Raw genomic sequence first — 142,705 nt, forward strand, 5'->3', positions numbered from 1 at the left:
CCCTCAAATCCTGACTCATCCTGTTAGACCCATCCTTCTGGATGAGTCATGGTGAGTGTTGTTGCAGCATCTGAGTCTGCAACATGACCAACAAATGGAGCTGCAGAGAGGGGAGTCTCCGTAAAATGGAATGAGGGAATCACAATCAGATCAGCCGTGGTCATAGTGAATGTTGGGGCAGGAGTGAATGGACCACTAATGCAACCTATTCATATATTTCTGTTTGTTCCAAGCAAACTCCCCTTCTCTCCCAGTGTCCCATACTGATGGGGAGTGAGTCACCTCCTGCAGTCCTTGCATAACAGGATGCTGGGGCCTCACTCACCTCCAGATTTCCCTGTGCCCCAGTTTCGAGCTCTGAGTGACTCCCTCCCGTTCCTGTGTCCCAGTCTCAAGCAGTTCAATGACTGCGTCCTGTTCCTGTGTCCCAGTCTTGGGCAGCTGTGTGACTGCCTCCTGATCCAAGGTTTGCGAAAGTAGATGTCCCCTCCTGCTACTGACTGACAGGCTGCAATAGCTCTGTGCTCACCTGCTGCTCCTGTGGAATGGAGGTGAAGGACTGAATGGCCTCTTCACATTACCTACAGCTTCTCTTGACTAAATGCCTTTCCCCTGTTTCTGTAAAACACCATCAAAATCTGAATGATGTATTTTTGTATTTTACTCTCAGCAATTGAACAAACAAGTTGCCTGACAGAATTCAGAAGCTGAATAGCCTCCTCCTGTTCCTGTGTTATACACTCAAGAGGCAATAGAGTTTTAGAGATGTTCAGCACGGAAAAATACCTTTCGGTCTGATCGCCCATTCCGACCAAATATCCTAAATAAATCTCATCCTCCTTGACAGCACTTGGCCCATCTCTCTCTAAACACTTCCCATGCATGTATCCATCCAAATGCCTTTTAAATGGTATAACTGTACCTGCCTCCACCACCTCTTCTGTCTGTTCAATTCATACACACAGCAGTCTCTGTGTGAAAATGTTGTCCCTCATGTTCCTTTTTAAATCTTTCGCCTCTCACCTTAAACCTATGTCTTCTAATTTTGGACTCGCCTATCCTGGGTAAAAGACATTGACTGTTTACCTTATCTATGCCCCTCATGCTTTTATAAACGTCTTTCAGGTCACCACTCAGCCTCAACACTTGAAAATAGTCCCAGACTGTTCAATCTCTCCCTGTGACTCTAACCCTCCAACACCTGCAACATTATTTTAAATCTCTTCTGTACCCTTTCAGGTTTGACAACATCTTTCCGACAGCAGGGAGACCAGAATTAAAGGCAATATTACAAAAGTCGCCAAAAGAATGTCCTGTACAGATGCAACACGTTGGGAAAATGTTTAGATTCAAAGCACGGACCAAAAAGGGAAGATCACCAAGTGCCTTCTTCACTGCGCTGTCTACCTGTGACGGCACTTTCAAGGAATGGAGAACCTGCACCACAAGGTGACACAGTAGCTCAGTGACTAGCATTGCTGCTTCAGAGCACAGCGATTTGGATTTAACTCCATCCTTGAATGACAGCCTGTGTGGAGTTTGCACATTCTCCCCTGTCTGCATGAGTTTCCTCCGGATGTTATGTTTTCCTCCGACAGTATAAAAATATACAGATAAGGGTAGATCAGCCATGCTAAATTGCGTAATGTACCCAGGGATGTGTAGGCGAGATGGATTAGCCATGGGAAATGCAGGCTAAGAGGGATAGGGTATTGGTTTGTCCAGTAGGATACTGTTTAGAGGTTCGGTGTGGCCTCGATGGGCCGAAAAGCCTGTTTCCTAACTGTAGGAAATCGATAATTTCGATGGAGTTCTCCTTGATTGACAGCTTTCGACAGAACCCTACCTGTATGTCTTGCCTTAATTTATCTTGGTAAAATGCAATACTTCACATTTATCTAAAATAAACTCCATCTGCCACTCCTTGTCTCACCTAAGCAAAGTCCCGTTATAGTCTGAGAGATCATTCTTCACTGTCGACGACACCAACAAATTTGTTATTATCTACAAACTTACTGACCATACTTCATATACTCAAATGTAAATGATTTGTATCAGTGACAAAAGACAGTGGACCCCCTATTGATCTTTGCGGCACGCCACTGGTCACACGTCTCCATGTTTAATGAACAAATATCCACTGTAAAGCCCTGTTTCCAATATTCAAGAAAATTTTGCAGCTAAATGGCGAGTTCTCCCTCGATCCCAGACAGTTTAACCTTGCTCACCAGGCTACCACGTAGAACAGTTTGGTTTTCTTACTGAATTCCATAAAGACAACATCCACTGTCCTGCCTTCATCAATCATCTTCATCACTTCCTCAAAAGATTACACCAAATCAGTGAGACGTGATCTCCAATGTACAAAGCCCTCTTCAGTCCTTTTCTTTCGAAATGCATATCGATCTTTTTCCTCAAAATCCCCTCTAACAATTTAGTCACCATTGACGTCAGACTCACCGATCTATAGTTACCTGTTTTTTTTTTCCTTTCTTTCTTAAATAAGGACACTATGTTAGCAGCCCTCCAGTCTTTTGATTCCTCACCTGTGGAAATCAATGTTACAAATATATCAGCAAAATGCTGAGCAATCTCTTTCCTAGCTTCCCACAAATATTTGGGATACAACTGATCAGGTCCCAGGGATTTGTACACCTTTATGTATTTGAAAATGTCCAACACCTCCTTGTAATATAGACACTTTCAAGGTATCACTTTATATTTCTTCATTCTCTCGCTCTTGTAACCTCCTCTACGTTAAATACTGAGAAGAAATACATGTTTCATATCCCTCCAATCTCCTGTGGTTCCATACACAGGTAGCCTTACTGATCTTAAAGGGGCCCTATTGTCTCCCTAGTTAATCTTTTGACATTAAAGGATTTGTATAATTTCTTCAACACCTCGTTAACCGTATTTCTAAAGCCATCCCTTGTCCACATTTGTCTGGCCTGATTTCCCCATTAACTGTACACTTGCTGCCCTTACACACCTCTCGGGATTCACTTGATCTCAGCTCTGTTTACCTGACATATTCCTCCTTCCTTACCTTGACCAGACCATCAATATATCTCGCCATTCAGTACTCCCTGCACACACCAGCCTTGCCCCTCTCACTAATGGGAACACGTTGGCTCTGGACTCTATAAAACCAAGTTTTGATGGCCTTGCATTTTCCAACCATCCCTTTACCTGGGAATAGGGTATTCCAATCAGCCTTTCACAGGGTTCGTCTAACACTTTCAAAATTGGCCTTGTTCAAAGTCAGAACTTTAATGTTTACATCAGGTCTTTCCTATTCCAAAACTAATTTAAAAATAATATTTATGTGTAACAGACTTGGAAGTTAAATAAACACTTCCTGCCCCTCTGTAACAGGCTCGAGAAGCTGAATGGGCTCCTCGTGGCCCTCTGTAATAGACGGGAGAGGCTGAATGGCCTCCTCTCCTGTCCCTGTGTAACAGGCCCGAGACATTAAAAGACACAGTAATCCGTGGATTACGAGCAGCCGTTAAACTGTATCTGATGGAGGTCCATCCCTTCCCAGTTACAGAAACAAAAATAACACAATTTACTCCAGGTGCCCTCGTACAGCAGCAGCGACATATCTCTTCGTTTTGAATGATTCTGTTGGCAAAATGTGCCAATATTTTAGATTTCCACCTTTTCAAGTAGCAACAGGCTAATATGGGCTCAATGGTCTTCTCGTATCCCTCTGTAAGAGGCCCATAGGGACAGAATTGCTTCAGCCTGTTGCTTTGCAGCAGTCTCAATGCTCTGTCTCAAGGTTATGAAAGGATTTGATAACAGGGCACTTAAAACCAGGAGGAGCCTCACACTGGTCAATAAGTATTATACTGTGGGTTAAGGTATCTAGAAACTTGCCCACCTGACTTTTTTTTATGCAACCGACCTGTTATTTTATAACTGCCTCCTTTCATAAACAGAGTGGAACACATATAGACCACTGCAGTGCCTTTTAATACTCTCATATACAAGTTTTTTAAAAAGATTCAAAAGATTTAAAGATTTTTGGTCCATCCCTCAGCAACCCTCATCCATTCCATCCAAACCCGGTAAATGTTCCCTTTTATAGTGATATGAAAAATGATATGTGGAACTGTTTAACTGAGCCTGTTTGTTTAGTCATGATTTGGTGATGCCGGTGTTGGCCTGGGGTGTACAAAGTTAAAAATCACACAACACCAGGTTTTCATCCAACAGGTTTAATTGGAAGCACACTAGCTTTCAGAGCATTGCTCCTTCATCAGGTGATAGCGGAGGACACACTTCTATGGCACAGAATTTATCGCAAAAATTTACAGTGTGATGTAACGGAAATTATACATTGAAAAATACTTTGATTGTTTGTTGAGTCTTTCATCTTTTCGAATATCATGATAGTTTCACTTCTTTCATGTGTAAATTACAAAACCTTTGTCTTTTAAAGTTGCATTCTCAGGTTAGCAGTAACAACGAGTGTTAGTTAGACAATATTTTGAAGGTGTGAGCCCCTGTGTTCTCTGTCAATACCATAATGTTTAGATTGATTCTAATCTGAAAAGTGAAATAACAGAGTTTTGCATGAATTCATGCAGTTTTTGAGCAAAGTACAATGTAACTCTACAAGTACAAATTCACCCCACAAAATATATGTGTGCATGTGGGTCTTTGTCTGTTTGTATGTGTGTGTTTCTCTTAGTTGGAGGTTGTGGGTGTGAGATGGAGTGTGCATGTGTGTGTAGTGATGTAGAGTGTCTTAAGTCTGTGAGGGGTTGCATGTGTGAGTGTGGGAGTGTGTGTGTGTGTCTGGGGTGGGGGGCTTGAGTATCAGTGAGAGAGATTGTATATGTGTATGCATGAGTGTAGAGTGGTCTAAGTCTCTGAGCGGATGCCTGTGAGAGTGTGTGTGTCTTTAAGGGTGTGTGTGTCTGTGTCCGTGTCTGTGTACATGTGTGTCCATATGAATGTGTGTGTATAGGAGACTCTCTCTCTCTCTGTGTGTGTGTGTGTGTGTGTGTGTGTGTATGTGTGTGTGTGTGTGTAGTGCAATGGTGGTCACCTGCAATGTGACATGAACCCAAGGCCCCAGTTGAGGCCCTCCCTATGGGAACCGAAATTTGTAATCAGCCTCTGCTCGGCCACTTTTCGCTGCTGCCTGTCCTGAAGTCCGCCTTGAAAGATGGTCACTAGAAGGTCCGAAGTTGAATGTCCGGGACCACTGAAGTGTTCCCCAACTGGGAGGGAACCCTCCTGTCTGTTGATTGTTGTGCAGTGCCCATTCATCCGTTGTTGTAGTCTTTGCTCGTTTACCCAGTGTTTGTTCAGTGACTGTGATTAATACCAATCTCCATGGATTCTAATTATCCCAGAGGAGGGTTTCCATCTTTTAATGATAAATGGGCGCTGTTAAATGTGTTATCCCATAACATAAGCGGGAGCATCACCGACAGCACTGACAGAGAACAGCAGACCCAGTGAGAGGGCGAGGAGAGATCATAATCTGAGAACATTAGACTGGAATGTTCCAAACATGTATCCGAATCTGGGAACATTAGACTGGCATGTTCCAACAATAGACAGGAGTTCATCCAATTATGTTTGGCGTCGTTCAGCATTAACTTGGTGGCCATTATCATGGCGGATCTATTACGCTCTTCTCATTATTCAATATTTTTATTATCCTTTCCTGGCTATCGTTGGTGTTCCTGGTAAGTGTCAACGTCCAGATTGTTTTGTTCTAAAAACCGATTATGACTGTATTACTGTTCTTTTATATCGTCTACACTTCTTGCCACTATTATTTTACTGTTGAAACTCTCATTCCAGATATTTACTCTACAGAACACTACTAACTACATCAATGCATGTGTTCAATGACTGTCTCCCTCTCTGAGCTGGCAGTGTTACTCTCTATGTTGACCTATTCAGTTCCAGTGGAGACCTACAATTTACTGTATCATTGCCTTTGTTATTTAAATATTAAGAGCAGGGAGGTCACTCTCTACTGTTCTGGTTACAAACTCCACTTCCTGCCACTGTTTCCATCCCATCCCTGGCCAATATCTGCGACTGAAGCAGACAAGTCATAACTGTGGGAGATCCCTTTGACCATGAGCTGATTCATGACACCATATCCTGACCATTTCGAACTTGAAATACTCACCATTCCAGAATATATCTCACTGGTTTATTCCATCTGCTGTTTGAACCTTGAGCTATGAAATACAGTCTTAACAAAGCCAATAGCCTGCTGCTGACACTCCCGGCTTCAAACCTGCCAAAGCAATTCTGATTCGAACTCACACCAAACTCCCATCCATCTGTCATTCATGTGCACGCCGATGGATATTGCTGTTTTTTTTCTGGCAATGCCTTTATTTTAACATTCTCAAACACTTTATCTCATCTGTCCATGAAACTTCTCTCGTTCTCTCTCTGTTGATTAACAAAAAGACTGCTAGTTGTTCTTATTTAAAATAGTTTCCTCCATGTGCGTTCCTTCTCAAACAATGAGTTTCGCATTCAACCACGCCTATCGCGCGCACGCAAACTCTCTCTCAGTCTCTGAGGAACACACACACAGTAAACCTTCTCATTGTCGACATTGCAGTAATTTGATGCGAGTATAGTTACCATATGATAGTAAAGTTTGCAATACTCTCTATGCTGGGCAGATAGTGCAGTTAACTTAGCAACACACTAGCATGCTCTGCACAGCTCTCCATGCTGGGCTGTCATCCTGTCCCAGTTTATGTTGTGTGTGGTGTTCTGTGAAGCAGATTCAGAATTTGATGTAACAAACCATTCCAGCTGATCTGACAATACCTTTATTCAATGTTCTAATTCTTTTAAGTTTACTCTCGAAGATTCTCACTTCTCCAGTTAGTCCCACTGCCCTGTCTTTTTCCCCATATTTCCACAGCATCTTTTCAGTTAATTAACTGTCTCTTTCTGTCTTCAATGTGAATCTTTCTGTCTCTCTGCTTCTTTCCCTGGCCTTTGTTTATGGCTCTCCAGTGTATCGAGTGCTGGCATTGTGAAGCTCAGAAACAGGGAAATGGTGTGAGTCAGGCTGTTTTTCACTTCCTGGTATGTCGCATGTGATGGTCCACGGACAGGGGTGTTTCAGAAGTTATGAGACACATCCTTGTAACTTGGTCTGTACTTGTATTTGTCCCTCTCAGGTGATCTTACAATCGAGGAAGTCCCTCAAATAAAGGGCCAAGGATCTAAAGTGTGTGACAATGCTGTCACTTTTAAAAAAGATTATTTTCTCCTTTCTTTAAATAAGAGATCTTAAAGGCCAAACTGCCGACTGAAACGGCTCAAGTAAATGACTTACGACACTTTTAGGGTTTATAATAAATAGCAGTAACAACAGCCTAGTAACTTATCCCCAGCTGTTACTCTCTCTGAAACCTGACTTGATGCTGTTTCCTCTTGAATTGGAGAACTGTATGCAAGAATGTATGTCTGAATGTTCCATTTTGCCAAGGGGTGTGTTTATGGGATGTTGGTATATTGGAACAATTCATTTGTAGAAGGTACTGTTTCCATTATTCGGTTATGGTTTCCAATAGTTAAATAATTCTAAATTCCTCTTCATTTTGAATGGATTTTCATTAGAATCTTTAAGTATGTTGTGTTTTGCTTAATGGTGAGTGGTTTGACTAGTAGCATCACATCTGGAACTCCCACTTCATATCTACCTTTAAAATAAGGAAAGGTTGGCATCCAAGCTACCTTCTTAAAATAGTTTGAGGCAGTCTGATTGGTCGATAGCAAATTGGGGTCTCTTGTCTGGTTCTAAATCAATAATACCAAACTGATTTAGAATTACAATCCCTACAGTGTGCAAACAAGCCATGCGACCCAACAAATCCACACCGACCCTCCGAGAAGTAACCTACCCAGACCCATTCCGCTTGCCTATTATTACACATTTACCTCAACTAAGGCAACTAACCCACACATCCCTGAAAACTTTGAACAACTTACCATGACCAATTCACCTGACATGCACATCTTTGGGTTGTGGGAGGAAACCAGAGCATTCAGAATAAGCTCATGTAGACACTGGAGAGTATGCACCGAGACACTATTGGGTTCAAAGGTCGTGTATGGTAGTTGTTCGTGTCTTTGGTTCCGGATGTTGAATTCGGATGGTGTAAACAGTGTTTTGTGTGTAAAGATTCTTTCAGTCACTGAGAGTTCTCTGGGTATGGAAGAAATGAAGTTGGGGGGTTTACAAAAGGTAATGAAGTCAAAGCTGTAGGAATTGGCAGACAAGCTGGAGTTGGGGTTGTGTTTGTCTGTGAGAAAATGAGAGATAATTATAGCTAGAGCTTGACAATTACATTTGGTGGAAACGCCATCAGAGTCTTTGGAAATGGCTAGAATTCAATTTCAAATGAGGCGCCTTGAACATGAGAAGGAATTGAATAGTTTGAATTATGATGAAAAGTAGAAATAAAAGAGAAGGAAATGAAGAAGAAAGAGAGAAAAAGAGAGAAGAAAAGCAGAGAGTTTCAACTTCAAAAGTTAGTAATTAGAGAGGAAAGTTGACATATAGGGTCGAGATGAAGGTAGATGGTAGACTGGATGAGGAGGATAGTGAGGATATAGCAACCCCATAGGAGCCAAAGGTCTGATGGAGATATGTTTAAATAAACCCAGACATTATCTAAATTTGATGAGAAGAATGGGGGAGCCTTTTTAATTTCATTTGAGAAAGTGGCTAAACAAATGCAGTGCACATTGACCATGTGGATTTAGTTGATTCAAACAAAGCTGATAGGTATTTGCATCCCTATTGGAGGAGGTGAAGAAAGCCATCTGAAGTGCATATGAGCTTGTGCCAGAAGCCGACAGACAGTGTTTCAGGAATCTTAAATAGTGTCCCTGGTTAAATGCACATTGAATTTGAAAGAATCTAACAAAGTAATTTTGACAGGTGGGGAAGGGTATTAAAAACAAAGCAAAGCTATAGCACTCTTAGAGAGATTCTTGTTTTGGAGAAGTTCAACAATTCACTTCCTGCAGTCGTGAGAACTCGTGTGGAAGAGCAGAGAGTTAAAATGGCAAGATTCGAAGCTGAAATGGCTGATGATAATGATTTGGTTCAGAAATCAAAGGCTGGTTTCTATGAGGGATTGAGAAGAATGTGCGAGATCTTCTTAAAACATATCCCTGTGAGAGTAAGGTTTATTGGCATAGGCCAGGAGTAGCAGGTAAAGGGGTTACAGCATTAAGAGGCACAGAAGCATGTAATTCTTTTATGCTGAGACTTGAGGAGCTATGTCATTCAGAAGGACTATTGGAGAGATGAGAAGTGCTCCATTACGTAATGTGTGGTTGGAGCGTCTAGTGGAAACATTTTTCAGATTTATTCCACAATGGGGAAGGAGGCCTTGAGCCTGGTGTTGGCGTTACAAAATTTCAATTGCCAATAACATACCTGAGACAAATCTTTATCACTGTTCATGACCCCTTAAAGTTATTGAAGAAGTTTAGGGCGACGAATACCAGTCTGTTTCAATTGAGCTTATTATTGCTGCTATTCAATTTGAAATTATACTGTCGATAGGGCGAGAAACCTAAGATTTGACACGTTGTGGAGACTTGGATGAAGAAAGACAAAGGCATTCTGTGGCAGGAGTAAAATGACTGAAATCGAATCTAGTTGTGAACATTTGTATGCTCAGAGTCAATGTAATATATATGCATTTCAGTGGACTAATAGAGGACGATTAGCAGGTCTAAAATTAATCCATCTTTGTATATTGATGGATGATTTTATTAAAGGTGAGTTGTGATTTTACTATCACTGTAAAGAGGTTATGTTCTCTTAGGTTGTTTTTGAAGGGAGTTTATAAAGGCAGAAGTGCCGAACTGCTGTCTGAACACAGTTTAAGGAAATAACTGAGGAGGCCTTTAGGTTTTATTAAATGGTGGTAACAATCGAAGGGCAGTGGGCAGCTCTCCAAGACCAGGTTTTCTCGTTTTGTTTTTATCTGCAGCATTCAGAAGCTGTTGGGGATCCTCGAAGGATTGGAAGTATCAATACATGATCCCCAGCTGCTTTTCTGTCTGAGATCTCTGTTCATGTTGTTTCCTCCTGGATCACAAAATTGCATGTAAGAATCTGTATTTGAATATATCTCTGTGCCAAGCAGTGTACACCAAGAAGGTACAGTATCTATTGTTTGTGTAAGTGTTCCAACATATAAGCTATCCCAAAATGTTCTTTTCTTCGATTGGATTTGAAACAAAACATTTGAATAGATTTTATTTTGCTTAATGTCGGGAGGTTTGACCAGTCACAACATATCTGGAACGCACACTTCACATCTATGTTTAAAATAAGAATAGGTTTGGGTCTAAGCGGTCTTCTTAAAATATTTTGCGAGGATCTGGTCTGGTCCACAACACTTGTAGCCGAGGGGTTTCTGACTGACTCCTGTAATTGAAAAGTTAGTGCAGCAACTGGGGATGGTTTGATGGAAGTTGTGCTGTGAGCTGCCTCAGACATTCAGGGAGACCTGAGGATTTGGTGACTCAACTCTGGATGGAGCATGGGGACTGTAGTTACAGCATGTGAACCTGCAACATGAACAACAAATGAAGTAGAGGCTGCAGAGAAGGGAAACTAACCACGGAGTGAGTGTGTGGGGGGAAAGGGATCTACTGTATCCACCCCAAGTATTCCATGACCAGCTTCCCAAGCTACACTTAACCCAGGATCAGATAGTGAGGGGACCCTGACTGAACAAGGATCTGTCACAGAGTGGTGTCACTTCCTTCAACACGACCTGCAGCATCACACCAGGGAGCGGGTGGTGCTGCCAGTGGCTGTTAGGGTCACTGCTTCATTCAGCTTCTATGATCCAGAACTTTCTAGGCAGAACTAGGTGATATATTCATCATTTCCCACTATCTCAACATTGATGTCACCATTCGGTGATGGAGGATATATGTGGTGGATGAGGTAAATACATTGTTTCCCCCTCAGCAGGGAGCTGCCGGGTGTATTCAGTATAGTGGTATTCCCGGTGGTGTACATGGCATCTGCAGAATACCCATGTCAATGGGGAGAGTAGAGGAACTGAAGGAGCACTCTCTCTCTCTCTATTAATGTTACAGTGTACCCATGCACAGTACGTCATGTTGGTGAATGCCCACTGTCCTGGCAGCAGTCATGGTCTCTTCATTCAGAAGCAGTCAGCCATTCCCATCGTCACTGGGTCTCCACGTAGAAAGAAATGAATATATCTTGGATAAAGGCTGTCCCCTTGATGCACGTTTCAAAACACCATCCCCACCAACAATCAACCACATTAAAGTATTCCATGTGTACGGAGAGCAATTGGGTCACTTGGAGTGTCTGGGAGCAGATGATCCAGGATGGAGCAAAACCTCCCATGTCTGAATGGGTTTGAGTGAACCGCCCAGTACACAGTATCATTAAGCCCTAAAATCCCTCTCCATTTCAGGAACATACTGCCTTCCATTATTCCTGTAAATGAAATGACAGGTTATATCATGTTAAAATCCACCTTCCAAACTATTATCTATTGCCTTTACCTCTCTGAATCTACTTGCAGACTCTCCACCCTCTCTTGATAATTTAATCTCTTGCTTACCACAGCGACATCACCAAACTCAGCATCTGCATATCTGTTCCATCCTCCTGATCATTAATATAGACTGTAAATAGTTGAGAACCAAGGACTGGTTACTCTGTGACCCTACTAGTTACGTTCTGTCTAACTGATTGACTGATTTATCCTGAGTGCCTGCTCCTGTATGATACTCTCTCCTTCCTCATTCCTGTGCAACACAGTCGAAGGGTTGAATAAGAACAAGGAGCCTCTGTGAGGAATCGAAACCCCTCGATGAGGCTGATGTCAACGCGGCCTCTGTTCCACTTTCCTGCCATATTTCCATCCCAAACTCTAGTCACTTGTTGTAGATTGCGCCACACGAAAAAATAACCACTCTGCAGCTACACTTTCAATTACTTTTAGCATTTTACAGCCCTCAATGAGATCTCCTTTCATTCTTATAAACTGGAGAGCATAGGCCTAAACTGCTCAATTTCTCTTCATAAGACATTCACTTCAAATAAGTAATCAATCTGATGAAGCTCTTCTGAATTGCCTCCAATGGAAATACCTCATTGTGCAGGACACCCAAACTGTACTCCAGTTGCAGCCTCACTAATGCCTTGCATAGCTACACCAACACCCCCTACCTTTCTACTCTATCTTTTATAAATAAACACTGAAATTAGACTTGCATTTCTCATTACTTGCAGTACCTGCAGGCAGGTTTTCTGTTATATGCAAGTAGACACCCAGATCCCTCTGCACCTAAACACTTTGAACTTTCTCTCCATTTAGATAATAATTTGTCTTTCTATTATACTGGCCAACTGAATAGCCCCATATTTATTGACTTTAATTTTCCTTGCCAAATGTTGGCCCATTCACCCAACCTATCCATATAGCTTTTAAATCTCTTGCATTATCATTCCGAAGTAATTTCCCACCAATGCTAGTGTCCTCTGAAAATGTGGCATTGTCTTTTCTATCCCATCAACCGAGTACAGTAATACTATCGATTGCAAATGGTTGAGGCATGAGTACTGAAATCAATGGCACCCCACAAATTGCATTTGCCAAAAGAAAATGACATATCCATTCCATCTGACTCCATTTTTTTTTTGGATAACCAATCTTCCATCCAAGCCAATAAATTACTCCTAAACCCATGTTGTCTGATCTTACCATTTACTCTTTGGAGAAGCGACATATCCGATGCCTTCAGGAACACCAGATATGTTCCATCTCCAGGATTCCCACGACCAACCTTGTTTGTGACATCTTCAAATAACTCAAGCAAACAATTCAAACACGATTTAGCCTTCGTAAAACCATATTGACTCTGATGGATTGTGGTTTAACTTTGCAAATGTCCTGAACAACGGACTCTAACAATTTGTCGTAAATTACAATAGTTTATTGTTACACTTTACTCCCTAATGTATACCATTATTATAAGTTCTTCCCTTTCGAAAACCTTCACGTTTTCTTTTAATTCCTATTTAATGGGCACACGTTTTTAAGAGATGTGCTCCAATTGCTGCATAAGCGGTATGTGTGGCTGAATGGAGTCATCATCCTGCTGGTCTACAAAATCGATGGGCTGACGTCTTTCTGGTGTTCCCATGTTGTCATCGCCAAGGCCAGAATGACCTCCTCCTGTTGATGCTTTCGAGGATTGGGAGATTATGGAATCTTCCTGTTGCTGTGTAACATTTTGAGGAGCTGATGGGTCTTCTCATATTTCTCCATAACAGGTGAATACACTGAATGGTCTCCTCATGTATACCGGAGATGGGAGTGTGGGAGTGATTGGTCTCTTCTCTTGTTCCCATACAACAGACACGTGTCGAAATTACCTTTTCCTTTCTCATGAAAGAAGTCTCAGATAGTTTTCATCCTTATCCAATTCCCTTGCAATAGGCTCGGTGTGTCTGAATGGCCTCCTGTTATCCCAGTGTAACAAATCTCCAGTCACTGTGTGACCTCTTCCAGTTCCTATGTTACAGACTTGAGAAGGCTGAATGGACTGATCCTGTTGCTGTTTCACAGGATACTGGTGCAGCATGGCCTACTGTTATAGGCTCGAGTGGCTGATTGGCCTCCTTCTGTAAATGTATATCAGGCTCCAGGGACTGAATAGCCTCATCCTGCTTTGATGTAACAGGTTCGAAGGCCTGAATATACTTCCGTTGTTCCTGTGTAACAGGCTGGAGAACGGAATGGATTCCTCCACTGTCTGAGTAATGCACTTCACTTGTTGAATCCTTCTGTCATCTATGTTGAAATAAGATCATCTTTAATTTTTGTAAACTCCAATGGCTACTGGGTCAACCTGATCATCCTTTCGTTATAAGCTAGCACCTTCATTGCAGGAATCAGTTGAGGGAATCATCTCTGAGCTGTTTCCAATATAACAAAATCTTTTCTTCATTGAAGAGATTAAATATGTACACACTACTCACTAAGACCCTGTACAGCAGCAGCAACACTTTACCAGCCTGCTGTAAAGTTCCCACCCAGCTTAGAGCTGTATCAGTTCTCTGGGGGAATACAGAGCATTGTTGGAAGATCATTGTCCTTCTCTACTCCATCAGCATCACGGGAGACCTGGAGAAATTAAAGTTTGAGAAGATCATAAATGATGTGGCGAGATGATCTCTGCCATTAATCTCCCCAGAGCCCATGTCGTTCAGATTCCACAGAATCTAGTAAGGTGGAGCGCAAAAACAGCAAGGAGGAGCAAACGTTGACAGGAGTTATATATCAAAGTGAAAGGTGCAGTACAAATGCTGGACATGTGATAAAACAGGAAATGACATATACACATTTGTGAGTACCGCAGTAATAATGTACTGTTTACATTATATCTAAACTGTGTTAACCCAAGTGAATGCTAATGCTGGGAAAATGGATCTCCTGACCACGTGTGAGATGGTTTACATGAACGTTATGTTGAGCACTGAGCTGGAGATCAGGTTATTTAGGAATTGGTGTTGAGTGATCAGAAGAGCTAATTGAAAATGTTGCTGTCAAGGACCTTTTGGGAACAGTGACCACAATGTATTGGTTTTCTTTTATGCTGTTTAAGTACACGATAGTTTTTGTTTTAGTTGAAGTAACCGTTAAAAATTTGAATCATGCAAGTTCTGAAGGTGTGAGGAGAAAGTGGGGACTACAGATGCTGGAGATCAGAGTCGAAGAGTGTGGTGCTGGAAAAGCACAGTTAGGCAGCATACTAAGAGTAGATAAATCGATATTTCAGGCATAATCCATTCATCAGGAATGACGCTTATGGGCCAAGGAGGCTGAGGGATAAATGAGAAGGGGGTGAAGCAGGAGAGAGGTAGCTGGGATTGCGGTAGGTAGAGGAAGGTGGAGTTGAAAGAGTTAGGTGATGAAGGGAGACAGAACGACTCATCTGCTGCATCCATTAAACCCAATGTAGTCTTCTTTTCATTGGCGAGGCAGGAGGTCAACTTGTGGATCATTTCAGAGAACATCTATGGGACAGCCACACTGAACAACTCCATCGCCTTGTGGCTGAGCACTTTAACTCCCCTTCCCACTCTACCAAGGACATGAGGGTTCTAGACCTGCTCCATCGCCAAACCCAAGCCAGCAGAATCCTGGAGGAAGAAAGCCTCCTCATCTGCCTTGGGACCCTCCAACCACAGGGGATCATAGTGGATTTCCCAATTTCCCCATTTCCCCTAATCCCACCTTATCCCACTCCAACCTTCCAAGTCAGCACCGCCCTTTTGAATGTTCCTATGTGTCCACCTTCCTCCCTATCAATCTGGTGCACCCTCCTCTCCGACTATCACTTTTAACCCCACCTTCATCTTCCTATTAGATGAAAGGAGGCAGCTTAGAAAAATGCCAAGTGTTGCAGTAAGCCAGTTGTTTCAGAGAAATGTAGGACCTAGCAAAGGATGACCAAGAAAGTGAGAAGAAAATCAAAAAGAGAAAAAGCATGCAAATGAAAGAAAAACATGAAGACAGTTAAAAAGCGTCTATCAATGCATGAAAAAAATAAAAACAAGGAGTCAAATGTGGAACAGTGGGTGTGCGTTCAGGATAATTTATTGCAGAGAACAGAGAAATCGCAGGGAAAAGAAACAGTTTCTTTGTGTCTATCTTCATAGAAGAATGTCCAGAAATTCTCCCAGAAATACCAAGTGACCATGGGATTGGTGTAAGTAAAGTCTAAGGTCATTCTTATCAGTGTTGGGGTCATCTTTGAAAAGAAAGCTGGATTGAGTATTTATAAATCTGACAGACTAGATGTACTTCATAAAAGAATTTCAGAGGAGGCAGTAATAGGTATGTTGGTTGCATCGCGGATTTTCTTTTTATTTTCCAATACATTTCCGAAAGTCATTTAGCCAATCTGGATAAGGCAAAGGTTATAAATATTATCCAACATTTTAAGAAGAGATGAATTTGGAGAGTGGTGAACTACAGACCAGTTATCTTGTCATCCGCAGTCGGGTGTCTGTTGGACTCGATTACAAAGAACATGTTACTAGATATTTAGAAGGTAATAACATAACTGGGGAGTGTGAGAATGTACCGATGAAAGGAAAACCAGAAGTGGCAAACATTTTTTTTTGGAATGGTTTGAAGATGATTCCTGTGGACATAGGCAATGAAGAACCAATGGATAACTTACAGTTGAATATTCATGAGATCTTTTAAAAAACATCACGCAGTAAGCTCACAAGAGAAGTTAAAGTGAGAGGTATTAGGAAGAACATATGCAAATAGGAAAGTAAAAATTAGGTTTACATTCATGTGAATGTAATTGAAATAAAGAGGATGTTGTGCATCAGTTGTATCGAGTGTTCATGACACTACACTTTGATTTATTTGTATCGTTCTAAGTCCCAATCTAAGAAAGAATATATTGACTACAGAGGAACTGTAAAAGGTATTATCCAGAGTAATGCCTAAAATGGCAAGATTGTCTGACAGGGAAACTCAGCCTGTGATCTCGAGTGTCAAAACATGAGAGGTGATTGCAGTGAAACTTAGAAACATAACGGAGACTGAATAAGAGAGGGGCAAGTACACTAGGCGAGATAAGGGAGAATCCCACGACACTCTACATGGACAAGTAGAACAGAATAATCAACAAACAGTCAGTGTCCATTAGAAACCAAAGGGGCAATCTGTGTGTCAAGCTGGAGAACATTGATGGATTGTTACATGAGACCTTCACATCTATTTTACTTGGGAGAAGGAGGACACAGGTACAGAATTCAAGAATATGGACTGGAAAATTCTTGAACAGATTGATGTAAAATATGAGCAGGGATTTGAGGTTTTGTTCTGTATAAATTTAGTCCAATCTCCATGTCTGAAAGTGTTGTATCTTAGTCAGCTGTTGGGGTCAAGGGAGGAAAGACCCTGACTGAATATTGTAATAAGAATCTGACCATAGGGGAGGTGCCAGAGAACTAGAGAACTGATAATACGATTCCACTTCACAGTAAGGGTGGGAGAGTTAGAACAGGGAAATATAGACGAGCGTGTATTAGATCACTGTTAAGGAAACTACTGGAGAAAACAGGGAAGGAGAAAATTGAACTCCAATCAGAGTCGCAAGGTTTGATCAGGGATAATCATCATGACTTTATCAGAAGGAAGTCACAAGCAATGGGTTTGATTGCATTAGTTTGAGCAGGTCGATTATTTTGTTTTGTAGGAAGGCCTTTGAAAAGATTTCCACCTGGGAAACTGAAATATAAATAAAACCTCACAATATGAAGCATAACCTGACAAGTAACAAAGAAAATTGTCTTAGTGGCAGGACGCAGAGGGTGTTGGGAGAAGGCTGTTTGTGTGACTGGAGACCAGTGTCCCCTGGTGTACCACAGGGATCAGTGCTGTGTCCCTTATTTTATTCATTTAAAAAAGATGTGAATATGGAGGGGGCTAGGTGGAGAGTGGGGGAGGTGTGATAAGTAAGTGTATGTTTGACATAAAGATTAGCTGGGTGGTTAGCAGTGAGGAGGAAGGCATTAAGTTACAGGAAGATGCAGATGCTTGGTCAGATGGGCAGATCAATGACAGATAGATTGTAACCCTGATAAATATGAGGTGATGCACTTTGGAAGAAGGAACCAGACAGGGGAGGACTCAATGAATGGCAGCACACTAGGAAGCTCAGATTGTGCTTCTCCACACATCCCTGAATGTGACTGGACAGGTTTATGGACTAGTTAAGAATTGGACCTTGGGTGTTGTGTTTCCTAATCAGGGTGTAGATTATAAGAGCTATACAGCGCTTTGGTTCGGCCAAAATGGAGTACTGTATGTGGTTCTGGGAGCAACATTCCAGGAAGGATGTGATTGTACTGGAGAGGGTGCAGAGGTGATTCACCAGGATGTTCCCTGGGATGGAACATATCAGCTATGGAGAGAGGCTGGATAATCTCTGGTTGTTTACTTTGAAGCAGAGAAAGCTGAGGGATCCGTGATTCAGAAGGATAAGATTATAAGCGACACGGACAGGGTGGATAGACAGCAGCTGTTCCTTTTAGTCAGAGGGTCAAGAACAAGCGAGCACACTTTTAAAGTGAAGAGTTTGAGGTTCAGAGAGGATTTAAATATTTATTTTTTTCACCAAGTGTGCGTTGGGATGACTTCCTGATCGGGGAATTATCACGAGTAAACTCACGATCGTTAAAACGTACTTGGACAAGCACTTAGTAATATCATAACATTCCAGGTTATGGGCCTGATGTAAGAAAGTGGGGCTAATATAGATCGTGCTGCATTTCTGCTGGCACAGAGACTATGCTTCTGTGAGTGGATAGTGTGGAACCTCAATTATTGAGCAGTTTACGTGCAGGAATTGATGAGTTTCTGAAGAGTATATTCACAAGGGTTATAAGAGTGAACTGTAATCACTTGTTAAATTATGTCGATGTGAGAAATATGAGAAAACAAGTGCAGCTTCCTTACAAACTGAAACTAGAGAATGGAGAATGGAGAATAGGGAAATGGCAGAACTATGAAACCACTACTTCAGTTCTGTCTTCACAGAACTTTCTAACAACACTAGGAAAAAGAAGTCTGGTGTGGGAAAATGATGTAGTACATGGAACATAGAACATAGTAAGTGAATGGTTCAGGAGAGATTATTGGGAGTAAAAATAATGGACATGGACAACTAACATAGATTTATGAAATGGGAATTAAGTTACTGAAACAGACTGGGAGACAAATGAAAGAGAAGCAATGGATGTAAAACATTTGGATTTTCAGAAAAGTTTTGGTGAAGCTCCAAGCCCAGTTTACAAAATCAAATCTGAGTGGATTGGGGCGAATCTATGGCCATGTTTCTAGACTGGGACAGCTGGCAGGAAACAGTGAATAGAAATAAACAGACTCGTCAAGAAACTGCCTGACATTGTCTGTAAGGTATGATTATGTGAGTATGGCCATGTCCCAGTCTCCCCATCACCTTCCTTGGGTATCTCCTGTCTCACCAACAGGACAGACACAGCAGAAGTGGCGGTACAGTGGGATACAGTTGGAAGGGAATTGCTCTGGGATTCCTCAAAAGTGACTCCGTATCTCACGAAGTCTCATGGCGTTAGTTTACACATGGGAAAGGAAAGCTCCTGCTGATTACCATGCACCAGCTTCTCTCAGCTGATGAGTCAGTACTCCTCCATGCTGATCAACACTTGGAGGAAGCACTGAGGGTCGCAAGGGCGCAAAATGTACTCTGGTTGGGGGATTTCAATGACCACCAAGAGTAGCTCAGCTGTAGCATTACCGATTGAGCTGGTCGGGTCCTAAAGGGTATAAAGGCTAGGCTGGGTCTACGGCAGGTCATGAAGGAACCAACAAAAGGAAAATACATACTTGACCACATCCTTACTAATCTGCCAGGTGCAGAAGTATCTGCCCATGTCAGTAACGGTAAGAGTGACCACCGCATAGTCATTGTGAAGACAAAGTCCCACCTTCACACTGAGAGTAACATCCATCATTTTGAGTGGTACTATTAGTGTGCTCAATAAGACCAACTTCAAATACATCTAGCAGCTCAAGTCTGGGTTTCCATAAGGTGCTATGTGTCAGCAATAGCAGTGGAATTGTACTCCCGCACAACCTCATGGCCTGGCATATCCCACTCACAACAATTACCATCAAGACAGAGGATCAACCTTGGTAAAATGGAATGTGCAGGATGGCAGGAGCAGCAGCAGCCATACCTGACAATGAGGTGTTAGCCTGGTGAAGCCACCAAACAGGACTATGTGTGCACCAAACAGCATAAGCAGTAAATGATAGACAGAGCTCAGTGATCCCACAAGCAACGGTTCAGATCTGAGCTCTGAAGTCCATCTACTTCTAGTTGAGAATGGTTGTGGACAATTAAGCAAGTCATTGGAGGAAGAGATTCCACAAGTATCCCCATCCTTAGTGATGGATTAGCCCAGCACTTCAGTGCAAAAGATAAGTTTGATGCATTCTTTCGTCAAAAGGACATCTTCAGTCAAAAGTGCTGAGTGGATGAAATATCTCAGCCTCCTACAGTGATCCTCAGCAATTCAGTCACCAGTCATCAGCCAATTCGATTCAGTCCACGCAATACTCAGAAACAGTTGGAGGCACTAGATACTCCAAAGGGGACGCATGCTGACAATATTCTGGCAATTGTACTGAAAACGTGAACTGCAGAACTTGTCAGTGACCTAGCTAATCTGTTCCAGTGTCGTTACAACAACATGGAAAATTACCCAAGTATCCCACAGACATAAAAAGCAGACCAAATCCAATCCGACAGTTTACCACCGAATCAGTGTACTCTCTATCATTAGTAAAGTGATGGGAGGTGTCAGTGCTTTCAAGCAGCACCTGCTCAGCAATAACCTGGTCAATGACGCCCAGTTTGGGCTCCACAAGGGTCACTCAGCTCCTGATCTCATTACCTTGGTTCAAACATGGACAAAAGAACTGAATTCCAGAGGTGGGGTGAGAGTGATAGCCCTTTAAAACAAGGCTGCCTTCGACCAAGTGTTGTATCAAGGGGTGTTAGTAAAACTGGAATCAATGGGTTTCAGGGACAAACTCCCCGCTGGTTAGAATCATACCTGACACGTAGGAAGATGGTCATGGTTGATAAAGGCCAGTCAACTCAGCTCCAGGACAAGTCTGTAGGAGTTCCTCGAGCAGTGGCCTAGGCCCAAACATCTTCAGGGCTCTTGATCAATGACCTTCCCTCTATTATAAGGTCAGAAGTGGGGATGTTCGCCAATGATTGCACAATGTTCAGCAACATTTGTGGGTCCTCAGATACTGAAGCAGTCCATGTCCAAATGCGACAAGATCTGGACAGTATCCAGGCTAACAAGTGGCAAGTAATATTGATGCCGCACAAATGCCAGACCGTGACCATCACCACTAATATGCAATCTAACACGGCCCCTTGGCATTCAATGGTGTTACCATCTCTGAATCCACAGTGGACTGCAGTGGTTCAATAAGGCAGCTCACCATCACCTTCTCAAGTGGCAACCAGGGACAGGCAGAAATGCTGGCCCAACCAGTAACACCCAGATTCACGAAATAAATATTATTTTTTTAAAAATAACAGAAGAAGATTGTTGAGATATCACAGAGATCGGTGCTCGGGTCCCAGCTGTTCACAATGCTCTTTAAACATTTGGTTGTGGGAATCAAATACAATATATCCCAACCTGCTGATAGAACTAACGGATGTTGGATTGTGAGTGGGTGAGGAGGTTGTAAAAAAGCCTGTCGGTGACTAAGACAAGTGGAGTGAAAAGGCAAATATGTGGCAGATGGAGAGCAATGTGGGTAGAGGTGACGGTGTGCCCTTTGATTTGAAGCCTATCATTTGAAACGGGATTGTTTGAAACATGTTGATCTACAAAGGGACGAATGCTCCTTTTTGTTGTTTCCTTCTGCGCAGCCCTCCGAGGTCCCTGCAGCAAAGTGAGGGCTGAACCCAGAAGGCAATACTGGGAATGGCATTGGCACGTTGCCCAGTGTATATAGTCCAACCCAGTGGGGAGCTGTAACATTGCAAAGGATTTAGATATCCCTGTAGACCAGTCACTGAAAACAATATTGTAGGAGCAGAAAACAGTTAGGAAGGTAAATGGGTGTTGACCTTCATTTCAGGAGTAAGGGTGTCTTACTGCAGCTGTACAGGGCCTTAGCGAGACCCCATCCTGAACATTGTCCAGTGTTGTGTGCAGTTTTGGCCTCCGTACCTAATAAAGGGCAAACCTGACATTGAGGGAGAGCAGTGAAGGATGACCAGACTGATCTCTGGGATGACAGGCTTGTTGTGGGAGCAGTGTTTCGGGAAACTGGGCCTGTATTCTATGGGTTTTAGGAAAATGAGTGGAGATCTCAGTGAGATATATAAATCTCTGACAGGGTAAGACAGATTGGAAGCAGGGATGATAATTCCCCTGGCTGTGGTGTCTAAAACAAGGGGCCACAGTATTAGATACAGACAGGCTATTCTACATTAAGATGACAATAAATGTCTGCCCTCATAAACTGGTGAACCTGGGGAATACACTCGAACCATGACACTGAATATAAATATGGATTTAGAGACAGTAGAGATGGGAGAGCAGGAGTACGGTGTGGTAATAAAGGGCAAGTCATCATTATATTGAATTTGGTAGCAAACTCAATGGACCAAAGGGACTACTGCACTTGCTAATTTATAGCTTCCCAAGGTTAATCACGTTAACGGATATATTCATTGCGTGGGATAAGTGCATTGCGGAGATATTTGAACATGAACAACAATGAGGTAGGCTCAATGTGTTGTATGGCCCAATCCATTCCCGATTTCTGTGCAGTCTGTGGGAAAGCTCTGTAAATGCTGTCACAAGCTCTCAGATGTTAGGAAGGAGGTCTCAGAAGGGTCAACAGGGCTGTGTTCCTGTTCCCTTTTTCCGATACTGAGGCTGGGGCCGGGTGTTCTGTCTGGGTTTATCCTTTAAGACCTCAGAGCAGTTTGATACAATAGAGTGTCTAGCTTGGCCGATTCAGAGATCATTGAAAAGTTTTATCACATGTGTATATGTCTGCAGTCATAGATAATCATAGATAACAGGCTCCAGTCTGACAAGTATCCTTCCAATAAACCCTCTGCTTCCTACCATCAAGCCAACTGTGTATCCAATTGGCCTGTTCCCCCACCATTTCACGTGATGTGACCTTCCAGAGCAGCCTGCCATGTAGAACCTTAGCAAAGGCCTTACTGAAATCCATGAAGACTACGTCTACCACTCTGTCCTCCTCAACCTTCCTCATAACTTCATCAAAGAACTCTAACAAATTTGGGAAGCAGAATCTCCCAATCACAATTTTATGCTGACTGCTCTGAATCAAACCCTTTGTAAGTAATGGATGCAGACAATGGTATGCTGTCCTTCATTGTAAGATGATTCGAGTACATAAGTAAAGCCATCTTCCTGCTGTTGTAGAGCCTTGCTGAGAGAGCATTAGGGGCACTCTCTCCAGATTTGATGTCCTTTGAAAGGAATGATCTCCTTACCACAGATAAGGGTGATGGTAACATGAGGACAGAGTAAAGAAGCTGAGTGTTTAATCTGTAGAGCTGTGAGAGACGAGGAAATGGTGACGTTGAAACACGAGGAGTGGCAGCGATCACTTATTTCCAAAAGACACATTGATGGGGTGAGAAATTCCATACTTTACCCAGGATTGATTGGTGTGATTTATTGTCACGTGTACCTCAGTACAGGGAAACACTTTGTTTATGAGCAGTGGAGGAAGATCATAGTAAGCATGGCCAGACAGATCATAGGGTGGAAATAGACTTGGACAGAGTAAGGCATGCAGGATACACTGAACAGGACGTGCACTAGACAAGATCAACATGAACAAGATCACCATTATTTGAACTTAGAGAGTCCATTCATCAGTCTAACGTGACTATCCTAATAGGTTATTTGCCTAAATTAACGCTCCCCATGTTATTGTGCAGTCAGCGAGTGAACCCTGTACTGAACATCAGGTTATTCATAATCTCCAACAGCAGCCACAATATCTTCCATCTGAAACAGGTAGCCATGCCCACCAGCTTCGGCCTTACATAGAGAACACCAGGCTGGCTTTTTTGGAGATGGAACATGCCTTCTTGAGACTTCACACAAGACTTAAGTCTTCCCTCCTCACCACAAGAAAACCACGTTAAAGTCCCACGTGTGTATCATAAGCAACGGAGCCATCTGGAACAACGTGGAACAGTCTGTCTCTGCAGCCTCTGCTTCACTTGTTCATCATGTTAGAGCATCAATATGGAGACACTTAAGACTGCTGATGCTGGAGATCAGAGGAGAGCCTCGATTGCCGGAAAAGCACAGTGGGTCAGGCAGCATCCGAGAAGCAGGAGAATCGATGTTTCGGGCATAAGCCATTCATCAGGAATCAGCATCAATTACCACATTCTGCCCCTGTGTAAGTGCTTTGAGGTGGGAATGGCCTCCTACTGTTCCCGTATAAGTGACTCAAGGGGCTGACTGGCTTCTTCCTCGTCCGATTGGACAGGGCCAAGGGCCTGACTGGGTTACTCCTGGTTCCTGTTTAACAGCTCGATGTGCTGACAAGTGTGATGGTGCTGCAGCTTTAAGAGGTCATTTTTATCCTGGTTTCTTTTAAGAGAGAGATTGAACGATCGTTACCAAGCTGGCTAGTTAAGACCACTTGAGTAAACAGCAAGCGAGGCCTTAAGTTTATTTTAATGCAGCCTGAATGGGTGTGACCAGCTCTCACAAATTAGTATCACTGGGTTTTAGTTTCTCATTAACATCAGAAACTATTGCGGTCTCCACAGAGTTGGAAGCTTCAGGGAATGTCTCCTGGTTGGTACTCTCTCTGAATTTTCTCTTGATGCTGTTTTCTATTCCTGAATGTTCCTTTTTTCCAAGGGCTGTGTTTATGGGAGTTTCCTATGTTGGACTAGTTCATTAGTAATAGCTCCTAGATCTATTATTCTGTTTAGTTGCCCAATAGAATTACGTTATTCTAAATTCCTCTTTCTTTGGTTTTGTTTTATCTTCCATGTTTAAGTAGATGGTGTTTGGCTTACCACCGAGTAGTTTGACCCATCACATTGCATCCAGAACAGACACTTTACATTTCCTTTAAAATAAGAATACATTAGAGTCTCGGCGACCGACTTCAAATATTTTCGAGGCGCTCTGGTGTGCCCCATCACACTAGACTCCTTCTCTTCCTGAGTAATAGGCTGGAGGCACTGAATGGGCTGTCCCTGTTCTACTCTAATAGTGTCAATAGGCTGAATGGCTTCCTCATATTCCTGTGAAGCCAGCGTTAGGTGCTGAATGAACTGTTGTTTAACTGTGACAATGTGCAGTGTCAGGAAGTGCTGTTACATGAATGTTATGGACACTTTAACAGCACACGCATCAATGGAGTCTGGGTCTTGTTGCATATGGACACAAACCAGTTCAGGAACTGACGGGGGATAAAATGTTCTGAACATTGTGGAATCTTCAGTGACCATCCCCACTTCTGATCTTATGGTGGGGAGGATGGGGGTGGTGGTGGTGGCAGGGAGACATTGATGAAGCAGCTGAAGATGTTTGTGAAGAGGAAGCTAACCTGAGGATCTCCCACAGAGCTGACCCAGGACTGAGATGATGAACATCTTCCTTTGTGCCATGTTTGATTCCAAACACTGGAGAGTTTACAATGATTCCCATTAAGTCTAGTTTTGTTAAGCTCCTTGATGTCAATAAAAGTCAACCACTGCCTTGACATTGGGGTCAGTCATTTTTACCTGAACCCTTGAGCCAACCTCTTTTGTTCATATCAATAGGCCATGGTATAGGAACAGCACGTGTTTTCTTCAAACAAATGGGATTGAATGTCAGGGTTTCTCTTCTCAAGAATGTTAGGGAGCAAGATGACTGAACGTATTTGAAGAGGAGGTAGATGGATATTGACCTGTCAGAGAGTTGAGGGCTATGAAGAATTGGGTATGCAAGAGGATTTCAGAACGAGAGCAGATCAGCCACGATCTTAGTAAAGGGCAAGGCAGGCTTGGGGATTTAGCGACCTGCCCCTGTTTCTGATGTTCTCCCATTCTGTTACTGAAAAGTTAGTGGGTGTTATTTTCATGGATGTTCTGTTATTTAATGTTTCAATCAGGGAGACCAGAGGATTTTGTGAGCCTTCTCTGGGTGAGGTATGGGAGCTGTATTCTCAGTGAATTTGGGTCTACAACATGACCAACAAATGAATCACAAGTTGCAGAAAGGGGAAGCTCTGTAAAGAGAGATGAGGGGCCTCTTTCATAACCAGCCTGGGCTTTCCAATTATATTTCCCAAATCATGTCAAACCGTGTGGGACAGTCTTGAAGGGCCGAATGGTCTCCTCTGTTTCTGTGCACCAGGTTATAGGAGTAAGTAGCCTCCAACTGCTCCTGTCTAGTAGGTTTGAGGGGCTGAATGGAACACAGGAACATGGGAGCGAGGAGCAGGAGTGGGTCATTAGATACGTTGAGCCTTCTGCATCAGGCACTAAGCTTGTGGCTGATCAGGTTGTGGTCTCAGCCTCACTTTCCTGTCTGCGTCCCATTGTGCATGACTCATTTCTCTGTCAAATATTTACCTAACACAGCTTTCAATCAACATGAACATCAAGGCACGATAAACTTCCAGCGAAGCGAATTATGACTTGAAAGGTTCTTTCAGAATTTTTTGTCATCCCTCTTATAGACATGCAGAACAGAAACAGATCCGTTAGTCCAATCTGTTCACTCCGATCAAATATCAAATCTGATCGAATCCCATTTGCCAGCATTTGGTCAATATCCCTCCTCTCAGATACCTTTTAAATGTGCGATTGTAACCGCCTTCAGCACTTCCTCTGACAGCACTTTCTGTACACACACCACTCTCTGTGTGAAACATTTATCTTCAGGGCCCTTCTAAATCAATCCTCCTCACCTTCAACCTATGCCCTCTTGTTTTGGAACCCCCTATCCTGGTGGAGCAGAGTGTGGCTGTTCAGAATATCCATGCCCCTGATGATTTTATAAACCTCTATAATGTCACCCCTCAAACTCTGACACTCCAGGAGAAAGCACCTCAAACTAATCAACCTCTCACTAAAGCTCAACCCTCCATTCCTGGAACATCCGTGTAAGTTATTTGTGCAGAAAACCGAATTGTACGCAGTATTCTTAAAGTGGCCTCACCAACAACCTGTACAGATACAACATACCACCACAACTCCTATACTCAATGCTCTGACTGATTAAGGTAAATGTGCTAAATGTGTTCAGCACCACTCTGTCTACCTGCGATTCCACATTCAAGGAACAATATACCTGCAGCCCTATGTCCCTTTTTTCCACAACATTTTCCAGGATCTCACCATTAAGTGTATAATTCCTGCCCTGATTTACCTTCCCAAACTGCAAAACCTCGTCTTTATCTAAATTAAACTTCATCTGTCCATCCTTGCCCCTTTGTCCCATCTAATTGCGGACTTGTTGTACTCTGAGATAATCTACTACACCACCTTTCTGATGTAATCTGTAAACTTACTAACTATGGCCCCAATATTCACATCTAAATCCTTTACATAAATGATGAAATGCAGTGAACTCAGTACTGATTCTTACAGCACACTGTTGCTCACAAGCCTCCAGTCTGAAAAATATCCCTCTTCCTTCAAGCCAATTGTGACTAGCTTCTTCTGTATCCCATGTGACTGAAACTTACTAATCTGTCTACCAATCAGAATGAAATCCTAGCTATGAAGAGAGGCTGAGTAGGTTAGGTTTATTTTCACTAGAAAAAAGGAGATTGAGGGGGTCCTGATTGAGATTTACAAAATCATGAAGGGTATAGCCAGGGTGGATAGAGACAAGCTTTTTCCCAGGGTGAAGGATTCAATAACGAGAGGTCGTGCTTTAAAAGTGAGAGGTGGAATATTTAAGGGGGATACACGCAGTAAGTACTTCACACAGAGGGTGATGGGCGTTTGGAACGCGTTGTTAGCAGAGGTGGTAGAGGTAGGCACGGTAGATTCATTTAAGATGAGTCTGGACAGATGCATGAGTAGGTGGGGAGTACAGGGAGACATATGTTTAGGAATTGACCGACAGATTTAGACAGTACATTTGGATCGGTTCAGGCTTGGAGGGCGAAGGGCCTGTTCCTGGGCTGAAAATTTTCTTTGGTCTTTGTTGTTTAAATGAACACCTTGCTGAAGTCCATTTAGACAATGTCGACCAAACTGCCTTCATCAATCTTCTTTGTCACCTCTTCAAAAAACTCAATTAAATTAATGAGGCATGATTTCCCATGCAGAAAAACACGTTGTCTACTCTGAACAGCCCTTGACTTCCCAAATTTATGTAAATGCTACCCCTCAGAATCCCCTCCAACAACTTACCCACCACTGACATCAGGCTCACCGGTCTATCGTTCCCTGGCTTTTTGAGTCACTGTTACCTTTTCTAGTCCCACTCCTCCACTGCTCACAACAAATGTTAAATGTAACCAGGTCGGTGATATGGCCGATGATATTTGTCTCAGACTGGGTCAGGGTCAGTTTTCGGAATAAGTCAGGCCAGTTTCTTTAATCTGCGAAAACAAAACGTTTATGATCCAGAGCAATGTTACTCAAACTATGATGGAAAGATGAATGGCAATCTGTTTGGGTTTCTCAAATATATAATCAATATTTCCCTTTCTAAACACACACACACACACACACAATCTCTGCAATTTGAACTTGAAAGAACTTTGTCCAGATATTATTGGAACACGTGACAAAGGAAAAATTGCAAGATTGGCCAAAACGTTATTCTGTTTCTGAAGATATTGTACTTACACAGCTGCTAGCAATGGGATTCCATCCTCGGAGAGTTGGATTTGGCTGAATTCCCTTTGCTTTAGGCAGTGAGGAGATTGCAGTGAATTGTGGTCAGGGATCACCCAAAGGCTAGCCTCACAGCACCAGGGACTTGGGTTCAATTCCAGCCTTGGATGACTGTCTATGTGGAGTTTGCACATTCTCCCCTTGTCGGTGTGAGCTTCTAATGGGTGATCCAGTTTCCTACCACAGCTCAAACTGTGTAGGTTCATTGGATTGGTCATGGTAAATTGTCCGTCGTGTTCAGGGATTTCTAGGTTACATGCATTAGTCAGGGGTAAATACAGGGAAATGGGTTGGGAAGGTTGGTATGGTCTTGTTGGGCCGAAGGGCCTGTTTCAACACTGTAGGGATTCCATAAAAATACGAATGGTAATGATGACTTCAGAGGTTTTTTTAGCTTGCACATATTACTGTGATGAGGAACAATGAAGGAGAGAGAGTGTAATAGGCCATTCCTTCTCGGGCAGATTACATTTTCTCCCTCTCTGAGCTGAATCACACAGTAATGTCATCCTCTCCCAAACTGGACCTTGTGAGGTCTCCTTGTACATTGTCCAAACTATGTCTCCATCACATTCCCTGTTCCATGTCGGAGCATCATTGCTGCTGTCATACACAGAGCCATACCCTGAGCAGAAAATGGCCTTGTTCGATTTGAAGATATGTTCATATATCCCTGTGTCATTAAAAAATAAAAATGGTTAATTTAATCAGAATACCTGTGTTAAAATTAATGCATTTTTTAAAGAAATACAGAAATTGCTGGAAAATCTCGGCAAGTCTGTCAGTACCCAGATACCTTTTACATGCTGTAGTTGTACCAGCCTCCACCACTTCCTCTGGCAGCTCATTCCATATGCACACCACCCTCTGTGTGAATAGGTGCCCTTTAGGCCTCATCAAAACCTTTCCCCTCTCACTTTCCACCAATGCCCTCTAGTTTTGGATGCCCCTAACCTGGGGAAAAAACCCTGACTACTCACCCTATCTATGACCATTCTGATTTTATAAACCTTTACTGCTGCGAAATGTGACTCCAATCAACACGAATGGCTATAATTTCAGTCATCCTGGGCCTAAATTCTGAAATGCAACACTGACACTTCTTCCTTCTCCATCAGGTCACAATTCTACAATCAGTTTAATCTGGTTGTTCAGATGTATCATGAGACACTTCTGTGGGATTTACACCTTGACCTTTGTGCCCAGAAGAGGCCTCACCAATGTCCTGTACAACCTCAACATGACGTCCCCATTCCGATACTCAGAGGTCTGTCCTATGAAGACATGTGTGTTAAACACTTTCTTAACCACACGATCTATATGAGGTGCAAATTTTAAAGAATTAAACCTGACAGCTTAGGTTTCTGTACTACAGCACTGCCAAAGGCTCTACTTTTAACTGTATAGGTCCTGCACTTGGTTGATTTACCAAATCGAATATCTCGCATTAATTCAAACTAAACTCTATCTGCCACCGCTCAGACCAGTGTGTGATATTACTGCCACCTCCCCCTAGCATCACTCAGCAATACCCATAAAGCTGTAACATTATTCTCCTGTGTGTTTGTTCATCAGACTGTTCTGACATGCTGGGTCATACCTCTGCAACAGGCAGGACTTGAATCCAGGCCTTCTAGTCCAGAGCTAGGAACACTACCACACAAGTCAGGAATTGGAATCAAATCCAGAGTTCTGGCTCAAAGACAGGGACACTACCATACCCAGATTTTGGGTCATATTTTTAGTGCTCGCTTTCACCTCGATATGGATTTAGTATAATTAGGTTGCCATTACTGAATCACAAAGAACACTTTGTATTATTAAACAAATGCAAGATATTTGTCTCAACTGTAGGATATTGAGTGTACGTGCTGTGCCATCGAAATTAACTACAAACATCTTTAATTGCTATTATCTGAAGTCTGCAATATTAGAGAATGAAATTCTGCAGACACACTCTGCCCAATGAAGGATCTCAAACAGATATTTATTATCAGAGACGAAGGAAGAGCTTAAGTTCTGGTCCCAAAACACCGATCGCTCTTCCCCAACTCTCACGTGCGACTCCCCTCTTCCTAAAACCATGAAATCATACCAGGCCGCTGATTACTGTCCAGCCTCTCCTCCCCACTGACTGTGTCTGCAATCTGTCCCTCCTCCCCCTAACCACACAAGGCAAACCAAGGTCAGGGTCTTTGTGAAAATCAAGGCCAGAGTATGCAGGCCTCCTGGAGAGGGATAGGCGTTTTAAAATTGAAGGGGGAGGGGAGGTGGCAGTAATATCACACACTGGGCTGAGGGCTGGCAGATGAAGTTTAGTTTGGATTAATGCGAGGTATTGGATTTGGTAAATGAAACAAGAACAGGACCTATACAATTAAAATCAGTGCCTTTGGCAGTAGTGTAGGACAGAGACCTAGGCCGTCAGGTATAATTCTTTAAAATTTGCATCTCATATAGATAGTGTGGTTAAGAAGGTGTTTAACACACTTGTCTTCATTGGTCAGACCTTTGAGTATCGGAATTGGGACGTCAATGTTGTGGTTGTACAGGATATTGGTGAGACCTCTTCTGGAATACTATGTCCAGTCTGGTCATCCTGCCCGCTCATTCCATAGGCACACCACCCTCTGGGTGAAAAAGCTGCCACTTAGGTCAGTTTTAAATGTTTCTCCTCTCACCTTAAGCCTATGTCCTCTAGTTTTGGTCTCCCCGTACCCTAAGAAAATACCTTGACTATTCACTTTGATATTATTGACCTTGATATTATTAAGGTGGAGAGGGATCAGAAGAGATTAACCTGGATGTTGCTGGGAGAGGAGGGAGTGAGCTATAAGGAGAGGCTGGATAGGCTGGGATTTTTTTCACTGAAGAATATGAGATTAAGCGGTAACTTTGCACAGGTTTATAAAATAATGGGGGGTAGAGATAAGCTGAAGGGCTGATGTCTTTTCCCTAGAGTTGGGGATTCAAAACTGAGGGATATTTTAAGGTGCGAGGAAAAAGATTTACAAAAGTCATGAGAGGTAATTATATTAGACAGAATCTGGCTTGGGTGTGGAATGAACTTCCAGAGGAAGTGGTGAAAGCAGGGACAGTTACAACATTTAAAGGACATTTAGATCAGTACATGGATAAGACACCAGTTTGGATGGTGCTGTGAGCAGCTGCCCTCTCCCTCCCCATCTCTGAATGATTCCCTGTTGGTTTTCACCCTCTGCCAATGCCTGTGCAGTGGCGTGTGGAGGCCAGCAGAGGGTGGCATTGCATCACTTCAAACACCACAGAGACTGCCAGACCTGCCCCACACAGAGACACATCGATACACACACAACAATTGTTAGGACACAACATTGAGCTCATCTGGTACTTTAAACTAAACATAAAGAAATGCTCAATTTGCCTTGTAAACTGTTAAAATATGAGTGACAGAGATCTCCCAAATTCCACTGTTTAAATAAAAACATCAATTTATTTTATTAACTCTGAAACGGAACATTTTACATCAACAATTCACAACTCTGAGACCCTCTTTCTGTTAACTGCTTATTATCCCACTCCAACTCTATAGCAATATACTGTTTCAAAAAGACACTTATTAAAATTACATAAACGTAATTTAAAAACCGCACTGCAGCTGACCTCACACCAATATCCCTTTTTCCCATCTTTCCTGGGAAGACAGGCTCATGTTACCGGATGCTATCGAAGTGTCTACATTTCAGCATTCTGCAACCTGGGAACACATCCTTCCATGATACTGTCTCTCAGTCTCCCCCTCTCTGTCTATTTCCTAAACCCCTCCCCATGTGGTGATATCTAAACTGATTCCCCCGTCATCTCTCTCTGGCAGTGATGTTCACACCCACAGAACCCCCTTGTCAGGGTAAAATGGGGATATGGAACTGGAAATGGATGGGAGCTGCACATCCTGTCACTTCCAGCCCGGGCTGCAAGTTTCCCCACACTGGGCAGATATCTAACACAGTGTTACTGAGGAACGCACAGGGGTGGGGTACACAGTCCTACATGCTGGGAGGGTAACTGCTCCTGGTTTACAGATCAATGCACTGGGGTGGGCTACACAGTCCTACATACTGGGAGGGTAACTGCTCCTGATTTACAGATGAACTCATGGGTGATCACTGCACAGGTGGCTGTGCTGGTCAGATTATCTGGTTGAGGTTTATAGATACTGCAATGATGTGGTCTGTGCATCTCCCCAAACTGGATGGATATTTGTTTCAGGTTTACACATTTGTGCCCAGCTGTGTTCTGTACAGCTCCCAGTGCTGGACAGATATCTAGTCTGGGTTTATAGATCAATGCACTGTTGTGGTCTGCACAGCTCCCCGTCCTGGACAGATATCTAGTCTAGGTTTATAGATCAATGCACTGCTGTGGTCTGCACAGCTCCCCGTCCGTGACAGATATCGAGTCCAGGTTTATAGATCAATGCACTGCTGTGGTCTACACAGCTACCCGTCCTGGACAGATATCTAGTCTGGGTTTATAGATCAATGAATGGATGTGGACTGCACAGCTCCCCGTCCTGGACAGATATCGAGTCCGGGTTTATAGATCAATGAATGGATGTGGTCTGCATAGCTCCCGGTCCTGGACAGATATCTAGTCCGGGTTTATAGCTCAATGAATGGATGTGGTCTGCACAGCTCCCCGTCCTGGACAGATATCTAGTCCGGGTTTATAGATCAATGAATGGATGTGGTCTGCACAGCTCCCCGTCGTGGACAGATATCTAGTCCCTGTTTATAGATCAATAAATGGATGTGGTCTGCACAGCTCCCCGTCCTAGACAGATATCTAGTCCGGGATCAATGAATGGATGTGGTCTGCACAGCTCCCCGTCCTGGACAGATATATAGTCCGGGATCAATGAATGGATGTGGTCTGCATAGCTCCCCGTCCTGGACAGATATCTAGTCCGGGTTTATAGATCAATGAATGGATGTGGTCTGCACAGCTCCCCGTCCTGGACAGATATTTAGTCTGGGTTTATAGATCAATGAATGGATGTGGTCTGCACAGCTCCCCGTCCTGGACAGATATCTAGTGCGGGATCAATGAATGGATGTGGTCTGCACAGCTCCCCGTCCTGGACAGATATCTAGTCTGGGTTTATAGATCAATGAATGGATGTGGTCGGCACAGTTCCCCGTCCTGCACAGATATCTAGTCCGGGTTTATAGATCAATGCGCTACTGTGGTCTGCATTGCTTCCCATGCTGAATACTTGCTGGAGGAACACAGCAATCCAGGCAGCATCAGGAAGTGTAGCCCTCCTTCAGGATTCTTACAGAACAGTTACAACCGAAATGTCGACTTCTCCACGTCCTGATGGTGTCTGGATTGCTGTGTTCTCCCACCGTCCTGCGTGTCTACTTTGGACTCCAGCATCTGCAGCTTTTCTGTCTCTATCCCAGCTTCTCAAACTGGACAGATGTCTCGTCTGCGTTTGAAGATAAGTGATGTGACATGATCTACGCAGTGTTTCACTCTGGAAAGATTGCTGGATTGTATTGACCAGTGCAATATATGAATCTGGCCAGATTGCTGGGTTGTACTGAGCAGTACACTGGCCGGGTCTGCACAGTATTCCACGGTGAACTGATATCTCCCCTGGGAGTATGGTGTCTGGTGTGGTTCTGTGAGGTGGATTGAGAATGTGGTATATCTAACCATTTCAGCTGATCTGGCAATGCCTTTAGTTCCCATTCCTGCGATTGGACCCTCCGTCTTTCACCCCATTAATGTTACAGTGTGTCCAGGCACAGGACATCATGTTGGTGGGGTGGGGAGGGGGGAAAGGTGATGGACAGGTCAAGGGGTTCCCCGGAACGTTCTGTCCCCGACATTCTATAACCGACATTCCCCGGAACGTTCTGTCCCCGACATTCTATAACCGACATTCCCTGGAACGTTCTGTCCCCGACATTCTATAACTGACATTCGCCGGAACGTTCTGTCCCCAACATTCTATAACTGACATTCCCCGGAATGTCCTGTCCCCGATATTCTATAACTGACATTTCCCGGAATGATCTGTCCCTGACATCGTTTGTGAACGGCCGGACGTCAGTGAATTGAACAAACGATAAGATCCCGAGGGAAGAGATCCCGTTCCAGGGAGAAGGAGACACTGTTCCGAAGGACCCTCAGGGAGTTAAAGGGGTGAATACGTTTTCCCTGCGTTTACATTTCTTCACGACACGGGATCGACCACAACTTAGACCAAAATACAGAAATTCCCAAACTCCGTTTGTCTTCAGGAAATCCTTCAGGACAGCAACGTTTCCACCCTCTGTATTAGGAACTGGGAAGGAGTGACCTGTGTCTGCTCTCGTGTGATCGAGTGTGTGGGAATGTTCTAGAAACCATCTGTCCTTATGGATGTGTCTCTGTGTGTTTGGGGAGGGAGGGTTTTCTGTGGTTTATGTCACATTTTTGTCAGTAATTCCAACCTTCTCATTTGTTATTCCAGCTCCAATTACTTTAATAAATCCCTGAATACAGGGACACATTTGAAAATATCACTGGGTCCCCGATCAAACGAGTCCCTTTGCCTCCAGACTGATGGATAATGGGTTTGTTTTCCTTCCTCACAGTTAACGTAGTGACCATCTACGTCCTGCTTTATAAAGATTGTGGATTGTCTCCATGTGTCAGAAGTTACCTGGGGGCCATGGCAGCGGCGGATCTCCTGGTCATTATCCTCGACCTGATCCTGAGACACATTCCCATTGTTTATCCGGAACAGTTTTATTTCCTGTACTCCGTCCCCGTGTGTAATATCCACGCCGTCCTGCTTTATGCAGCCACTGACTGCTCTGTCTGGTTCACCGTCACTTTCACCTTTGATCGGTTTGTAGCCATTTGTTGCCAGAAGCTGAAACGTAAATATTGCAGTGAGAAAACGGCGGCTGTGGTTCTGGGAGCAGTGACTGTGCTGAGCTGTTTAAAGAACATTTTCTGGTATTTTATTCTCACGACTCGGTATTTGCTGTGGAACGTCCCCTGGTTTTGTGATGTAACAAACGCTGTTGTATTCTCCAGTGTCTGGGTCACAATCGAGCTCCTCCACCACATTCTAACCCCGTGTGTCCCATTTCTCCTGATTCTGCTGCTCAATGTTCTCACTGTCAGACACATTTTAGTGACCAGCAGAGCCCGCAGGAGACTCCGCGCTCACACCAATGGGGACGCTCAGTCTGACACAGAAATGAGAAACCGAAAAAAATCCATCATTTTACTGTTTGTGATCTCGGCCAATTTCATCCTGTTATGGTCAACGTTCATGCTGTATTCTATATGGAGGCGGATGTGGTTTTTTGGGGATTGGTCTTTGGATCTCGATGACTTTGTGCAGGAATTGGGCTTCATGCTGCAGCTCCTCAGTTGCTGCACAAACACCGCGATTTATGCCGTGACCCAGACTAAGTTCAGGCAGCAGCTGAAAAATGTGCTGAAATATCCCTTCACCCAAATCCATCCATCAATCAAATTCCCTCATTAATCAATGCATTCGGGATTTTCTCATTTCAGTTCAGTGTTTCAGTGATGGAGCAGCCTGTCGCTATGGTAACAGACTGAGGGTAGCGCTGGTTTGTCTATCCCTATCCCACAGGGGGGTTACAGGGTAACATTTCAATGTTTCTCACAACTCAGGGGCCAGTGAGAAAAGGCACCATCCCACTGACTGTATCCATCACTTCCATTTGAAACAAATAAAAATGTTGATTAAAGCGTGCCGAGCAGCAGAGTGACCGATGTTGTTGTGTGTCTTTGTGTTGGAGAAGCTGAGCTGGAGAGAGACAGACTCAGCCCCAAATCCTGGTCCTCAGGGAAGAGGAGGGCACCGTGCCCTGAGCTCAGGAGCTGGGTTTAACTCCATCTGACCCCCACTCCAAGCTGGACTCCACATTTCCTCTCCCCCACTTTTCTTCCTCAATTCTCTCCCTCTCTCTCTCTTTCTGCACACTCTCTCTTTCTCACCACATCTCCCTTTCACTCTCTCTGGTCCCCTCTCAGAAACACCACCCCCAACCCCAGTTTCTCCACCTGCCTCCGCTATTCTTTCTGCCTCACTCTCCCCCTCTCTCTCTCACACCCCCAACGTGAGTTTCTCCACCTGCCTCCATTCTTGTCTCTCCCCCTCACCCTCACTCTCCCTCTTTCCTGCCGTCTCTGTCTCCCTCCCGCAATTCCGTCTCTACTCCATTTTCCCCACCTCCCACTTCCCACATCTCTCGATCATCTCACCCCGACCCACACCCCACCCCCACCTCCACACGCAGCCTCACTACCAACCCCCAGTCTCTGGGTCAGAGGGAGAGGGAAAGACCAGGGAGATAGAGTGTGTCATAGAGAGAGGGACGGATGGACAGGAAGGAAAGAGATTGAATCAGAGAGAAACGGAGGGAAGTGGGGAGAGAGATACCAAGGTAGGAGGGTCGAGATTGAGAGAAGATGGAGAGAGAGTGAAGGAGCAGGGAGAGACAGAGAGAGAGAGAGGGAAGGGAGAGATAAGGTGAGGGAGGGAGAGAGAGAAATAGGGGAGACATAATGAGAGAGGGGTCAGAGAGAGAGGGGACAGAGAGAGAGGGGACAGAGAGAAAGGGTGACAAAGAGAGGGTGGACAGAGTGAGAGGGGGACAGAGGGAGGGGGTCAGAGAGAGGGCGACAGAGGGGGGAGACAGAGAGAGAGGGGGACAGAGAGATAGGTGGACAGAGAGAGAGGGGGACAGAGAGAGAGGGGGACAGAGAGAGAGAGGGACAGAGAGAGGGCGACAGAGAGAGGGGGACAGAGAGAGAGGGGACAGAGGGGGGGACAGAGAGAGAGGGGGACAGAGAGAGGGAGACAGAGGGGGGGACAGAGAGAGCGGGGGACAGGTAGAGACGGGGACAGAGAGAAGGGGGACAGAGAGAGGGGTGAGAGAGAGAGGGACAGAGAGAGGGGGACAGAGAGAGAGGGGCAAATAGAGAGCGGGACAGAGAGAGAGGGGGGCAGAGAGAGAGAGGGACAGAGAGAGAGAGGGACAGAGAGAGGGGGACAGAGAGAGGGGTGACAGAGAGAGGGGGACAGAGAGAGAGGGAGGCAGAGAGAGAGGAGGCAGAGAGACAGGGGGCAGAGAGAGAGGGGGCAGAGAGAGAGGGGGGCAGAGAGAGGGCGACAGAGAGAGAGGGGACAGAGGAGGGGACAGAGAGAGAGGGGGACAGAGAGAGGGAGACAGAGGGGGGGACAGAGAGAGTGGGGGACAGGGAGAGACGGGGACAGAGAGAAGGGGGACAGAGAGAGGGGTGAGAGAGAGAGGGACAGAGAGAGGGGGACAGAGAGAGAGGGGCAAATAGGGGGGGGGACAGAGAGAGAGGGGGGCAGAGAGAGAGAGGGACAGAGAGAGAGAGGGACAGAGAGAGGGGGACAGAGAGAGGGGTGACAGAGAGAGGGGGACAGAGAGAGAGGGAGGCAGAGAGAGAGGAGGCAGAGAGACAGGGGGCAGAGAGAGGGGGGGCAGAGAGAGAGGGGGGCAGAGAGAGGGGGAGAGAGAGGGGGCAGAGAGAGAGGGACAGAGAGAGGGGGACAGAGAGAGAGGGGGACAGAGAGAGGGCGAGAGAGAGGGGTATAGAGAGATGGGGACAGAGAGAGAGGGGGGCAGAGAGAGTGGGGGACAGCGAGAGAAGGGGACAGGGAGAAAGTGTGAGAGAGAGGGGGAAAGAGAGAGGGGGAGGCAGAGTGAGAGGGGGACAGAGAGGGGGGCAGAGAGAGGGCGACAGAGAGTGAGGGAGACAGAGAGAGAGAGGGTGAGAGGGTGACAGAGAGAGAGGGGGACAGGGAGAGAGGGGGCAGAGAGAGTGGGGGACGGAGAGAGGGCGACAGAGAGAGGGGGACAGAGAGAGGGGGAACAGAGAGAGAGGGGCAGAGAGAGGGAGGACAGAGAGAGAGGGAAACAGAGAGACAGGGGCAGAGAGAGAGGGGGTCAGAGAGAGGGCGTCAGAGAGAGGGCGACAGAGAGCGGGGTGACAGAGGGGGACAGAGAGGGGGGGCAGAGAGAGAGGGGGACAGAGAGAGAGGGGAGGACAGAGAGAGACGGGGACAGAGAGAGAAGGGCAGAGAGAGAGGGGGCAGAGAGAGGGGGGTACAGAGAGAGGGGGAGAGAGAGGGAGGACAGAGAGAGAAGGGGACAGAGAGAGGGGGACAGAGAGAGGGCGAGAGAGAGAGAAGGGGACAGAGAGAGAGGGGACAGAGAGAGGGGGAGAAAGAGAGAAGGTGACAGAGAGAGGGGGGACAGAGAGAGAGAGGAGCAGAGAGAAATGGGTCAGAGAGAGGGCGACAGAGAGAGAGGGGGACAGAGAGAGGGGGACAGAGAGAGGGGGACAGAGAGAGAAGGGGCAGAGAGAGAGGGGGTCAGAGAGAATGGATCAGAGAGAGAGGGGTGCAGAGAGAGGGCGAGAGAGAGGGGGACAGAGAGAGGGGGGGACAGAGAGAGAGGGGGACAAAGAGAGAGGAGACAGAAAGAGAGGGGCAGAGAGAGAGGGGGTCAGAGAGAGATCGACAGAGAGAGAGGGGGACAGAGAGAGGGAGAAGAGAGAGGATGATAGAGAGAGAGGGTCAGGGAGAGAGGGTGACAGAGAGAGAGGGGGACAGAGAGAGATGAGGGCAGAGAGAGGGGTGCAGAGAGAGGGCGAGAGAGAGGGGTACAGAGAGAGAGGGGGACAGAGAGAGGGGGACAGAGACAGAGGAGGGCAGAGAGAGGGGGGACAAAAAGAGAGGGGGGCAGAAAGAGAGAAGCAGATAAAGAGGGGGTCAGAGAGAGGGCGACAGAGAGACGGGGGACAGAGGGGGGCAGAGAGAGGGGGGACAGAGAGAGGTGGGGACAGAGAGAGAGGGTACAGAGAGAGAGGGGAAAAGAGAGGGAGTGGCACAGAGAGAGAGAGGGGGGCAGAGAGAGAGGGGGCAGAGAGAGGGCAACAGAGAGAGAGGGACACAGAGAGAGGGGTTAGAGAGAGAGGGCGACAGAGAGAGGGGGTGACGGGGGGGGACAGAGAGAGAGAGGAGCAGAGAGAAAGGGGTCAGAGAGTGCGACAGAGAGAGAGAGGGGGACAGAGAGAGGGGGACAGAGAGAGGGGGACAGAGAGAGAGGGGCAGAGAGAGAGGGGCAGAGAGAGATGGGGTCAGAGAGAGGGCGACAGGGAGAGGGGTGACAGAGAGAGGGGGGACAGAGAGAAAGGGAAAGAGAGAGGGGTGACAGAGAGAGTGGGGCAGAGAGAGGGGGGCAGAGAGAGAGGATCAAAGAGAGAGGGGTGCAGAGAGAGGGCGAGAGAGAGGGGGACAGAGAGAGAAGGGAACAGAGAGAGGGGGACAGAGAGAGAGGGGCAGAGAGAGAGGGGGCAGAGAGAGAGGGGCAGAGAGAGAGGGGGCAGAGAGAGATGGGGTCAGAGAGAGGGCGACAGGGAGAGGGGTGACAGAGAGAGGGGGGACAGAGAGAAAGGGAAAGAGAGAGGGGTGACAGAGAGAGTGGGGCAGAGAGAGGGGGGCAGAGAGAGAGGATCAAAGAGAGAGGGGGGCAGAGAGAGAGGATCAAAGAGAGAGGGGTGCAGAGAGAGGGCGAGAGAGAGGGGGGACAGAGAGAGAAGGGAACAGAGAGAGGGGGACAGAGAGAGAGGAGGGCAGAGAGGGAGGGGACAAAGTGAGAGGGGGACAGAAAGAGAGGGGCAGATAAAGAGGGGGTCAGAGAGAGGGCGACAGAGAGAGGGGGGGACACCGAGAGAGGGGGACAGAGGGGGGCAGAGAGAGGGGAGCACAGAGAGAGGTGGGGACAGAGAGAGAGGGGACAGAGAGAGAGGGGAACAGAGAGGGAAGGGCACAGACTGAGAGTTGGGGGCAGAGAGAGAGGGGGCAGAGAGAGGGGGCAGAGGGAGAGGGGGCAGAGAGAGATGGGACAGAGGGGGGGACAGGGAGAGGGGGGCAGAAAGAGAGTGGGTCATAGAGAGGGAGACAGAGAGAGGGGACAGAGAGAGTGGGGGACAGGGAGAGAAGGGGACAGAGAGAAGGGGGACAGAGAGAGGAGTGACAGAGTGGGGACAGAGAGAGTGGGCACAGAGAGAGGGGAGGCAGAGAGAAAGGGGGGCAGAGAGAGAGAGGGACAGAGAGAGGGGGACAGAGAGAGGGGGGCAAATAGGGGGGGGACAGAGAGAGAGGGGTGCAGACAGAGAGAGTTGGGTGCAGAGAGAGGGGAGGACAGAGAGAGTGAGACAGAGAGAAAGTGGACAGAGAGCGGGGACAGAGAGAGGGGTGACAGAGAGAGGGGGACAGAGAGAGAGGGGGACAGAGAGAGGCGAGAGAGAGGGGTGCAGAGAGATAGGGGGACAGAGAGAGAGGGGGGCAGAGAGAGTGGGGAACAGAGAGAGAAGGGGACGGGGAGAAAGTGGGAGAGAGAGGGGGGAAAGAGAGAGGGGGGCAGAGTGAGAGGGGGACAGAGAGGGGGGCAGAGAGAGGGCGACAGAGAGTGAGGGAGACAGAGAGGGAGAGGGTGAGAGGGTGACAGAGAGGGGGACAGAGAGAGGAGGGGACAGAGAGAAGGGGGACAGAGAGAGGAGTGACAGAGAGGGGGACAGAGAGAGTGGGCACAGAGAGAGGGGAGGCAGAGAGAAAGGGGGGCAGAGAGGGAGAGGGACAGAGAGAGGGGGGCAAATAGAGGGGGGGGACAGAGAGAGAGGGGTGCAGACAGAGAGAGTTGGGTGCAGAGAGAAGGGAGGACAGAGAGAGTGAGACAGAGAGAAAGTGGACAGAGAGCGGGGACAGAGAGAGGGGTGACAGAGAGAGGGAGAAAGAGAGAGAGGGGGACAGAGAGAGGCGAGAGAGAGGGGTGCAGAGAGAGAGGGGGGACAGAGAGAGAGGGGGCAGAGAGAGTGGGGAACAGAGAGAGAAGGGGACAGGGAGAAAGTGGGAGAGAGAGGGGGGAAAGAGAGAGGGGGGCAGAGTGAGAGGGGGACAGAGAGGGGGTCAGAGAGAGGGCGACAGAGAGTGAGGGAGACAGAGAGGGAGAGGGTGAGAGGGTGACAGAGAGAGAGGGGGACAGAGAGAGGAGGGCAGAGAGACGGGGGGACAGAGAGAGGCCGACAGAGACAGGGGGACAGAGAGAGGGGGAACAGAGAGAGAGGGGCAGAGAGAGGGGGGACAGAGAGAGAGGGGGTCAGAGAGAGGGCGTCAGAGAGAGGGCGACAGAGAGGGGGGGACAGAGAGAGAGGGGGACAGAGAGAGGGGTGACAGAGGGGGACAGAGAGAGGGGGGCAGAGAGAGAGGGGGGCAGAGAGAGAGGGGAACAGAGAAAGAGGGGAGGACAGAGAGAGGGGAGGACAGAGAGAGGGGTACCGAGAGAGACGGGGACAGAGTGGGAGGGGCAGAGACGGGGGAGAAAGAGAGAAGGTGACAGAGAGAGAGGGGGACAGAGAGAGAAGGGGACAGAGAGAGGGCGAGAGAGAGAGAAGGGGACAGAGAGAGGGGAAGAAAGAGAGAAGGTGACAGAGAGGGGGGGGACAGAGAGAGTGGGGGAACAGAGAGAGAAGGGGAGAGAGAGAAAGGGGGACAGAGAGAGGGGGAGGCAGAGAGAGGAGGCAGAGAGAGAGGGGTTAGAGAGAGAGGGCAACAGGGAGAGGGGGTGACAGAGAGAGGGCACACAGAGAGAGATGAGGGCAGAGAGAGCGAGGGGTGCAGAGAGAGGGCGAGAGAGGGGGGTACAGAGAGAGAGGGGGACAGAGAGAGGGGGACAGAGACAGAGGAGGGCAGAGAGAGGGGGGACAAAAAGAGAGGGGGACAGAAAGAGAGGGGCAGATAAAGAGGGGGTCAGAGAGAGGGCGACAGAGAGACGGGGGACAGAGGGGGCAGAGAGAGGGGGGACAGAGAGAGGTGGGGACAGAGAGAGAGGGTACAGAGAGAGGGGGGAACAGAGAGAGAGGGGCACAGAGAGAGAGAGAGGGGCAGAGAGAGAGTGGGCAGAGAGAGTGGGACAGAGAGAGGTGGGGACAGAGAGAGAGGGGACAGAGAGAGAGGGGGACAGAGAGAGAGAGGCACAGATGAGGGGTTAGAGAGAGAGGGCGACAGAGAGAGGGGGTGACAGAGAGAGGGGGGACAGAGAGAGAGAGGAGCAGAGAGAAAGGGGTCAGAGAGAGGCGACAGAGAGAGAGAGGGGGACAGAGAGAGGGGGAGAGAGAGAGGGGGTCAGAGAGAGAGGGGCAGAGAGAGAGGAGCAGAGAGAAAGGGGTCAGAGAGAGGGCGACAGAGAGAGAGAGGGGGACACAGAGAGGGGGACAGAGAGAGAAGGTCAGAGAGAGAGGGGCAGAGAGAGAGGGGGCAGAGAGAGATGGGGTCAGAGAGAGCGGGGCAGAGAGAGGGGGGCAGAGAGAGGGGTGGCAGAGAGAGGGGTGACAGAGAGAGGGGTGACAGAGTGAGGGGGAGGCAGAGAGAGAGGAGGCAGAGAGAGAGGCGGCAGAGAGAGAGGGGGCAGAGAGAGAGGGGGCCAGAGAGAGAGGGGGCAGAGAGGGGGACAGACAGAGGTGGACAGACAGAGGGCGAGAGAGAGGCGTACAGAGAGAGAGGGGGACAGAGAGAGTGGGGGACAGAGAGAGAAGGGGACAGGGAGAAAGTGGGAGAGAGAGGGGGGAAGAGAGGGGGCGACAGAGAGTGAGGGAGACCGAGAGAGAGACGGTGAGAGGGTGATAGAGAGAGAGGGGGAAAGAGAGAGAGGGGGCAGAGAGAGAGGGGGACGGAGAGAGGGCGACAGAGAGAGGGGTCAGAGAGAGACAGAGAGACGGCGACAGAGAGAGGGAGACAGAGAGAGGGGGACAGAGAGAGGGGTGACAGAGGGGGACAGAGAGAGTGAGGGAGGACAGAGAGAGGGGAGGACAGAGAGAGGGGTACAGAGAGAGACGGGGACAGAGAGAGAGGGGCAGAGAGAGAGGGGGACAGAGAGAGAGGGGAGGACAGAGAGAGGGGAGGACAGAGAGAGGGGTACAGAGAGAGAGGGGGACAGAGAGAGAGGGGCAGAGAGAGAGGGGGCAGAGAGAGGGGGGACAGAGAGAGGGGAAGAGAGAGGGAGGACAGAGAGAGAAGGGGACGGAGAGAGGGGGACAGAGAGAGGGCGAGAGAGAGAGAAGGGGACAGAGAGAGAGGGGACAGAGAGAGGGGGAGAAAGAGAGAAGGTGACAGAGAGAGAGGGGGACGGGGGGGGGACAGAGAGAGGGGGGGACAAAGAGAGAGGGGGACAGAAAGAGAGGGGCAGAGAGAAAGGGGGTCAGAGAGAGGGCGACAGAGAGAGAGGGGGACAGAGAGAGGGGGAAGAGAGAGGGGGACAGAGAGATGGGGACAGAGAGAGGGGGGCAAATAGTGTGGGGCAGAGTGAGAGGGGTACAGAGAGGGAGAGATGGGTGCAGAGGGAGGGGAGGACAGAGAGAGGGAGACAGAGAGAAAGGGGACAGAGAGGGGGGGACAGAGAGGGGGGGACAGAGAGAGGGGTGACAGAGAGAGGGGGACAGAGAGGGGGGGGCGGAGAGTGAGGGGGACAGAGAGAGAGGGGGACAGAGAGAGGGGGAAGAGAGAGGGGGACAGAGAGATGGGGACAGAGAGAGGGGGGCAAATAGTGTGGGGCAGAGTGAGAGGGGTACAGAGAGGGAGAGATGGGTGCAGAGGGAGGGGAGGACAGAGAGAGGGAGACAGAGAGAAAGGGGACAGAGAGGGGGGGACAGAGAGGGGGGGACAGAGAGAGGGGTGACAGAGAGAGGGGGACAGAGAGGGGGGGGCGGAGAGTGAGGGGGACAGAGAGAGGGCGAGTGAGAGGGGTATAGAGAGAGAGGGGGACAGAGAGAGAGGGCGACAGAGAGAGAGGGGGACAGAGAGAGGGGGAAGAGAGAGGATGATAGAGAGAGGGGTCAGGGAGAGAGGGTGACAGAGAGAGAGGGGGACAGAGAGAGATGAGGGCAGAGAGAGAGAGGTGCCGAGAGAGGGCGAGAGAGAGGGGGACAGAGAGAGAGGGGGACAGAGAGAGGTGGACAGAGACAGAGTAGGGCAGAGAGAGGGGGTACAAAAAGTGTGGGGAACAGAAAGAGAGGGGCAGATAAAGAGGAGGTCAGAGAGAGGGCGACAGAGAGACGGGGGACAGAGCGGGGCAGAGAGAGGGGGGACAGAGAGAGGTGGGGACAGAGAGAGAGGGTACAGAGATAGAGGGGAACAGAGAGGGAGGGGCACACAGAGAGAGAGGGGGGAAGAGAGAGAGCGGGCAGAGAGAGGAGGACAGAGAGAGGTGGGGACAGAGAGAAAGGGGTCAGAGAGAGGGCCACAGAGAGAGAGGGGGACAGAGAGAGGGGCAGAGAGAGAGGGGGCAGAGAGAGAGGGGGTCAGAGAGAGGGCGACAGGGAGAGGGGGGACAGAGAGAGGGGGGACAGAGAGAGAGGGAAAGAGAGAGGGGTGACAGAGAGAGTGGGGCAGAGAGAGGGGGGCAGAGAGAGGTGATCAGAGAGAGAAGGGGACAGATAGAAGGGGACAGAGAGAGAGGAGTGCAGAGAGGGAGGGGACAAAGAGAAAGGGGGACAGAAAGAGAGGGGCAGATAAAGAGGGGGTCAGAGAGAGGGCGACAGAGAGAGGGGGGACACAGAGAGAGGGGGACAGAGGGGGGCAGAGAGAGGGGAGCACAGAGAGAGGTGGGGACAGAGAGAGTGAGGACAGAGAGAAGGGGAACAGAGAGGGAGGGGCACAGACTGAGAGAGGGTGGCAGAGAGAGAGTGGGCAGAGAGGGGGGGAAAGAGGGAGAGGGGGCAGAGAGAGGGGGGACAGAGGGGGGGGACAAAGAGAGGGGGGGACAGAGAGAGAGGGGGACAGAGAGAGGGGGGCAGAAAGAGGGGGGGTCCGAGAGAGGGAGATAGACAGGGGGGAAAGAGAGAATGGGGGACAGAGAGAGAGGGGCACAGAGAGAGGGGTGACAGAGGGGGACAGAGAGAGGGGGGCAGAGAGAGAGGGGGGCAGAGAGAGAGGGGGACAGAGAGAGAGGGGAGGACAGAGAGAGGGGAGGACAGAGAGAGGGGTACCGAGAGAGACGGGGACAGAGTGGGAGGGGCAGAGAGAGAGGGGGCAGAGAGAGGGGGGACAGAGAGAGGGGGAGAGAGAGGGAGGACAGAGAGAGAGAAGGGGACAGAGAGAGGGGACAGAGAGAGGGGGAACAGAGAGAGAGAGGGGCAGAGAGAGGGGGGACAGAGAGAAAGGGAGACAGAGAGAGAGGGGCAGAGAGAGAGAGGGTCAGAGAGAGAGGGTCAGAGAGAGGGCGACAGAGAGGGGGGGACAGAGAGAGAGGGGCACGGTGAGAGGGGTGACAGAGGGGGATAGAGAGAGGGGGGCAGAGAGAGAGGGGGACAGAGAGAGAGGGGAGGACAGAGAGAGGGGTGGACAGAGAGAGGTGTACAGAGAGAGACGGGGACAGAGTGGGAGGGGCAGAGAGAGAGGGGGCAGAGAGAGGGGGGAGAGAGAGGGGGGACAGAGACAGGGGGAGAGAGGGGGGGGACAGAGAGAGGGGGAGAGAGAGGGAGGACAGAGAGAGAGAAGGGGACAGAGAGAGGGGGACAGAGAGAGGGCGAGAGAGAGAGGGGACAGAGAGAGGGGGGACAGAGAGACGGGGAGAAAGAGAGAAGGTGACAGAGAGAGAGGGGGACAGAGAGAGTGGGGGAACAGAGAGAGAAGGGGACGGAGAGAAAGGGGGACAGAGAGAGGGGGGGACAGAGAGAGAGGGATAGAGAGAGAGGGGGACAAAGAGAGAGGGGTACTGGAAGAGAGGGGCAGAGAGAGAGGGGTCAGAGAGAGGGCGACAGAGAGAGAGGGGAACAGAGAGAGGGGGACAGAGAGAGGATGATAGAGAGAGAGGGGTCAGGGAGAGAGGGTGAAAGAGAGAGAGGGGGACAGAGAGAGATGAGGGCAGAGAGAGAGGGGTACAGAGAGAGAGGGGGACAGAGAGAGGGGGACAGAGACAGAGGAGGGCAGAGAGAGGGGGGACAAAAAGAGAGGGGGATAGAAAGAGAGGGGCAGATAAAGAGGGGGTCAGAGAGAGGGCGACAGAGAGACGGGGGACAGAGAGACGTGGGGACAGAGAGACAGGGTACAGAGAGAGGGGGGAACAGAGAGGGAGGGGCACAGAGAGAGGGGGGGGCAGGGAGAGGGGGACACAGAGAGGGGGACAGAGAGAGGGGTGCAAATGTGGGGGCAGAGTGAGAGGGGTGCAGAGAGAGAGAGATGGGTGCAGAGAGAGGGGAGGACAGAGAGAGGGGGGACAGAGAGAGGGGTGACAGAGAGAGGGGGACAGAGAGAGAGGGGGCCATAGAGCGGGGGCAGAGAGAGGGGGACACAGAGAGAGGGGGACAGAGAGAGGGCGAGAGAGAGGAGTACAGAGAGAGAGGGGGGCAGAGAGAGTGGGGGACAGAGAGAGAAGGGAACAGAGAGAAAGTGGGAGAGAGAGGGGGGAAGAGGGGGGGGCAGAGTGAGAGGGGGACAGAGAGGGGGCAGAGAGAGGGCGACAGAGAGTGAGGGAGACAGAGAGAGAGAGGGTGAGAGGGTGACAGAGAGAGAGGGGGACAGAGAGAGAGGGGGACAGAGAGAGGGGGAACAGAGAGAGGGGGCAGAGAGAGGGTGGACAGAGAGAGGGGGGAAAAAAAGAGAGGGGGACAGAAAGAGAGGGGCAGATAAATAGTGGGTCAGAGAGAGGGCGACAGAGAGACGGGGACATAGGGCGGCCGAGAGAGGGGGGACAGAGAGAGGTGGGGACAGAGAGAGGGGGACAGAGAGAGAGGGACGCAGAGAGAGAGGGGGCAGAGAGAGGGGGGGCAGAGAGAGAGGGGGCCATAGAGAGGGGGCAGAGAGAGGGGGACAGAGAGAGAGGGGGACAGAGAGAAAGTGGGAGAGAGGGGGGAAGAGAGAGGGGGGGCAGAGTGAGAGGGGGACAGAGAGGGGGGCAGAGAGAGGGCGACAGAGAGTGAGGGAGACAGAGAGAGAGAGGGTGAGAGGGTGACAGAGAGAGAGGGGGACAGAGAGAGAGGGGGCAGAGAGAGGGGGGGACAGAGAGAGGGCGACAGAGAGAGGGGGACAGAGAGAGGGGGAACAGAGAGAGAGGGGCAGAGAGAGGGTGGACAGAGAGAGGGGGTCAAAAAGAGAGGAGGACAGAAAGAGAGGGGCAGATAAAGAGTGTGTCAGAGAGAGGGCGACAGAGAGACGGGGACAGAGGGCGGCAGAGAGAGGGGGGACAGAGAGACGTGGGGACAGAGAGACAGGGTACAGAGAGAGGGGGGAACAGAGAGAGAGGGGCACAGAGAGAGGGGGGCACGGAGAGGGGGACAGAGAGAGGGGGACAGAGAGAGGGGGGAAATGGGGGGGGCAGAGTGAGAGGGGTGCAGAGAGAGAGAGATGGGTGCAGAGAGAGGGGAGGACAGAGAGAGGGGAGGACAGAGAGAGGGGGACAGAGAGAGGGGTGACAGAGAGAGGGGGACAGAGAAAGAGGGACGCAGAGAGAGAGGGGGCAGAGAGAGAGGGGGCAGAGAGAGAGGGGGCCATAGAGAGGGGGCAGAGAGAGGGCGACAGAGAGTGAGGGAGACAGAGAGAGAGAGGGTGAGAGGGTGACAGAGAGAGAGGGGAACAGAGAGAGGGGGGCACGGAGAGGGGGACAGAGAGAGGGGGGAAATGGGGGGGGCAGAGTGAGAGGGGTGCAGAGAGAGAGAGATGGGTGCAGAGAGAGGGGAGGACAGAGAGAGGGGAGGACAGAGAGAGGGGGACAGAGAGAGGGGTGACAGAGAGAGGGGGACAGAGAAAGAGGGACGCAGAGAGAGAGGGGGCAGAGAGAGAGGGGGCAGAGAGAGAGGGGGCCATAGAGAGGGGGCAGAGAGAGGGCGACAGAGAGTGAGGGAGACAGAGAGAGAGAGGGTGAGAGGGTGACAGAGAGAGAGGGGAACAGAGAGAGGGGGGGCACGGAGAGGGGGACAGAGAGAGGGGGACAGAGAGAGGGGGGAAATGGGGGGGGCAGAGTGAGAGGGGTGCAGAGAGAGAGAGATGGGTGCAGAGAGAGGGGAGGACAGAGAGAGGGGAGGACAGAGAGAGGGGGACAGAGAGAGGGGTGACAGAGAGAGGGGGACAGAGAAAGAGGGACGCAGAGAGAGAGGGGGCAGAGAGAGAGGGGGCAGAGAGAGAGGGGGCCATAGAGAGGGGGCAGAGAGAGGGCGACAGAGAGTGAGGGAGACAGAGAGAGAGAGGGTGAGAGGGTGACAGAGAGAGGTGGGGACAGAGAGAGAGGGTACAGAGAGAGGGGGGAACAGAGAGGGAGGGGCACAGAGAGAGGGGAGGCAGAGAGAGAGGGGGCAGAGAGAGAGGGGAACAGAGAGAGAGGGGGACAGAGAGAGAGGGGAACAGAGAGAGAGGGGGACAGAGAGCCGTGGGGACAGAGAGAGGGCGACAGAGAGAGGGGGTGACAGAGGGGGGGGGACAGAGAGAGGGGGACAGAGAGAGTGGGTCAGAGAGAGAGGGGCAGAGAGAGATGGGGCAGAGAGGGAGGAGACAGAGAAAGAGGGAAAGAGAGAGGGGTGACAGAGAGAGTGGGTCAGAGAGAGAGGGGCAGAGAGAGATGGGGCAGAGAGGGAGGAGACAGAGAAAGAGGGAAAGAGAGAGGGGTGACAGAGAGAGTGGGGCAGAGAGAGGGGGCAGAGAGAGAAGATCAGATAGAGACGGGTGCAGAGAGAGGGCGAGAGAGAGGGGGACAGAGAGAGAAGGGGACAGAGAGAGGGGGACAGCGAGAGAGGAGGGCAGAGAGGGAGGGGACAAAGAGAGAGGGGAACAGAAAGAGAGGGGCAGATAAAGAGGGGTTCAGAGAGAGGGCGACAGAGAGGGTGACAGAGGGGGGCAGAGAGGGGGGGGCACAGAGAGAGGTCGGGACAGAGAGAGAGGGGACAGAGAGAGGGGACAGAGAGAGAGGGGTGCAGAGAGAGGGCGAGAGAGAGAGGGGACAGAGAGAGGGGGACAGACAGAGAGAGAGGGCGACAGAGAGAGGGGGGACACAGAGAGAGGGAGACAGAGCGGGGCAGAGAGAGGGGGGCACAGAGGGAGGTGGGGACAGAGAGAGAGGGGACAGAGAGAGAGGGGAACAGAGAGAAAGGGGCACAGAGAGAGAGGGGCACAGAAAGAGAGGGGCAGATAAAGAGGGTGTCAGAGAGAGGGCGACAGGCAGAGGGGTGACATAAAGAGAGGGGGACAGAGGGGGGCAGAGAGAGGGGGGATACAGAGAGAGAGAGGACAGAGAGAGAGGGGAACAGAGAGGGAGGGGCACAGACTGAGAGAGGAGGTCAGAGAGAGGGCGACAGAGAGGGGGGGACAGAGAGAGAGGGGCACAGAGAGAGGGGGACAGAGAGAGAGTGGAGGACAGAGAGAGGGGAGGACAGAGAGAGGGGTACAGAGCGAGACGGGGACAGAGTGGGAGGGGCAGAGAGAGGGGGCAGAGAGAGGGGGACAGAAAGAGAGGGGCAGATAAAGAGGGGGTCAGAGAGAGGGCGACAGAGAGAGGGGTGACACAAAGAGAGGGGGACAGAGGGGGTCAGAGGGAGGGGCAGAGAGAGGTGGGGGCAGAGAGAGAGAGGACAGAGAGAGGGGAACAGAGAGGGAGGGGCACAGACTGAGAGAGGAGGTCAGACAGAGTGCGACAGAGACGGGGGGACAGAGAGAGAGGGGCACAGAGAGAGGGGTGACAGAGGGGGACAGAGAGAGGGGTACAGAGCGAGACGGGGACAGAGTGGGAGGGGCAGAGAGAGAGGGGGAGAGAGAGGGAGGACAGAGAGAGAAGGGGACAGAGAGAGGGGGACAGAGAGAGGGGGAGAGAGAGAGTGTGACAGAGAGAGAGGGGGACAGAGTGGCGGACAGAGAGAGAGGCAGCAGAGAAAGAGTGGGGCAGAGAGAGAGGGCGACAGAGAGTGGGCGACAGAGAGAGAATGACAGAGAGAGGGGGGACAGAGAGAGGGGGGACAGAGAGAGAGGTGACAGAGGGGGACAGAGAGAGGGGGGCAGAGAGAGGGGAGAACAGAGAGAGGGGTACACAGAGAGAGGGGGACTGAATGAGAGGGGCAGAGTGAGAGGGCGACAGAGAGAAGGCGACAGAGAGGGGGAGTAGAGAGACGGGGGCAGAGAGAGTGGGGACAGAGACAGGGGTGACAGAGAGAGGGGGACAGAGAGAGGGGGACAGAGAGAGAAGTGGGCAGAGAGAGAGTGGGGACAGAGAGAGACGGGACAGAGAGAGAGGGGAACAGAGAGAGAGGGGCACAGAGAGAGAGGGGCACAGAGAGAGGGGTTAGAGAGAGGGCGACAGAGAGATAGGGTGACAGAGAGAGGGGGGAGAGAGAGAGAGGAGCAGAGGGAGAGGGTCAGAGAGAGGGCGACAGAGAGATGGGGGACAGAGATAGAGAGGGGGAAAGAGAGAGGAGGACAGAGAGAGGGGGCAGAGAGAGGGCGACAGAGAGTGAGGGAGACAGAGAGAGAGAGGGTGAGAGGGTGACAGAGAGAGAGGGGGACAGAGAGAGAGGGGGACAGAGAGAGGGGGAACAGAGAGAGGGGGCAGAGAGAGGGTGGACAGAGAGAGGGGGGAAAAAAAGAGAGGGGGACAGAAAGAGAGGGGCAGATAAATAGTGGGTCAGAGAGAGGGCGACAGAGAGACGGGGACATAGGGCGGCCGAGAGAGGGGGGACAGAGAGAGGTGGGGACAGAGAGAGGGGGACAGAGAGAGAGGGACGCAGAGAGAGAGGGGGCAGAGAGAGGGGGGGCAGAGAGAGAGGGGGCCATAGAGAGGGGGCAGAGAGAGGGGGACAGAGAGAGAGGGGGACAGAGAGAAAGTGGGAGAGAGGGGGGAAGAGAGAGGGGGGGCAGAGTGAGAGGGGGACAGAGAGGGGGGCAGAGAGAGGGCGACAGAGAGTGAGGGAGACAGAGAGAGAGAGGGTGAGAGGGTGACAGAGAGAGAGGGGGACAGAGAGAGAGGGGGCAGAGAGAGGGGGGGACAGAGAGAGGGCGACAGAGAGAGGGGGACAGAGAGAGGGGGAACAGAGAGAGAGGGGCAGAGAGAGGGTGGACAGAGAGAGGGGGTCAAAAAGAGAGGAGGACAGAAAGAGAGGGGCAGATAAAGAGTGGGTCAGAGAGAGGGCGACGGAGAGACGGGGACAGAGGGCGGCAGAGAGAGGGGGGACAGAGAGACGTCGGGACAGAGAGACAGGGTACAGAGAGAGGGGTGAACAGAGAGAGAGGGGCACAGAGAGAGGGGGGCACGGAGAGGGGGACAGAGAGAGGGGGACAGAGAGAGGGGGGAAATGGGGGGGGCAGAGTGAGAGGGGTGCAGAGAGAGAGAGATGGGTGCAGAGAGAGGGGAGGACAGAGAGAGGGGAGGACAGAGAGAGGGGGACAGAGAGAGGGGTGACAGAGAGAGGGGGACAGAGAAAGAGGGACGCAGAGAGAGAGGGGGCAGAGAGAGAGGGGGCAGAGAGAGAGGGGGCCATAGAGAGGGGGCAGAGAGAGGGCGACAGAGAGTGAGGGAGACAGAGAGAGAGAGGGTGAGAGGGTGACAGAGAGAGAGGGGAACAGAGAGAGGGGGGCACGGAGAGGGGGACAGAGAGAGGGGGACAGAGAGAGGGGGGAAATGGGGGGGGCAGAGTGAGAGGGGTGCAGAGAGAGAGAGATGGGTGCAGAGAGAGGGGAGGACAGAGAGAGGGGAGGACAGAGAGAGGGGGACAGAGAGAGGGGTGACAGAGAGAGGGGGACAGAGAAAGAGGGACGCAGAGAGAGAGGGGGCAGAGAGAGAGGGGGCAGAGAGAGAGGGGGCCATAGAGAGGGGGCAGAGAGAGGGCGACAGAGAGTGAGGGAGACAGAGAGAGAGAGGGTGAGAGGGTGACAGAGAGAGGTGGGGACAGAGAGAGAGGGTACAGAGAGAGGGGGGAACAGAGAGGGAGGGGCACAGAGAGAGGGGAGGCAGAGAGAGAGGGGGCAGAGAGAGAGGGGAACAGAGAGAGAGGGGGACAGAGAGAGAGGGGAACAGAGAGAGAGGGGGACAGAGAGCCGTGGGGACAGAGAGAGGGCGACAGAGAGAGGGGGTGACAGAGGGGGGGGGGGGACAGAGAGAGGGGGACAGAGAGAGTGGGACAGAGAGAGAGGGGCAGAGAGAGATGGGGCAGAGAGGGAGGAGACAGAGAAAGAGGGAAAGAGAGAGGGGTGACAGAGAGAGTGGGGCAGAGAGAGGGGGCAGAGAGAGAAGATCAGAGAGAGACGGGTGCAGAGAGAGGGCGAGAGAGAGGGGGACAGAGAGAGAAGGGGACAGAGAGAGGGGGACAGAGAGAGAGGAGGGCAGAGAGGGAGGGGACAAAGAGAGAGGGGAACAGAAAGAGAGGGGCAGATAAAGAGGGGTTCAGAGAGAGGGCGACAGAGAGGGTGACAGAGGGGGGCAGAGAGGGGGGGGGCACAGAGAGAGGTCGGGACAGAGAGAGAGGGGACAGAGAGAGGGGACAGAGAGAGAGGGGTGCAGAGAGAGGGCGAGAGAGAGAGGGGACAGAGAGAGGGGGACAGACAGAGAGAGAGGGCGACAGAGAGAGGGGGGACACAGAGAGAGGGAGACAGAGCGGGGCAGAGAGAGGGGGGCACAGAGGGAGGTGGGGACAGAGAGAGAGGGGACAGAGAGAGAGGGGAACAGAGAGAAAGGGGCACAGAGAGAGAGGGGCACAGAAAGAGAGGGGCAGATAAAGAGGGTGTCAGAGAGAGGGCGACAGGCAGAGGGGTGACATAAAGAGAGGGGGACAGAGGGGGGCAGAGAGAGGGGGGATACAGAGAGAGAGAGGACAGAGAGAGAGGGGAACAGAGAGGGAGGGGCACAGACTGAGAGAGGAGGTCAGAGAGAGGGCGACAGAGAGAGGGGGACAGAGAGAGAGTGGAGGACAGAGAGAGGGGAGGACAGAGAGAGGGGTACAGAGCGAGACGGGGACAGAGTGGGAGGGGCAGAGAGAGGGGGCAGAGAGAGGGGGACAGAAAGAGAGGGGCAGATAAAGAGGGGGGTCAGAGAGAGGGCGACAGAGAGAGGGGTGACACAAAGAGAGGGGGACAGAGGGGGTCAGAGGGAGGGGCAGAGAGAGGTGGGGGCAGAGAGAGAGAGGACAGAGAGAGGGGAACAGAGAGGGAGGGGCACAGACTGAGAGAGGAGGTCAGACAGAGTGCGACAGAGACGGGGTGACAGAGAGAGAGGGGCACAGAGAGAGGGGTGACAGAGGGGGACAGAGAGAGGGGTACAGAGCGAGACGGGGACAGAGTGGGAGGGGCAGAGAGAGAGGGGGAGAGAGAGGGAGGACAGAGAGAGAAGGGGACAGAGAGAGGGGGACAGAGAGAGGGGGAGAGAGAGAGTGTGACAGAGAGAGGGGGGGACAGAGTGGCGGACAGAGAGAGAGGCAGCAGAGAAAGAGTGGGGCAGAGAGAGAGGGCGACAGAGAGTGGGCGACAGAGAGAGAATGACAGAGAGAGGGGGGACAGAGAGAGGGGGGACAGAGAGAGAGGTGACAGAGGGGGACAGAGAGAGGGGGGCAGAGAGAGGGGAGAACAGAGAGAGGGGTACACAGAGAGAGGGGGACTGAATGAGAGGGGCAGAGTGAGAGGGCGACAGAGAGAAGGCGACAGAGAGGGGGAGTAGAGAGACGGGGGCAGAGAGAGTGGGGACAGAGACAGGGGTGACAGAGAGAGGGGGACAGAGAGAGGGGGACAGAGAGAGAAGTGGGCAGAGAGAGAGTGGGGACAGAGAGAGACGGGACAGAGAGAGAGGGGAACAGAGAGAGAGGGGCACAGAGAGAGAGGGGCACAGAGAGAGGGGTTAGAGAGAGGGCGACAGAGAGATAGGGTGACAGAGAGAGGGGGGAGAGAGAGAGAGGAGCAGAGGGAGAGGGTCAGAGAGAGGGCGACAGAGCGAGGGGGGACAGAGAGAGAGGGAAAGAGAGAGGGGTGACAGAGAGAGTGGGGCAGAGACAGAGGGGCAGAGAGAGAGTGGGCAGAGAGACTGGATCAGAGAGAGAGGGGTGCAGAGAGAGGGCGAGAGAGAGGGGGACAGAGAGAGAAGGGGTCAGAGAGACGGGGACAGAGAGAGAGGAGGGCAGAGAGTGAGGGGACAAAGAGAGAGGAGGACAGAAAGAGAGGGGCAGATAAAGAGGGGGTCAGAGAGAGGGCGACAGAGAGAGGGGGGGCAGTGAGAGGTGGGGACAGAGAGAGAGGGGACAGAGAGAGAGGGGAATAGAGAGGGAGGGGCACAGACTGAGTGAGGGGGCAGAGAGAGAGAGGGCAGAGAGAGAAGGACACAGGGAGAGGGGGCAGAGCGAGGGGGGGACAGAGAGAGATGGGGACAGAGAGAGAGGGGACAGAAAGAGAGGGGGACAGAGAGAGAGGAGCAGAGAGAGAGGGGGTCAGAGAGAGGGGCACAGAGAGAGGGGTGACAGAGAGAGGGGGCAGAGAGAGAGGCAGAGAGAGAGGGGGCAAAGAGAGCGTATCAGGGAGAGTGGGGGACAGAGAGAGGGCGAGAGAGAGGGGGACAGAGAGAGAAGGGGACAGAGAGAGGGGGACAGAGAGATCGGGAACAGAGAGAGAGAGGGCGACAAAGAGAGGGGGTGACAGAGAGAGAGGGGGACAGAGAGAGAGGAGCAGAGAGAGAGGGGGTCAGAGAGAGGGGGCCAGAGAGAGGGGTGACAGAGAGAAGGGGCAGGGAGAGAGGCAGAGAGAGAGGGGGCAAAGAGAGGGGGTCAGAGAGAGTGGGGGACAGAGAGAGGGGGAGAGAGAGGGGGACAGAGAGGGAAGGGGACAGAGAGAGGGGGACAGAGAGAGAGGGGAACAGAGAGAGAGGGGCACAGAGAGAGAGGGGCACAGAGAGAGGGGTAAGAGAGAGGGCGACAGAGGGGGGGGTCACAGAGAGAGAGGGGGACAGAGAGAGAGGAGCAGAGAGAGAGGGGGTCAGAGAGAGGGGGACGGAGAGAGATGACAGAGAGAGGGGGCAGAGAAAGGGGCGGAGAGAGAGGGGGCAAAGAGAGAGGCAGAGAGAGAGGGGGCAAAGAGAGGGTATCAGGGAGAGTGGGGGACAGGGAGAGGGCGAGAGAGGGTGACAGAGAGAGCGGAGCAGAGAGAGAGGGCGACAGAGAGATCGGGAACAGAGAGAGAGAGGGGGGCAGAGAGAGGGGGGCACAGAGAGAGGTGGGACCAGAGAGAGAGAGGACAGAGAGAGAGGGGAACAGAGAGGGAGGCGCACAGACTGAGAGAGGGGGCAGAGAGAGAGGTGGCAGAGAGAGGGGTACAGAGGGAAAGGGGGCAGTGAGAGGGGGGGACAGAGAGTGGTGGGGACAGAGAGAGAGAGGGGGACAGAGAGAGAGAGGGGGACAGAGAGAGGGGGACAGAGCGAGGGGGAGAGTGAGAGGGGGGCAGAGAGAGGGGGCAGAGAGAGAGGGGGCTGAGAGAGAGGGGGACAGAGAGCGTGGCGGACAGAGAGAGAGAGGGAGCAGAGAAAGAGTGGGGAAGAGAGAGAGGGGGACAGAGAGAGAAGGGGACAGAGAGAGGGGGACAGAGAGAGAGGAGGGCAGAGAGGGAGGGGACAGAGAGAGAGGGAAACAGAGAGGGAGGGGCACAGACTGAGAGAGGGGTGACACAGAGAGAGGGGGACAGAGGGGGCAGAGAGGGGGGGACAGAGAGAGGTGGGGACAGAGAGAGAGGGGACAGAGAGAGAGGGGAACAGAGAGGGAGGGGCACAGACTGAGAGAGGGGGGCAGAGAGAGAGGGGGCAGAGAGAGGGGGACAGAGGGAAAGGGGGCAGTGAGAGGGGGGAACAGAGAGAGGTGGGGACAGAGAGAGAGGGGACAGAGAGTGGTGGGGATAGAGAGAGAGGGGCACAGAGAGAGAGGGGAACAGAGAGAGAGGGGCACAGAGAGAGAAGGGCACAGAGAGAGGGGTTAGAGAGAGGGCGACAGAGAGAGGGGGTTACAGAGAGAGAGGGGGACAGAGAGAGAGGAGCAGAGAGAGAGGGGGTCAGAGAGAGGCGACAGAGAGATGGGGAACAGAGAGAGAGAGAGGGGGAAGAGAGAGGGGACAGAGAGAGAGGGGACAGAGAGAGAGGAGCAGAGAGAGAGGGGGTCAGAGAGAGGGGGCCGGAGAGAGTGGTGACAGAGAGAGGGGGCAGAGAGAGGGGGGGGAGAGAGAGGGGGCAAAGAGAGGGGATCAGAGAGAGTGGGGGACAGAGAGAGAGCGAGAGAGAGAGGGGGACAGAGAGAGAGGAGCAGAGAGAGAGGGGGGTCAGAGAGAGGGCGACAGAGAGATGGGGAAGAGAGAGAGAGAGGGGGACAGAGAGAGGGGGACAGAGAGAGGGGGACAGAGACAGGGGGCAGAGAGAGAGGGGGCAGAGAGAGAGGGGGACAGAGAGAGAGGGGGTCAGAGAGAGGGGGACAGAGAAAGGGGTGACAGAGAGAGGGGGCAGAGAGAGGGGCAGAGAGGGGGAAAAGAGGGGATCAGAGAGAGTGGGGACAGAGAGAGGGCGAGAGAGGGGGGCATAGAGAGAAGGGGACAGAGAGAGAGGGGGGCAGAGAGAGGGAGAGAGAGAGGGTGACAGAGAGAGAGGGGGACACAGTGGCGGACAGAGAGAGAGGGAGCAGAGAAAGAGTGGGGTAGAGAGAGAGGGTGACAGAGAGAGGGTGACAGAGAGAGAGGGGGACAGAGAGAGGGGGGCAGAGAGAGAGGTGACAGAGGGGGACAGAGAGAGGGGGGCAGAGAGAGGGGAGGACAGAGACAGGGGTACACAGAGAGAGAGGGACACAGAGAGAGGGGCAGAGAGAGAGGGCGACAGAGAGAGGGCGACAGAGAGAGGGCGACAGAGAGGGGGAGGAGAGGAGAGGGGTGACAGAGAGAGGGGGGACAGAGAGAGGGGGGACAAAGAGACGGAGCAGAGAGAGTGGGACAGAGAGAGAAGGAGGCAGAGAGAGAGTGGGGACAGAGCGAGAAGGAGGCAGAGAGAGAGTGGGGACAGAGAGAGAGGGGACAGAGAGAGAGGGGAACAGAGAGAGAGGGGCACAGAGAGAGAGGGGCACAGAGAGAGGGGTTAGAGAGAGGGCGACAGAGAGAGTGGGTGACAGAGAGAGGGGGGACAGAGAGAGATGAGCAGAGAGAGAGGAGTCAGAGAGAGGGCGGCAGAGAGATGGGGGACAGAGAGAGGAGGACAGAGAGAGGGGTGAGAGAGAGAAGCGGCAGAGAGCGAGGGGGTCAAAGAGACGGCGACAGGGAGGGGGGGACAGAGAGAGGGGGGACAGAGAGAGAGGGAAAGAGAGGGGTGTGACAGAGAGACTGGGGCAGAGAGAGGGGGGGCAGAGAGAGAGTGGGCAGAGAGAGGGGATCAGAGAGAGAGGGATGCAGAGAGAGGGCGAGAGAGAGGGGGACAGAGAGAGAAGGGGTCAGAGAGAGGGGGACAGAGAGAGAGGAGGGCAAAGAGTGAGGGGACAAAGAGAGAGGAGGACAGAAAGAGAGGGGCAGATAAAGAGGGGGTCAGAGAGAGGGCGACAGAGAGAGGGGGGACAGTGAGATGTGGGGACAGAGAGAGAGGGGACAGAGAGAGAGGGGAATAGAGAGGGAGGGGCACAGACTGAGTGAGGGGGGCAGAGAGAGAGGGGGCAGAGAGAGAAGGACAGAGGGAGAGGGGGCAGAGAGAGGTGGGGACAGAGAGAGATGGGGACAGAGAGAGAGGGAACAGAGAGAGAGGGGAACAGAGAGAGAGGGGAACAGAGAGAGAGGGGCACAGAGAGAGGGGTTAGAGAAAGGGCGACAAAGAGAGGGGGTGAAAGAGAGAGAGGGATACAGAGAGAGAGGAGCAGAGAGAGAGGGGGACAGAGAGAGAAGGGGACAGAGAGAGGGGGACAGTGAGAGCGGGACAGAGAGAGGGGGCAGAGAGAGAGGGGGCACACAGAGAGGGGGACAGAGAGGGAGGGGGTCAGAGAGAGGGGGACAGAGAGAGGGGTGACAGAGAGAGGGGGCAGAGAGAGGGGCAGAGAGAGAGGGGGCAAAGAGAGGGGCACAGAGAGAGAGGGGCACAGAGAGAGTGGTTAGAGAGAGGGCGACAGAGAGAGGGGGTCACAGAGAGAGAGGGGGACAGAGAGAGAGGAGCAGAGAGAGAGGGGGTCAGAGAGAGAGGGGGCAAAGAGAGGGTATCAGGGAGAGTGGGGGACAGAGAGAGGGCGAGAGAGATAGGGGGACAGAGAGAGAGGAGCAGAGAGAGAGAGGGGGCCAGAGAGAGGGCGACAGAGAGATGGGGAACAGAGAGAGAGGGGGACAGAGAGAGGGGGACAGAGAGAGGGGGACAGAGACAGGGGGCAGAGAGAGAGGGGGCAGAGAGAGGGGCAGAGAGAGAGGGGGCAAAGAGAGGGTATCAGGGAGAGTGGGGGACAGAGAGAGGGCGAGAGAGGGGGACAGAGAGAGCGGAGCAGAGAGAGAGGGCGACAGAGAGATCGGGAACAGAGAGAGAGAGGGGGGCAGAGAGAGGGGGGGGACAGAGAGAGGTTGGACCAGAGAGAGAGAGAGGACAGAGAGAGAGGGGAACAGAGAGGGAGGCGCACAGACTGAGAGAGGGGGGCAGAGAGAGAGGGGGCAGAGAGAGGGGGACAGAGGGAAAGGGGGCAGTGAGAGGGGGGGACAGAGAGAGGTGGGGACAGAGAGAGAGGGGACAGAGAGAGAGGGGCACAGAGAGAGAGGGGGCAGAGAGAGGGGGACAGAGGGAAAGGGGGCAGTGAGAGGGGGGGACAGAGAGAGGTGGGGACAGAGAGAGAGGGGACAGAGAGAGAGGGGCACAGAGAGAGAGGGGCAGAGAGAGAGGGGTTAGAGAGAGAGCGACAGAGAGTGGGGGTGACAGAGAGAGAGGGGGACAGAGAGAGAGGAGCAGAGAGAGAGGGGGTCAGAGAGAGTGGGACCGAGAGAGGGGTGACAGAGAGAGAGGGAAAGAGAGGGGTGTGACAGAGAGACTGGGGCAGAGAGAGGGGGGCAGAGAGAGAGTGGGCAGAGAGAGGGGATCAGAGAGAGAGGGATGCAGAGAGAGGGCGAGAGAGAGGGGGACAGAGAGAGAAGGGGTCAGAGAGAGGGGGACAGAGAGAGAGGAGGGCAAAGAGTGAGGGGACAAAGAGAGAGGAGGACAGAAAGAGAGGGGCAGATAAAGAGGGGGTCAGAGAGAGGGCGACAGAGAGAGGGGGGACAGTGAGATGTGGGGACAGAGAGAGAGGGGACAGAGAGAGAGGGGAATAGAGAGGGAGGGGCACAGACTGAGTGAGGGGGGCAGAGAGAGAGGGGGCAGAGAGAGAAGGACAGAGGGAGAGGGGGCAGAGAGAGGTGGGGACAGAGAGAGATGGGGACAGAGAGAGAGGGAACAGAGAGAGAGGGGAACAGAGAGAGAGGGGAACAGAGAGAGAGGGGCACAGAGAGAGGGGTTAGAGAAAGGGCGACAAAGAGAGGGGGTGAAAGAGAGAGAGGGATACAGAGAGAGAGGAGCAGAGAGAGAGGGGGACAGAGAGAGAAGGGGACAGAGAGAGGGGGACAGTGAGAGCGGGACAGAGAGAGGGGGCAGAGAGAGAGGGGGCACACAGAGAGGGGGACAGAGAGGGAGGGGGTCAGAGAGAGGGGGACAGAGAGAGGGGTGACAGAGAGAGGGGGCAGAGAGAGGGGCAGAGAGAGAGGGGGCAAAGAGAGGGGCACAGAGAGAGAGGGGCACAGAGAGAGTGGTTAGAGAGAGGGCGACAGAGAGAGGGGGTCACAGAGAGAGAGGGGGACAGAGAGAGAGGAGCAGAGAGAGAGGGGGTCAGAGAGAGAGGGGGCAAAGAGAGGGTATCAGGGAGAGTGGGGGACAGAGAGAGGGCGAGAGAGATAGGGGGACAGAGAGAGAGGAGCAGAGAGAGAGAGGGGGCCAGAGAGAGGGCGACAGAGAGATGGGGAACAGAGAGAGAGGGGGACAGAGAGAGGGGGACAGAGAGAGGGGGACAGAGACAGGGGGCAGAGAGAGAGGGGGCAGAGAGAGGGGCAGAGAGAGAGGGGGCAAAGAGAGGGTATCAGGGAGAGTGGGGGACAGAGAGAGGGCGAGAGAGGGGGACAGAGAGAGCGGAGCAGAGAGAGAGGGCGACAGAGAGATCGGGAACAGAGAGAGAGAGGGGTGCAGAGAGAGGGGGGGACAGAGAGAGGTTGGACCAGAGAGAGAGAGAGGACAGAGAGAGAGGGGAACAGAGAGGGAGGCGCACAGACTGAGAGAGGGGGGCAGAGAGAGAGGGGGCAGAGAGAGGGGGACAGAGGGAAAGGGGGCAGTGAGAGGGGGGGACAGAGAGAGGTGGGGACAGAGAGAGAGGGGACAGAGAGAGAGGGGCACAGAGAGAGAGGGGGCAGAGAGAGGGGGACAGAGGGAAAGGGGGCAGTGAGAGGGGGGGACAGAGAGAGGTGGGGACAGAGAGAGAGGGGACAGAGAGAGAGGGGCACAGAGAGAGAGGGGCAGAGAGAGAGGGGTTAGAGAGAGAGCGACAGAGAGTGGGGGTGACAGAGAGAGAGGGGGACAGAGAGAGAGGAGCAGAGAGAGAGGGGGTCAGAGAGAGTGGGACCGAGAGAGGGGTGACAGAGAGGGGGGCCGAGAGAGGTGCGGAGAGAGAGGGGGCAAAGAGAGGGGATCAGAGAGAGTGGGGGACAGAGAAAGAGGGGCATAGAGAGAGGGGTTAGCGTGAGGGCGACAGAGAGAGGGGGTGACAGAGAGAGGGGGGACAGAGAGAGAGGAGCAGAGAGAGGGGTGTCAAAGAGAGGGTGACAGAGAGATGGGGAACAGAGAGAGAGAGGGGGACAGAGAGAGGGGGACAGAGAGAGGGGGACAGAGAGAGAGGGGCTGAGAGAGAGGGGGACAGAGAGGGGGGGACAGAAAGAGAGGGGCAGATAAAGAGGGGGTCAGAGAGAGGGCGACAGAGAGAGGGGGGCACAGAGAGAGGGGAACGGGGGGCAGAGAGGGGGGTACAGAGAGAGGTGGGGACAGAGAGAGGGGACAGAGAGAGAGGGGAACAGAGAGGGAGGGGCACAGACTGAGAGAGAGGGGCAGAGAGAGAGGGGGCAGAGAGAGAGGGGGCAGAGGGAGAGGGGGCAGAGAGGGGTGGGACAGAGAGTGGTGGGGACAGAGAGAGAGGGAACAGAGAGAGAGAGGGGGGCAGAGAGAGAGAGGGCAGAGAGAGAGGGGGAGAAAGAGAGAGGGGTGACAGAGAGAGCGGGCAGAGAGAGGGTCAGAGAGGGGGCAAAGAGGGGATCAGAGAGAGTGTGGAAAGAAAGAGGGCGAGAGAGAGGGGGACACAGAGAGAGAGGGGGACAGAGTGGCGGACAGAGAGAGAGGGAGCAGCTAAAGAGTGGGGCAGAGAGAGTGGGCGACAGAGAGAGGGCGACAGAGAGAGGGGGGGGTCAGAGAGAGAGGTGACAGAGGGCGACAGAGAGTGGGGGGCAGAGAGAGGGGAGGACAGAGAGAGGGGTACACAAAGAGAGGGGGACACAGAGAGAGGGGCAGAGAGAGAGGGCGACAGAGAAAGGGCGACAGAGAGGGGAAGGAGAGAGAGGGGGGACAGAGAGAGTAGGGACAGAGAGAGGGGGACAGAGAGAGGGGCGACAGAGAGTGGGGGACAGAGAGAGGGGGACTGAGAGAGGTGGACAGAGAGAGGGAGCAGAGAGAAGGGGGCAGAGAGAGAAGGGGACAGAGAGAGAGGGGACAGAGTGAGAGGGGAACAGAGAGAGAGGGGCACAGAGAGAGGAGTTAGAGAGAGGCGACAAAGAGAGGGGGTAACAGAGAGGGGGGGGACAGAGAGAGAGGAGCAGAGAGAGAGGGGGTCAGAGAGAGGTGGACAGAGAGAGGGGTGACAGAGAGAGGGGGCAGAGAGAGGGGCAGAGAGGGGGCAAAGAGGGGATCAGAGAGAGTGGGGACAGAGAGAGAGGGCGAGAGAGAGGGGGACATAGAGAGAAGGGGACAGAGATAGAGGGGGGCAGAGAGAGGGGGAGAGAGAGAGGGTGACAGAGAGAGGGGGGACAGAGAGAGATGAGCAGAGAGAGAGGGGTCAGAGAGAGGGCGACAGAGAGATGGGGGACAGAGAGAGAGAGGGGGACAGAGAGAGGAGGACAGAGAGAGGGGGCAGAGAGAGAAGGGGCAGAGAGAGAGGGGGTCAAAGAGACCGCGAAAGGGAGGGGGGGACAGAGAGAGGCGGGACAGAGAGAGAGGGAAAGAGAGAGGTGTGACAGAGAGAGTGGAGCAGAGAGAGAGGGGCAGAGAGAGAGTGGGCAGAGAGAGGGGATCAGAGAGAGGGGGTGCAGAGAGAGGGCGAGAGAGAGGGGGACAGAGAGAGAAGGGGTCAGAGAGAGGTAGACCGAGAGAGAGGAGGGCAGAGAGTGAGGGGACAAAGAGAGAGGAGGACAGAAAGAGAGGGGCAGATAAAGAGGTGGTCAGAGAGAGAGCGACAGAGAGGGGGGACAGTGAGAGGTGGGGACAGAGAGAGAGGGGACAGAGAGAGGGGAATAGAGAGGGAGGGGGACAGACTGAGTGAGGGGGGCAGAGAGAGAGGGGGCAGAGAGAGAGGGACAGAGGGAGAGGGGGCAGAGAGAGGGGGGGACAGAGAGAGATGGGGACAGAGAGAGAGGGGACAGAGAGAGAGGGGAACAGAGAGAGAGGGGAACAGAGAGAGAGGGGCACAGAGAGAGGGGTTAGAGAGAGGGCGACAAAGAGAGGGGGTGACAGAGAGAGAGGGGGACAGAGAGAGAGGAGCAGAGAGAGAGGGGGTCAGAGAGAGGGGGACAGAGAGAGGGGGTGACCGAGAGAGATGGGGACAGAGAGAGAGAGGACAGAGAGAGAGGGGAATAGAGAGGGAGGGGCACAGACTGAGTGAGGGGGGCAGCGAGAGAGGGGGCAGAGGGAGTGGGGGCAGAGAGAGGGGGTGACCGAGAGAGATGGGGACAGAGAGAGAGGGGACAGAGAGAGAGCGGAACAGAGAGAGAGTGGAACAGAGAGAGAGGGGCACAGAGAGAGGGGTTAGAGAGAGGGCGACAAAGAGAGGGGGTGACAGAGAGAGAGGGGGACAGAGAGAGAGGAGCAGAGAGAGAGGGGGTCAGAGAGAGGGGGACAGAGAGACGGGTGACAGAGAGAGGGGTGACACAGAGAGAGGGGGAGAGAGGGGCGCAGAGAGAGGGGGGGACAGAGAGAGGTGGCCCAGCGAGAGAGAGGACAGAGAGAGAGGGGAACAGAGAGGGACGCGCACAGACTGAGAGAGGGGGGCAGAGAGAGGGGTACAGAGGGAAAGGGGGCAGTGAGAGGGGGGAACAGAGAGTGGTTGGGACAGAAATAGAGGGGACAGAGAGAGAGGGGCACAGAGAGAGAGAGGCACAGAGAAAGGGGTTAGAGAGAGAGCGACAGAGAGGGGTGTGACAGAGAGAGAGGGGGACAGAGAGAGAGGAGCAGAGAGAGAGGGGGTCAGAGAGAGTGGGACCGAGAGAGGGGTGACAGAGAGGGGGGGCAGAGAGAGGGGCGGAGAGAGAGGGGGCAAAGAGAGGGGATCAGAGAGAGTGGGGGGACAGAGAGAGAGGGGCACAGAGAGAGGGGGAGAAAGAGAGAAGGTGACAGTGAGAGTGGGGGACAGAGAGAGTGGTGGACAGAGAGAGAGGGACAGAGAGAGAGGATGACAGAGAGAGATGGGGACAGGGAGAGAGGGGGACAGAGAGAGAGGGGGACAGAGAGAGGGGGAGAGAGACAGAGGAGGGCAGACAGAGAGGCGGACAGAGAGAGGAGGGCAGAGAGAGAGGGAGTCAGAGAGAGGGCGACAGAGAGAAAGGGGTACACAGAGAGATGGGGACAGAGAGAGGGGATGAGAGAGAGAGGGGTCAGAGTCAGAGGGGGACAGAGAGAGGGGGACAGGGAGAGAGGGGGACAGAGAGAGGGGGACAGAGAGGGGGGGACAGAGAGAGAAGGGGAAGAGAGAGAGAGGGGGTCAGAGAGAGGGCGACAGAAAGAGGTGGAAAAGAGAGAGGGGGGACACAGAGCGGGGGACAGAGAGAGGGGGCAGGGAGAGGGGGAAGAGAGAGAGGGGGACAGAGACAGAGGGGGTCAGAGAGAGGGCGACAGAGAGAGTGGGGACAGAGGGAGGGGGACAGGGAGAGAGGGGGCAGAGAGAGAGGGGGGCAGAGAGAGAGGGAGTCAGAGAGAGAGGGGGACAGAGAGAGGGGGGGACAGAGAGAGGGGGAAGAGAGAGAGGGGGACAGAGACAGAGGGGGTCAGAGAGAGGGGGGACAGAGAGGGGGTGACAGAGAGAGCGGCAGAGATGGAGGGGGACAGAGAGAGAGGAGCTCAGAGAGAGGGCGACAGAGAGAGGGCGACAGAGAGAGTGGGGACAGAGAGAGGGCGACAGAGAGAGGGGGACAGAGAGAGGGGTGATAGAGAGAGGGGTGACAGAGAGAGCGGGGCAGAGAGAGAGGGGGCAGAGAGAGAGGGAGTAGAGCGAGGGGGTCAGAGAGAATGGGGGACAGAGAGAGGGCGAGAGAGAGAGGGGGACATAGAGAGAAGGGGACAGAGAGAGAGGGGGCAGAGAGAGTGGAGGACAGAGAGAGGGGGGCAGAGAGAGAGGGCGACAGAGAATTGGCGACAGAGAGAGGATGACAGAGAGAGAGAGGGGGCAGAGAGAGAGGGTGGCATAGAGAGAGGGGAACAGAGAGAGGTGGAGCAGAGAGAGAGGGGAAAGAGAGAGGGGGGCAGAGAGAGAGGGGAACAGAGAGAGGGGGACAGAGAGAGAGGGGGACAGAGAGAGGGGGTGACAGAGAGAGAGGGGGACAGAGAGAGAGGAGCAGAGAGAGAGGGGGTCAGAGAGAGGGGGACAGAGAGAGGGGTGACAGAGAGAGGGGGCAGAAAGAGAGCCAGAGAGAGGGGGGCAAAGAGAGGGTATCAGGGAGAGTGGGGGACAGAGAGAGGGCGAGAGAGAGAGAGGGGGACAGAGAGAGAGGGCGACAGAGAGATCGGGAACAGAGAGAGAGGGGGGACAGAGAGAGGGGGACAGAGAGAGAGGGGAACAGAGAGGGAGGGTCACAGACCGAGAGAGGGGGCAGAGAGAGGGGGCAGAGGGAGAGGGGGCAGAGAGAGGGGGGGAGTGAGAGTGGTGGGGAAAGAGAGAGAGGGGACAGAGAGAGAGGAGGGCAGAGAGAGAGGGGACAAAGAGAGAGGGGGACAGAAAGAGAGGGATAGATAAAGAGCGGGTCAGAGAGAGGGTGACAGAGAGAGGGAGGGCACAGAGAGAGGGGGACGGGGGGGGCAGAGAGGGGGTACAGAGAGAGGGGGCAGAGGGAGAGGGGGAAGAGAGAGGGGGGACAGAGAGTGGTGGGGACAGAGAGAGAGGGGACAGATAGAGAGGGGAACAGAGAGAGAGGGGCACAGAGAGAGACGGGCACAGAGAGAGGTGTTAGAGAGAGGGCGACAGAGAGAGGGGGTTACAGAGAGAGGGGGACAGCGAGAGAGGAGCAGAGAGAGAGGGGGTCAGAGAGAGGGCGACAGAGACATGGGGAACAGAGAGAGAGAGGGGGAAGAGAGAGGGGACAGAGAGAGGGGGACAGAGAGAGGGGTGACACAGAGAGCGGGCAGAGAGAGGGTCAGAGAGGGGGCAAAGAGGGGATCAGAGAGAGTGGGGAAAGAGAGAGGACGAGAGAGAGGGGGGGACAGAGAGAGAGGGGGACAGAGTGGTGGACAGAGAGAGAGGGAGCAGAGAAAGAGTCGGGCAGAGAGAGAGGGCGACAGAGAGAGGGCGACAGAGAGAGGGGGGTCAGAGAGAAGGTGGCAGAGGGCGACAGAGAGAGGGGGGCAGAGAGAGGGGAGGACAGAGAGAGGGGTACACAAAGAGAGGGGGACAGAGAGAGAGGGGCAGAGAGAGAGGGCGACAGAGAGAGGGCGACAGAGAGGGGAAGGAGAGAGGGGGGGACAGAGAGAGTGGGCACAGAGAGAGGGGGTACAGAGAGAGGGGCGACAGAGAGTGGGGGACAGAGGGAGGGGGACTTAGAGAGGTGGACAGAGAGAGGGAGCAGAGAGAGTGGGACAGAGAGAGAAGGGGGCAGAGAGAGAGAGTGGGGACAGAGAGAGAGGGGACAGAGAGAGAGGGGAACAGAGAGAGGGGCACAGAGAGATAGGGGCACAGAGAGAGGGGTTAGAGAGAGGGCGACAGAGAGAGTGGGTGACAGAGAGAGGGGGGACAGAGAGAGAGGAGCAGAGAGAGAGGGGTCAGAGAGAGGGCGACAGAGAGATGGGGACAGAGAGAGAGAGGGGGACAGAGAGAGGGGGACAGAGAGAGGGAGCAGAGAGAGTGGGACAGAGAGAGAAGGGGACAGAGAGAGAGGGGGACAGATAGAGGGGGAGAAAGAGAGAAGGTGACAGTGAGAGTGGGGGACAGAGAGAGTGGTGGACAGAGAGAGGGGGACAGAGAGAGAGGATGACAGAGAGAGATGGGGACAGGGAGAGAGGGGGACAGAGAGAGAGGGGGACAGAGAGAGGGGGAGAGAGACAGAGGAGGGCAGACAGAGAGGCGGACAGAGAGAGGAGGGAAGAGAGAGAGGGAGTCAGAGAGAGGGCGACAGAGAGAAAGGGGTGCACAGAGAGAGGGGGACAGAGAGAGGGGATGAGAGAGAGAGGGGTCAGAGTCAGAGGGGGACAGAGAGAGGGGGACAGGGAGAGAGGGGGACAGAGAGAGGGGGACAGAGAGAGAGGGGAAGAGAGAGGGGGGCAGAGAGAGAGGGTGACATAGAGAGAGGGGAACAGAGAGAGGGGGAGCAGAGAGAGAGGGGAAAGAGAGAGGGGGGCAGAGCGAGAGTGGAACAGAGAGAGGGGGACAGAGAGAGAGGGGACAGAGAGACAGGAGGGCAGAGAGAGAGGGGGAAGAGACAGAGCGACAGAGAGAGGGGGAGAGAGCGTGAGGAGGACAGAGAGAGGGAATAGATAGAGGGACAGAGAGAGGGGGACAGAGAGTGGAGGATAGAGAGAGGGGGACAGAGATTAGGGGTCAGCGAGAGGGGTACAGACAGTGGGGGGATTGAGAGAGTGGGGGACAGAGAGGGGATCAGAGAGGGGGTCAGAGAGAGGGGGCCAGAGAGTGGGGGGATTGAGAGAGTGGGGGACAGAGAGAGGGGACGGGGACAGTGAGAGAGGTGGCAGAGAGAGGGCGACTGAGTGGGGCAGAGAGCGTGGGAGAGAGAGGGGACAGAGCGAGGCGGACAGAGAGAGAGGGGGCGGGGGGGACAGAGAGAGAGGCGGGTGGGAGAGAGAGGGGGACAGAGAGAGGGGGAACAGAGAGAGTGGGACGGGGGGGGGACAGAGAGAGAGGGGGACAGAGAGAGGGGGACAGAGAGAGAGGATGACAGAGAGAGATGTGAACAGGGAGAGAAGGGGACCGAGAGAGAGGGGGACAGAGAGAGGGGGAGAGAGACAGAGGAGGGCAGAGAGAGAGGGAGTCAGAGAGAGGGTGACAGAGAGAGGGGGTCAGAGAGAGAGGGGGACAGAGAGAGGTGGGGACAGAGAGAGAGGGGACAGAGCGAGAGGGGAACAGAGAGAGAGGGGCACAGAGAGAGAGGGGGACAGAGAGAGAGGGGCAGAGAGAGAGAGGGGGTCAGAGAGAGGGCGACGGAAAGAGGTGGAAAAGAGAGAGGGGGGACACAGAGAGGGGGACAGAGAGAGGGGTGACAGAGAGAGGGGGCAGAGAGAGAGGGGGCAGAGAGAGAGGGGGACAGAGACAGAGGGGGTCAGAGAGAGAGCGACAGAGAGAGGGGGACAGAGAGGGGGTGACAGAGAGAGAGGCAGAGATGGAGGGGGCAGAGAGAGAGAGTCAGAGAGAGGGCGACAGAGAGAGGGGGGAGAGAGAGAGAGGGGGACAGAGAGAGGTGGGGACAGAGAGAGGGCGACTGAGAGTGGGGCAGAGAGCGGGGGAGAGAGAGGGGATAGAGCGAGGGGGACAGAGAGAGAGGGACGGGGGGGATTGAGAGAGAGGTGGCTGGGAGAGAGATGGGGTCAGAGAGAGGCGGGTGGGAGAGAGAGGGGAACAGAGAGAGGAGGGAACAAAGAGAGCGGGACAGAGGGGTGTGACAGAGAGAGAGGGGGACAAAGAGGGGGGATAGAGAAAGGCGGTTGGGAGAGAGAGGGGGACAGAGAGTGGGGGACAGACAGGGGGGAGGTAGAGGGGGTCAGAGGATGAGGGACAGAGAGAGACGCACAGAGAGTGGGGGAGAAAGAGGTGGTCAGAGAGAGAGGGGGACAGAGAGAGGGGGACAGGGGGACAGAGAGAGGGGGACAGAGAGAGTAGTGGGTGGGAGAGAGAGGGGGTCAGAGAGAGGCAGGTTGGAGAGAGAGGGGGACAGAGAGAGGCGGAACAGAATGAGCGGGACAGAGATACAGGGCGACAGAGAGAGAGAGGGGGACAAGGAGAGGGGATAGAGAGAGGCGGGTGGGAGAGAGAGGAGCACAGAGAGTGGAGGAGATAGAGGGTGTCAGAGGGAGAGGGACAGAGAGAGGGGAAGAGTGAGTGGGGGAGATAGAGGGGGTCAGAGAGAGAGGGGGACAGAAGAGGGGCAGAGAGAGAGAGGGGGGCAGAGAGATGGCAACAGAAAGAGGGTGACAGAGAGAGAGGGGGGCAGAGAGACAGGGGGCAGAGAGAGGGCGACAGAGAGGAGGGCAGAGAGAGGGGGACAGAGGGGGGGACGGAGAGAGGGCTACAGAGAGAGAGGCGGGTGGGAGAGAGAAGGGGTTATTGAGAGGTGGGTCGGAGAGAGAGGGGGACAGAGAGAGAGGTACAGAGAGAGGGCGAGATAGAGGGGGTCAGAGGGAGCGGGACAGAGAGAGGTGCACAGAGAATGGGGGAGATAGAGTCGTCAGAGAGAGAGGAACAGAAAGAATGGAAGGTAGAGGGGGTCAGAGAGAGGGGGACAAAGAGAGGGGCACACAGAGTGGGGGGGTAGAAGGGGTCAGAGAGAGAGGGGACAGAGAGGGGGGGACAGAGAGACAGGGGACAGAGAGAGATGGGGGCAGAGAGAGGGGGGACAGAGAGAGGGGCACAGAGAGTGGGGAGATAGAGCGTGTAAGACAGAGGGGGACAGAGAGAGGGGGAGATAGAGGGGGACAGAGAGAGGCAGACATAGAGTGCGGGTCGCAGAGAGGGATACAGAGTGGGGGAGAGAGACGGGGTCAGAGAGAGGGGACAGAGATAGACGGGGTCAGAGAGAGGGGGACAGAAAGAATTGGAGATAGAGAGGGACCGAGAGAGTGGCACAGAGAGAGATAGAGGGGATAGAGAGAGAGGGGGACAGAGTGAGGGGGGCAGAGAGACGGGGACAGAGAGAGATGGGGACAGAGAGAGAGGGGGACAGAGTGAGGGGGGCAGAGAGACGGGGACAGAGAGAGATGGGGACAGAGAGAGAGGGGGACAGAGTGAGGGGGGCAGAGAGACGGGGACAGAGAGAGAGGGGGACAGAGTGAGGGGGGGACAGAGAGACGGGGACAGAGAGAGAGGGGGACAGAGAGAGAGGGGGACAGAGTGAGGGGGGCAGAGAGAGTGGGACAGAGAGAGAGGGGGACAGAGTGAGGGGGGGACAGAGAGACGGGGACAGAGAGAGATGGGGACAGAGAGAGAGGGGGACAGAGTGAGGGGGGCAGAGAGACGGGGACAGAGAGAGAGGGGGACAGAGAGAGAGGGGGACAGAGTGAGGGGGGCAGAGAGACGGGGACAGAGAGAGAGGGGGACAGAGTGAGGGGGGGACAGAGAGACGGGGACAGAGAGAGAGGGGGACAGAGAGAGAGGGGGACAGAGTGAGGGGGGCAGAGAGACGGGGACAGAGAGAGAGGGGGACAGAGTGAGGGGGGGACAGAGAGACGGGGACAGAGAGAGATGGGGACAGAGAGAGAGGGGGACAGAGTGAGGGGGGCAGAGAGACGGGGACAGAGAGAGATGGGGACAGAGAGAGAGGGGGACAGAGTGAGGGGGGCAGAGAGACGGGGACAGAGAGAGATGGGGACAGAGAGAGGGAGGACAGAGAGTGGGGAAGATAGTGGGGGTTAGCGAGAGGGGGCACAGAGAGAGGGTTGACAGAGAGAGTGGGACAGAGAGTGAGGGGACAGAGAGTGAGGAAGATAGAGGGGGTCAGAAAGAGCGGGAACAGAGAGGGGCGGCAGAGAGAGAGGGACAGAGAGAGGGGGGACAGAGAGAGGGGGGACAGTGAGGAGGTACAGAGAGAGGCGGGTGGGAGGGAGAGGAGGTCAGAGAGAGGCGGATGGGAGAGAGAGGGGGACAGGGAGAGGGGGACAGAGAGAGGGGGAGATAGAGGGGGTCAGAGGGAGAGGGACAGAGAGAGGGCACAGTGAGTGGGGGAGATATAGGGGGTCAGAGAGAGAGGGGGACAGAGAGAGGGGGACAGAGAGAGAGGCGGTGGGAGAGAGAGGGGGTCAGAGAGAGGCAGGTGGGAGAGAGAGGGGGACAGAGAGAGGGGGAACAGAGAGAGCGGGATAGAGAGAGGGGGACAGAGTGAGAGGGGGACAAAGAGAGGGGATAGAGAGAGGCGGGTGGGAGAGAGAGGGGGACAGAGAGAGGGGGAGATAGAGGGGTTCAGAGGGAGAGGGACAGAGAGAGGGGCACAGAGAGTGGGGAGATAGAGGGGGTCAGAGAGAGGGGGGCAGAGAGAGAGGCGGGTGGGAGAGAGAAAGGGTCAGAGAGAGGCGGATGGGGAGAGAGAGGGGGACAGAGAGAGGGGGAACAGAGAGAGCGGGAAAGAGAGATAGGGGGACAAAGAGGGGGGATAGAGAGAGGAGGGTGGGAGAGAGAGGGGGACAGAGAGGGGGGAGATAGAGGGGGTCAGAGGGAGAGGGACAGAGAGAGGGATAGAGAGAGTGGGGGAGATAGAGGGGGACAGAGAGAGAGGGGCACAAAGAGAGGGGATAGAGAGAGGTGGGTGGGCGAGAGAGGGGTACAGAGAGAGGGGGAGATAGAGGGGTCAGATGGAGAGGGACAGAGAGAGGGGCACAGTGAGTGGGGGAGATAGGGGGTCAGAGAGAGGGGGACAGAAAGAATTGGAGGTAGAGGGGATCAGAGATCGGGGCACAGAGAGAATGGCACAGAGAGTTGGGGAGATAGAGGGGAACAGAGAGAGAGGGGCAGAGAGAGAGGGCTAGAGAGAGATGGAGTCAGAGTGCGTGGGACAGAGTGAGGGGGTCAGAGAGAGAGAGGGGGACAGAGAGAGGGGATAAAAGAGAGCGGGGGCAGAGAGAGGGGGCATAGAGGGGGGAACAGAGAGAGGGGCAAAGAGAGAGGCGGGTGGGAGTGAGGGGGGCAGAGAGAGGGCGACAGAAAGAGGGGCAGGTAGTAGGTATCAGAGAGAGGGGGACAGAGAGATGGGCGCAGAGTGCGGGAGATAGAGGGGGTCAGAGAGGGGGGACAGAAAGACGGGGAGATAGAGGGGGACAGAGAGAGGTGGAGAGAGAGAGGGGAAGATAGAGGGGGTCAGAGAGAGGGGGACAGAAGGAGCAGGGGGTAGAGGGGGTCAGAGAGGGGTACAGAGAGCGGGGCACAGAGAGAGGGGCACAGATAGTGGGGGAGATAGACGGGGGGAGAGAGAGAGGGACAGAGAGAGAGTGGCAGGGGGTGGTGTTGGACGGGTTTGGCGAAGGAGCAGTGTTGGACGGGATTGGGGAGGGGCCGGTGTCGGATGGGGGTGGGGGAGGGGACGGTGTCGGACGGGGTTGAGGGAGGGGGCGGTGTTGAACGGTGTTGGGGAGGAGGCAGTGTTTGATCAGGTTGGGCAGGGGGCAGTGTTGGACGTTGTTGAGAATGGTCCGGTATTTACAGGGTTTGGGAGGGTTCTGTTTTGAAAGGAGCTGGGGGAGTGGGCAGTGTTGGGTGGTGTTGGCGGAGGGGGCAGTGTTGGATGTTGTTGGGGATGGGGACCGTGTTTAATGGGGTTGGGGTAGGGGACAGTGATGGACGGGGTTAGGGTGAGAGGGCGGTGTTGGACAGGGTTGGGGGGGCGGTGTTGGACGGTGTTGGGGAGGGGGTGGTTTTGAACGGTGCCGGGGGAGTGGGCAGTGTTGGGTGGTGTTGGTGGAGGGGCAGTGTTGGATGGTGTTAGGAAGGGGGCGGTTTTGAATGGGGAGAGGGGAGTGAGCAGTTTCGAATGGGGCAACGGGAGTGGGCGGTGTTGAATGTGGTTGGGGAGGGTGTGGTGTTGGACGGGGTTGGAGAGGGTGTGGTGTTGGACGGGTTTGGGGAGGGGGTGGTTTTGGAGTGAGGTGGGGAGGGAGTGGTGTTGGACGGGGTTGGTGAGGGGGCAGTGTCAGACGGGATTGGGGAGGGTGCGGTGTTGGATGGGGTTGAGGGAGGGGCGGTGTTGGACAGTGTTGGGGGAGGGGCGGTGTTGGATGGGGTTAAGGGAGGGGCGGTGTTGGACAGTGTTGGGGGAGGTGGCGGTGTTGGACGCGATTGGGGAGGGGGCGGTGTTGGACGAGGTTCGGGGAGGGGGTGGTGTTGGACGGGAATGGGGAGGGGGCAGTGTCGGATGGGGTTGGGGGAGGGGGCAGTGTTGGACAGCGTTGGGTGAGGGGCGGTTTTGGACAGCTTTGGGGGAGGGAGTGGTGTTGGATGGGATTGGGGAGGGGGCGGTGTTCGACAGTGTTGGGGAGGGGGTGGTGTTCGATGGGGTTGGGGCAGGGGGCGGTGTTGGACGGAATTTGCGGAATTGGCCGTGTTGGACTTGGTTTGGGAGGGTCCGGTGTTTGAAGGGGTTGGGTATAGGTCGGTGTTTGACGGGGTTGGGGAGGGGGCAGTGTTGGACTGTGTTGGAGAGGGGGCACTGTTGGACAGGGTTGGGGGAGCAGGCGGTGTTGGGCGGGGTTGGGGAGGGGCCGGTGTTGGACGGTTTTGGGGATGGGGCGGTGTTTGATGGGTTTGGGGGAGGGGGCAGTGTTGGACCGGGTTGGGGGGAGGGGGCAGTGTTAGACGGGGTTTGGGAGGGGGCGGTGCTGGACTGGGTTGAGGAGGGGGCAGGGTTGGACCGTGTCGGGTATGGGTCAGTGTTTTACGGGGTTAGGGAGGGGGCGGTGTTGTATGGTGTTGGGGAGGGGGCGGTATTGGACGGTGTTGGGGTGGGGGTGGTTTTGGACAGGGTTGGGGTAGGGTGCAGTGTTGGGCAGGTTTGGGGGAGTGTGTGGTGTTTGATGGGGTTGGGGAGGGGGCAGTGATGGACGGGGTTGGGTGGGGGCGGTGGTGGATTGGGTTGAGGAGGGAGCGGGGTTGGACAGTGTTGGGTATGGGTCGGTGTTTGACGGGGTTGCGGGGGCAGTGTTGTATGGTGTTGGGGAGGGGGTGGTATTTGATTGGGTTGGGGAGGGGGCAGTGTTGGATGGTTTTGGGAAGGGGCCGGTATTGGACAGGGTTGGGGAGGGGTTCAGATTTGAACGGGGCTGGGGGAGTGGGCAGTGTTGGGTGGTGTTGGTGGAGAGGGCAGTGTTGGATGGTGTTGGGGATGGGGCCGTTGTTTGATGGGGCTGGAGTAGAGGGCAGTGATGGACAGGGTTGGGGTGACGGGGTGGTGTTGGACAGGGTTGGGGGTAGGGAGCAGTGTTTGACATGGTTGGGGAGGGGGCGGTTTTGAACGCAGCCGGGGTGTGGGCGGTTTTGAATATGACTGGGGAGTGGGCGGTGTTGGACGGGATTGGGGGAGAGGGCGGTGTTGGACAAGGTGGGGGAGGGGGCGGTGTTGGACGGGGTTGGGGAGGGGGTGGTGTTGGATGGGTTTGGGGAGGGCACGGATTTGGACAGCTTTAGGGGAGGGAGCGGTGTTAGACGGGATTGAGGAGGGGGCGGTATTGGACGGGATTGGGGAGGGCGGTGTCGGACGGGCTTGGGGAGGGGGCGGTGTTTGATGGGGTTGGGGTGAGGGGCGGTGTTGGAGAGGGTTGGGGGGAGGGGGCAGTGTTCGACAAGGTTTACGAGGGGGCACTGATGGATGGGGTTGGGGGAGAGGTGGTGTTGGATTTGGCTGGGGAGGGGGCAAAGTTGGACGGGGTTGGGGGAGGGTGCGGTGTTGGACGGGGTTGGGTATAGGTCGGTGTTTGATGGGGTTAGGGAGGGGTCGGTGTTTGACTGTGTTTGAGAGGGGCAGTGTTGGACGGTGTTGGAGAGGGGGCGGTGTTGGACAGTGTTGAGGAGGGTGCGGTGTTGGACAGTGTTGAGGAGGGGGTGGTGTTTGACGGGATTGGGGAGGGAGCGTTGTTGGACGGGGTTGGGGATGGGGCGGGTGTTTGATGGGGTTGTGGGAGGGGGCAGTGATGGTCAGGGTTGGGGTGAGGGGGCAGTGTTGGACGGGTTTGGGGATGGGGCCGGTGGTTGATGGGGTTGGGGGAGGGGGCGGTGTTGGACAGGTTTGGAGAGGGGGCGGTGTTGGACAGGGTTGTGGATGCGGTGGTATTGGACGGTTTTGGGGATGGGGCCAGTGTTTGATGGGGTTTGGGGAGGGGGCAGTGATGGACAGGGTTGGGTTGAGGGTGCAGTGTTGGACGTATTTGGGGGGGTGTTGGTCGGGGTTGGGGAGGAGTCTGTGTTGGACGGGATTGGGGAGTCGGCGGTGTTGGACGGATTTGGGGGTAGTGTGGGATGGGTTGGGGAGGGGGCGGCGTTTCAAGGATTTGGGGGTGGGGGCAGTGTTCGACAGGGTTTGGGAGGGGGCAGTGTTGGACGGGGTTGGGGGAGGGATGGTGTTGGATGGGGCTGGGGATGGGGCCGGTGTTTGATGGGGTTGTGGGAGGGGGCAGTGATGGTCAGGGTTGGGGTGAGGGGGCAGTGTTGGACGGGTTTGGGGCGGTGTTGGACAGTGTTGGGGAGGGTGTGGTGTTGGACAGTGTTGAGGAGGGGGCGGTGTTGGACAGGGTTGTGGAGGCGGTGGTATTGGACGGTTTTGGGGATGGGGCCAGTGTTTGATGGGGTTTGGGGAGGGGGCAGTGATGGACAGGGTTGGGTTGAGGGTGCAGTGTTGGACGTGTTTGGGGGGGTGTTGGTCGGGGTTGGGGAGGAGTCTGTGTTGGACGGGATTGGGGAGGCGGCGGTGTTGGACGGATTTGGGGGTAGTGTGGGATGGGTTGGGGAGGGGGCGGTGTTTCAAGGATTTGGGGGTGGGGGCAGTGTTCGACAGGGTTTGGGAGGGGGCAGTGTTGGACGGGGTTGGTGAGGGGGCGGTGTTGGATGGTGTTAGGGATTGGGGCGGTGTTTGATGGGGTTGGGGAGGGGGCAGTGATGGCCGGTGTTCGGGTTAGGGGGCAGTGTTGGACTGGGTTGGTGAGGGAGCGGTGTTGGATGGGGTTTGGGAGGCGGCGGTGTTGGATGGTGTTGGGGAGGGGGTGATGTGGGACATGTTGGGGGAGCGGTGTTGGACTGGTTTGGGGGAGGGAGCAGTGGTGGACGGGATTGGGGAGTGGGCAGTGTTGGACAGTGTTGGGGAGGGGGGCGGTGTTTGACGGGGTTGGGGAGGATGTGGTGTTGGACGGGGCTGGGGGAGTGGGCGGTGTTAGATGGGGTTGGGGAGGGAGCAGTGTAGGACAGCGTTTGGTGGAGGGGGCGGAGTTGGATGGCTTTGGGGAGGGGGCGGTGTTGGATTGTGTTGGCCAAGGGCCGGAGTTGGACAGGGCTTTGGGAGCGGCGGTGTTGGATAGGGTTGGTGGAGGGGGCAGTGATGGACGGGGTTGGGGTGAGGGGGTGGTGTTGGATGGGACTTGGAGGATGGTGCAATAATGGACGGTGTTGGGGAGTGGGCGATGGTGGACGGGGTTGGGGAGGGGGAAGTGATGGATGGGGTTGGGGGAGTGGCGGTACTGGACGGTGTTTGGGGAAGCCGGCAGTGATGTATGGGGTTGGGTAGGGGTGGTGTTGGACAGGGCTGGGAGAGGGGGCGGTATTGGACGGGTTTAGGGAGGGGGCGGTGATGGACGGTATTGGGGAGGGTCGGTGTTGGATACGTTTGGAGAGGGGGCGGTGTTAGACGGGGTTGGTGAGGGTGCTGTGTTGGACAGGGTTGGGGGAGGGGGCAGTGTTGCACGGGGCTGTGGGAGGGGGCAGTGTTGGACAGGGTTTGGGAGGGGGCAGTGATGGATGGGGTTGGGGAGGGGTGGTGTTGGATGGGGCTGGGGAGGGGGCAAAGTTTGACGGGGTTGGGGGAGGGTGCGGTGTTGGACGTGGTTGGAGAGGGGGCGGTGTTGGACAGTGTTGAGGAGGGGCCGGTGTTTGATGGGGTTTGGGGAGGGGGCGGTGTTTGACGGGATTGGGCAGGGAGCGTTGTTAGACGGGTTTGGGGATGGGGCGGGTGTTTGATGGGGTTGGGGGAGGGGGCAGTGATGGTCAGGGTTGGGGTGAGGGGGCCGTGTTGGACGGGTTTGGGGGAGGGTGCGGTGTTGGACGGGGTTGGAGAGGGGGCGATGTTGGACGGGGATGGGTATAGGTCGGTGTTTGATGGGGTTAGGGAGGGGTCGGTGTTTGACTGTGTTTGAGAGGGGGCAGTGTTGGACGGTGTTGAAGAGGGGGCGGTGTTGGACAGTGTTGAGGTTGGTGCGGTGTTTGATAGGGTTTGGGGAGGGGGGGCGGTGTTTGCCGGGATTGGGGAGGGAGCGTTGTTGGACGTGGTTGGGGATGGGGCGGGTGTTTGATGGGGTTGTGGGAGGGGGCAGTGATGGTCATGGTTGGGGTGAGGGGGCAGTGTTGGACGGGTTTGGGGATGGGGCCGGTGGTTGATGGGGTTGGGGGAGGGGGCGGTGTTGGACAGGTTTGGAGAGGGGGCGGTGTTGGACAGGGTTGTGGAGGCGGTGGTGTTGGACGGTTTTGGGGATGGGGCCAGTGTTTGATGGGGTTTGGGGAGGGGGCAGTGATGGACAGGGTTGGGTTGAGGGTGCAGTGTTGGACGTGTTTGGGGGGGTGATGGTCGGAGTTGGGGAGGAGTCTGTGTTGGACAGGATTGGGGAGTCGGCAGTGTTGGACGGATTTGGGGGTAGTGTGGGATGGGTTGGGGAGGGGGCGGTGTTTCAAGGGTTTGGGGGTGGGGGCAGTGTTCGATAGGGTTTGGGAGGGGGCAGTGTTGGGCGGGGTTGGGGGAGGGGTGGTGTTGGATGGGGCTGGGGAGGGGGCAGAGTTGGACGGGGTTGGGGCAGGTGCGGTGTTGGACGGGGTTGGAGAGGGGGCGATGTTGGACGGGGTTGGGTATAGGTCGGTGTTTGATGGGGTTAGGGAGGGGTCGGTGATTGACCGTGTTTGGGAGGGGGCAGTGTTGGACGGTGTTGAACAGGGGGCAGTGTTGGACAGTGTTGGAGAGGGGGCGGTGTTGGACAGTGTTGAGGAGGGGGCGGTGTTTGATGGGGTTTGGGGAGGGGGCGGTGTTGGACAGTGTTGAGGAGGGGGCGGTGTTTGATGGGGTTTGGGGAGGGGGCGGTGTTGGACAGGGTTGGGGGAGGTGGCAGTGTTGGATGGTGTTGGTGGAGGGGGCGAAGTTGGACGGTGTTGGGGTGGGAGCGGTGTTGAACGGGGTTGGGGAATGGGGCAGTGTTGGATAGTGAGGGTCGGTCTGGGGTGGTGTGTGGATGGCGGTGAGGATCAAACTGGGGACGGTGTATGGTGGCAGTGAGGGTCAGGCTGGGGGCAGTGTTGGACAGCGGTGAGGGTCAGGATGGGGGCAGTGTGTGGGCATCCGTGAGGGCCAGGCTGGGGGCGATCTATGGAAGGTGGTGAGGGTCAGGCTGGGGGCAGTAACTGGACAGTGGTGAGTGTCAGGCTGTGGGGCAATGCGTGGGCGAAATTGAGGGTCAGGTTGGGAGCGGTGTTGGATGACGGTGAAGGTCAGGCTGGGGTGGTGTGTGGGTGGCAGTGAGGGTCAAGCTGGGAGCAGTGTTGGACGGCGGTGAGGATCAGTCTGGGGGCGGCAGTGAGGGTCAGGCTGGAGGTGGTGTGTGGGTGGCAGTGAGGGTCAAGCTGGGGCAGTGTTGAACAGTGGTGAGGGTCAGGTTGGGGCGGTAAGGTCAGGGTGGGGGCAGTGAGGGTTCGGCTGGGGGCAGTGAGTCCAGGGCGGTGAGGGTCAGGCTGGGGGGTGGTGTCTGTGGGATCGGTGAGGGTCAGGCTGGGGGTGGTGTGTGGACGGCAGTGAGGGTCTGGCTGGGGTCGGTGTTGGACCTTGGTGAGGGTCAGTCTAAGGGCGGTGTGTGGACAGCAGTGAGGGACAAGCTGGAAGCGGTGTGTGGATGGTGGTGACGGTCAGGCTGGGGGCGGTGTGTGAATGATTAGATTTTTTGAATTAGATTAGATTACATTACAGTGTGGAAACAGGCCCTTTGGCTCAACAAGTCCACACCGACCCGCCGAAGCGTAACCCACCCCTACCCCTACATTTTCCCCTTACCTAACCCTACGGGCAGTTTAGCATTGCCAATTCTCTGACCTGCACATCTTTGGACTGTGGGAGGAAACTGGAACACCCGGAGGAAACCCACGCAGACACAGGGAGAACGTGCACACTCCACACAGTCAGTCGCCTGAGGCGGGAATTGAACCTGGGTCTCTGGTGCTGTGAGGCAGCAGTGCTATTGGTGGTGAGGGTCAAACTCAGCATGGTGTGTGGGCAGCGGTGAGGGTCAGGCTGGGGTCTGTGTGTGAATGGCGGTGAGGTTTAGTCTGGGGGCGGTGTGTGGGTGGCAGTGAGGGTCAGGCTAAGGGCGGCGTGTCGGCGGTGGTGAGGGTCAGGCTGGGGGCAGTGTGTGGACGGTGGTGAGGGTCAGGCTGGGGGCAGTGTGTGGACGGTGGTGAGGGTCAGGCTTGGGGCAGTGTGTGGACAGAGGTGAGGGTCAGGCTGGGGGCAGTGTGTGGACAGTGGTGAGTGTCAGGCTGGGGGCAGTGTGTGGACGGTGGTGAGGGTCAGGCTGGGGGCGGTGTGTGGACGGTGGTGAGTGTCAGGCTGGGGGCAGTGTGTGGACGGTGGTGAGGGTCAGGCTTGGGACAGTGTGTGGACAGTGGTGAGGATCAGGCTGCGGGCAGTGTGTGGACGGTGGTGAGTGTCAGGCTGGGGGCAGTGTGTGGACGGTGGTGAGTGTCAGGCTGGGGACGGTCGGTAGACGGTGATGAGTGTCAGGCTGGGGGCAGTGTGTGGACGGTGGTGAGGGTCAGGCTGGGGACGTTGTGTGGGTGGCGCTGAGGGTCAGGCTGGGTCAGTGTGCAAATGGCAGTGAGGGTCAGGCTGGGGGTGGTGTGTGGATGCCGGTGAAGGTCAGGTTGGGGGCAATGTGTGGGCATCAGTGAGGGCCAGGCTGGGGGTGATCTTTGGAAGGTGGTGAAGGTCAGGCTGGGGGCGTTGTGTGGGTGGCAGTGAGGGTCAGGCTGGGGGTGGTGTGTGGATGCCGGTGAAGGTCAGGCTGGGGGTGGTGAGTGGACGGGGGAGAAGGTCAGGTTGGGGGTGGTGTGTGGATGGCGGTGAGGGTCAGGCTGGGGGCAGTGTGGATTCCGGTGAGAGTCAGACTGGGGTGGTGTGTGGACGGTGGTAAGGGTCAGGCTGGGGGTGGTGTGTAGATGCTGGTGATGGTTATGCTGGGGGCGGTGAGTGTCAGGCTTTGGGACAATGTGTGGGCGGCATTGAGGGTCAGGCTGGGAGCGGTGTTGGATGTTGGTGAGGGTCAGGCTGGGGCGGCGAGTGGACAGCGGTTAGTGTCAGGCTGTGGGGTAATGTGTGGGCGGCATTAAGGGTCAGGCTGGGAGCAGTGTTGGATGATCGTGAGGGTCAGGCTGGGCGTGGTGTGTGGACGGCGGTGAGGGTCAGGCTGGGGACGGTTTGTGGACGGCGGTGAGGGTCAGGCTGGGGACGGTGTGTGGACGGCAGTGAGGGTCAGGCTGGGGACGGTGTGTGGACGGTGGTGAGGGTCAGGCTGGGGATGGTGTGTGGACGGCAGTGAGGGTCAGGCTGGTGACGGTGTGTGGACGGCAGTGAGGGTTAGGCTGGGGACGGTGTGTGGATGGCAGTGAGGGTCAGACTGGGGACGGTGTGTGGACGGCAGTGAGGGTCAGGCTGGGGACAGTGTGTGCGCGGTCGATCGTGCTGTGTGCTGCTGCAATCTCCTGAATGGGGAGCAGACTTTGAAAACTCTGAGCCCCAGAGGTAAGGCATTTAATCGATTCACCAAATCATTGATTATCCGAATGAATTAGTGCCCACCCAACTCGTTCACATAATTGAGGTTCCTCTGTCGGTGGGAACATGAATAGGAAGGGTTTAGAGGGATATGGGCCAGGTGCTGGCAGGTGGGACTAGAATGGGTTGGCATACCTGGTCAGCATGGACGGGTTGGACCGAAGGGTCTGTTTCTGTGCTGTATATCTCTACGACTCAGTGAACTTCCATCCAATTTTGTATCCAAATCTCCCCATCTCCTTGTATTCAATGGTGATGAACTTGCTAACCCGTGTGTGATGGGGACCCTTGCTGAACGTCTTTCTGAAGTCAAAGTCAGTGATTTCCATGCTGACTATCCCTAATCATTCTTGTCTTTCCAATTACATGGATATCTTGCCCCTTATAAGCTCTTCCAACAACGTACCTTCTACAGACTTCAGGCTCACCGGTCTATAGTTTGCTGGCTTTTCCTTACCACCTTTCTCAAATAATGGTACCGGTCTTCCAGCAACTAGTCCACAACTAGAGGGAATAGGTTTAGGATGACAGGGTAAAGATATAAAAGAGACCGAAGTGGCAACTTTTTCACACAGAGGGTGGTACGTGGATGGAATGAGCTGCCAGAGGAAGTGATGGAGAATGGTACAATTGCAACATTTAAGAGGCATTTGGATGGATATATGAATGGGAAGGATTTGGAGGGATACGGGCCGGGTGCTGGCAGGTGGGACTAAATTGGCTTGGGATATCTGGTCAGCATGGATGGGTTGGACGGAAGGGTCTGTTTCCATGATGTACATCTCAATGACTCTGACTCTAAATGGCCAGTTTCCACAGTGATTCTCCGAGAAACTCATTTGGACAGGTACATAATAGGAAATGTTTGGATACCTGTGGACCAAGGGGAGGCAGGTGAGATTAACTCAGTTTGGAATTCTGTTTGACATGGATTGATTGGATCACAGGGTCTGTTTCCATGCTACATAACATTACGACTCTAATTCTTGCTATGTCTGCATTCATCCCTCTTCACATCTCTCCCTATCTCTGTCACCTCACCCAGCCTCACAACTCTTCCTTATGTTCAAAGTTTGGGAGAAGATTTGTAGCTCAGGTGCTCGTAGTTGTGATTCTGTTCGCCAAGCTGGGAATTTGCGTTGCGGACGTTTCGTCCCGTCTCGGTGACATTCTCAGTACTTGGGAGCTTCCTATGAAGCGCTTCTGTGATGTTTCCTCCGGCATTTATCGTGGTTTGTCTCTACCGCTTCCGGTTGTCAGTTCCACCTGTCCGCTGCAATGGCCGGTATATTGGGTCCAGGTCGGTGTGTTTAACAAACACATCGACCTGGACCCAATATACCGACCATTGCAGCGGACAGCTGGAACTGACAACCCGAAGCGGTCGACACAAACCACTATAAATGCCGGAGAAAACATCACAGAAGCGCTTCACAGGAGGCTCCCAAGCACTGAGGATGTCACCGAGACGGGACGAAACGTCTGCAACACAAATTCCCAGCTCAGCGAACATCTTCCTTACCTCTAATAATTCCTCTCCAACCTCAGACCCCTCCCTAACTCTAATCCCCTCCAGTCTCTCAAAGCTGTGCAAAAGTGCCTTTCTTTGATTCCATCCTTGAGGATTCCCCATTTTTATTTCTCACTTGATGACGGCCCTTTCAGATTCCTGTATCGAGCTCCAGAATTTCCTCCTAGACCTCTCCATCTCACTTTCCTCCCAAACACATTGACCAATCATGTGTCATCTATTCTACTATCATTTTTTTCTGAACTGGTTTCAATGGTGGCCTGTCATATTCCTATATTAAGTGTCATGAGGTTTACAGCACAGAAAAAGGCTCTGTGGGCCATTGAGTCTGTGCCAGTAAATAAAAATATCACCAAACTCTCCTGATCCATTTTCCAATACACAGTCATTCGCACCATCTATCTTGGTATCACAAGTGTGCACCTAAATATGTCTTCAATGCTATTGGGAATTCTGTGTCTCCCCCCCTTCCAGACAGTGAGGTTTAGTGCAACTGGTGCTCGAAGATGACATCAGCCACAGGAACACAGAGCAGCTGGGTCTGTACAAACCAGAGATTGCCCACACATTGGGAAGAATGGCAGGGTCCCTGAGAGGGGGCACAGGAGATTTACCAGGATGGTTCAAGGAATGGGGGATTGTAGTAGCATGTTTTGGATATTCTTTTACATTATTCATTGGTATGATATCATTGTTGCTGATACATTGGGTAGATAATATCGATCTAGAATAGATGGACTCTCCTTCTCAACCTCTCCCCTTGCCTGGGCTGGGGTAATCTTGAGGTTAAACCATGACCAGTCATCTCTCGCTAATGAGAGAGCAGCCCTATGGTCTGGTGGGACAATACTGACTTTGCCTCTTACTCAGTGATGTCACTGTACCTCGGAGGTGGAGAGAGGGAATGCTGAGGGTGGTGGATGGAACACCACTCAGGCACAGTGCTTTGTCCTGGAGGATGTTCATGTTCTTTAACATTGCTGGGAGCTGTACTGATGCAGGCAAGTGGACAATGTTCCAACACAATCCTGATGTGTACCTTATAGAGAACAAACAGACATTGGGGAATCAGGAATTTGGGGAAACCGAGATTGTTCTCCTTGTAGCAAAGGAAATTGAGGGGAGCTGTGACAGAGGGGTTTCCAAAAGTTACCCGTTATAATCATAAACCTTACACCCATCAGCTCATTATACAAGGATTACAGGACACATTGAAGGTGTGGGGAGAACACTTGAGAGAATGGGATGATTTAAAGGAGAACTTTGCTGCAGTAAATGGGATTGAGTTGGAACACAATACTCACGCACAATGTGAATATCCAGGTTCTGTTTAATTGAGTAACGCTGTCAGAGTTTGGCATTACAGTTACTGAGATTACCATCTGAATGTCCACCTGTAGTATCCTCTAATGCAAGTTATAAAATCTGTCACTGTCAGTTCAGGTTAGAAACTCACACCATCCCCTACTCCTGGGCCAGGATGACTGTACACATTACCCCTTGTTGAGGTCAGCAGTTAATTCAGGGGGAAATCTATGTGGGTTTCTATGATTTTCCACCTTGGGACTTCATGTGACTGAACAGGGCAGATCTTTCATAGATGGGACGGAATGATCCAAGAGTCAGTGAGAGGTGGAGAGCAGGATTTGCTTCCTTTTCTTTCCTTCCGTGTTGCCGCTGTGCCTCATCAATGAGACATGGGGTGTGAAAGGCTCATGCAGCTTGATGGGCAAGTTGTCTCCATTCTGACCAATGGGCAGCAAGATCCTCCCTGTCATCCCATAGAAAAACAAAGCAACACTGCACGCTTCCCACTGCCCAGGATTCCCAGTAAACGTTGAGAAGAATTGGGGGGTGGAGGGGGTGGGGCGAGGGAATCTGTCAGAAAAGGCATAACTGTAAAGTTCTAAGAGGATTGTGAAGAGAGAATGATGCACAGGAGAAGGGGGCAACAAGTTGGCTGATGGAGTATAATTTGGGAAAATTGGAAGTTTGTCATTTTGGAGGATATATTAAGAGAACAGAGTGCTATTTAAATGTTGGAAACTGGAGAAAGCTGCACCACAAAGGAACCAGGGAGTAATTGTGCAGGAAACACAGAAAGCTAGCAGATTCTGGGTCTGTCATGGAATCAAGGGTTCTGCTTCAGATTCGTCAAGTTTAAGGTAACACCGACATGGGTAAGGGGTTTCAGTAGCAATGGAGCTGGGGTGAGGGGGAGACACGCAACCTTTTTTAGAGAATGGAATTCCTGGTGTTTGTGATTGTGTGGATGTCTGATCAGATGGTCACCTTGGGGTCAGATATAACAGCAATATTGTAACGAATGTAGTTCCACCTCAGATATTTCCCAGTGGGAGGGAGGGGCTCAGCAGTAAGGGAAAGTAATTTGTAATAGCAACTGAAGGCAATGGTTTTAACTATTACAATGTTTCATTGGAGAAAATTGCAGCTAATTGAGTAGTGGGAGCGTGGTAAGCAGTTTGATAACTGAGTAATAGTGGAGTAATGAAGAGGGATGTTGGGGAGGGAGAGCTGGGCATTGTCAGTGCACATGTGAAACCTAACACGGTGCTTTTGGACAATGTCACCTCCTGGCAGTATGTAGGTTAGAAAAAGGATGGTCCAAGGATAGATCTTTAGATGCCCTACAGTGTGGAAACAGGCCCTTCGGCCCAACAAGTCCACACCGACCCTCCGATGAGGACCCCATCCAGACACATTCCCGTACATTTACCCCTGATTCATGCACCTAACGCTATGGACAATTTCGCATGGCCATTTCACCTAACCTGCACACCTTTGCATTGTGGGAAGAAACCGGAGCACACAGAGGAAACCCACGCAGACACTGGGAGAATGTGCAAACTCCACACAGACAGTCGCCCGAGTCTGGAATCGAACATGGGTCCCTGGTGATGTGAGGCAGCAGTGCTCACCACTGAGCCACCGTAGTGACCAACCCTTGAGGGGCATCACATGCAATGAATTCAGAAATGAAATCAGAGAGGTTATCACAGCTACAGAAGTTACCATTGTCGAGGAGGGTCCGCCTACTGAGTCAGTATGGGTGGAAATTAGGAAACGTAAGGGAGCAGTTACCTCATTAGGAGTTTAGTACAGGCCCCCCAATAGCAGCAGGGAAACTGAAGAAAGCATAGGTCGGCAGATTTTGGTAAAGAGTGAATGTAATCGGGTTGTTGGAATGGGTGACTTTAACTTTCCCAATATTGATTGGAAACTCCTTCAAGCAGATGGTTTGGAAGGAGCTATTTTTGTAAGGTGTGTTCAGGAGGGTTTCCTAACTCAGCACATTGAAGTGGCCGACGAGGGGAGAGACCATTTTGATTTTGGTGCTCGGCAATGAGCTGGGGCAGGTGACAGATCTCGCGGTGGGAGAGCATTTTGGTGGTAGTCACCACAACTGCCTCACATTCTACATCGCTGTGGAGAAGGAGAGAAGCAGGCACAATGGGAGGATATTTAATTGGGGAGAAGGAAACTATGATCCTATCAGACGTGAGTTGGGAACCATGGACTGGGAGCAATTGTTCCATGGAAAGGCCACTATGGACATGTGGAGACGGTTTAAGGAACAGTTGTTGTGAGTGATGCATAAATGTGTTCCTCTGAGACAGGCAAGAATGGGTAAGATAAAGAAACCTTGGATGACGAGAGCAGAGGAGCTTCTTTTCAAAAGAAAAAAGGCAACTTACGTAAGATGGAGGAAGCAAGGGTCTTGCTCAGCTCTAGAAGATTACAGGCAGGCGAGGAAGGAGCTCAAAAATGGTCTAAGGAGAGCCAGGAGGGGGCACGAAAAAGGCTTGGCAAGAAGGATTACGGAGAATCCAAAGGCATTTTACATGTATGTGAGGAATAAGAGAATGATCAAAGAAAGAGTAGGGCCGATCAGGGATAGCATAGGGATCTTGCATATAGAGTCTGAGGAGGTGGGGGAAGCCCAAAATGAGTTTTTTGCTTCTATCTTTACTCAAGAAAAGGACCTTGTAGTGAATGAAACCATTGAGGAGCAGGAGTGCATGCTGGAATGGTTAGAGATTGAGGAAGCTGATGTACTGAAAACTTTGACAAACATTAAGATTGACAAGTCGCCAGGGCCAGATCAGATTTGTCCTCGGCTGCTTTGCGAAGCGAGAAACGTGATTGCTTCTCCGCTTGCAAAGATCTTTGCATCCTCGCTCTCCACCGGAGTTATACCTGAGGACTGGAGGGAGGCAAATGTAATTCCTCTCTTCAAGAAAGCAAATAGGGCAATCCCTGGCAATTACAGACCAGTGAGTCTCACATCTGTCGTCTGCAAGGTGTAAGAAAGGATTCTGAGGGATAGGATTTATGACCATCTGGAAGACCATGGCTTGATTAAAGGCAGTCAGCACGGCTTTGTGAGGGGCAGGTCATACCTCACAAACCTTATCAAGCTCTTTGAGGATGTTTTTCGACAAGTTGATGAGGGTCGAGCAGTGGATTTGTGTATCTGGACTTCAGCAAGGCAGTTGATAAGGTTTCCCATGGTAGGCTCGTTCAGAAGATCAGAAGGAATGGGATACAGGGGAAGATATCTGTCTAGATACAGAATTGGCAGGTCAACAGAAGACAGTGAGTGGTAATAGACGGAAAATATTCTGCCTGGAAGTCTGTGGTGAGTGGTATTCCACAGGGCTCTGTCCTTGGGCCTCGACTGTTTGAAATTTTTATTAATGACTAGGATGAGAAGATTAAAGGATGGGTCAGCAAGTTTGCAGACGACACAACGTTTGCAGGTGTCATTGACAGTCTAGAGGGCTGTTGTAGGCTGCAGTGGGACATTGACAGGACACAGAGATGTGCTGAGCGGTGGCAGATGGAGTTCAACCTGGATAAATGCGAGGCGATGCATTTTGGAAGGTTGAACTTGAAAGCTGAGTACAGGATTAAAGCTCGGATTCTTGGCAGTATGGAGGGACAGCGGGATCTTGGGGTGCAGGTACATCGATCCCTTAAAATGGCTACCCAAGTGGACAGGGCTGTTAGGAAAGCATATGGTGTTTTGGCTTTCATTAACAGAGGAATTGAGTTTAAGATACGTGAGATTTGTTGCAGCTCCATAAAACTTTGGTTAGAACGCACTTGAAATATTGTGTCCAGTTCTGGTCGCCCCATTATAGAAAAGATGTGGATGCTTTGGAGAGGGTTCAGAGGAGGTTTACCAGGATGCTGCCTGGACTGGAGCGCTTATCTTATGAAGAGAGGTTGACTGAGCTCGGATGTTTTTCATTGGAAAAAAGAAGGAAGAGAGGGGACCTAATTGAGGTGTACAAGATAATGAGAGGCATCGATAGAGTAGATAGTCAGAGGCTTTTTCACAGGGTAGAAATTGTTAACACAAGGGGTCATAGTTTTAAGCTGTTTGGCGGAAAGTATAGAGGGAATGTCAGAGGTGGGTTCTTTACGCAGAGAGTTGCGAGAGCATGGAATGCATTGCCGGCAGCAGCAGTTGTGGAAGCGAGGTCATTGGGGATATTTAAGAGACTATTGGAAATGCATTTTGTCACAGACATTTGAGGGTTCATTCATGAGGTTTACCTTACATGAGGATCAATGGTGGGCACAACATCGTGAGTTGAAGGGCCTGTTCTCTGCTGTACTGTTGTATGTCCTATGTTCTATGTTCTGTGAAGTGTATCTGTACCTTTTGACCATCTGCACCCAGTACTGACAGATAGTGATCCCTCAATACCTTAGAACCATCCCGTCAGTAAGTTTATCCCCAAAACACTTCAATAGAACATTCATGCCCTCAACACCTCAGAAAGCAAACCTGTTGCCCCCTTGGACCGTGTTCATCCCCAAACCTGTTCTCACTGTGATGACCCACTGCCACCCCCAAGATTGGAGCCCAGGGCCCTGAACATTATTTGAGTCTCTGGATTGATTATAGATTCCCTAAGATGTGGAAGCAGGCCATTCGGCCTATCAGGTTTACACTGACCCTCGGCAGAGAATCCCATCCACCCACCGCCCCCACCCCGCAACCCCCCATTCCTGGATCCCTTCATTTCCTCTAGCTAACCCACCTCGCCTGCACATCTTTGGACAGTGGGAGGGAACTGGAGCACCAGGAGGCTGACACGGGGAGAATGTACCAACTCCACACAGACAGTCGCCCAAGGCTGGAATCGAACCCGGGTGGGGTGAGGCAACATTGACCCTCCCATGACAATCCCACCATCTCCTCCCCGTTGATGATCATTTGATGTCTATAGCCGGGGAGTATCTAACTTGTCTAGCATTATTTAAGAAAGATTAGGGATAATGGTATTGTATCCACAAGCTCAAGATGCTCGATCCCCCTTGAAAAAATATTTATATCAATTTCAAAAGGAGACTTCATTCACAAAAACACTTTACGTACAAACATAGTCACTAAAGTACGGTTCTGTACAGTCTTTACAACAAGTCTTTGTCATGACATATATACTGCCCTTGGCTGATGAACTGAAATGTGAGGTCTGAGCTGTTCCTTCTGAATTAACATCACAAAGATAAATTGAGAAGGATCTTTGTGAAGTGCCTGTGTTCTGTATCTGTTCTCCCATGTAGTCCGCCCTCCTAATACAATACCTTACACAGCCTTAAACCTGTTTGTTAACTTTCAGCAGAAGCAGCCTCAGTGCATTGAACACAGACTGAATTACTCAGTGACGCTTGGATCAGATCAAATTCTCAAGCAAACAGATGGTTGGGGACATTCAGCAGGTAGCAACAGTGAAAAGAGAGAGAGGAACAATTCGCATTTCAAGTGACCCTTCCTCAAAACAGTCTGTTCGGAAGGAACTTTCCCGCAGAAATCACTGGATTAAAAGGTGAACTCTGTCTGTCTCTTTCTCCGTCTCCCTTCAGAGATGCTGCCGGGCATGCTTAGCTTCTTCAGCAATCTCTGTATTGATGTTTCAGGTCTCTAGCCCGTCCGTACAGATTGATTTTAGTGTTGAATTCTCAAGCTTGCTCTGTTCCAGGGATTGAATCCCTCTGCTACAAGGCGAGGTCAGTTCCCACAGCTAACAGGTTCGTGATGCCAACATTGTTGGTTCGATCTCTATCATGTCTGAAATGACCATGAAGTCCCCAGCTTCTCAAACTCTCCCCTCACCTGCGGTGTGACCCACCAGGCCTCTCTCTCTGACAAGACAGCAGCTCTCGGGTCCTCCTGGTCTATATTAACTTCCCAATGTTAAAAAGGCACTCCAGTAAGAGAGCTCTTTACATGGTTCAGGTCAAAATCCTGGAGCTCCCTCCCTAACATCACTGTGGGACACCCAAGGACTGCAGCAGGAGAGTACACACCAACCCCACCTTCCAGGCAACTATTAGAGGGTGTGGGAATCACATACAAGCCACATTTGAAAATAAGTTTTATAACAGGGTCACGGTGGATGGTCACTAACTCTGTCTCTTTACCTGTGCTGAAATCCGCGTAATGAAGAAGCTAAGGGTCGGTTGAAAATGACAATGCTAGCCTTTCGTTGGTTTGTGTTTATTAGAGTTTGTATCGACTGTATGAATGTTTGAGCACTTATTCAAGGGCATGCAGGTAGCTGCCAGAGGAAGTGACGGGGGCTGGTACAATTGCGACATTTCAAAGGCATCAGGATGAGTATGTGAATAGGAAGGGTTTAGAGGGATATCAGCCAAGTGCTAGCAAATGGAATGAAATGAGATGAGAATATCTGGTTGGACAGAGAGACAAGTTGGACAGGAGGGTCCATTTCCAAGCTGTGCACCTCTGTGATTCTGTGCCTCTGAATAGTCTATTGCCGAGAGTTTCAGACAGGGTTTGGTTTGTGTGTCTCTCTCATGCTTCCTCAGAATCTGCAAACTCTATGTCTCCAAATTTCCACAAGACTCTATGAAATAGAAAAAAAGAGGGTCATTGCTGAGGGGGTGCTGCACTGTCAGAGGGTCAGTACTGAGGGAGTGCTGCACTGTCAGAAGGTTAGTACTGTGGCAGTGTTGCACTGTAAGATGGAGTACTGAGCGAGTGCTGCACTGTGAGAGGGTCAATACTGATTGTGTGCTGCACTGTCAGAGGGTCAGTACAGAGGGAGTACTGCACTGTCAGAGATTCAGTACTGAGTGAGCACCACACTCTCAGAGTTTCAGTCCAGACGGCAAGCATCCCTATCAGAGGATCTGCACTGAGAGAGCACTGCACCATCAGAGGGTCCATACTGAGGGAGTGCCTCATTGCCAGAGGGTCAGTACTGAAGGAGTGCTGCACAGTCAGAGGGTTAGTACAGATAGAGTGCTACACTGTCAGATAGACAGTACCCTGAGGCACTGCTGGACTGTCAGAGTTCTGGGACCGAGGCCGAGGGTCAGTACTGAGAGAGTACTACACTGTCAATGAGTCAGTACTGATGCAGTGCTGTACTGTCAGAGTGTCAGTTATGATGGAGTGCAATACTGTCAGAGGTTTTGGCCTGAGATTGGGCCACACTGTCGGAGGGCCAGTATAGGGCCACTTCCACACTGTCAGAGAGTCAGTACTGAGGGAGTGCATCACTATCAAGGATCAGTATGGAGGGAGTGCAGCATTGTCAGAGGATCAGTATGGATGGTGTGCAGCATTGTCAGAGGATCAGAGTGGAGGGAGTGCAGCATTGTCAGAATATCAGTGTGGAGAGAGTGCAGCATTGTTAGAGGATCAGTATGGAGGGGGTGCAGCATTGTCAGAGGATCAGTGTGGAGGGAGTGTAGCATTGTCAGAGGAGCAGTATGGAGGGAGTGCAGCATTGTCAGAGGATCAGTATGGATGGTGTGCAGCATTGTCAGAGGATCAGAGTGGAGGGAGTGCAGCATTGTCAGAATATCAGTGTGGAGAGAGTGCAGCATTGTCAGAGGATCAGTATGGAGGGAGTGCAGCATTGTCAGAGGATCAGTGTGGAGGGAGTGTAGCATTGTCAGAGGAGCAGTATGGAGGGAGTGCAGCATTGTCAGAGGATCAGTGTGGAGGGAGTGCAGCATTGTCAGAGGGTCAGTATGGAGGGAGTGCAGCATTGTCAGAGTGTCAGTGTGTAGGGAGTGCAGAATTGTCAGAGGATCGGTATGGAGGGAGTGCAGCATTGTCAGAGGGTCAGTATGGAGGGAGTGCAGCATTGTCAGCGGGTCAGTGTGGTGGGAGTGCAGCATTGTCAGAGGATCGGTATGGAGGGAGTGCAGCATTGTCAGAGGGTCAGTGTGGAGGGAGTGCAGCATTATCAGAGGATCAGTTTGGAGGTTGTGCAGCATTGTCAGAAAGTCAGTGTGGAGGGAGTGCTGCATTGTCAGAGAGTCAGGATGGAGGGATTGCTGTTCAGTGAGAGTGTCAGTAATGATGAAGTGCGCACTCTCTGACGGTCAGTACTAATGGATGGCCGTGCTGTCAAAGTGTCGCACTGTGAGAGCGTTACTACTGAGGGAGCGCTGCACTGTGAAAGGGTTAGAACTGAGGGAGCACCGCACCCAGAGGGGGTTAGTACTGAGGGATCACCACACTCTGATGCGATTAGTTCTGAGGGATCACCACGCTGTGAGGGGGTCAGTACTGAGGGAGCACCACACTATGTGTCGGACATTCAGAACTGAGTGATTGCTGCATTGCCAGAGGGTCAGTACTGAGAGAATGATGCACACTCAAAGGGTCATTACTGAGGGAGCGCTACACAGTCAGTGTGTCAGTTCTGAGGGAGTGTTGTTTCAGAGGGTCAGTTCTGAGGGAGTTCTGCTCTGTCAGAGGGTCAGTACTGAGAAAATGCCACGTTATTGGAGGGTCAGTACCGAGGGAGTGCTGCACTATAGGAGCATCTGTATTGAGGGAGTGCCACATTGTCGGATGGTCAGTACTGAGGGAATGCCACATTGTAGAAATGCCAGCACAAAGTGAGTGCTGCAGTGTCAGAGTGTCAGTACTGAGGGAATGCTGTTGTGTCAGAGCGTCAGTACTGAGGGAGTGCTGCACTGTCAGAGGGTCAGTACATAGTGTTAGCGCGGATGAAATGATCTCAGTCCGAGCCCAGAGTGCGGTTCGAGAATCGGTAATTTATTAAAGTGTTTAACCCCGGCGGAGACCAACCGAGGTCCGAATCTCGATCGCTCTCCCGTTCCCCGCGCGATGTTACAAGTTGTATACTTCATGAGTCAGGATGTAGGAGATTGGGTATGAATGACTGTGAATGGTGGGAATCATGGCTGGAGTATGTGTGAATGTCAAGTTTCCTGCCATCCTCGGAGAGTCGGCAGCATACACAAAAGGTGTGCTGTTTATCTTTACGTAAATGGGTCCGGGTGCTATCTGCTTGTCTCTCCGTGAGGGCTGGAGGCTAGCACCCCGCTTTGTTACTTCCAAAGTGTCTGTTAGATTCATCCTGTTCGTTTGGTGTTTGCCTTTTGTGTAGGACTGTTTTGCATGATCAGGTTATGGGTGTGTGTCAGTTGGAACCTTGACGAGATTATAAAGTGGGTTTCGATCTGTGAGTCATGACCATTGTCTTGAGTCCTGACTAGTGTCTGGTCCGGTGTGTATTAGGATCTGTCTTTGGGCCCCCTTCGCCCGATCATGTGGTTGGGCTGGCAGCTGCTGTTTTAGAATGAATACTGTTGCTTTAAAATGGATACTGCTGGCTCTCCTGATGTGGGCCTTGCTCCATGGTAAACACCACCCTTCAATAGGGAGTGCTACACTGCTAGAGGGTCAGTACTGAGGGAGTGCTGCACTGTCAGAAGGTCTGTACTGTTGACAGCTGCATTGTCGGAGGGACTGTACTGTGGGAGAGATGCATTGTCGGAGGGTCAGTACTGAGGGAGTGCTGCACTATCAGAGGGTCTGTAATGTGAGAGAGCTGTATTGTTGGAGGGTCAGTACTGAGGGAGCACCGCGCTGTCAGAGGGTCAGTATTGAGGCAGACCTGCACTGTCGGAGGGTCAGTACTGCTGGAGCACTGCACTGTCAGAGGGTCAGTTCTGAGGGAGTGCTGGACTATCAGAGGGTCAGTTTGAGGGAGGGCTGGACTCTCAGAGGGTCAGCACTGCGGGTGTTCCGTACTGTCGGTGGGTCAGTACTGTGGAAATGCTGCACTGTCAGAGGGTCATTACTGAGGGAGTGCTGCACTGTAAGAGGGTCATTACTGAGGGAGTGCTGCACTGTCAGACGATAATACTGAGGGAGTGCTGCACTGTCAGGGGGTCAGTAATGGGGGATTGCCGCAATGTCAGAGGGTCAATCTGGGGGCAGTGCTGCACTGTGAGAAGGTCAGTACTGAGGAAGTGCTGCACTGTCAGTGGGTCAGTCAGGGGGATACATGCATTGTAAGAGAATCAGTACTGAGTGAGTGCCACACTATCAGATGGGCTGAATGGCCTAATTTCTGCTCCCATGTCTTGTCGTCTAAGCGGAATATCTGAAATTGTTCAGTACATTTCTGCCTCTGCTTCCTACATACCCTGCTCAGCAATGATTCCCACGTCCAGATTACAGAGACTGTGTTCAAACAGACTGTCTTCATTTGGTTACCACCCTCTTTTCCCAGGGATCAAGTTTTCGTTTTGTGTGACTGACCTGCCAGCTCAAAGGGATATTTTCATGCTGCAGGGCTGAGGTTTATTCCTCAGCTTCCCTGTGCTCATCCCAAATGAATCCCACTGCCCCACACTCAGCACAGTCATGTGTTCCTTATTTCTGAGCTTCCCAATGCTAATCCACATCCAGAATGACATCACACACTCCTCGTTTCACAGGCTATTTGCCTGGGAGAGAGGAGTGCTAAGAGAGGAAATAAAAACCTGAAAGTAGTTTACAGTGACATTAAGAGTGAATTGATAATGAGACAAAGAGTAGGTTGTGGAATACAGTGAGAATTTGTGCATGGACCCAGAGGCTACAGTGAATGTATTCATTTTGTCAGTGCTCATTGGGACAGGGTTGATATGAAATCGTGAAGATGCTCTGTGATACAATTAAATTAATGAGCATATATAGAGAGAGAGATGGTTCTGAGTGGTCTGGCCTTCTTACAACCCAATAAATCTCCAAAGACGGTGGAAATATATCTCAGTTTACTGAATGAGGTGATGGAGGAAGTAGCAGGTACACTTGCAAACATTTTCAAATCCCCTCTGGGCACAGGAGAGGTGTCGTCGGACTGACCATGTGGTACTGTTATTCAAGAAGGGGCATGAGATATACCAGGCAGCTACAGGCCAGTCAGGCTAATATCGTGGGTGGGACGTCTGTTGGAAGTAATTTTGGGAGAGAGAATTAATCAGCATTTAAAGAGACTGGAGTTCATGAAGAACAGTCAGAATGGTTGTGTTAAGGGGAGCTCGGGTCTGACCAATGGGATTGCACTTTTTAAGGAGGTGACCAGGTGTGCAAATAAGGGCAATACTTTCCTGTTGCCTGCTTGGAGGTCAGTAAGGCTTTTATCAGGATCCATATTGGAAACTGATAGTGAACATAAAAACTCAAGATGAAGGAATTTGGCACAGAACGCTGAGTGGCAGGAAGCAGACAGTGATGGCCCAATTAGAAATCTCTGACTGTTCATGTCTCACTGTTAGGGTCTTGCTGATGTGGTTGATAGAAAAGATTTAGATTTCAATGGTGGAGGGTTTATCATTTGGTTCATGAATGATATGAAGATTGGTTGGGTGATAAATACTGAGGATGACAGGCTTAGATTACAGAAGGATGTAGATGGCCTTGTCAGATGGACCGATCAGTGGCAACGGGTGAGGTGCTTGAAGACTGGAGGGTGATTAATGATGTGCCATTATTGAAGTAAGGCTGCAAGGAACAGCCATTGAACTATGGAGCTGTGCGCCTGATGGCAGTGGTGGGTAAGCTGTTGGAGGGTATTCTGAGAGACAACTGACATGGATTTGGAAAAGCAAGAATTGATTAGGGATGGTCAGCTTGGCTTTTTATGGAAATGATGTGTCCAACTTGATAGACCTTTTGAAGGGATGACTAAGGAGAAAGATGAGATGGGTTCACATGGGAGACTGTTTCGTAAAAAGTCAGATGAGATGGCCTCCAGGGAGAGAGGACAGCCCGGTGCCTCAGTGGTTTGTTTCTAACTCCCGGTGACCGTCTGTGTGGGGTTTTCACATTCTCTCTGTATGTGTGCGGGTTCCCTCCAGGTGATCCAGTTTCCTCCCACCACCTAAAGATGCCTTGGGAAATGCAGCATTACAGGGATAGAGTAGAGGATGTGAATCTGGGTGCGATGATCTTCAGGCAGTCAGTGTGGAGCCAATGGATGGAATGGCTTGCTTCTACACTGTAGGAATTCTAAAATTAATCCAGAGAGACAAGTAATGTTCTGGGGACCTGGGCTCCAGTCTTGGACAGGGGTGGATGTGGGTCCTTACAGTCTGAAGGGGTTTGAACACAATCTGAGGGGGGAGCTGGGCTGAGCCCTGAAGTGTTGAGGGTGTGAAAGTTTTTTGGAGGTAATGTCTGAGGGGCTTTTGGGAGCTAAACACAACAACGTGAGGCTTTCTTAGTTATTGAAGCAGCACTATCTGAGGTTTTGAGGAAGCACTTTCTGAGGGATTGAGGGAGCACTATCTGAGGAATTGAGGGAGCATTATCTGAGGAAGAACTATATGAGGTATTGAGAGAGCACTTTCTGAGGCATTGAGGGAGCACTTTCTGAGGTATTGAGGGAGAACTATCTGAGGTATTGATGGAGCACTTTCTGAGGTATTGAGGGAGAACTATATGAGGTATTGAGGGAGCACTTTCAGATGTACTGAGGGAGCACTATCTGAGGTACTGAGGGCAAACTGTCTGTGATATTGAGGGAGCACTTTCTGAGGTATTGAGTGCGCACTATCTGAGGTACTGAGGGAGAACTATCTGAGGTATTGAGGGAGAACTATCTGAGGTACTGAGGGAGCACTATCTGGTGGGACAGAGTGCAGAGGATAGAAAGGAACAGATGTAATTCCCTGATCATTTCCTCGTGGTCCCCGAGGCACTCTGGTGTCGTAATTTGAAATGGAAGCCACTCCCCATTTCAGAAGATTCAGATCATTTTAAACAATCAGTGAAAAATAACAGCAGCATGTGTCTGAAACATGGTTTGGGGGAAAACTTTCATCTATCTATTGTCACTTGTTGTTTGGAGACGTTTTAGAAAAGCCGGCACCCAAACAGATTAACGCTTTCGATGCAAGAGGTGGTGCACAGGGAGATCCAACAAGTCATCTGTAGCTGCTGTCTGTCCCCCTGGAGCAGTCATCATGCGAGATCAGGGTTCAGTCCTCAGAGAAATCATTTCTCCATCAAAACCTCAACAATGCCTTGACAGCTGTGTGTGTGTATGTGTGTGTGTGTGAGAGAGAGACAGAGAGAGAGAGAGAAACAGAGAGAGAGAGGGACAGAGACTGCCCGTGTTTGTGCGTGCGAGAGTGTGGATGCAGGTGTATCTCTGTGTGCCTGTATGTGTTTGTGTGAGGGAGAAAGTGCATGTTCATGTGAGAGCGTGTGGCTGTGTGTATGCTGGAGGGAGTGCGTGTCTCTGTGTGCATGTGTGTGAGTGAGGGTGTGTGTGAGAGAGTGTGTATGTGTGCGTGAGAAAGTGTGTCTGTGTGTACGTGTGTGTGTCTGTGTGTGAGAGTGTGTGTCTGTGTGTGAGAGAATATCTGTGTGTCTATGTGTTTGTGTCTGTGTGTCTATGTGTGCATGTGTCTGTGTGTCTATTTGTGTGTATGACAGTGTGTCTTGTTTTAGAGAGAGTGTGTATGTGTTTGTGAGAGAGTGTGTCTGTGTGCATCTGTGTGTGAGTGAATGCGTCTGTGTGTGAGAGAGAGTGTGTGTCAGTGTGTGTGTGAGAGAGAGTGTGTCTATGTGTGTTTGAGGAAGCGTGTGTCTGCGTGTGTATGTGTGTGTGAGAGGTGAGAGAGAGTGTAACTGTATGTTTATGTGTGTGAGAGACAGGTTGTCTGCGTGTGAGAGAGTGTATGTCTGTGTGTGTGAGAGAGAGTGTGTCTATGTGTGTTTGAGGGAGCGTGTGTCTGCCTGTGTTTGTGTATGAGAGAGTGTAACTGTGTGTTTATGTGTGTGTGTGAGATCGTGAATCTGTGTGTCTGTCTGTGTGTATGTGTGTGAGAGAAATTGTCTGTGTGTGTGAGAGAGTGAGCGTGTCTGTGTGCGTGAGAGTGAGTGGGCGTGTGAGAGAATGAGAGTGTGTGTGTGAGAGTGTGTGTGTATATGAGAGAGAGTGTGTGTATTTGTTTGTGAGAGAGTGTGGCTGTGTGAGAGAGAGTGTTTCCGTGTGAGAGAGTGTGTGTCTGTGTGTGCGTGAGAGAGAGTGTCTGTGTGTGTGTGTGAGAGAGAGAGTGTGTCTGTGTGTATGTGTGTGTGAGAGTGAATGTGTCTGTGTGTGAGAGAGAGTGTGTCAGTGTGTGTGCAAGAGAGAGTGTGTCTATGTGTGTTTGAGGGAGCGTGTGTCTGCGTGTGTATGTATGTGAGAGAGAGAGTAACTGTGTATTTATGTGTGTGTGAGAGAGAGTGTGTCAGTGTGTGTTTGAGGGATCGTGTGTCTGTGTGTCTGTCTGTGTGTATGGGTGTGAGAGAGAATGTCTGTGTGTGTGAGAGACAAAGTGTGTGTGTGTGAGAGAGAGAGTGTCTGTGTGCGTGTGAGTGAGTGCGTGTGTGAGAGAATGAGAGTGTGTGTGATAGTGTGTTTGTAAATGAGAGAGAGTGTGTGTATGTGTGTGTGAGAGAGTGTGTCTGTGTGTGTGAGAGAGAGTGTGTCCATGTGAGAGAGAGTGTGTGTCTGTGTGTGCTTGAGAGAGAGTGCCTGTGTGTGTGTGAGAGAGAGAGATGTGTCTGTGTGTGAGAGAATGTGTCTGCATGTATGTGTGAGAGAGTGTTTCCGTGTGTGTATTTGAGGGAGCGTATGTCTGTGCGTGTATGTGTGTGAGAGAGATAGTGTGTGTTTGTTTGTGCAAGAGTGTGTGTTTGTTTGTGTTTGAGGGAGCGTCTGTCTATGTGTGGGGGGAGTCCTTTGTGTATGTGTGTGTAAGAGTGTCTGTGTGAGTTTGAGGGAGCGTGTGTCTGTGTCTGTGTGTGCGTGCGTGAGCATGTAAACTAGCCAATCTTATTGGGTGCTCATGAATATAAAATCCAGCTGCTGTTTCGGGTGAATCGGTCCTTGTGTCTACAAAGACACAAAGTCTGCAAGAGTGAATTAACTGGGAGAAAGAAAGTGACATTCATTCCAGTGGGGATTCATCTAGTAAACCTTCCCCACACACTAACATCCCTCTGGCAATGCAGTGACTAGTCCTGCACACAGTGCTCCAGGTACAAACCAATGAAATGTCACCATAGTCTTACAAGAGCATGGGACAGCTCCGCATTAGAGAGTGGGTCTGGTGGTGTATTAATCAGAGGGTCACCAGGGCCCAGCTGAGGGGAGAGGTTGGGAAGGAGAGTCCTTCAGGGTAACCCCAGCTGGTGTGGGAATTGAACACACGCTATTGGTTTTACTCTGCATTATAAACCAACTACTGGATTAGTGGTGCTGGAAGAGCACAGCAGTTCAGGCAGCATCCAACGAGCAGCGAAATCGGCGTTTCGGGCAAAAGCCCTTCATATAAACCAACTGTCCAGCCAACTGAGCTACCTGACTTCACTCAGGAGCATGCCCTGTATAACCCAATCATAGCCAGCCTGAACCTCAATAAGGGCCAGGAGCAAGGCCATTCGGCCCCCACCCTAACCCAGAAGGGAGAGCACGGGAAACTGATGAAGGAAACAAGCCCCTCCCACGTGGCCTTCTGAAATGGAGCTGGAGGACATGGCAGACCTGGCCTGCTGTTTGCTTCCCCGAGACTGGCCTGCTCCACCTTACAGTGAGAGACTGAGGGGAACCTCGAGGAGATGTCACTTCTCACTGAGAGGCTGCAACTCCAATCCAAATCAGGCTGGTTCCCTCCGAGACTCAGAGTGCAGCCCTCCACAGATCAGGGCCTTGTGGAGTCATAACCTCCAGTGTGGGGACCAAGAGCTGGGAGGTAGTGTTAAGAACATAAGACCATCCGAAATAGGAACAGGAGGAGATCATTCAGCCCCTCGAGCCTGCTCTACTGTTCAATAGGATCGTGAATGATTGAGCATTTGATTTGGGAGCTGAAACCCGGACAGTACAGAAACAGAGAATCAAATTATTCTGCTATGAGTAATCATCAGACAGGAGCTGGAACCAGAGAGAGTGAACACACACACACACACACACACACACATATTGTGGGATTCAGGCTGTCTGTGGGAATTTTATCACAAGATGCGAGCTCTCCACTGAGGAGAGATAAAGGCGCAAATTGCGAGAGAGGGCAGCTGCACAGTCTGATCCCAACGATCTCACTGCTTCCCACTCCCATGAGGGCTCTTATGTATATTTCTGTGTTCCCAGCTGTCTCTCCCACATTTTTCCTTCAATCCCTATCTCACAACATCCTTCATATCTCTGTCCTGTTGCCATTTCCCTGCAGATTCCCTTCCTCAAACACTCTGCCCCTTTCACACCCCATCATGTTTTTCAGGAATGTTTAATCATTCAATCTTCCACAAAACCAACACCTTGCTCATCTCTCTCTGCATCTTTCTCTCAGTTCTGTGGGAGCTTGCCTTTCTTGTCTGTAAATCATTCTCGTTGCATCGCAGCACCACCCCACCCCAACTCTCTCAGCTATTTGCTGTTGCTGCAACTCCTCTGTCTCTCTCTCTACCCTATATCTCTCCCTGGGATATCTCCTTTGCTGTCTATTTGACCTTCACTCCCTGTCTTTGCCTCCCCTTTTCCCCCTTGTTTGACATTGTATTTCTCTTCCTGGGGTTTTACTCTCTCTGGCCCTTACTCTCTCTGCCTCTCTCCTACTCTTTTTCAGTTCTTCTCACTTTCTCTCCCACCCTCTGCCTGCCCGTCTTTCTCTTATTCTCTCCCTCCCTCTCACTATCTGTCTACCCATCTCTCTTTCTCTCTTGTAGTTTCTTTCCCTCTGTCTCCCGAGACCCCTGTCCCAGTGACTGGGGAAGGGACATGGGAAGAGTTTGTCTCTGTGTCGCTGGATGCTGTACAGTTAATGCGGGGATCAACCTTTTCCTAGTCTCTCCCGAACGTTACCCCGACTGTGGGGAGGGGGGTTAGTGTAAGGGACATAAAGTATTTTTCTCGTTGAGTCTGAAATGAAGAAAAAGAGAAGGGGAGGGTGACAAAAAGAGAAAGAGAGACATGGAGAGAGTGGGGATGGAGAAAGTGGGGAAAGACAGAGAGATGAGCAGTGAGAAACAGGGAGAGGAAGAAGGACACATATAGAGGGAGAAGGACAGTGTGTTTGGCTGGGGAATGGTTGCAGAGTGGGATCTTTTTGTGCATGACTGCAGTCAGTCAAAAGGTGTGTTAGTCTCTGCACCATGTCCTACAGCCCAGGAGGTGTTGGTCGATATGGGAAGGGGGAGTTTGGGAGACAAGGGGGGAGTGGGACAGCCAGAGACAGGGGACTGTTTGATGGGGTTTTGGGGTTGGTGGAGAAAGGATGGGCTGCTGCGAGAGAGAGAGAGAGATTGAGGGAGGGACAGCATGAGACGCAAAGTCTGAGACAGGATGGAGAAGAGCTGTTCAAATTTTGTGAGAAGATTTGTAGCTCGGGTGGTCGTTGTTGTGGTTCTGTTCGCCGAGCTGGGAATTTGTGCTGCAGACGTTTCGTCCCCTGTGTAGGTGACAACCTCATTAGTTAGGAGCCTCCTGTGAAGCGCTTCTGTGATGTGTCCTCCGGAATTTATAGTGGTTTAAATCTGCCGCTTCCGGTTGTCAGTTCCAGCTGTCCGCTGCAATGGCTGGTATATTGGGTGCAGGTTGGTGTGTTTAACAAACACATTGACCTGGACCCAATATACCGGCCACTGCAGCGGACAGATGGAACTGACAACCGGAAGTGGCAGATACAAATCAGTATAAATGTCCGTGGAAATATCACAGAAGCGCTTCACAGGAGGCTCCCAAACACTGACGATGTCACCCAGACAGGGGACGAAACGTCTGCAACACAAATTCCCAGGTCGGCGAACAGAACCACAACACGGAGAAAAGGTCTCCACAGAAAGGATAGTCAGTGAGGGCATTCAAGGAACAATCCTGAGGATCCTGAACAGGACCAAGATCATTTATTGGGGGGGGGGGGGGGGGGAGCGGGGGGGGATGGGCAGAAAGAACTCCATCTGTGATACAAGCCTTCTATAGTTCTGGGACTGGGATCTTATTGTGCATTCAAACAGCCACAGGTCAGTCAGTCAACCCAGAATCATTTACCTGCGTGAGAAAGTGAGGACTGCAGATGCTGGAAAGTCAGAGTTACAAAGTGTGGAGTTGGGGAAGCAACTCCAGGAAGTTGTGACATCTCCCCCAACTCATCCAATTGAATGGAAAGAAGCTTATGCAATAAATTACAAAACTAATTTTAATAGCTGGTTATGCTTGTTGTCAGAGTAACCAGCTGTCTGTGCAAAAGCCATTGTGTACGTTTTCCAAACCGATGGTCTTATAGCTACACTTGGAGGTCGCCACTGATGATGCTACCCAGCCAGGGAACGAAATGTCTGGATATCAAACCTATCAGCGAACAAAAGCTACACCCTAAGTCTTATAGCTGATAAATGATATCATAAAATCTTGATTGAACGGAATCAGACTGTTCGGCCCATTGAGTCCACAATGACCCTCTGAAGAGAATCCAGCTCAGACCCACTACGCCAATGATATCCCTGAAACCCTGCAATTCCTATGGCTATTCCAGCTAGCCCGAATATCCCTTGACACAATGGGCAATTTAACATGGCCAAACTGTCGTAATGGCAACTATGGGCAGGAAATCAATACTGGCCCAGCCAGGAACTCTCAAACAGTACAAATGAATGAAACTAATGTGATCACCCGGGGAGTTCCATCTACCTTCCAGTCCCTGAGGGTGTGTGTCCAGGCATTATTCACCATGATCGTACCCATCTGTTGCAGACTGCAATCCTAACCACCGGTATCCCGAGATATATCAAGGTGAGTGCGGTTAGGGCTACAGCCGATGTAAGAGGAGCCGAATTCTTGGATAACAATCTATGGGAATGTCATGGTTTGACCTGGTCCTTCCCATTTACGTAAGTATGGTCCCTGGCAATGTTCCCTCTATCTCCACAGTAATCATGGTGGTAATCATGGTAGCCCATCCAAATACCTTTTTTATACAACTCCGATAATTTGGACTTCATCCTAACTTTGGTCACTCGGGTGAAGTGGAATCCCTCATACCAAGCCCAGGTGTCCCACCAAGAGTGTCCTTACAGCTGTTATTAACCCAGCCCTTGGTGAGCTGCTGTCACTGACAGTGAGAGACGTTGGTGTGGGTGTTCTCCTGGAACAAATATTTATGCTGTTTGTCACTAACCCGGGATGGGACTTGCCCTTGGCTGGCCTGCCTGAGCTCCTCCCTCAGCTGTTCCATATCCCGTTACTGCACAGGATGTGGTTTTACTGCTCACCGTCATCTCTGATTGGGCCCTGGATGATCTGGTTAATCATGTTGGCGTGGCCCTTCAGTCTGGTCACTAAGTGATGGTTAGCCTGATTCTCCACGAGTTGTCCCATGGTCTCCTTTGGGTTTTCTGTATTAAGTCTTTCTCAGGCTCATTAGAGAGTTGTTGGATCAGGATCCTGAGTTTATTCTCCAAATTAGCCAAGTCAGTGTACTGACCGGTAACGCTCCTGCCCTGGGAGTGGACTCGTATACTGTGGCTAAATCATTAAGGGGGTCCCTTTTCTTTTGTCTGTTAATTACTTTTCTGGGTTCTGTGCTTTCCCTCATAATTCCCTGTCCTTTGTCCCATTATCCTGTGGGTCAGTTGGGAACGTGATTATTTTAATGGGGAAGGACACCATTCTGATTACTGTATCCCTGATATATTCATTATGATTCGTGTCAGTTTGTGATAAATGTTCGTGAACAAGGAATTCCCTGTGAGTTTAATGACTAGTCCATTGTGAGAGCCTGGTATGTGTGGGACCAGCTGGGGGAGGAGCCTTCCCTCCTGGTCACAGCCCGTTTTTAATTTTGTTACTGAGGAATTCTCCCTGGTGGGCTTCCTGGGATATCGCTGTCCGAAAGTGACCCCAAGTCCAGGCAGGGTGCTTGGTATCCTACTACCATTCTCGGGGAAACTCTACCAATCGCTTCTGATCCCTGAGCTCCTGTAACACAATGTGGACATCCCTAAAGTCTATTTCGTATTCAGCAATTAATTAGCAGAGAGCCCAAGCCTCATTACGGGCGCAATTGAGGGGTCGAATCCCAGGTGTCTCTCCTCCTTTCTGAGACATGGGAGACAAAGGGTCGGGCCCAGTTTCTCATTGCTAAGAGAGGTGCAGGTCATATCCCAAAAATCCGGACAAATTGGACACAGAGTCTCCGGGAGAAGCTGACGGTGGGAGGGGAGGGGCATTCCCCTGGATGTTGTTCTGCAAATATGTAGCGCCTCTGCAGGATATGCCTTATCCTGCCCTCGAGCAGTGAGGATCACTGCCTTCATCTCATCATGGATGCCCCTCCCTAGCTGTTGGCCCTCAGGGAAGGCTGAATGGCCTGCTGGACGAACATACATGGCGATTCATTTGGTTTGCTCCTCAGCGTCCACTCTGTGTATGACAGACTGTCAGTCAATCTCATCCAAACATGTATCTGTGCCAGAGACGGGGATCTTTTTGGTGGTGCCCACCAGCTGGGTGCCTGGAATGGCTGTTGTGTACGGAGTGAGACCATAAGCTGCTTTACACTGGGTAACCACATGATTCATGGAATCAGAGTTCGGCTGTGGCTCAGGGCTGGGGGCAAAAGGTGCAGTTACCTGCGAGACAGGCAGCGGGAGTCCCCATTGTGAGTGGGTGTGGATGTGTCAGTGTGGGGTCTGTCATTATCTCCCTGGGGAGGTAGAACCCCAAAGGCACACATTATCCCATTCTGGGATGGGTCCTAGTTCCCTAGGGATTGTATTTGCTCCTGGCACTTTCTACTAGGGCCTGATGTGTGTTGCTCCATGTTGCAGGTGTACAGGACACATGCAGCTGCTTGGAGCTCATACACTGTCCTTCCAGATTGTCAATGTATCCTGAGGCTCCCTCCCCATCCCCAGAGACCCTCCTTTCACTGGATTGGGCTCTTCCCAATTGTAACTGGAATAATTCCCATATGAGTGAGATTTTTCTGTAACGTTCTGTCCTACTCATCGTGTCAGAGACCTAGCTCGGTCACAGCCTGTAGGTTTCCCTGAGGTGACCGGATCCCAGCTGCCTTATCCCAGCCGGGGGTCCTCCAGGCTATCAGCAGTGGAGTGAGCTTTCCAGCTTCCTTCCCCAGTTCTCTATGGGCATCTCACCACAGCTCCTGTGCCAGGAATCCTTCACTGCACAGACAGGCTGGCTTCCTGCCAAATTCTGCAGGACTGTTTCACATTTGTTCCGGCTCGTGTTCCTATGGTTTTGGTTGCTTCTGGATGATGGGACAGCTGGGTATGTTCAGAGTCGCAGAGTTCTACAGAATGGAGACAGGCTCTTTGGCCCAAACTGGTCCATCCACACTAACCCCGTTTCCCTGCACTTGGCCCATATCCTTCCAATACGTTCCTCTCCATGTATTTGTCCAAGTGCATTTTAAATGTTCTTAAATGTATCCTCCTCGACTACTTGCACTGGTAGTTTATTCCGTATGTGTACCACCCTCTGGGTAAAAGCAATGTCCCTCAGGTTCCCTTTTAATCTTCCCATTTCACCTAAAACTGATGCCCTTTCATCCTTGATTCCCCAAGCTTGGATGAGTGATCTTTTACACCTCTATAAGGACACCCCTCAGTCTCCTACACACGAAAGAAAATGTCCTTGCTTGTCCAACCTCTCTCTCTATCTGTCTAGTTGAGTTCTGCCAACATCCTTGTAAGTTTCTTCTGCACTCTTTCCAGTTTAATAACATCCTTCGGATAGCAAGGTGGGTAAAACTGACCACAATACTCCAAGTGCGGCCTCACTGACATCCTGCACAACTACAACAGAACTTCCCAACTTCGATATTCCATGCACTGACTGGTGAAGGGCCTAGTTTGCCAAAAGCCTTCTTCGTTGCCCTGTCTCCCTGAGTTCAGAGAGCTGTGCTCCTGGAATCCAAGGTCCCTCTGTTCCACTACACTCCTTCTGGCCCTACCATTCACCATGAAACCCCTGTCTTGATGTGAAATTCCAAAATGCAAGATCTCGCACTTGTCTATATTAAACTCCATTTGCCATTTCTCAGCCCAATTCCCCAGCTGATCAAGGCCCTGTCGCAATTGCTGAGACCATTCCTCACTTATTTTAGTGTAATCTGCAAACTTTCTAATCATGCTTTAAACACCCGCATCCAAACCATTGATCTAGATAACAAACAGCAATTGGCCTAGCACTGACCAGCTCAGCGGAAGAATGGCTCAGTGGTTAGCACTGCTGCCTCACAGCACTGTCAATCTGGGTTCAATGCCAACCTCACAGGATGGTCTGTGTGGGTTAAAACCTGTTAGGGTTAGATTTCCTACAGTATGGAACAGGCCATTTGGCCCAACAAGTCCACACCGACCTGCCGAAGAGTAATACATCCAGAGCCATTCTCCCTATCCAATATTTACCCTGGCCGAATGCACCGAGCACTATGGACAACCTAGCACGGCCAATTCATCTGACCTGTACATTTTTGGATTGTGGGAGGAAACCGGAGCACACAGAGTAAACCCACTCAGACATAGGGAGAGTGTGCAAACCCCACACAGACAGTCACCCGAGGCTGGGGTCAAACCCGGGTCCCTGGTGCTGTGAGGCAGCATTGCCAACCACTGAGCCACCATGCCAACCCAACTGAGTTTGTATGTTCTCTCCATGTCTGTGTGGGTTTCCTCTGGGTGCTCCGGTTTCCTCCCACAGTCCAAAGATGTGCAGGTCAGGTAAATTGGCCATGTTCAATTGCCTATAGTGTTCATGGATGTGTAAGTAAGTTGCATTAGTCAGGGGTTAATGTAGAGTAACAGGGTACGGGAATGGGTTTGGATGGAATACTCTTCAGACGGCCAGTTGACTTGTTGGGCCGAAGGGCTTGTTTCCACAGAGGAGGGATTCTATGATTCTATGACCGCTGAGGCTCACCACTAGTCACAGGCCTCCAGTCTGACTTTTACCCTCTGCTTCCTACCATCAAGCCAATTGTGTACTCAGCTTGCCAACGCCCCCTGGATTCCATGCGAACTAACCTTCCAGAGCAAGGTACCATGTGGAACCTTATAAAAGGCCTTCCTGAAATCTGTAGAGTCTACATGTACTGGCCTGCCATCGTCAAACTTCCTGATCACTTCAATAAAGAATGCTAACAAATTTGTGAGGGATGGTCTCCCACACACAAGACAATGCTGACTACTCTTAATCAAATGCTGTATTTCCAAATGCAGAGCATCTTCTCAAGTAATTTACTTACCATGGATGTAAGGTTTACTGATCTATAATTCCCAGGTTTTCCTTTGCAGCCCTTCTCGAATAAGGGCACAACATTTGCTGCCCTCCAAAATCTGGGACCTCACCCGTAGGTAATGTTGATGCAAAAAGATCAGCCAGGCACCCCACAATTTCTTCTCTCGCCTCTTGCAGTGTTGTTGGATATATTTGGTCAGGAGATTTATCCACGTTCATACATTCTAATACATTCACCACATCCTCTTCTGTGATATGGATGGTCCCCAAGAGATGATCACTAAGTTCCCAAGCCTTCATGTGCTTCTCCATGGTCAACACAGAGGAGAAATAACTCTTGTGATTCTGCATATACATGTCCATGAAGAGACCTATTCTCTCTCTAGTTATTCTTTTTCCTTTAATATACTTCAAGAATCTCTTTGGATTCACCCAAATTTTCTCAGCCAAGGTCATCTGCCCTACTGATTTCCTTATTCAGTAAACTCTTGTGTCCCTTGACCCCAGCTGCCTGTACCTGAGCCATGTATGCTTATTTTTCTGGTTAAATCCTCAATGTCTCTTGTCATCCAGGGTTCCTTATTCCTGCCAACCTTGCTCTTCACACTCACAGGAACGTACACATCTTGAACTGGAGCTGTCCCACATTTAAAGAGCTTCCACTTGCCTGCGGTCCCGTTGCCTGCAAACAAACTTCTCAAACCAAACCCTGCAAGCTGCTGGCTAACTCCATCAGAATGTGCTTTGCCCCAGTGTAGAACTAGCACCTGGGGAACATTTTGTCTCACTCCACAATGATTACAATATTAATAGAACTATGGTCACTGGTTCCAAATTGCTCCCCCACTGTCACCTCACTCCGAACATTCTGGTTGGGTTGTTTACCTTGTTTTTAGAAATAAATACACAACACCATCAGCATCTCAATGTGCACTTGTGGGACTTTAACTCTTCCATGTGAAGGAATGGGACCCAGAAATCTCCATTTAATCTGGCTCCCATCAAACTTCTCAGGAACTGTCCTGCCCAGGTTACCAGTGTCCCCAGCTAACTACAGCAAGGCACAGAAAGCATTTAAAGTGAATCTTCACTGAAACGGTTCTCATGTAAATATCCCAGTTTAGTTTGAGAATGGACTTAGATCTGGAGGAAAGCTTCCTCGAAGTGCCCCCATCGAACACTCTGGAGATTGACAGCACATAGTGTTCTCTCAATGTTGCCACAGTCAAATACACAAAGGAGAAAGTGAGGACTGCAGATGCTGGAGATCAGAGCTGAAAATATGTTGCTGGAAAAGCGTAGCAGGTCAGGCAGCAGCCAAAGAACAGGAGAATCGACGCTTCGGGCATCAGCCCTTCTTCAGGAATTTCCTGAAGAAGGGCTGATGCCCGAAACGTCAATTCTCCTGTTCCTTGCATGCTGCCTGACCTGCTGCGCCTTTCCAGCAACACATTTTCAGCTCAAGTACACAAAGGACAGGATTAATTATTAATACCTGCATCTCTCTGACCTGATCTGGGAGAGATGGGTCAGGAGGGGGAGATTACTTTGTTGGGTGGGGGTCAGTCAGGAAGGGGGAGATTGCAGTGTTTGGTAGGGATCAGTCAGGGAGAGGGAGATTGTAGAGTTGGGTAGGGGTCAGTCAGGGAGGGTGAGATTGCAGTGTTGTGTAGAGATCAGTCAGGGAGGGGTTGAGTGCAGTGTTGGCTAGTGATCGGTCAGGGAGGGGGAGATTGCAGTGTTGTGTAGGGTTAGAGGGAAATCAGGAGGGCAAAAAGGGGACATGAGATTGCTTTAACAATTAGGGTTAGGGAGAATCCAAAGATATTTTACAAATGCATAAAGGCCAAAGGGTCACTGTGGAGACAATAGGGCCACAAAGATCAAGACAGCCTGCACGTGGAGCTGCAGCAGATTGAGAAAATACTGAACAAGTATTTCCTGTCGTGAAGGACATGGAAGATATAGAATAGAATGATGGTTTGGGAAATAGCATTTGGGAGTAGATGATGCCATCTTGCAAAATGTCCATATTACAGAGGAGGAGGTGTAGGATTTCTTGAAATGGTTAAAGGTGGAGAAATATACAGGACCTTGTCAGGTATACTCTCGATCGCTGTGCGAAGCTAGAGGAGTGTTTCCTGCGCCCTTTGCTGAAATATTTGTATCATCGATAGACACATGTGAGATGTCAGAAGACTGGAGTTTGGGCTAACGTGGTGCCACTGTTTAAGAAGGGTGGTAAGGACAAGCCAGGGAACTACAGACTGGTTTGCCCGACGTCAGTCATGGGCACGTGGAAAGATGGATACATGAGGGACAGGAATTACATGTGTTTAGAAAGGCAATGTCTAATTGGGGATAGTCAGCATTGCTTTGTGCGTGGGAAATCATGTCTCAAGATAGTGAGTTTTATGAAGAAGTAACAAAAGGATTGGTGAAGGCACAGCGATGGATGTGAGTGATTTGGACTTCAGTCAGGTGTTCGAAATGTTTCCACATGGGAGATTGGAGAGCCAGGATAGATCTCATGGAATACAGGGAAAACCAGCCATTTGGATACAGAACTGGCAGGAAGGTAGAAGACAGAGGGTGGTTATGGAGGGTGGTTTTTACAGACTGGAGACCTGTGACCAGTGGAGTGCCACAAGGATCGGTGCTGTGTCCGCTATTTTCCATTAATTATATAAATGATTTGAACGTGAACACAGCAAGTATAGTTAGTAAGTTTGCAGATGACACCAAAATTGGAGGTGTAGTGGACAGTGAAGATTGTTACTTCACATGACAACAGGATGGTGAACTGATGGGCCAATGGGCTGAGGGGTGGCAGATGGAGTTTAATTTAGATAAATGGGAGGTGATACATTTTGGAAAAGCAACTCTTCGCAGGACTGATACACTAAATGTTAAGGTCCCAGGGAGTGTTTCTGAACAAAGAGACCTTGGAGTGCAGTTTCATTGTTCCTTGAAAGGAGAACTGTGGGTCGATAGGATCGTGAAGAAGGTGTTTGGTATGCTTGTGTTTACTGATCAGTGCATTGCGTAGAGGAGTTGGGAGGTCATGCTGTGCCTGTACAGGACATTGGATAAGCCAGTTTTAGCATATTGCGTGCAATTCTTGTCTCCTCCCTATCGGAAGGATGTTGTGTAAATTGAAAGGGTTCAGAAATAATTTGCAAAGACGCTGACAGGATTGGAGGATTTGAGCTAAAGGGAGAGGTTGAATGGGCTGGGGATGTTTTCCCTGGAATGTCTGAGGCTGAGGGGTAACCCATATGGAGGTTGATAAAGCCATGAGAGGCATGGTTAGGATTAACAGACAAGGTCTTTTCCCTGGGGTGGGGTAGTCCAGAACTGGAGGGCCTAGGTTCAAGATGAGAGGGGAAAGATATAAAAGGAACATAAGGGACAATGTTTTGATGTGGAGGGTGTTGTGTGTATGGAATGAACTGACAGATGAAGTGGTGGAGACTGGTAAAATTACTGCATTTAAAAGGCATCTGGATGGCTATACGAACAGGAAGAGTTAAGAGGGATTTGGGCTAAGTGCTGGCAAATGTGATGAGATTATGTTAGGATATGTGGGTGGCGTGGATGAGTTGGACCGAAGGCCCTGTTTCTGTGCTGTACATCTCTATGACTGTAAATGTTTTCCACTGTCCATTTCCAGCCATACACTTCACTGTTTCCCCTATTTACCTTGGTCAGTTCTCCTCTCAAACACATGTCAATGCCTTTGGTTGTGATTGGAGGGTGTGCTTCATGGTCACTTTAAAAATCCATCATCTCGCTGAATTCCACTACACTGCAATTTCCCAGAGGATATCTCAGTGGGACATTACTCCTTCCCTCAGCGTCATCACCCAACGGTCGATCTGAGATAGTCACATCCCTGGCCGTTTGCACAACGTGTTATTCAAAGAAACACTGACAAAAACATTCAAAGAGGAGTTCGGAGAACATCACTTTTGCCAATGTGACTGTCCCAGATTATACAAAGACTGAAGTCTCCCAGAATTATCACAGTGCCTTTGCATTACACAGGAATTCATTGGAATGTGTAACAGGGTTGAGCAATGAAATGCTGTTAGGTCACCTATAAACTGTTCTCCTGCTTGTGTTTTTGACACGTGTTACCCAGAATCTGCATTCAGGCTGATTCAGCTTCATCATCTGAGGCCAAATGCTTTCTCTGTAATGCCTTTGTTCCCCATTACTGTCAGGGTTACCCATCCTGCACTCCCTGAGACCTCTCAATAAGGTGTACAATAAAATATTCATGTTCCACCTTTTGTTCACCGTGTCACCACTAAATCTCATTTATCTCTGTGCCACAGTCCATCCACCTTATTGCAGAGACTTAATCCAGTCCAAAAAAGAACATTACAATTGACTATTTCCACAATTTCTCGTCACAGTCCAATTCACTGATGTACAGTTTCAGTTAAACTCTGCCTCTTCCTGTTCCTTTCTGCTTGCCTTCAGCTATCTTGCCATTTCTCTTTGGATTTAGAAAGCTCCTTTCACCTGAATCCTGGCCCTACATCCTCTCTGTCAGTTTAAAGTCCTGTACATAAGCCTACCGACATGATTGGCCTGGACACTGCTCCCAGCAGTGTTGTGTTTAATTCACTCATGGGATGTTGCTGTCTCTGGCTGGCCAGCATCGCATGTCCATCCCGAGCTGCCCTTGAGCTGAGTGCCTTACTGGATAATTACAGAGAGCAGTTTAGAGTCAACCCCATCGCTCTGGGTCTGGATCATGTGTAGGCCAGACCCGCTGTCTAGAATAGATTTCCTTCCTAAAAGGATATTAAGCAGTTAGATGGGTTATACTGGACACCGGCATTAACATCTGGATGAACAGTCGGGTGAGATTAGCACGAGGCCATCACCTGTCCCACTCGGAGCTCACCTGTCACTGAGTACTGATCCCCGTGCACCATGAATCAAACCCCTTTCATCATGACCATTGTGTGATCCTGATACCATCCTGCACTCTGGTGATATCACTCAGTCTCTCTCCATGTGGTATCCCTCACTGTGTGGGTCTAATTGCTGCCTCTGTCAGCATCTCTCACACTTGCAGCTACTCCAGATCCTGAGCCAATGGAATTCCCCATTCCAGAGAGACGCGGCAGCACAGGCCAGGGATGGAGACTGGGATTTTCCAGATGTCTGTGGAACTCAGGGCCATTCTCCATGTGTATCCCTCACTGCATCAGTCTAATTTCCCATTCTGTCTGTTTCCCTGTCTCCTGTAGGTCATCAGGATGTTCCTGTCTCAGCCGAATTCCTAACTCTTGTCTCGCCCATATCCATATCAAAGACACTTGGTCAGTCAGAGAGACATGAAGAGGGAGGTCTGGAGCCTTCAGTAAATCCTGCAGCCGGTAAGATCACTCACAGTAAACAGCACAGGGAGGGGTTAGTGACCTTCTGTATTCAGACCTGGAAGACAGGACATAGACACAAAGCTGGGTAAGGAACAGCTACATTCTTGACTTCATTCACATCATCTTGTGAGGGACCTGCTTTCGCCTCTGCTGTACTGGTCCTCCCTCATACATCTCTCTCTGACTCTCTCTCTCTCCCTCATTCTCCCCCCCTCACTCTCATTCCCTCTTTCTCACCCTCTCTTTCTCTCTCACCCCCGCACTCACTCTCCACCCAAACTCTCTCTCTCACCCGACTTCTCTCTCCCTCGCGTCCCTCTCTCTCATCCCTCTGTCACTGGATCGTCCTCTATCTCTCCCGATCATGCTCTGCCTCCTCGCTATCTATTTTTCTCTATCTCTCTCACACTCTCTCACTTGTCCCCTTCTCGTGCGCTCTCTCGCTCTCAGACTCTGTCTCATTTCCGTCCCCTCCCTCCCGCTCATTTGCACCTCTCTCTCTCGCCCCCTTGCCCCCTCTCTCTCTCTCGCTCGCCCCCTCTCTCGCTCACACGCGCCTCTCTCTCACCCCTCTCTCACCCCCCTCACTCTCAACCCATCTCTCTCCCCGCCTCTCACTCTCTTCCCCCTCTCTGTCCTTCTTGTGCTCTCTTCCCCCTCTCTCACTCCACCACTCTCACTCACCCCTCCCTCCCTTTCTCTCCCCATCCCCTCTCTCCCCTCTCCCCTTCTCTCCCCCTCTCTCACCCCCTTTCTCTCACCCCCTCGCTCTCATTCCCCTTCTCACCCTCTCCCGTTTCTCTCCCTCCTCTCTCTCCCTCCTCTCTCTCCCCCCTCTCTCACCCCTTCCTCTCAACCCCTCGCTCTCAAGCCCCCCCTCTCTCTCTCTCCACTCTCTCTCTCTCCCCCTCACCCCTCTCCATCCCCCTTCCCTCTCCTTTCGCTGTCCCCCCTCTCTCTCCCGCCTCTGTCTTACCCCCTTTCTCTCCCCCTTTCTCTCCCCCTCTCTCTCTCATACCTCTCTCACACCCCACTCTCCCCCTCTCTCATTCCCTTCCCCACCCCTCTCTCCCCACTCTCTCTGGCCTCTCTCATCCCTTTCTCTCCCCCTCTCTCTCCCCCTCTCTCTCACCCCTCTCTCACCCCCCTCTCCCCCGTCACTCCCCCTCTCCCCTCTCTCCCCCTCTCCCCACTTTCTGCCCCACTCTCCCCATCTCACTCTCCCACTCTCTCTGAACCACTCTCTTCTTTCTCACCCGCGCTCTCTCCCACCCTGATCTTTCTCATCCCCCCTCTCACTATCACCCTCTCACCCCTCACTCTCTTTCCACTCACTCTCTCTTACCCTCCCTCTCAACCCCTCTCTCACGCCTCTCTCTCACCTTCTCCCTCACCCTCTCTCTCTCAGCCTGTCTCTCTCTCTCACCCATCTCTCTTTCTCCCTCGGTCTCACTTCCACTCCGATCTCTTTCACACCCCTCTCTCTCTCACCTCTCTCTCTCATCCTTCTCTCTCTCTTACCCTCTCTCTCTCACACCTCTCTCTCTGACCCCTTCTCTCTCACCTCTCTCTCTCATCCTTCTCTCTCTCTTACCCTCTCTCTCTCACACCTCTCTCTCTGACCCCTTCTCTCTCACCTCTCTCTCTCATCCTTGTCTCTCTCTTACCCTCTCTCTCTCACACCTCTCTCTCTGACCCCTTCTCTCTCACCTCTCTCTCTCATCCTTCTCTCTCTCTTACCCTCTCTCTCTCACACCTCTCTCTCTGACCCCTTCTCTCTCACCTCTCTCTCTCATCCTTCTCTCTCTCTTACCCTCTCTCTCTCACACCTCTCTCTCTGACCCCTTCTCTCTCACCTCTCTCTCTCATCCTTCTCTCTCTCTTACCCTCTCTCTCTCACACCTCTCTCTCTGACCCCTTCTCTCACACCCCTTTCACTCATCTCTTCTCTCTCAGCCCCCCCTCACCCCAGTCTCTCCCACCCTGATCTCTCTCACACACTCTCTCTCTCACCCCTCTCTCTCACACCTCTCTCACACTCACCCTCTCTCTCTAATATTTTCTTTCTGAGCCCCTCTCTCTCACCCCCTCTCTCTCAGGCCCTCTCTCTCAAACCCCAACCTCTCTCTCTCTCACCCCTCTCTCTCTTACCTGTCTCTCTCATACCGCTTCTCTCTTTCACACACACCTCTTGCTCACCCTCTCTTTCTCACCCCCCTCTCTCTCATCCATCCTCTCTCTCAAACATCCTCTCTCTCACTCTCTCACGCCTCTCTCCCTTCCCTTCTCTCTTTTCCCTCTCTCCCTCACCCTATCTCTCACCCCTTCTCTCTCAACCCATCTCTCACTCCTCGTCTCTCAGCCCTTTCTCTCTCTCAGCCCCCCCCTACTGATTCCCCAGTCTCTCACACCCTAATTTCTGTCACACACCCTCTCTCTCACCTCTCTATCTCTTCCCCCTCTCTCTCACACCTCTCTCTATCAGCCTATCTCTCTGTCAACCCCTGTCTCTTTCTCTTCCACCCCGAGCTCTCTCACACCCCCTCTCTCCCTAACCCCTCTCTCTATCACCCGTCTCTCTTACCCGTCTCTCTCTCTCTCACCTTCTCTCTTACCCCTCTCTCTCACCCCCTCTCTCTCACCCCCTCTATCTCGTTCCTCTCTCTCTCTCAGCCTGTCTCTCTATCATCCCCTGTCTCTTTCACACCCACTCTCTCTTCCACCCCGATCTCTCTCACACCCCCCTCTACCTCAACCCTCTCTCTCTCACCCTTCTCTCTCTTACCCTCTCTCTCTTACATCTTTCTCTCACCCCCGCTCTCTCACCCCCTCTCTCTCACCCTCTCTCTCTCAGCCTGTTTCTCTGTCATCCCTTGTCTCTTTCTCACCCGCTCTCCCTTCCACCCCGATCTCTCTCACACCCCTCTCTCTCTCACACCCTCTCTCTCTCATCCTCTCTCTCTCACCCTCTCTCTTACCTCACTCTCACCCCCTCTCTTTCACCCTCTCTACCTCTCAGCCTGTCTCTCTTTCACCCCCTGTCCCTTTCAAACCTCTCTCTCTCACCCCTCTCTCTCTCACGCTTCTCTATCTTACCCGTCTCTCTCACACCTCTCTCTCAGCCTTTCTCTCTCACGCCTTCTCTGTCACCCCTTCTGTCGCAGCCCTGCTGTCTCTCTCAGCCCCTCTCTCTCTTTCCAGTCTCTCCCACCCTGATCTCTCTCACAGCCCCTCTCTCTCCCACACACCTCTCTCTCACCCTCTCTCTCACCCCTTCTCTCACACCCCCTCTTTCTCACCCTCACTCTCTCAGGCCCTCTCTCTCTCACTCCTCTCTCTATCTCACCCCTCTCTCTCTCCCTCAGCGCTTCTCTCTCACACTGCTTCTCTCTCTCAGCCCTCTCTCACTGTCACCCCTCTCTCTCTCACCCCCCTCTCTCTCATACACCCCCTCTCTCTCTCACCCCTCTCTCTTACCCGTCTCTCTTCTCACACCTCTCTCTCTCTCACCCTCTCTATCTCACACCTCTCTCTCAGCGCTTCTCTTTCACACCGCTTCTCTCTCTCTCTCACCCCTCTCTCATTCTCACCCCTCTCTCACTCACCCTCTCTCTCTCACCCCCCTCTCTCTCTCACCCCTCTCTCTCTCACCTCTCTCTCTCACCCTCTCTCTCTCACCCCATCTCTCCGCACCCTCTCTCACCCCCTCTCTCTCAGGCCCTCTCTTTCAGCCCCTCTCTCCCACAATTCTCTCTCTCTCAAAACCCTTTCTCTCACACCCCTCTCTCTCTCTTATCCACTCTCTCACCCTTTCCCTCTCACCTACTATCTCTCACACCCTCTCTCTCAGGCCCTCTCTCTCTCTCTCACCCTCTCTCTCAACCTCTCTCTCTCACACCCTTCTCTCTCTCACACCCTCTATTTCTTACCCCTCTCTCTTTCACACCCTCTCTCTCTGTCAGACTGTCTCTCTCTCTCACCCCCCTGTCTCTCTCACACCACCTCGCTCCCTCACCCCTCTCTCTCTTTCACCCCTCTATCTGTCACCCCTTTCTCTCTCAACCTTCTCTCTCTAACCCGTCTCTTCTTCTCTCACACCTTTCTCTCTCTCTCAGCCTCTCTCTCTCAAGCCTTCTCTATCACCCTTTCTTTGGCAGCCTTTCTCTCTATCAGCCCCTCTCTCTCTCCCCAGTCTCTCCCACCCTGATCTCTCTCACCCCTCGCTCTCTCTCATCCCTCTCTCTCTGATCCCTCTCTCTCTCACCACCCTCTCTCTCTTCTCTCGCCCCCCTCTCTCTTACCCCTCTCTGTTACCCCTCTCTCTCACCCCTCTCTGTTACCCCTCTCTCTCACCCCCCTCTCTCTCACCCTCTCTCTCTCACTCACTCTCTCTCACCTCTTCTCTCTCAGCCGTCTCTCTCTCTCTCTCTCAGCCCCCCTAGTAACTCCACAGTCTTCCCCCACGACCTCTCACACACACATTCTCTCTCACACTCTCTCTCTCACCCCTTCACTCTCTCAGCCTGTCTCTCTGTCACCCCCTGTCAATTTCTCACCCGCTCTCTCTCCCACCACACTCTCTCCCTCGTCCCCTCTCTCTCACTCCTCTCTCTCTCAACCCTCTCTCTCACACCTGTCTCTCTCTCTCTCACCCTCTCTCTCTCACCCCTACTCTGTCATCCCCTCTCTCGCACCCCCTCTCTCTCAGGCCCTCTCGCCCTCACCCCCTCTCTCTCACCCCCTCTCTCTCTCAGCCTGTCTCTCTGTCACCCCCTGTCTCTTTTCACCCGTTCTCTCTTCCACCCCTCTCTCCCTCACCCCTCTCTCTCACCGCTTTCTCTTTCACCCCTGTCTCTCTCACCCTCTCGCTCTTACCCGTTACTCTCTCACACACACCTCTCTCTCTCTCACCCCTTCTCTCTCACCATCTCTTTCGCTGCCCCTCTCTCTCAGCTCCTGTCTCTCATCCCTTTCTCTTTCATCCCGCTCTCTCATAACTCTCTCTCATCCGCTCTCTCGCACCCTCTCTCTCACCCCCCCTCTCTCTCTCCCTCTCTTTCACACACCGCTTCTCTCTATCTCACCCGTCTCTCACTCTCGCCCCTTTCTCTGTCTCTCATCCCACTCTCTCTCACCCTCTCTCTCACCCCCTTGCACTCTCACACCCCCTCTCTCTCTCACACCTCTCTCTCAACTCCCTGTCTATCTCACACTCCTCTCTCTCAACCTCTCTCTCTCAACCCTCTCTCTCAACCCCCGTCTCTCTCACACCCTTCTCTCCCTATCAACCTCTCTCTCACCCTCTCTCTGTCACCCTTTCTCTCTCACCCCTCTCTCTGTAACCCCTATCTCTCTCACACACCTCTCTCTCACACCCTCTCTCTCACCCCCTCTCTCTCACAACCTCTCTCTCTCATACCTCTCTCTCTCTCACCACTTCTCTCCCACCCCTCTCTCTCACCCCTCTCTCTCTCTCACCCCTCTCTCTCTCACACCCCCTCTCTCTCTCACACCTCTCTCTCAACCCCCTGTCTATCTCACACTCCTTTCTCTCTCACCCTCTCTCTCTAAACGCTCTCTCTCAACCCCCCTCTCTCTCACACCCTTCTCTCCCTATCACCTCTATCTCACCCTTTCTCTCTCACCCCTCTCTCTATTACCCCTATCTCTCTCACACCCCCCCCCCCCCCCCCCCCCCCCCCCCCCCCCCCTCTCTCTCACACCCTCTCTCTCACCCCTCTCTCTCTCACAACCTTTCTCTCTCATACCTCTCTCTCTCACCACTTCTCTCTCACCCCTCTCTCTCACCCCACTCCCTCTCTCTCACCCCTCTCTCTCTCTCACCCCCTCTCTCTCACCCATTCTCTCTCACCCTTCTCTCAGGACCTCTCTCTCTCACACCTCTCTCTCTCACCCCCCTCTCTCTTACACCCCCTCTCTCTCTTACAACCCCTCTCTCTCTCTCACCCCCTCTCTCTCACCCCACTCTCTCTCTCACCCCTCTCTCCCACATCTCTCTCTCTCATCCCTCTCTCTCTTTCATCCCCCTCTCTCGCACTCATCCCCTCTCGCACCGCCCCCTCTTTCACCCCTCTCTCTCTCACTCCCTCTCTGTCACATACCCCTCTGTTTCGCTACTCTTTCTCACACCCCCTCTCTCTCACCCACTCACTCTCACACACTACTCTCTCTCACCCCTCTCTCTCACCCCGACACTCCCTCACACTGCTCTCTCTGTCATCCCCTCTCTCTCCTCTCTCTACACCCTCTCTTTCTTAGCCTTCTCACTCTCTTACCCCCTCTCTCATGCCTCTCTCTCACCATCCCTCTCACCTACTCTTTCTCTGCCTGTCTCTCTCTCACCCACTCTCCTTTATCAATCGCTCTCTCTTCTACTCCAATCTCTCTCACACCCCCTCTCTCTCACCCCTCTCTCTATTACCCCTCTCTCTCACACCACTCTCTCTCGCAGTCCCCTCTCCCTCTCCCCAGTCTCTCCCACCCTGACCTGTCTCATACACCTTCTCTATCACGCCTCTCTCTCTCACCCTCTCTTTCTCTCACCCCTCTCTCTCTCACCCCTCTCTCTCTTACCCCTCTCTCTATCTCACCCCCTCTCTCTCAGGCCGTCTTTCTCTCACCCCCTCTCTCTCTTTCACCCCACTCTCTCTCTTACCTCTCCCTCTCACCCCCATTCTCTCACCCCTCTCTCTCTTACCCGTCTCTCTCTCTCTCTTTCAGCCCCCCTCTCTCTCACACACCCACAGACCTCTCTCTCAACCCTCTTTCTCACTCTCACCCTCTCTCTCTCTCACCTACACCTCTCTCTCTCACTCCCCTCTCTCTCACACATTCTCTCTCTCATACCTCTCTCTCACACCCCTTCTCTCTCACTGCATCTCTCTTACCCCCTCTCTCATGCCTCTCTCTCACCATCCCTCTCACCTACTCTTTCTCTGCCTGTCTCTCTCTCACCCACTCTCCTTTCTCAATCGCTCTCTCTTCTACTCCAATCTCTCTCACACCCCCTCTCTCTCACCCCTCTCTCTATTACCCCTCTCTCTCACACCACTCTCTCTCACAGTCCCCTCTGCCTCTCCCCAGTCTCTCCCACCCTGACCTGTCTCATACACCTTCTCTATCACGCCTCTCTCTCTCTCACCCTCTCTTTCTCTCACCCCTCACTCTCTCACACCTCTCTCTCTCTCACCACCTCTCTCTCACCCATTCTCTATCACACCCTCTCTCTTAGGCCCTCTCTCTCACTGCCCCTCTTTCATCCCCTCTCCCTCATTCCCTCTCTGTCACACCCCCCTCTCTTTCACCCCTCTTTCTCACACATCATATCCCTCACCCCCTCACTCTCGCACCCCTCTCTCTCTCACCCCTATCTCTCTCTCACCCCTCTCTCTCTCACCCCCTCTTTCCCTCACCCCGCTCTATCTGTCATCCCATCCCACTCTCCCCACTCTCTCACCCTCTCACTCTCTCCCACTCCCTCACACCCTCTCTTTCTTAGCCCTCTCACTCTCTTATCCCCTCCCATTCTCACAACTCTCATTGTCTCTCACCCCTCTCTCTCAGTCCCCTGTCTCTCATTCACCCTCACACCCTCTCTCTAACACCCCCTCTCACCAACACCCCCTCTCTCTCACCCCTCTCTTTCTTACTCCTCTCTCTCTTACCCCTCTGTCCCCCACTCTCTCCTCCCTCTCTCGTTCCCCTCTCTCTCTCTTACCCCCTCTCTCTCACCCTCTCTTTCTCTGCCTGTCTCCCTCTCTCACCTGCTCTCCCTTTCTCACCCGCTCTCTCTTCCACCCTGATCTCTCTCACACTCCCTCTCTCTCTGACCCTTTCTCCCTCTCTCACCCTTTCTCTCTCAACCCTCTCTCCTTACCCTCTCTCTCTCTCACACACACACCTCTCTCACACATCCTTATCTCTCTCTCACGCTCTCTCTCTCCTACCCCTCTCTCTTACCCCTTTCTCTTTCTCGCACCTCTCTCTCACGCCCCTCTCTCTCTCTCTCACCCCTTCTCTCTCACCCTCTCTTTCACAGCCCCTCTCTCTGTCTCAGCTCCTCTCTCTCATCCCTATCTCTCCCATCGCGAGCTCTTTCACACCTCTCGCACCCCCTCACTCTCACCCTCTCTCTCTCATGCAATCTCTCTCTCACCGCCCTCTCTCTTACCCCTCTCTTTCACACACCGCTTCTCTCTCTCTCACCCGTCTCTCACTCTCACAACTTTCTGTCTCTCATCCCACTCTCTCTCACCCTCTCTCACCCTCTCTCTCTCATGCAATCTCTCTCTCACCGCCCTCTCTCTTACCCCTCTCTTTCACACACCGCTTCTCTCTCTCTCTCGTCTCTCACTCTCACAACTTTCTGTCTCTCATCCCACTCTCTCTCACCCTCTCTCACCCTATCTCTCTCACCCCATCTCTCTCACCCGCTCTCTCACCCCCTTGCTCTCTCACACCCCCTCTTTCTCACACACCTCTCTCTCAACCCCCTGTCTCTCTCACACTCCTCTCTCTTACCCTCTCTTTCAACCCTCTCTCTCACCCCCCTCTCTCCTCACACCCTTCTCTCTCTCACACTCTCTCTCATACCCTCTCTGTCACCCCCTTCTCTCTCACACCCTCTCTCTCTCATACTTCTCTCTCTCTCTCACCACTTCTCGCTCACCCCTCTCTTTCAGCCCCTCTCACTCTTGCACCCCTCTCTCTCACCCCTCTCTCTCTCACCCCCCTCTCTCTCTCTCACCCCTTCTCTCTCACCCATTTTCTCTCACCCTCTCTCTCAGGCCCTCTCTCTCTCTCACACCTCTCTCTCTCACCCCCCCTCTCTTACACCCCTCTCTCTCTTACGCCCCCTCTCTCTCACACCCCCTCTCTCTCACGCTGCTCTCTCTCTCTCACTCCTCTCTCCCACTTCTCTCTCTCATCCCTCTCTCTCTTTAATCCCCCCTCTCTCTCATCCCCTCTCACCGCCCCCTCTCTCACCCCTCTCTCTCTCACCCCCTCTCTGTCACACACCCCTCTCTTTCACCCCTCTTTCTCACCCCTCTCTCTCTCACCCCCCACTCTCACACCCCTCTCTTCCTCACGCCCTCTCTCTCTCACCCCTCTCTCACTCACCCTCGCTCTCCCTCACACTACTCTCTCTGTCATCCCCTCTCTCTCCTCTCTCTACACCCTCTCTTTCTTAGCCTTCTCACTCTCTTACCCCTCTCTCTCATGCCTCTCTCTCACCTTCCCTCTCACCTACCCTTCTCTGCCTCTCTCTCTCTCAACCACTCTCCTTTCTCAATCGCTCTCTCTTCTACTCCGATCTCTCTCACACCCCCTCTTTTTCACCCCCTCTCTCTCTCACCCCTCTCTCTATTACCCCCCTCTCTCTCACACTACTCTCTCTCTCTCAGTTCCCTCTCCCTCTCCCCAGTCTCTCCCACCCTGATCTCTCTCACACAACTTCTCTCTCACGCCTCTCCCTCTCACCCTCTCTTTCTCTCACCCCGCTCTATCTTACCCCTCTCTCTATCTCACCCCTTCTCTCTCAGGCGGTCTCTCTCTCTCTCTCTTTCAACACCTCTCTCTCTCACCCCCCACATAGACCTCTCTCTCAACCCTCTTTCTCTCTCACACCCGTCTCTCTCTCTCACCCTCTCTCTCTCTCACCCTCTCTCGCTCTTACCCTCCCTGTCACACACGCGTCTCTCTCTCACCCCCCTCTCTCTCACACATTCTCTCTCTCATACCTCTCTCTCTCACCCCTTCCCTCTCACTGCATCTCTCATCCCCCCTCTCTCAGGCCCTTTATTCCTGCCCCTCTCACTCTCTCACCCCTCTCTCTCTCTCTCACCCTCTCTCTCTCACCCATTCTCTATCACACCCTCTCGCTTAGGTCCTCTCTCTCTCTCACCCCTCTCTCTCACCCTCTCTCTCTCTCACCCCCGCTCTCTCGCACCCTCTTTCTCACACCCTCTCTCACTGCCCCTCTTCTTTCACCCCCTCTTTCTCATCCCCTCTCTGTCAAACCCCCATCTCTTTCACCCCTCTTTCTCACACATCATCTCTAAAACTCCCCTCACTCTCACACACCTCTCTCTCACACCCTCTCTCTCACCCCACTCTCTCTCACAACCTCTCTCTCTCATACCTCTCTCTCTCTCACCACTTCTCTCTCACCCCTCTCTCTCACCGCTCTCTCTCTCTCACCCCTCTCTCTCTCACCCCCTCTCTCTCACCCATTCTCTCTCACCATTCTCTCAGGACCTCTCTCTCTCACACCTCTCTCTCTCACCCCCCCTCTCTCCCAAACCGGTCTCTCTCTCACCCCTCTCTCCCACATCTCTCTCTCTCTCATCCCTCTCTCTCTTTCATCCCCCTCTCTCACTCATCCCTTCTCTCACTCCTCTCTTTCTCACCCCTCTCTTTCTCACCCCCACTCTCCCTCACACTGCTCTCTCTGTCATCCACTCTCTCTCCTCTCTCTACACCCTCTCTTTCTTAGCCTTCTCACTCTCTTACCACCTCTCTCATGCCTCTCTCTCACCATCCCTCTCCCCTACTCTTTCTCTGCCTGTCTCGCTCTCACCCACTCTCCTTTCTCAATCGCTCTCTCTTCTACTCCGATCTCTCACACACCCCCTCTCTCTCACCCCTCTCTCACTCTCACCCCTCTCTCTATTACCCCTCTCTCTCTCACATCACTCTCTGTCGCAGGCCCCTCTCCCTCTCCCCAGTCTCTACCACCCTGATCTCTCTCACACACCTTCTCTCTCACGCCTCTCTCTCTCACCCTCTCTTTCTCTCACCCCTCTCTCTCTCTCACCCCTCTCTCTCTTACCCCACTCTCTATCTCACCCCCTCTCTCTCAGGCCGTCTCTCTCTCAGCCCCCTCTCTCTTTCACCCCTCTCTCTCTCTTACCTCTCCCTCTCACCCCCACTCTCTCACCCCTCTCTCTCTTACCCGTCTCTCTGTCTCTCTCTCTTTCAGCCCCCCTCTCTCACACACCCCCACAGACCTCTCTCTCAACCCTCTTTCTCTCTCTCACCCTCTCTCTCTCACCTACACCTCTCTCTCTCACTCCCCTCTCTCTCACACATTCTCTCTCTCATACCTCTCTCTCTCACCCCTTCTCTCTCACTGCATCTCTCATCCCCCCTCTCTCAGGCCCTCTCTTCCTGCCCCTCTCACTCTCTCACCCTTCTCTCTCTCTCACGACCTCTCTCTCACCCATTGTCTATCACACCCTCTCTCTTAGGCCCTCTCTCTCTCTCACCCCCCTCTCTCACCCCCTCTCTCTCTCAACGCCTCTCTCACTGCCCCTCTTTCATCCCCTCTCTCTCATCCCCCCTCTGTCACACCCACTTCTCTTTCACCCCCCTTTCTCACTCATCATCTCTCTCACCCCCTCACTCTCGCACCCCTCTCTCTCTCACCCCTATCTCTCTCTCACGCCCTCTCTCTGACCCTCTCTCTCTCACCCCCTCTTTCCCTCACCCCGCTCTATCTGTCATCCCATCCCTCTCTCCCCTCTCTCCCACCCTCTCACTCTCTTCCACTCCCTCACACCCTCTCTTTCTTAGCCCTCTCACTCTCTTATCCCCTCCCACTCTCACAACTCTCATTCTCTCTCACCCCTCTCTCTCAGTCCCCTGTCTCTCATTCACCCTCACACCCTCTCTCTAACACCCCCTCTCACCAACACCCCCTCTCACCAACACCCCCTCTCTCCCACCCCCTCTCTTTCTTACCCCACTCTCTCTTACACCTCTGGCTCACCTCTCTCTCTTACCCCTCTCTCTTTCACCCCCTTTCTCTCTTACCCCGCGCTCTCTTATCCTTCTCTCACCCCCGCTCTCTCTTCCCTCTCTCTCCCCCACTCTCACTTACCCCATTCTCTTTCTCACCCCGATCTTTCTCATCCTCCCTCTCTCTCTCACCCTCTCACCCGTCTCTCTCATTCCCCGCTCTCTCTCTTACCCCCTCTCTCTCACGCTCTCTTTCTCTGCCTGTCTCCCTCTCTCACCTGCTCTCTCTTTCTCACCCGCTCTCTCTTACACCCCGATCTCTCTCACACTCCCTCTCTCTCTGACCCTTTCTCTCTCTCTCTCACCCCTTTCTCTCTCAACCCACTCTCCTTACCCTCTCTCTCTCTCACACACACCTCTCTCACACATCATTATCTCTCTCTCACCCTCTCTCTCTCCTACCCCTCTCTCTTACCCCTTTCTCTGTCTCGCACCTCTCTCTCTCACTCACCTCTCTCTCTCTCACCCCTTCTCTCTCACCCTCTCTTTCACAGCCCCTCTCTCTGTCTCAGCTCCTCTCTCTCATCCCTTTCTCTCTCATCGCGCGCTCTCTCACACCTCTCGCACCCCCTCTCTCGCACCCTCTCTCTCTCATGCAATCTCTCTCTCACCCCCCTCTCTCTTACCCCTCTCTTTCACACACCGCTTCTCTCTCTCTCACCCGTGTCTCACTCTCACAACTTTCTCTGTCTCTTATCCCACTCTCTCTCACCCCATCTCTCTCACCCGCTCTCTCACCCCCTTGCTCTCTCACACCCCCTCTTTCTCACACACATCTCTCTCAACCCCCTGTCTCTCTCACACTCCTCTCTCTCTTACCCTCTCTCAACCCTCTCTCTCACCCCCCTCTCTCTCACATCCTTCTCTCTCTCTCTCACCTCTCTCTCACCCTCTCTCTCTCTCACCCTTTCTCTCTCATCCCTCCCTCTCTTACCCCTATCTCTCTCACACCTCTCTCTCATACCCTCTCTCTCACCCCCTTCTCTCTCACACCGTCTCTCTCTCATACTACTCTCTCTCTCTCACCCCTTCTCGCTCACCCCTCTCTTTCAGCCCCTCTCGCTCTCTCACCCCTCTCTCTCTCACCCCTCTCTCTCTCTCACCCCTTCTCTCTCACCCATTTTCTCTCACCCTCTCTCTCAGGCCCTCTCTCTCACACACCTCTCTCTCTCTCACCCCCCTCTCTTACAACCCTCTCTCTCTTACACCCCCTCTCTCTCACAACCCCTCTCTCTCACCCTTCTCCCTCTCTCACCCCGCTCTCCCACATCTCTCTCTCATCCCTCTCTCTCTTTAATCCCCCTCTCTCTCTCATCCCCTCTCACCACCCCCTCTCTCACCCCTCTCTCTCTCACGTCCTCTCTGTCACACACCCCTCTCTTTCACCCCTCTTTCTCACCCCCCCTCTCTCACCCCCTCACTCTCACACCCCTCTCTCTCACCCGTCTCTCTCTCTCACGCCCTCTCTCTCACGCCCTCTCTCTCTCACCCCTCTCTCACCCCTCTCTCTCACCCCCGCTCTCCCTCACACTGCTCTCTCTGTCATCCCCTCTCTCTTCTCTCTCTACACCCTCTCTTTCTTAGCCTTCTCACTCTCTTTCCCCTCTCTCTCATGTCTCTCTCCCACCTTCCCTCTCACCTACCCTTCTCTGCCTGTCTCTCTCTCAACCACTCTCCTTTCTCAATCGTTCTCCCTTCTACTCCGATCTCTCTCACACCTCCACTCTCTCGCTCTCAGGTCCCTCTCCCTCTCCCCAGTCTGTCCCACCCTGCGCTCTCTCACACACCTTCTCTCTCACGCCTCTCTCTCTCACCCTCTCTTTCTCTCACTCCTCTCTATCTTACCCCTCTCTCTATATCACCCCCTCTCTCTCAGGCTGTCTCTCTCTCACCCCCTCTATCTCTTTCACCCCTCTCTCTCTTACCTCTCCCTCTCACCCCCACTCTCTCACCCCTCTCTCTCTTACCCGTCTCTCTCTCTCTCTTTCAGCACCTCTCTCTCTCACAACCCCCACAGACCTCTCGCTCAATCCTTTTTCTCTCTCACACCCGTCTCTCTCTCACCCTCTCTCTCTCACCCTCTCTCACCCCCCTCTCTCTCACACATTCTCTCTCTCGCATCCCTCTCTCTCTCACCCCTTCTCTCTCACTGCAGCTCTCATCCCCCCTCTCTCAGGCCCTCTCTTCCTGCCCCTCTCACTCTCTCACCCCTCTCTCTCTCTCACCCTCTCTCTCTCACCCATTCTCTATCACACCCGCTCTCTTAGGCCCTCTCTCTCTCTCTCACCCCTCTCTCTCTCACTCTCTCTCTCTCACCGCCGTTCTCTCGCCCCCTCTTTCTCACCCCCTCTCTCACTGCCCCTCTTTCTCATCCCCTCTCTGTCACACACCCCTCTCTTTCACCCCTCTTTCTCACACATCATCTCTATCACTCCCCTCACTCTCACGCACCTTTCTCTCACAACCTCTCTCTCATACCTCTCTCTCTCTCACCACTTCTCTCTCACCCCTCTCTCTCACACCTCTCTCTCTCACCCCCCTCTCTCTTACACCCCCTTTCTCTCTTACAGCCCCTCTCTCTCTCACTCTCTCTCTCTCACCCCCGTTCTCTCGCCCCCTCTTTCTCACCCCCTCTCTCACTGCCCCTCTTTCTCATCCCCTCTCTGTCACACACCCCTCTCTTTCACCCCTCTTTCTCACACATCATCTCTATCACTCCCCTCACTCTCACGCACCTTTCTCTCACAACCTCTCTCTCATACCTCTCTCTCTCTCACCACTTCTCTCTCACCCCGCTCTCTCTCACCCCTCTCTCCCCCATCTCATCTCTCATCCCTCTCTCTCTTTCATCCCCCTCTCTCTCTCTCATCCCCTCTCTCTGCACCCCCTCTCTCACCCCTCTCTCTCTCACCCCCTCTCTTTCACACAGCCCTCTCTTTCACTCCTCTTTCTGACACACCCTCTCTCTCACCCCCTCACTCTCACACCCTTCTCTCTCTCACCCCTTTCTCTCACCCCGCTCTCCCTCACACTGCTCTCTCTGTCATCCCCTCTCGCTCCTCTCTCTACACCCTCTCTTTCTTAGTCTTCTCACTCTCTTACCCCCACTCTCATGCCTCTCTCTCACCTTCCCTCTCCCCTACTCTTTCTCTGCCTGTCTCTCTCTCACCCACTCTCCTTTCTCAATCGCACTCACTTCTACTCCGATCTCTCTCACACCCCCTCTCTCTCACCCCTCTCACTCTCTCTCACCCCTCTCTCTATTACCCTCTCTCTCTCTCACACCACTCTCTCTCGCAGGCCCCTCTCCCTCTCCCCAGTCTCTCCCACCCTGATCTCTCTCACACACCTTCTCTCTCACGCTTCTCTCTCTCACCCTCTCTTTCTCTCACCCCTCTCTCTTACCCCGCTCTCTATCTCACCCCCTCTCTCTTAGGCCATCTCTCTCTCACCCCCTCTCTGTCTTTCACCCCTCTCTCTCTCTTACCTCTCCCTCTCACCCCCACTCTCTCACCCCTCTCTCTCTTACCCGTCTCTCTCTCTCTCTCTTTCAGCCCCCCTCTCTCTCACACACCCCCACAGACCTCTCTCTCAACCCTCTTTCTCTCTCTCACCCTCGCTCTCTCTCACCTACACCTCTCTCTCTCACCCCCCACTCTCTCACACATTCTCTCTCTCATACCTCACTCTCTGACCCCTTCTCTCTCACTGCATCTCACATCCCCCCTCTCTCAGGCCTTCTCTTCCTGCCACTCTCACTCTCTCACCCCTCTCTCTCTCACCCCCTCTCTCTCACCCATTCTCTATCACACCCTTTCTCTTAGGCCCTCTCTCTCTCTCACCCCTCTCTCTCTCTCACCCCTCTCTCTCTCACCCCTATCTCTCTCTCACGCCCTCTCTCTCACCCTCTCTCTATCACCCCTCTCTCTCACCCCCTCTTTCCCTCACCCCGCTCTATCTGTCATCCCATCCCTCTCTCCCCTCTCTCTCACCCTCTCACTCTCTCCCACTCCCTCACACCCTCTCTTTCTTAGCCCTCTCACTCTCTTATCCCCTCCCACTCTCACCCCTCTCTCTCAGTCCCCTGTCTCTCATTCACCCTCACACCCTCTCTCCAACACCCCCTCTCTCCAACACCCCCTCTCTTTCTTAACCCTCTCTCTCTTACCCCTCTGGCTCACCTCTGTCTCTTACCCCTCTCTCTTTCACCCTCTCTTTCTCTGCCTGTTTCCCTCTCTCACCTGCTCTTTCTTTCTCACCCACTCTCTCTTCCACCCCGATCTCTCTCACACTCCCTCTCTCTCTGACCCTTTCTCTCTCTCTCACCCCTTTCTCTATCAACCCCCTCTCCTTACCCTCTCCCTCTCTCACACATACACCTCTCTCTCACACCCTTATCTGTCTCTCACCCTCTCTCGCCTACCCTTCTCTCTTACCCCTTTCTCTGTCTCGCACCTCTCTCTCACGCCCTCTCTCTCTCACCCCTTCTCTCTCACCCTCTCTTTCACAGCCCCTCTCTCTGTCTCAGCTCCTCTCTTTCTCATCCCTTTCTCTCTCATCGCGCTCTCTCTCACACCTCTCTCTCACCCCCTCTCTCGCACCCTCTCTCTCTCATGCAATCTCTCTCTCGCCTCCCACTCTCTTACCCCTCTCTTTCACACACTGCTTCACACTCTCACCCGTCTCTCACTCCCACAACTTTCTCTGTCTCTCATCCCACTCTCTCTCACCCTCTCTCTCACCCTCTCTCTCTCACCCCTTCTCTCTCACCCGCTCTCTCACCCCCTTGCTCGTCACACCCCCTCTTTCTCACACACCTCTCTCTCAACCCCATCTCTCTCTCACACCCCCCTCTCTCTCACACACCTCTCTCTCAATCCACTGTCTCTCTCATACCTCCTCTCTCTCTCGCACCCTGTCTCTCACCGCCCCTTTCTCTCTCTCACACCATTCTCTCTCTCTCACCCCCTCTCTCTCATGCCTCTCTCTCACCTTCTCTCACTCACCCTCTCTTTCTCAGTCTGTCTCTTTCTCACCCCCTCTCTATTTCTCATCCGCTCTCTGTTCCACTCCGATCTCTCTCTCACACCCCCTCGCTCTCTCACCCCTCTCTCTCTTACCCCTCTCTCTCACCCCTCTCTCTCAGCCTGTCTCTCTTTCACGCCCTGTCTCTTTCTCACCCGTTCTCTCTCCCTCACCCTACTCTCTCTTTCCCATCTCTCTCTTTCTCACAGCTATTTCTCTCAACCTCTCTCTCACCCCTTCTCTCTCACCCTCTCTTTCGCAGCCCCCTCTCTCTCTCATCCCCTTTCTCTCCCCAGTCTCTCCCACCCTGATCTCTCACAGCCACTCTCTCTCATCCCTCGCTCATTCTCTCATCCCTCTCTCTTCATCCCTCTCTCTCACACCTCTCTCTCTCTCACCCCTCTCTCTCTCACCCCTCTCTCTCTCATCCCCTCTCTCTCACCCTCTCTCTCTCAGGCCCTCTCTCTCTCTCTCTCACCCCTCTCTCCCTCACCCCTCTCTCTCTCTTACACCGCTTCTCTCTCTCTCACCCCTCTGTCTCTCACCCTCTCTCACCCTCTCTATTCTGACACCCCTCTCTCTCACTTCGCCCTCTCTCCTACGCCTCTCTCTATCTCTCACCTCTCTCTATCACCCTCTCTCTCACCCCCGCCCCCTCTCAGGCCCTCTCTTTCAGCCCCTCGCTCTTTCACACCCGTCTCTCTCTGGCCCTCTCTCTCTCGACCCTCTCTCTCTCAAGCCTCTCTATCTTACCCCTCTCTCTCTTACCCGTCTCTCTCACACACCTCTCTCTCACCCTCTCTCTCACCACCTCTCTCACCCCCTCTCTCACCTGCCCCTCCATTTCTTACCCCTCTCTCTCACCTCTCTTTCTCTCTCCCTCTCTCTCTCACCCCATCTCTCTCACCTCCTCTCTCACCCCCTCTCTCTCAGCCCTTTCTCTCTCTCAGCCCCCCCCTCTCTCTCCACAGTCTCTCCCACCCTGATCTCTCTCACACACCTTCTCTAGCACGCCTCTCTCCCTCATCCTCTCTCTCACTTTCCCCTGTCTCACACACCTCTCCCTCTCACCCTCTCTCTCACGCCCCTCTCTCTCTCACCCCTCTCTCTCTTACCCCTCTCTCTCACACCGCTTCTCTCTCTTTCACCCTCTCTCTTACCCCTCTGTCTTACCGCCTCTCTCTCACACACCTCTTTCTCACCCACCTCTCTCTCACCCACTCTCTCCCTCTCTCTCTCACCCCTTCTCTCTCACCCCCCTCTCTCCCCCTCTCTCTCAGTCCTCTCTCTCTCTCTCAGCCCCCCCTCTCTCTCCAGTCTCTCCCACCCTGATCTCTATCACACACCTTCTCTATCACGCCTCTCTCCCTCATTCTCTCTCTCACTTTCCCCTCTCTCACACACGTCTCCCTCTCACCCTCTCACTCACCCCTCTCTCTACCTCACCCCTCTCTCTCTCCCTCACCCCTCTCTCTCTCACCCCTCTATCTCTCTTGCCCGTCTCTCTCTCTCACCCCCTCTCTCTCTCAGCCTGTCTCTCTATCACCCCCTGTCTCTTTCTCACCAGTTCTCTCTTCCACCCTGATCTCTCTCACACCCACTCTCTCCCTCACCCCTCTCTCTCCCTCACCCCTGTCTCTCCCTCACCCCTCGCTCTCTCTTACCCGTCTCTCATCCTCTCTCTTTCACCCACTCTCCCTCACCGCCTTTCTCTCACTCCTTCTCTCTCACCCCCTCTCTCTCAGCCTGTCTCGCTCTCTCACCCCCTGTCTCTTTCACACCCGCTCTCTCTTCCACCCCGCTCTCTCTCACACCCGCTCTCTAACTCACCCTTTTCTCGCTCTCTCAACCCTCTCTCTCACCCCTCTCTCTGTCTCACCCCTCTGTCTCTTACCCATCTCTCTCTCACACACACCCTTCTATCTCAACCTCTCTCTCTCACACCTTCTCTCTCACCTTCTCTTTCGCAGCCCCTCTCTCTCTCACCCCTCCCTCACTCTCTCTTCCCTCTCTCTCTCATCCCTCTCCCTCTCACTCCTCTCTCTCTTACCCCTCTCTTTCTCTTACACTGCTTCTCTCACTATCACGCCTCTCTCACTCTCACCCCTCTCTCACACCCTCTCTCTCTCACCTCTCTTTCTCTCACCCTCTCTCTCTCACCCCTTCTCTGTCACCCCCTCTCTCACTCCCTCTCTCTGGGGCCCTCTCTTTCATCCCCTCTCTCTCACATACCCCTCTCTCTCACACCCCTCTCTCTCATCCCCACTCTCTCACCCCTCTCTCTCTTCCCCTCTCTCTCTCATACTCCTCTCTATCTCACCCTTTCTCTCACTCCCCCCTCTCTCTCACCTCTTCTCTCTCTCACACTCTCTCTCTCACCCCTCTCTCTTACCCCTCTCTCTCTCTCACACACCCTCTCTCTCTCACCGCCTCTCTCACACCACCTCTCACGCCCTCAAATTCCACACCTCGCACTCTGTCCCCCTCTCTCTGTTACCCCTCACTCTCTCACCCCCTCTCTCTCACACCTCTCTCGCTCACCCTCTCTCTCTCACCTCTCTCTCTCACTTGCCCGTCTCTCTCTCACTCTCTCTCACCCTCTCTCTCTTACCCCTCTCTCTCACCCCCTCACTCTCTCAGCCTGTCTCTCTGTCACCCGCTATCTCTACCTCACCCTCTCTCTCTCCCACCCCGATCTCTCTCACACCCCCTCTCTCCCTCACCCCCTCTCTCCCTCACCCCTCGCTCTCTCTTACCCGTCTCTATTTCTCATCATCTCTCTTACCCCTCCCCCCTCTCTTTCACCCTCTCTCTCAGCCTGTCTCTCTCTCTCACCCACTGTCTCGTTCACACCCGCTCTCTCTTCCACGCCTCTCTCTCTCTCACCCCTCTCCCACTCTCACTCTTCTCTCTCTCACCCCTCTCCCACTCACACCCTTCACTCTCACCCGTCTCTCTCTCACCCTTCTCTCTCAACCTCTCTCTCTCACCCCTTCTCTCTCACCCTCTATTTCACAGCGCCCCCCTCATCCCCTCTCTCACCCCAGTCTCTCCCCGCCTGATCTCTCTCAGAGCCCCTCTCTCTCACCCCTTCCTCACTTTCTCATCCCTCTCTCTCTCATCCCTCTCTCATCCTCTCTCTCTTCCCCCCTCTCTCTCACACACCTCTCTCTCTCACACTTGATCTCCACCATCTCTCTCATCCCCTCTCTCACCGCCCCCTCTCTCACCCTCCTCTCTCACCCCTCTCTCTCTCACTCTCCTCTGTCTCTCACTACCCACTCTCTCTCACTCTCATCTGTCTCTCACAGCCCTCTCTCTCTCACCCCCTCTCTCTCACTCCTCTTTCTCACTGCCTCCTCTCTCACCGTTCTCTCTCACCCCTCTCTCTCACTCTCCACTCTCTCTCACAGCCCTCTCTCCCTCTCACCCCCTCTCTCTCACCCCCTCTCTCACCGCCTCCTCTCTCACCCCCTCTCTCTCTCACCCCTCTCTCTCACTGCCCCCTCTCTGTCATACACCCTCTCTCTTTCAACCCCTTCTCTCACACCCCTCCCTCTCTCACCTCTCTCTCTCTCTCATGCTCTCTCTCTCACCCTCTCTCTCTCTCACCCCTCTCTCTCTCACCCCCTCTCTCCTTCACCCCGCTCTATCTGTCATCCACTCCCTCTCTCCCCTCTCTCTCACCCCTCACCCTCTCTCACTCTCTCACACCCTCTCTTTCTTAGCTGTATCACTCTCTTACCCCCTCCCACTCTCGACACTCTCATTCTCTCTCACCGCTATCTCTCTCAGCCCCCTGTCTCTCACCCACTCTCACACCCTCTCTCTCACCCTCTCTCTCTCTCACCCCCTCCCTCTCCCCATCACTCTCCCCCACTCTCACTTACCCCCTTTCTCTTTCTCACCCGCTCTCTCCCCCATCCCGATCTTTCTCATCCTCCCTCTCTCTCACTCTCTCACCCTTCTCTCTCTTTCCCCTCTCTCTCTTACCCCCTCTCTCTCATCCTCTCTCTCTCGCCCTCTCTTTCTCTGCCTGTCTCTCTCTCACCACCTCTCTCTTTCTCACCCGCTGTCTGTTCCACTCCGATCTCTCTCACACCCCTTTCTCTCTCAACACACTCTCTCTCACCCCTCTCTCTCTCACCCCTTTCTCTCTCACCCCTCTCTCTCACCCCTCTACCTCTCACACACCTCTCTCTCACCCCTTCTCTCTCATCCCCTCTCTCTCACCATCTCTGTCAGGCCCTCTCTCTCTCTCTCTCTCACCCCTCTCTCTTTCTTACACCGCTTGTCTCTCTCTCACACCCCTCTCTCTCTCTCACCCTGAGTCTCACCCTATCTAATCTGACACCCACCTCTCACATCCCCTTCTCTCTCTCTTACCCTCTCTCTCTCTCACCTTTCTCTCACCACTCTCTCACCCCCTCTCTCACCCCCTCTCTCTCAGGCCCTCTCTTCTCTCACACACCCCTGTCTCTCACACACCTCTCTCACAACCCCGTCTCTCTCACACCCTTCTCTGTCATCCCCAGTCTTTCACCCCCTCTCTATTACCCCTCTCTCACACAACTTCTCTCTCATCCTCTCTCTCTCACCCCACTCTCTTACCCCTCTCTCTCACACCTCTCTCTCTCACGCCTTCTCTCTCACCGCCTCTCTCACACCCCCTCTCTGGCTCTCTCTTTCCAAACCTCGCGCTCTGTCCCCCTCTCTCTCTCACCACTCTCTCTCTCTCACACCCCTCTCTCTCTTGCCCGTCACTCTCTCTCACCCTCTCTCTCTTACACCTCTCTCTCACCCCCTCTATCTCTCAGTGTGACTCTCCGTCTCCTGCTGTCTCTTTCTCACCAGCTCTCCCTTCCACCCCGTTCTCTCTCACACCACCTCTCTCCCTCACCCCTCTCTTTCCTCACCCCTCGCTCTCGCTTACCCCTCTCTGTCTCTCATCCTCTCTCTTTTACACGTCTCTCTCACCTCCTCTCTTTCACCCTCTCTCTCTCTCTCAGCTTGGCTCTCTCTCTCAGCCCCTGTCTCTTTCACACCCGCTCTCTCTTCCATCCCTCACTCTCACCTCTCTCTATCTCACCCCTCTCCCACTCTCACCTTTCTCTCTCTTACCCGTTTCTCTCTCTCACTCCGTCTCTCTCACACACCCGCTCTCTCTTCCACCCCTCTCTCTATTACCCCTCTCTCACACAACTTCTCTCTCATCCTCTCTCTCTCACCCCACTCTCTTACCCCTCTCTCTCTCACACCTCTCTCTCTCACGCCTTCTCTCTCACCGCCTCTCTCACACCCCCTCTCTGGCTCTCTCTTTCCAAACCTCGCGCTCTGTCCCCCTCTCTCTCTCACCACTCTCTCTCTCTCACACCCCTCTCTCTCTTGCCCGTCTCTCTCTCTCACCCTCTCTCTCTTACCCCTCTCTCTCACCCCCTCTATCTCTCAGTGTGTCTCTCTGTCTCCTGCTGTCTCTTTCTCACCAGCTCTCCCTTCCACCCCGATCTCTCTCACACCACCTCTCTCCCTCACCCCTCTCTCTCCCTCACCCCTCGCTCTCGCTTACCCCTCTCTGTCTCTCATCCTCTCTCTTTTACACCTCTCTCTCACCTCCTCTCTTTCACCCTCTCTCTCTCAGCTTGGCTCTCTCTCTCAGCCCCTGTCTCTTTCACACCCGCTCTCTCTTCCATCCCTCACTCTCACCCCTCTCTCTCTCACCCCTCTCCCACTCTCACCTTTTTCTCTCTTACCCGTCTCTCTCTCTCACTCCGTCTCTCTCACACACCCGCTCTCTCTTCCACCCCTCTCTCTATTACCCCTCTCTCACACAACTTCTCTCTCATCCTCTCTCTCTCACCCCACTCTCTTACCCCTCTCTCTCACCCTCTCTCTCACCCCCTCTATCTATCAGTGTGTCTCTCTGTCTCCTGCTGTCTCTTTCTCACCAGCTCTCTCTTCCACCCCGATCTCTCTCACACCACCTCTCTCCCTCATCCCTCTCTCTCCCTCACCCCTCGCTGTCGCTTACCCGTCTCTGTCTCTCTTCCTCTCTCTTTTACCCCTCTCTCTCACCTCCTCTCTTTCACCCTCTCTATCTCAGCTTGGCTCTCTCTCTCACCCCCTGTTTCTTTCACACCCGCTCTCTCTTCCACCCCTCGCTCTCACCCCTCTCTCTCTCTCTCACCCCTCTCCCACTTTCACCCTTCTCTCTCTTACCCGTCTCTATCTCTCACACCCTTCTCTCTCAACCTCTCTCTCTCACCCCTCTCCCACTCTCACCCTTCTCTCTCTTACCCGTCTCTCTTTCTCTCTCTCATTCCCTTCTCTCTCAACCTCTCTCTCACTCACCCTCTTTCGCAGCCCCCCTCTCTCTCTCATTCCCTGTCTGACCCCAGTTTCTCCCACCCTGATCTCTCTCAGAGCCCCTCTCTCTCTCTCATCCCTCTCTCTCTCATCCTCTCTCACCCCTCTCTCTCTTCCCCCTCTCTCTCTCACACACCTCGCTCTCTCACACTTGCTCTTACCCATCTCTCACTCTCACCCCTCTCTCACTCGCACCCTCTCTCTCACTCACCCTCTCTCTCTCACCTCTCTTTCTCTCACTCCTCTTTCCCTCACCCCCTCTCTCTCAGGCCCTCTCTTTCAGCCCCTCTCTCTCTCTCAAACCCTTCTCTCTCACACACCTCTCTCTCAACCCCGTCTGTCTCACACCCCTCTCTCTCAACCCCATTCTTTCATCCCTCTCTCTCTTACCCCTCTCTCTCACACCACTTCTCACTTTCACCCTCTCTCTCACCCGTCTCTCTTACCCCTCTCTCTCATAAACACACCTCTCTCTCATCCACCTCTCTCTCACCCTCTCTCTCTCACCCCCCTCTCTCTCACACCTCTCTCTCTCACCCCTTTTCTCTCAACGCCTCTCTCACACCTCGTCTCAGGTCCTCTCTTACCATACATCGCACTCTCTCCCCCTCTCTCTCATAACCCTCTCTCTCTCACTGCCTCTCTCTCACACCCCCTCTCTCTCATGCCCATCTCTCACTCTCACCCTCTCTTTCTCACCCCTCTCTCTTACCCCTGTCTCTCATAAACACAACTCTCTCTCACCCACCTCTCTCTCACCATCACTCTCTCACCCCCCCCTCTCTCACACCTCTGTCTCTCACCCCTTCTCACTCACCGCCTCTCTCACACCCCCTCTCAGGCCCTCTCTTTCCATTCCTCGCACTCTCTCCCCTCTCTCTCTCTCACGCCTCTCTCTCTCTTGCCCGTCTCTCTCTCTCTCACCCTCTCTCTCTTACCCCTCTCTTTCACCCCCTCTCTCTTTCACCCCCTCTCTCTCTCACCCCCTCTCTCTCTCAGCCTGTCTCTCTGTCTCCTGCTGTCTCTTTCTCACCAGCTCTCTCTTCCACCCCGATCTCTCTCACACCCCCTCTCTCCCTCACCCCTCTCTCTCCCTCACCCCTCGCTCTCGCATACCAGTCTCTGTCTCTCATCCTCTCTCTTTTACCCCTCTCTCTCTCACCCCCTCTCTTTCACCCTCTCTCTCTCAGCTTGGCTCTCTCTCTTACCCCCTGGCTCTTTCACACCCGCTCTCTCTTCCACCCCTCGCTCTCTCACCCCCCCTCTCTCTCACCCCTCTCCCACTCTCACCCTTCTCTCACTTACCCGTCTCTCTCTCAAACCCTTCTCTCTCAACCTCTCTCTCTCACCCTCTCTTTCGCAGCTCCCTCTCTCTCTCTCTCATCCCCTGTCTGACCCCAGTCTCTCCCACCCTGATCTCTCTCAGCGCCCCTGTCTCTCATCCCTCCCTCACTCTCTCATCCCTCTCTCTCATTTCCCCCTCTTTGTCTCACACACCTCTCTCTCACACTTACTCTTACCCATCTCTCTCTCTCACCCCTCTCTCTCTTATCCCTCTCTCTCACACCGCTTCTCTCTCTGACCTCCCTTTCATCACCCTCTCTCTTACCCTCTCTCACACACACCTCTCTCTCAAACTCGTCTCTCACCCTCTCTCTCTCATTCCCACTTTCTCTCTCACCCCTCTCTCTCAAACCTCTCTCTCTCACCCCCTCTCTCAGGCCCTATCTCTCTCTCTCCCCCTCTCTCACCGCCCCCTCTCTCAACCCCTCTCTCTCACCTCTCTCTCTCTCACACACCCCTCTCTCTCACACACCTCTCTCTCAACCCCGTCTCTCTCACACCCCTCTCTCTCATCCCCACTCTTTCAACCCTCTCTCTCACCCTCTCTCTCTCAGCCCTCTCTCTTACCCCTCTCTCTCATAAACACACCTCTCTCTCACCCACCTCCATCTCATCCTCTGTCTCTCACCCCCCCTCTCACTCACACCCTCTCTCTCTCACAGCTGTCTCTCTCACCGCCTCTCTCACACCCCCTCTCAGGCCCTCTCTTTCCATACCTCGCCCTCTCTCCCCCCTCTCTCTCTCACCCCTCTCTCTCACCCCTCTCTCTCACACATCTCTCTCTCACCCCCTCTCTCTCTCTCTCACCCTCTCTCTCTCACCCCTCTCTCTCGCCCGTCTCTCTCTCTCACCCTCTCTCTCTTACCCCTCTCTCTCACCCCCTCTCTCTCTCAGCCTGTCTCTATGTCTCCTGCTGTCTCTTTCTCACCAGCTCTCCCTTCCACCCCGATCTCTCTCACACCCTCTCTCTCCCTCACCGCTCTCTCTCCCTCACCCCTCGCTCTCTCTTACCCGTCTCTGTCTCACATCCTCTCTCTTTTACCCCTCTTTCTCTCACCCCCTCTCTTTCACCCGCTCTCTCAGCTTGGCTCTCTCTCTCACCCCCTGTCTCTTTCACGCCCGCTCTCTCTTCCACCCCTCTCTCTCTCACCCCCTCCTACTCTTACCTTTCTCTCTCTTACCCATCTCTCTCTCTTCTCACACCCTTCTCTCTTAACCTCTCTCTCTCACCCTCTCTTTCGCAGCCTCCCCTCTCTCTCATCCCCTGTCTGACCCTAGTCTCTCCCACCCTGATCTCTCTCAGAGCCGCTCTCTCTCATCCCTCACTCACTCTCTCATCCCTCTCTCTCTCATCCCTCCCTCTCTAATCCTCTCTCACCCTTCTCTCTCTTCCCCCTCTCTCTCACACACCTCTCTCCCTCACACTTGCTCTTACCATCTCTCTCTCTCAGCCTTCTCTCTCTTCCCCCTCTCTCTCACACCGCTTCTCTCTCTCACCCTCTCTCTCACCCTTCTCTCTTAGCCCTCTCTCTCACACACACCTCTCTCTCACCCTCCTCTCTCTCACCCTCTCTCTCTCTCACTCATTTTGAGTGCGAGCGGCAGCTAAGGTAAGACTGTTTGTTTTAAAAGTACTTACCGGTAGCGGGCAGCGGTGTTTTTTTTTCACTCTCTCTTCACAGAAAGAGCGGGAGCAGCAGGGGGAAGTGACGACGACCAGAGAGGCAGCCGAGACCCGGAAGCAGGTAGAGCGTTATCTTACCTGGATAGGTTTGTTTCCCCTTTAAAAGCGCGCAGCTGAAGAACCCGAGGCACTACGGAGGTAATGCCTCCCACCCGCCCTCCTCCTCTCACCTAATAATAAGATCCGTTGTGGTAAGTAGGTAAGTGCTGAATTTTGCTTGTTGTATTCTTTAGACCCAGTTTTGTTTTAAAATAAAGGTTAGCTTTAGTGGGATGGCAGTGAAGGCAGTGCAATATTCCTCCTGCAACATGTATGAGGTGAGGGATGCCATGGTCGTCCCTGCTGATTACACTTGCAGGAGGTGCACCCATCTCCAGCTCCTCCAAGACCGTGTTAGGGAACTGGAGCTGGAGTTGGATGAACTTCGGATCATTCGGGAGGCAGAGGGGGTCATAGATCGGAGCTTTAGGGAAGTAGTAACTCCAAAGATGGCAGATAGATGGGTGACAGTGAGGGGGACTGGGAGGAAGCAGCCAGTGCAGGGACCCCCTGTGGCCGTTCCCCTCAAGAACAAGTATACCGTTTTGGATACTTGTGGGGGGGACGACTTACCAGGGGTAAGTGACGGGGCTCAGGCCTCTGGCACGGAGCCTGTCCCCGCTACTCAGAAGGGAAGGGTGGAGAAGAGCAGAGCAATAATAATTGGGGACTCGATAGTTCGGGGCACAGATAGGCGGTTTTGTGGGAACGAGAGAGACTCACGTTTGGTATGTTGCCTCCCAGGTGCAAGGGTACGTGATGTCTCTGATCGTGTTTTCCGGGTCCTTAAGGGGGAGGGCGAGCAGCCTGAAGTCGTGGTCCATATTGGCACCAATGACATAGGTAGGAGGAGTGCTGAGGATGTTAGACAGGCTTTTAGGGAGCTAGGTTGGAAGCTCAGAGTTAGAACGAACAGAGTTGTTGTCTCTGGTTTGTTACCCGTGCCACGTGATAGAGAGTCGAGGAATAGGGAGAGAGAACAGTTAAATGCGTGGCTACAGGGATGGTGCAGGAGGGAGGGATTTCGGTACTTGGATAACTGGGGTTCTTTCTGGGGAAGGTGGGACCTCTATAAACAGGATGGTCTGCACCTGAACCTGAGGGGCACCAGTATCCTTGGGGGGAGGTTTGCTCGTGCTCTTGGGGGGGGGGGTTTAAACTAACTCTGCAGGGGCATGGGAACCCAGACTGTAGGTTTAGGGTGCAGGACCTGGGGTGTAGGGAGGTTAGGAATATGGCATCAATCTTAAAGGAGGGTGCCTGTAATCAGAAGAGTGGCTTGAAGTGTGTATACTTTAATGCCAGAAGTATACGAAATAAGGTAGGTGAACTTGCAGCGTGGGTTGGTACCTGGGACTTCGATGTTGTGGCTATTACGGAGACATGGCTAGATCAGGGACAGGATTGGCTGTTGCAGGTTCCAGGGTTTAAATGTTTTAGTAGGGTCAGAGGTGGGGGTAAAAGAGGAGGGGGGTGTGGCTTTGCTTGTCAAAGATAGTATTACAGCGGTGGAAAGGAAGATGGACGAAAATTTGCCATCTGAGGTAGTTTGGGTTGAGGTTAGGAATAGGAGAGGTGAGGTCACCCTGTTAGGAGTCTTTTACAGGCCTCTAATAGTCCTAGAATCGTTGAAGAAAGGATTGCGAAGATGATTCAGGAGAAGAGTGACAGTAATAGGGTGGTTGTTATGGGGGACTTTAACTTTCCTGATATTGATTGGGATAGCAATAGCTCAAGTTCGTTAGATGGGTCAGTGTTTGTCCAGTGTGTGCAGGAGTGTTTCCTGACACAATATGTAGATAAGCCAACAAGAGGTGAGGCCATACTGGATTTGGTTCTGGGTAAGGAACCAGGCCAGGTATTAGAACTAGAGGTAGGTGAGCACTTTGGGGACAGTGATCACAATTCGGTGATTTTTACTCTCGTGATGGAGAGGGATAAGTGTGTACTACAGGGCAAGAGTTATAGCTGGGGGCAGGGAAATTATGATGCGGTGAGGCATGACTTAGGATGTGTGGATTGGAAAAGTAGATTCCAAGGCAAGAGCGTAATTGATATGTGGAACTTGTTCAAGGAGCAACTATTGAGTGTCCTTGATAAGTACGTACCGATCAGGCAGGGAGGAAAGGGTCGTGTGAGGGAGCCGTGGTTTAATAAGGAATTGGAATCCCTTGTTAAATGGAAGGGGGCGGCCTTTGTAAAGATGAGGCGTGAAGGTTCAATAGGGGCGATTGAGAGTTATAAGGTAGCCCGGAAGGACCTGAAGAGAGAGCTAAGAGCAGCAAGGAGGGGACATGAAAGGTCATTAGTTGGTAGGATTAGGGAAAACCCTAAGGCTTTCTATAGGTATGTTAGGAATAAAAGAATGACTAGGGTAGTGTGCGAGATAAGTGGCTGTCCAGCCCCATCTACGGCACTTTTTATTTCCCTTCCCAGGAACAAAGACACGGAGGAGTCTGTCCAAAACTTTTTCATTCAACCTTGCAAAGTCGGGTGTTGTTCCCAAAGGTACACACACACAAGCATAGTAATCTCCACGCATTATATACATGTATATGTGGGCTGGGTCTACTACTGCTGCCTTGACCAACGAGTGCTCGGATTCCCCACTGTTTTCCTTATTTGGGTTCTGGTGCCTGCGATTATTTTGTTATTCACTTGGCCAATCAGTGTTTGAGCTTCCCGTTCTTCCCTTATATGGATGATGTTGTACAACTGTGGGTAAGGGCGGTCTCTCAACTATCGAGGAAAGATGTTACAACTGTTTCATTCATTTCAACGTGGGGGAGGTCCGGCAACAGTTTCGAGTGTCTGCTTGTGTTTACTATGAGGTAGAAAAGACTACAAGGCAGCTAACCGTTTAAAAATTACACTACCCCCTACAAATCCCCCGTGTCTTTTCTTACGGCCTGTAATTTTTCAACCGTAAGTTTCTTCTCCAGGGCATTTAATAACTCCCGAGCTTGTTCATCAAACTGCCCTTCTCTAATACTACCCCCGCCCAAGAGGGATTCACGTTGTTCCATCTCGAGATTTATTCGTTCAACCTGCCCATAGGGAACATCCTTCTTAGTAAGGGCGGGTTCGATCAGTCGTTGAGTTAATCCCCGGACACAGGGAATAACGCAACACCCAAGGGCAGTGAGTACTCCTGCCACCACTATACATGAGACAAGAAAGGGAGCGACCACCCCCGTCCATTTACCGAACCAAGCTTCCAACCAGTCCGTGAGGCCAGAGTCGATGCCCGAGTTTTCGGCCAGTTCGTCCGCCAATGTGGTGAGTCCATCCAGGGCGCGGGTGATGGACCTATCAGGGGCTGTGTTGTTGGGGATGAAAGTGCAGCACTGAGTGCCTATCATGACACAAACACCCCCCCTTCTCTGCCAACATCATGTTTCAGGCCAACCTATTTTCCCACGCCATCCTGCTAGTGGCGTCCAGTTGTTCTGCTATTCCTTTCACTGCATCCCGGGTATAATTAATGAACCTCTGCTTATTGTAGTAAATATAATTAATCCACTCCACATTCTTATTGATGGTCACCCACCAGAACAGTGACGACTCAAAACCCGCCGCTATCTGGTTCCTAGCCTTGTATTCGTCAGGAACACCCCTGGGGACCCCTATGGCATCTAAATATATGTTATCATCGAAAGAGGTCTCCAAAGCTCTCAGTTCTTCCACTAGAACGGGGTTGCTCTTGTTTTTCGAATGCCAGGGTGAATGGGTTGGCCAATTGAACGATCGCACAAGTGCCCGTCCATTTTTGGGGCAGGATCGGTCGCAGAACCCTCCCACCACAGTACCACCAGAGGTCTGCCCTAGGCACATGAATGTGGGAGTAATTTCCGCCCCCGGTAGTTTCATTGACCAGCCGAATTGATCCGCTGCACTTGTCAAATGTCCCCACATCGTCGTCCCACTGTAGTCCCGTCCGAGAGACGCAGGCCTGGTGCGTACCCGTTACCCCTGAGAATGATGGCGGGCGCGGCGCCCCCTCAGACCTGACGGGGGGAAACTTCAAACTCAAGGGTCGACAAGTGGGGTCGTTCCAGGCCTCTCGGTCCTGGTACAGCCTTATCATGC

This window comes from Chiloscyllium punctatum, chromosome 7 (genome assembly GCF_047496795.1).
Source record: "Chiloscyllium punctatum isolate Juve2018m chromosome 7, sChiPun1.3, whole genome shotgun sequence".
NCBI lineage: Eukaryota > Metazoa > Chordata > Chondrichthyes > Orectolobiformes > Hemiscylliidae > Chiloscyllium > Chiloscyllium punctatum.